The sequence below is a fragment of the Mesoplodon densirostris genome, chromosome 13, assembly GCF_025265405.1.
Source record: "Mesoplodon densirostris isolate mMesDen1 chromosome 13, mMesDen1 primary haplotype, whole genome shotgun sequence".
In the NCBI taxonomy this organism is placed as follows: Eukaryota; Metazoa; Chordata; class Mammalia; order Artiodactyla; family Ziphiidae; genus Mesoplodon; species Mesoplodon densirostris.
In genome coordinates, this window is record NC_082673.1 from 2843008 (window position 1) to 2987186 (window position 144179).

The window sequence follows — 144179 nt, forward strand, 5'->3', positions numbered from 1 at the left end:
TGGAGCTGCTGATTCTGCTGCCCTGGATTGGACAGTGGCACTGCCGGACAATCCCGGGCTCCAGGACAGGGCAGGCAGACCTCATCACACGGCCGAGCACAGACGTGACACATGCCTCCTGCGGGCAGGTCGATTCCCCAACAAAGACAGAGCCCAGAAGGGCTGTGTCTCCCAGTCCCACCATTCAGAGAACTCACGGGTCCCCTTGGGGTGGAAGGGAGCCAGAAGCCTTCCCTGCAGGACAGCGCCCTGCACAGGGACAGAGGAGGGTCCCAGCAAGGCTATGAGACCCCGTGCCCCCTGGTTCCTGCCCTACTGCTCCCCAGAGGAGGAACAGAATTGCCACGGGCCTCGAGGGGTGGATCATACCTTCACCCCGTCTGGCAAAATGAGTGCTGGCAGTGAAGGCGGCTGTGTCACCTGGGGGCGGAGGCAGCCCTCGGGTCACACCCGCGTGTAAACCTGCCCTGTATCCATGCCGGTGGCCCACAGCGACGCACTAGCTAGACAAACACTGCTGCCGGCAAAGGGGTCCAGCACAGTGGTGCGACCATTTCTTCCAAGCTGGAAAAATCTGGGTAAAATCAGTGACAAATGGAGAAAAAGAAAAATAGTAGCTGAGGGTAAAGGAACGCATACGTGAGCTATGGAACAAGGGAAATTCAATATTATGTTTCCTGCCTCCAGGGAGGCTCAAAACAAGGAATTACTGGGCTTCCCTGGTGGCGCAGTGGTTGAGAGTCCGCCTGCCGATGCAGGGAACACGGGTTCGTGCCCCGGTCCTGGAGGATCCCACATGCCGTGGAGCGGCTGGGCCCGTGAGCCATGGCTGCTGAGCCTGCGCGTCCGGAGCCTGTGCTCCGCAGCGGGAGAGGCCCGCGTACCGCAAAAAAAAAAAACAAACAAACCAAAAAAAAACACAGCAACTGTATGCCGACATGCAACCGTGTGTGTGCACAAATACACACCAGCCCTTTTTTTGTGGATGAAAAGCTATGAAACAATAGAAAGGATGGTGGGAACTAAGCAGTGGGCATCACGTGGTCCAAAATTCCCTGGGAAGTGGCCGCACCTGAGACAAGGAAGGCTGTGGGTGGCATATTCAGACGAAATCACATCTGGCTGTGACTACAGCTCACCTGACCTGCAGGTGGGGGACCTGGGGTTTCGGGGTACAGATCAAGTCTCTAACTGCACCCAGTCCATCAGTTCACAAGGGCAATGACATGCCTGGTGGATTAAACAACACTGGCACACAAGACAGAAACTGGCTTGAGGGGAGACGGTTGCTGGTTTAGGGGTCCCAGGTCAAGGTGAAGCTGCCTTTAAGGAGGAGGAGCATTCACAGGGAGATTTATTCACGAGAAGAAAAAGATTAGAGGGAATTCTCTTCCAGGAAGAGGCACAACAGAAGAGCCACCCGGAAAGAGAGTGAGGCTTTAGTGAGTAGGTCTGCAGTCTCCGCACACACCCTGGCTGCGAAGAGCCCGGGCCCAGCATTGTGGAGGCCGTGCCCTGACCCCAAGGGCCTCCTGACTATTTTAATACAGTGGAGACTGCAGCACCCATGGGACAGCGGCCTGATTCAAGCTGATGAGGCCCAAGAGGCACTCCTGTGGGAAGCCTGTGGACCTCCAAAGCCATGGAAATTCTCAGAGGCCACTTGTAATTAACCTCCATGAACTGTGACTGCCTTCACTCCAAGAGTAAGTCAGAGTCAGACATAGTCTATAGTACAGTTGGCAGGGATGGGAAATATTCCGAATACCACCTGCGTCCTTCCTGTAGAAGGCAAGGGGGCGCATCATGGAAACCAGCCTCAATAGAAGCCTATCAGCTAAGACAGCATGATGAGCTTTGCCCCCAACTAACCTGGAGCCCAGAACTAACCAAATCGTGGCCAGCTGCAATCATGCCCCTCCATGCTAATATCTGGACAAGGAAAGAATCTGTTGGGAGAACAGGGTGAATACCTCTGTAATCCTTACTGACTTGTTCTGCAGTGAAATTGAATTGTGCCATGACCCTACTGCATGTGGGGTAACCCTGGCCTCACTGGTGAAATCCAGCTCCCTTATGTAAATAGGGAATATGATCAGACTGATTCTGCTCTGGAAGCTTTCAGTTGTGCACTTTTGGGAACCCTGAGCTTCCATGTAGAAGCCTGCTGGAGAGACCAGGTGGACTGGCCCCAGGGTACAAGAGTGAGAGAGAGAGAGAGAGAGGAGAGACCCTGTGACTCCACAGAGGGTAGCAGAGGGGCACAGCCCACGAAGAGACCCCAAGAACTAGACATCCCGCCCCCACCCCGTCCAGGGTGCCCACCAGCGCCCCCTGTTGGAGCCACCTGAGCCGAGGAACCAGAAATAAGTGAAGAGGACACCCTGGATGGTGCAGCCCCAGAAGATGCCACATGGAGTAGGATGAACCTCTGAATCCCTAACCAGAGTCAGGGAACATCAGAGGGTCGTGGTTTTGTAGGCAAAGTTTCGAGGTCGTTTGCTTTGCAGCAATAAGACACTCTTTACCAAACGCTCTCCCGAGCTTCCACGCAGTTTGGTTCTGCAGACTGGTTCCTCCTTCTGGTCCAGAATCAAGGTCCAATGTTACTCATTCATTGGATTGGTCGAGCTTTCAGTCTAAGAACCCGAGTAAGAGTCCAGGTGCCCCAGGCCAGCTTCAAGCTCCCTTTGTCCACGTAGGAATGGGACTAGTACCCCCTCACTGCCTGGGGATGAGGATGCCAGAAAACAATAACAGCGACGTGTCTTTGAAACAACAAAGCTGATGCTTCAGTTCTTCTGCCCATGATGGAGATTATGAATTTCCAGATGGAGGGGCTCCCTCGCTCCCTGTGCCCTTGGCAAGACAGCAGACACGGTGACAGCATGGTGTGTCCAGGGGGCGTCTGTCACTGACTGTAAGGTGTCGCTATCCCGGCCGTGGAATGAGAGGCCTCGGCCCCAAAGGACACCTCTTAGACTTAGATGTATGTTAAAGTGACGGTTTTGAACACCACTGAGAGTACAGGACCTTTAAGCACCACTTTCCCATTTGGCCTGAGCATGAGCTTTGCAATTAGACAAACATGGAGTGTATTCCCGGCTTTGCTGATGACTCTCTGTGTGCTTTTGGACCTTGCTTAACTTCGCTGCAATCTACTTCCTTCTTCTGTAAAGCAGTAATAAAAAATCCCTGTATCACTACTGATATTACATTTTTTGTTGATTAGATCTAATACTGTGATATTTATCAAGATCCTACTCAATTTTTCCTTAGCTCTGTCTATAACCTCCATGAAGACAAAATATTTCTAATAAAAATAATGGCACTCAACTACTGGCACTTAGATGAACATATTACAGGAGACTAAAGAGGATGTTATGATAACACTCAGAAGTGAAGAGCAGAGTGAGCTGGAGCCTGTAGCTTTGGTCATTCCATAGCTCTAACCACTGTCCTCCCTCGTTCAACCATGGAGATCTGGGAAGGAAGGACTCACTCACAACTTGCTCTTTTTTCTTATTTCAAAAAGGCTATTATTTAAGCATCTTTGAGTGGCCATTAATGCAGATTTCAGTCTACATACAAGGCACCTAAGATAAAGTGCCTGTCCCTTCTGACATAGGACAGCAAAAAAGCTGACCAGTGAGGGTGAACAAGGGTGTGTTTTCACCCAAGGACACATGTTGGAGTTAAATGAACACCTGCTATATCCACACCGGGCATTGAGAGAGTCCGGGGGAGGAGTTTGGTCCATGTGGCTCCTCCCACTAGTCTCAAGTCAGCCTCCATCCTAGAGGGAAAAACACAGCTTTCTTCTGGGGAGACTTCTTACCACCAACCCAACTAACAAAGCAACATCCACAGAGAGGCAATTATGGTTGTTCACAGATTCGCAGGCTGGAAAACACGAGAAAAGCACGGCCAAGAGTAAAGACGTCCCTCCACAAGCCCCTTCATCCTCTAATCCACCCATAAGATCAGCTGGTTAACTGTACATCACCAAGTATCACAGAGACGCTTTACAGGCACGACTCTTCCTTTCTCAGGGAAACAGTCTGTGGGGTGGGGGAACTGAGACTGTTACCTATCGTCCTTAAATTAATCACAACAAGGTCTGTTAACTTTCTCTGAAGTGTTCATGTGCCTATTGCAAAAGTGAAATTTGTTTTCTTGGTATTTACTTTTTTTTTTTTTTTTTTTTTTTTTTGCGGTACGCGGGCCTCTCACTGCTGTGGCCTCTCCCGTTGCGGAGCACAGGCTCCGGACGCACAGGCTCAGCGGCCATGGCTCGCGGGCCCAGCCGCTCCACGGCACGTGGGATCTTCCCGGACCGGGGCACGAACCCGTGTCCCCCGCATCGGCAGGCGGACTCACAACCACTGCTTCCGTGCCACCAGAGAAGCCCCTCTTGGTATTTCCTCTTAAATGTTATCAGATGAGAGGGAGGGATTTGCCCTTGGAACATGACTCAGATACGGGTGATGAGTGGTACAGTGGCTCATCATTTCTGTCCCAGGGGAGGGGATTATGGGGGTGTCATGTGGTTACAGGTTACACCCTCTGTATTTGCCCTCCAAGAGAGGGTGAGGCTCAGAACCAGTTGGGACTTTTGAAAGAAAAAAAGAAGAAGAAATCTCTCTGGCAGATGGCGTACATGAATCCAGCAGAAGGCTGTAACTAACATAAACAATATCTAAATGTTGAATCGTAATTTGGGTACAAGATAAATGAATAATCCAAAATCCTGGACTTCCCTCAGTCTCTTGTCACAAAATGTCCATCTTCTTGTTTGTTTTCATAGAATCAATATTTAGCTTAAAGAGTTGAGACAATTAAGTTTGACCAACACCAAAGGCATCTAGCCATAGCACTTTTAAAAACCAGACTTACGATAGTTGAATTAAAATACAAATATTACTTTTCTCTCCACAAATAATGTCACAAAACCAAATTTCTTACTCATGGTATAAATCAGAAGAAATGTACCATTTTTTAAAGTTTATCCATTCTAACATTAGAAAATACCCACCTTTTAGGAATTTCAACACATGTTGCCAAATTTTTTCTACTGTGAATTCAATATTCTAATATCCGTCATTCCTAGAATGACTTCCCTCAGGTCATCTTAGACAAGTTTCTGAAAATCTAGAATGAAGATGTTTTGATCTGTTCTTGCATAAATAAGCTTTCTTGTGGCTCAGCCCCAGAAAGAAAATGATATTAATGTGGAATTATTAGATTAAGTGAGTTTACTGTTTCCAGAACAATTTTGTTGATGGACGTAGAATTTCTTTTGTTTGTTCCAATATGTTATTTAAGGCAAACTCTAACCTTAACTTCATTTTGATCTGACTTATTCATGATGAACTGTACCTGGGCCAGATGACTTCTGTTAAGAGGATTATCTTCTATTACTAGTACTGGTGTTAAAAAGAAATCGTTTAGAGAGAGATACAAGAAACCATAAAGTAGCACTGGGACTATCACAGATAAAACTATTATGAACATTCATGTACAAAAATTTTCATGGACATAACGCTTTCACTTCTCTTGGGTCAATACCTAGGAGTGAGAAGACTGGTACTAACAGATTTAAATGTTTAGCTCTGTACTAATCCTCTCCTATTAGAATGTCTTGAAATTGAACCCTTCTCTGTATGGCCAGTCAGATGATTTTAGGCAGAAATTTTCTGTAGAGATTTTCCTAGGCTCACAGGATGACCTTAACACTACTTTTGACAAGAACAATGAATTTTAAAAAATCTGTGTGGCTTCTGTGGATTTTATTTAAAAAGAGAGAATTAATGTTGCCTGTAACATCTATAATTTTCAAATAATATTTTCAATAGCATAAAATTATCATAACGAGATGCTATTAACCGGAATTTATACTAGTGATTGTAATAAACACAAATTAATAGATCAGAAGTTTAATTGATACAGGAAAGTAATATTATGAGGGTGATGGTAGGGGATGTAAAATACAGATAGTTGAAAGAAGATGAAAGAGGTTAAAAAGGATGTCCGAACTGTTATCTAAGCACATTTCTTTATGGATAATATCTGTGCCTCTAACCAGTTCCTTCCCATCGGCCTATAATCACGTTCAAGTCTTTTCCCTGAGAAACAAAACAAAAGGACACCTCGCACCTGCCCTTCCCATGGTGGCCTGACCCCTTTCCTTCTGTCTTGCACCTGACACTGCAGAGCCAGTTCTCTGGGAAGGTCCCACGTGCCTGCAGGTGGCCTCGTGGGGAGGATGGGTTTCCATTATCGCCTTATAAGACCTGTTTGTTCATCTTGTGCTTCCTGCTTAGATGCCTGCTTCCCTGAATTCTGGGCTACTGCTCTCTGCCCAGCCCTTCTCCTGCACCCTCACCTTTTGGATGGGCCCCTCCCCTCCATCCCATCAACGACACCGTCCTCACCACTCTTTGCTCTGTATACACACTTGCTTTGCGGCCATGGCGAGGACTTCAGCTTCCTTTGAGTGAATTACAGACACAGGAGCCCCTTGAAGGGGATGAATTAGGAAAAGGCAGCCTTCCCATCCAGAGGCACAGTCGAGTCTAGGGTGCACGGCTCCCCAGAATCTGCACCCTCAGGCACTGCCCTGTGGGCACCCGTTTCCGGCTCAGGATGATTCTTTGCTTCTTCCTGGTTCTCACTGTTTCGGGAAATGCAGCTTAACACGTATCTGCACGGTAGGTCTCCTCCTTTAACTCACCACCCCTTCATTCTGCTCTGGTAGATGAGACCAGCGTCTGTAATTACAAACAAGATTCACCTCCAACTGGCATGTTTTCTGAGAGCAGCAGGAAGCACAAAATACTTACAGTAATGTTTTCTGGATAAAATTACATGTTTTTTTTTTTTTCTTCAGAGTAGTTTATCAGAAAGGCTTTAACTGATAGGATTTTCCCACTCATCTATCCAGCTATAAAATTTTAATACAAATGTATGTGTTCATTTATGTTAGGAAAATTATTTGGAGAAATATTTGGGAGAAGGTGAGGAGAACGAATTTGCTACCACCAGGAAATGGCTGCTGGTGAAGGTGTCCATTTAAAGATTAACATTTCATAAAATCTCTCTGTAATATTTCTTTGTATTTCCTAATTTTAGTGCACTTTTATCTATGTTTACTTGCTAATGTATTTGTGTGACAATGAAGAATAATTTGCAAGAAAAAATACAACCCAATATTAAATAATAACCAACATCATCACTGTTATTTCCACTAGAGGTCAGACAAAATAAACGTGGCAGAGACCTTGTTCCTGTGTCCTTCATGAAATATAATAAAGCCGAGCTATTTCCAGTGCATATTAAACACATGCTTTGTATTTCTCCTAGCTTTTCCACGGAGCCAAAAGAGAATATGTCTATTACTGTAAATTATATAGTTGAAATCGTATCTGTTTATTACTCTGACTTTTTAAACGAAATGAATAGTTTATGAATTAGTAATGAAATTGTAAGCATTTATAATGCTATATTCCTTACCCAATTGTTGCTAAAGCGACTCATAAAGATAGACGAAGTTTCATATATATTTTAAAAAGACATACAATGTGAATCAGTGAAAGGGATTTTGCTCGAGATTCTTTTATAATAACTAGCCTGTCTTATACCTTAGTAATGAGCATATTTTATACATTATAGTATCTTCTTTACAAGATATGTTAGAAACAGACTCACAGACATAGAGAACAGACTTGTGGTCACCAAGGGGGAGGGGGGTGGGGGAGGGAGGGAGTGGGAGTTTGGGGTGAGCAGATGCAAATAACAGTGAGGTCTTACTGTGCAGCACAGGGAACTCTATTCAGTAGCTCGTGATAAACCATAATGGAAAAGAATGTTAAAAAGAACATATATATATATATATGTGTGTGTGTGTGTGTAACTGATCACTTTGCTGTCCAGCAGAAACTAACACAACATTGTGAATCAACCATACTTTAATATAATTTTTTTTTTTTTTTTTTTGCGGTGCGCGGGCCTCTCACTGCTGTGGCCTCTCCCGTTGCGGAGCACAGGCTCCAGACACGCAGGCTCAGCGGCCATGGCTCACGGGCCTAGCTGCTCAGCGGCATGTGGGATCTTCCCGGACCGGGGCACGAACCCGTGTCCCCTGCATCGGCAGGTGGACTCTCAACCACTGCGCCACCAGGGAAGCCCAATGTAATTTTTTTAAAAAGAGCTTTGTTCAACATTAAAGCTCAGTAAGATCCTTACATGTACCGGGAGGATCTCCCCCCAGCCCAGACCACTTCCCCAGCCACGTCCTACCCTTGAATCTTTGCTATGAAGCAGGAGGGGACAGGCCTGGGGGCAAGAGGACCCGGCTTTGATTCGGGAACCGTGTGATCTCAGGTGAGCTCGGTAATGTCTCTGGAGTCATGGCTGAGGTTCACAGTGGGACGCAGCCACGTGGACCAGGGCCACAGCTGCGAGGCTCTGCGGGGTCACCCGGATCCGTGCAAGCAGGAACTCAGAGAGAGAGAAGCCAGCAGAACACGGTCCCTCTGGGGATCCTCATACGTATTGGAGAAGGTGCTGGAATGCCTGGAGCTTATGGGGTAGAGTCTTGGTTTGCAATTTCCTCTAATAACCAAGTGACTCAGAAGCTAGAACTTGAAGGTATTATAATACTTATAAGTACTGCTGCCCAGAGCTAATATTTTGTCTTGTGAAAGACGGTTAAGTTAAACAGACCTTACAGGTTAAATACCATCAGCTCCTTGGATCCCATTTCCCGAGTGTCACAGATGAGCTGTGACCACTTCCTGCAGACCCCAGACTCTCCCCGTTCGGAGTCTTCCTCCGTCCTGCTCACGTTGCCTCATTCGTTACCGTACCTTTTCTCCAGGTGCTTCCCCCGTATTACCTCCTGCACTAGTCAGATCTGACCATTCACTCTCTGGCTCCCGGCCCCATCCTGCGCTTCGTGTGTTTCCTTCCTCTTTTCCTGCCGTTTCCTTCGTGCAGGTGTCCATCTCCCATCTCTTTTGCATGATTCTGTCCATTCTTCAAGTCCCGGTTCAGATATTACTGCCTGGAAGGGAGGGCCTGGGGGGTGCACCCAGGCCGAAGCACCAACACCCCTTCCCCAGCTTCTGGGAGGGGGGTGCCCTTCCTGGAGGGAGCCCCCGGGCCAGGCCACCCCCAACAGGCTGCTAGGTCTCAGGACTCATCTGTGGGTTCGAGGCGGGTCTTGAAGGCCCAGACCCCTTGCTTCAAAGTGGACCAGCTCTGCAGGGGCATCCCAGCCCCAGAGCCCCCCTTAATCTTGGCTGAGGTCTCTGCAGTGACTGCATCACTGCTCAGCCCCTCCCTCTGCCCTGTCCTGTTTCCACAGGGCCTGATCCTAAGGGCACCTCCCACTAAATTTCCCCCATGCAATTTCCACCTCAATGCCTCCTTCCTGGGACCTCGCCTCTTCCTCCTTGGATGCTGCTGGCGGCCCCTGGACTGTGTGCGCAGTGAAGGTGCTGAGATCGCGCTGGCTGATGGACAGAGTAGAGGCTCTTAGCCCCGCCCTCTGTCAAAGCCCAGCAGCCAAAGGGGTCCAGTGTGGGCGTCAGGCTCATGACAGTAACTCTGAGCTCTTGAGAGGATTTATGCAGGAGACTGGCCCTTTTATTCCTAGGTGGGAAGGCAACAAATACTGAATCAGATCAAACCCCGGCCTGAGAGAGTGGACGAAACGGAGGCCAAGGAAGTTTACAAAGTTCCCCAAGATCACACAGCTCGGGGGTAACAGAGCTGGAGCTGCAGGCCATCCGCTCTCTTTAGGGACAACTGCCCCCGACTCACAAGCCTGTGACTTCAAGTCTCTGAAATCTTGATTCCGGCAGAATTATTATGGAAAATAATTTCCTAAAAATGAAAGCAAATCAAGTTTAGCTCCACCTTGGACTTCACGTTTGAAGCCCTACTTTGCCCCTGAGCTGAAGGTCAACCTTCTTTGTTGAAGTGGCCGGTGGTCTTCTCCTGGTCCTCACTTTCCCTTTCACAATTTCATCGACTTCTCTCCGGAACCCGGGCCCTTTTGGGGTGGTCTCTACCTGTAGCTTTGGGAATTTTCTTTGAAGCTGGGGTGTGACTATCCCAGGCGTCACTGGGGGTGTCGGGCATCCCTGGGCTGCAGGGCAGAGCTTGGATAAGGGCTGTGACGTGGGAGAAATGGAGACCCGTGTAATAGAGTCCAGGTTTCTGTCCCCAGCGTTACGACACCAAACCACGTTTAGAGTTCTGCACGGACCTGCCGAAGCCGGCGGGGCCGTGTGGCTGGAGCACATCCCAAGTGGACTCAGCTCCGGACAGCCACTGAGACAGCTTCCTGGAGCCTACCACCTGCTCCTCTCTCTATCCTGCAGCCTCTCAGAGACGAGGTTACGTCTGCTCGACAGTTTCGTGGATCAACCATCCTTGGTGGATTCTCCCACAGTTCCAGGGGCACAGTGCAGAGGGCAGAGGGCCCTTCCTTCTGGCTTGAGAGGATGCCCTGCAGGGGATCACCCCCTGAGGAAGATGCACAGGAGGTGATGTCTGTTCAGTGATCTTTGGGAGAGACAGGACGTGCCCCACTAGGACTGCCCGTTATGCTTTTTTTTCTGGTCACTTCTTTGGATTTCCCAAAGTTAAAAAAATGTAGACTTTATTACCAGTTTTTTTTGTTTTGTTTTAATTTTTTGGCCACACAGCATGGCAAGTGGGATTTAGTTCCCCTACCAGGGAATGAACCCGTGCCCCCTTGTCATGGAAGGGCGCAGTCTTAACCACTGGACCGCCAGGGAAGTCCCTATTACCAGTATTTTTAGAAAAAGCCTTAAAATATTTTAGGGGCTATTAAAGGACATTATTAAGAGAAAATTTTCTGGGTCTACAAAATAGAGGCTGGAGATGAATTGAGTATAAATCGATGGACCAGAGCTTTTGACCAAATTCAATCAGAGAATAAGTTGGACTAATCTTCAAATAGAATATTGTGTAGGTTTGACTGGAAAAGAGTCATGAGTGCAGAAGAGATGGAAGAAGAACAAATTAAAATGAGTTGTTGAAAGCTGTCCTGGTCTGTGAAATCCATGTAAACTGGCCCCCCTGTTAGTGAGTTCCTCCCTACAGATCCTGTAAACCAGACCTTCTACTAAAGAGTAACGTGTCTCTCTGTGACAGACGCAGGTTGAGCCCTAACCAACTCAGGTGTTGGAGGAATCAAGTGCAGAAACAGCCTCACAATCCTGAGGGAACATTCAGGAAAAAGATGCACATGATGATAGGAAATGGATTTGGAATCAAGAGCATCGTGAGAAATGTGCATAATTCAGTCACAGGAACAGGCTAAAAAAGGCTATTGAAAACTTGATTCACTCATTGTGTCGGGCCAGATCCAAGTGTAATTGCAGTGGAGAAATTTGCATTCCATTATGGCGTAGCGGTTTTGAAAAACTGTGTCTTGGCCAACTTGTTTCTCTAAATCTGTATAACATTATAGAACTTGAGTCAGGCGGTCATATTTTTCTGGCTCTGCCTACTTAGTGCCCAAACCCCTAGATGCAAAGTAAAAAACCTGCATTCATACAGATGCAGATGTTATTCGCTCTATACCAAATACCTCACCTACAGTTTTTGTTATTATGAATCATAGTTTTACATGCTTTGGGTGAAAAGAACCCCCAGTGATTTGCCTGTTAAGTAGGATTTTTTAGGGTGGAGTGTAGAGGGTGACGGTCCTGGCTCTGGCTTACCTGTGGGAATTTTAGGATTGGGGTCTTTTAGGAAGCACTTTTTAGGCCCCTCAAATTCAGTCATATACATAAATGCATATAAACTTTGGGCATATTCTTCCTTCTTTTAAGGAAGAATCCAAGAATTGCAAACTTCTATTTTTCAGGAAGAAGAAAGACTTATCAGAGTTATAAAAATAATAAATAAAAAGTATTTTTAAAATAATGATTTTTAAAATTGCATTGAGAGGAATGCTATTATTGAAGAACTCTCACCCAATTCTACCCTGGATAAATGAGTCACAGGTGATGCTCTACATCAAGTGGGCTCAGAGGTAGAGAATGAGAGATGAGTACCTCAACATCCGTTCTGTTCCCACTGAGTAACAGAACTCTGAGCTCCAATTTTTGGCTATGTACCTTGTTATCCAAAATAAAAGATTTTGTCTAGAGTTAGCTAAGTCCACGTGACTAATTCTGGCCAATGAAAGTAAGTATCCCTAAAGTTCATTGCAGCACTATTTACAATAGCCAGGACATGGAAACAACCTAAATATCCAACGATAGATGAATGGATAAAGAAGATGTGGTACATATATACAATGGAATATTACTCAGCCATAAAAGGAACGAAATTGGGTCATTTGTAGAGATGTGGATGGACCTAGAGTCTGTCATACAGAGTGAAGTAAACCAGAAAGAGAAAAACAAATATCGTATATTAATGCATATATGTGGAATCTATAAAAATGGTACAGATGAACCTATTTGTAGGACAGGAGTAGAGATGTAGACATAGAGAACGGACATGTGGACACAGAGGGGAAAGGGGAGGGTGGGACGAATTGGGAGATTAGGTTTGACATAAATACACTACCATGTGTAAAATGGATAGCTAGTGGGATCCTGCTGTATAGCACAGGGAGCTCTGCGTGGAGCTCTGTGATGAACTAGATTGGGGTGGGGGGAGCGGGTTCACAAGAGGGAGGGGATATAGGTATACATATAGCTGATTCACTTCGTTGTACAGCAGAAACTAACACAACATTGTAAAGCAATTTTACTCCAATAAAAAAATAAATAAAAATATTTGCTAAGGAAAAAAAAAGAAAGTACAAGTGTTATATGTGGTGCATGCGATGGATGCTAAGCTTTGTGGGTCCCTTTTTTGCTCTTCTGTCATTCTTTCCAACCTTCTTTTAGTCTAGGATGCAGGTGAGATGGCTGGAGCTCTAGCAGCCATCCTGGCTCATGTGATGACCCTGAGGATGCAACCTAGTGATAGGATGAGAGCTCAGAAAGACAGATGAAACTAGAGCCACGTTGGACTGCCTGCCATTCACCTTCCTGAATAAAGAGAGAAAGCAAGAGAGAGAGAGAGAGAGAGAGAGAGAGAGAGAGAAACCTTTCTATCACTTGTATTAGGGTTTTACTGTTATGTTCAGATGAACCAAATCTATCTAATATAATTACTCTTTATTTCTATTAAATTAGAAAGCCCTAACATAATTATAAGTCATTACAATGATAACAATTGTTTGGTCATGGTGTCCAGGCTGATGTCGTTGCCACTGGTAGGTAACCGGCTTGTGCCTGCCACGTTCTGAGAACATGCTGCGTCGCCACACCAAGGAGCTCGTGCCGACGCTGGCCACCTGGTCCCCACACGTTTTCTGAGACCGTCCCTGTCAGCTCTAGGGCCCTGGGATTCCTTAAGTCCACAGTAGAATCGCTGCAACTTTACCTTGGTGAGCAGAACTACCCCCATAGTTTACCATATAAATCAACACGACCTTCCTGTTGCAGGGTCTTTAGGCACATGGCTTTACTAGTCCAGGAAATGCTGCCCAGGAAGATAAAGCTGCAAATCACCACCTTGTTCGTTTCAGGAACTTCCCCCCATATCCATTTACATGAATATTGGTCAATCAACCTCAATATCCGTTTACTCTCCCCTCTTAACCAGGGTCCACGGTAAGCAATTACACCCCAAACCTTACCGAGTTAGGCTCCTCCACGGAAAGATCTGCCCGAAACGATCAACAGCCACCTTCCCCTTCCCCTTCAGGAGCAGGTGATCTCCTGCTGTGGGAACAATAAACTCAGATTCCTTTCCCACAAATGATCACCCTTGCTTAAAAGAAAAGAGATACACTCGGTATTTTTTGGTCCTCTAATTTCGGATCGGTTCCAGTTTGTCAAGTCGATGATTAGGGTGTCACGTTTGCATGATGTGCCTGTACAAGAAAAATGCATCATAACAATGTGGCTAAAATGTGAAAGTGATGCTTCTTTGAACAACTTTATCCAGACTGGTGATTGAACGGGCCCCTCCTGCCCGCAGGCTGTAATCTGAGGCAGGTTGGGATGTTGGTTGGGGAGTTGGGGGTTGGCTAGACGGTGCTGGTGGCCTGCAGAAGGGATAGGAGCTTCTCGGGGGGTCAGAACCGGGTTGAATCCTGACCTTGGACTGATCTCTGGGGTGTCAGGCAAATTCTTCACTCTTCAAGTCTCACGATGCTGATGGAAACACTCCGTCGTGTTGTGTCTGGGAAGCTAAGAGAACCGGTTCCGGAGCTCAGGACACCAGGAGGTACTGTTGTCACATCAAGATTTAGGGATATTCCACGTGTCTGGGCCCAATAAATATCTTTTTTTTTTTTTTTTAACATTCAACTTTGGAAAACCGCATAGCAGTATTTCCTATAGCTGGCCCTAAAATTCCATTCTTAGTTTTAGACCTAATAGAAATGAGCGAGGATCAACAGATATCTTTTTTCTTTTTCATTTTTATTGGAGTATATTTGCTTTACAATGTTGTGTTAGTCTCTACTGCAGAGCAAAGTGAATTAGCTATACGTATACATGTATCCCCTCTTTTTTGGATTCCCTTCCCATGACAGATACCTTCCTCTTGCCTGATTCCTGTCTTCATTCTTCCAGGTGGGGCAGCATCTCACAGGTGAGCAGACAGATCCTGAAACCAGTGGAGAGTGTTCCAGCCTGGCTGCGCCTTGCCCCAGTGTTCTGGTGCTGGGCAGCTTACGAACTCTTCTGAGCAGCAGTTTCCTCATCAGTATCACTGATATGATATTTACTACATACACGTGTCTGAGGATTTCAGGAGCTGAAGCATCCAGGCATCGTTGATGGGGTCTGACAGTGCAGACAGTGATTAGCAAATTAAATCTGCTTGCTTTGTAATTAGCTGCTAAATAAAGAGAGGAAATAGCAGGGTACTATTCCCAGACCACCATAAAATGGATGTAATGTGTGGGAAGAAATGTAGAAAACATGAGTTTTAAGAAGATTAGTAAAATATTTATGCATCGTGGCAAGTTAATTTTTAAAACCTTTTCTAGGGAGGCAAATCAAGGAATCATTTACCCTCTTCTTGTCACTCAAAACTTGGTTCCAGTAGAAGTGTTTTACTTCTGTGTCTAAGGCTGTAGGGCCTTTCATGGGCTGGTGACAAGGGTTTCCATACAGCAGCCTGAAACTGATCACAGCAAAACTCATTATCAATTTTTATTTCCTACCAAATATCGGAGGTACAACACTGAACACAATTTTGTTGCCTGCAGGTAAAAATAGTAATTGTTTGAATTGATGGAATAAATTGTCTCTAATGGAAACCCGATCTTGGCATTCTTTGGTTTTAGATCTTTCTTTGGTATTCTGGGGTCTGCGTGTGGAAATTACAGTTCTTTACCTTGGATGTTTATAATATGACTTCCTTTCCTACCTACCTGGGCTTTTCGCCTCACTTCTCACTAACTTGTGGATATTTTAATTACCTGCTCGGTGGATGACTGTCTCACCGTCATCTTCTGTAGGTGCTGTTCGCGCTGTGCAGTGCCTTCCTCCCGACTTGCCAGCTCATCTGTAACCAGCCCTTTTCCCAGGAAGTCAGAGGCAGGTGGTACCCTGCACACTGTTTCCGCCGGAGCCTGTGTACCTATCACTCATTTCCCCTCCCCCACCAGGCTGAACCCACATGGGGGTGGGCCTGGCATACACGCCTTCTGATAAAACATCTGTCGTATGAACATAGGACTCTTACTGTTCTCTTCTTAATTCCGTAGGACCAGTTCTCCTCTTCTGCCACGTCGAGTGACAGGGATGCAGACACTGCTCGCCGATGTAAAATCCCAGGCAGGGCGAGATGCGCATTCTCTGCAAGGAGGGGCGCTAAGAACCGCTGAGCAGACTTGCGACCTGTGATCCATTTACAGGATGGATCATAGGCACATCTTACACACGTAAACTTGGTGATTAAAAGCAAGCTATATATACCGTGCACTAACCCCTGTGCACCAGCCCCTGTGACCCCGAGTTCTCCCCAAGTGCCCTGGCTGTCCTCTGGGGACCCAGACTCCCCTTCAGTCAAGTTTGCTTTATCACAATAATGACATGTATGTTTTTTTCTTTTTTTTAACCACATTGAATATAAATGGCAACCAGGCCTAGAGATGTGTAAAACTGAGCAGAAACTGGAAAATTAAATTAAGCTGTTTGACATGAGATGGGAAAAACATGCAAGCCAAACAGGCGCTGTCAAGAATTGATTATTTTCCGGGGCTTCCCTGGTGGCGCAGGGGATAAGACTCTGCACTCCTGACACGGGGGCCCAGGTTCCATCCCTGGTCAGGGAACTAGATCCCACATGCAAGCCGCAGCTAAGAGTTCGTATGCCGCAACTAAGGAGCTGGCGAGCCACAACTAAGGAGCCCGCCTTCCACAACTAAGACCCAGCACAACCAAATAAATAAATATTTAAAAAAACCACAGTTGATTATTTTCCTTGAATCTGTGTTCAACTGGCTTACAGGAATGCACGTAGATACTCAGCACCCAAAATGATGCCGCATCAGGAGGGTGGGGCCTCTATCTTACTGCTCACTAGATGCAGGTGAATTTCCTGCTGGTGCAAGCAAAGGTTTCCTGATCTCCGAGGCATCTGCTGGTTTGCACGTGTATTTACTGAACCCCAGGCTGAGGCAGCTACCAACTGGCAAAAGTCCTGCCCACTTGGGGTGAAAAAATAAGCCAAGCAGACTGGTAGATAGACCCCAGAGCATCAGAGCAACTCACAGGCTCAGGTGTGCACTCCCCACGCTGAGCTCCTTGCGGGGAGGGTACAGTGCTTACCATGGGATGGCCACAAGCGTCTCTAGTAGCTCAAGAAAGACCACAGCAAAACTCTTATCAATTTTTATTTCCTACCATACACCAAATGTACAGCACTGAACACAGTTGGTTGCTTTGATGTAAGAAATATTAATTGTTTGAAGAAACAGTGTACAAACTACTTCAAATTAAAAAAATGCGTACATCATTGCCTTTTTGTTGCTTACAAAAGACCCAATTTACAGTATCAATCATTAACATAGTGGAAAGGAAAAAAAAATTCAGTGCACATTACAAAACAGATCAAGTACAAAGGAGTCAAATAAATACAAACATCCTTCACAGAAACATCCTGTTCAAACTACGCAAACACAAATCAATGAACCCGAAGTCACAGTAAATTATAATAATAAATACATAGGTCGGTAAGAGGTTTCTTTTAAATTAAATAAAATATATAACAAACTTGTTAAAATATTTAGCAAATTAAACTTTTGTCTTTGTAATAAGTGAACTCATCTGTGTGCATCTATCAAGGACTGTATAGCAAAATGTTTGCAAGTACATAACTTTAATAGAAAGTTTTGCTTGGTGTCCCATTTATAATAGACAGCACACATGGTAGCTCTTTTTTTTTTAAGGTTGATTTTTAAATACCCACCGTTCCTACCTAAGAACAGACATCTCATTTTCACTAGACTAAGAGTCACGGTTCAAGTGAACCCCAAACCAAAGATAAGCCCCACTTAACACAGAACAATGACCAGTGTCATGGGGTGAAATCACCGTGGACGGTGCTGTAGTTTGTGCAGTAACAGTAATAACAGTGGAAAACATCAAGCCTGCGAGCGCCATCGCATTCAGTCTACACACCCAGGAGGCTAAGAAAAATAAACACTTCGTTACAGCACAGAAATCAAACCCATTTACACAGAGGCACGTTGCACAGCCGGGGTGTGTGCACAGCAAAAAGGCAGTTTAGCTGGTTGTCTATACCTTTTTCTTAAAAAAAATAAATATAAAAAAACTTTTGAAACAATGCTGAACTACTTTACAATCCCTGAAATAGACATTGCCTTTACTATAGCAACTACTAAACTCTGATCCACCCAGAAATGCGAGATTGTGGGCTCAATTTCGTGTCTGTGAGTGTGTCTGTCTGTGGGTTGCGAGTGTGTGTGCTTTGTAGCACTTGTTGCTCTGCAGAAAGACTTCTGTCAGATTGAAAGCTGTCTGGCTGCCTAAGGAGGCTGAGACAATGTCTCCAGTGTTTAAAGCAATGACTCAGATCTGGGTACCATTTTTGCATGTGTGATTCTATTTTCCATTTCTTCCCAGTCAACCCAGTAAGATAAATGCTATTTCAGGGGATATGGTATCTACACGGTTTTCCATTTGGATGCGTTTACATTTGCTAAGTACAAATCTACATCAATATTGTCCCTTGTATATTGTGACAACGTGTGGCAGGGAAGCCTGGCTGGTCACATCAAGTCTTACTTCTCGTCTCAGGGTCAGAACTGCCAACTGTTTGGTGTGACTTGAAAAACAAATGGACAAACCTGCATCACTAAAAAAGCTTGTTTCTTTAAACCATTTCAAATAAATAACTCATATGAATTGAAACCGTACAGCCAAGTCAAATACTTTGCTGATTGCTCTATTTAATTATTGCTAACAAATCCGGAACAGGCTGTTTTCCAGTCTCCTGTGCTTCTGTGAGGGCGCACATCCCACGAGTGGGCGCCTTTTATCCTGCCGTCTCTCCTGCGCACCTTACCTAAGCCCGCTTATAAACACAAAGCCAGTGCAGGTGGTACGGGGGTTGGGGTACAAGTGTGCAATAAAAGTCAAACTGGACCATAGCGCAGTCCTTACACAAGGACTTCCTTCATTCTTGCTTGTCTTCTCCTTTAAACCCAGCAAGATATGTGATTTGAGAATAGCATTTCTATTTAAATTCTATTGGAAAATAAATTAATAAACACACTTGTAAAAATATGGCAGACTTCAAAATGCAATTAAAAGATAAAAAAACTCTTTGATTAGAAATAAATAAAATATAAAATGTCACGTTTATTTTACATATACTGTACAAAAAAAAAAAATCCCAAAAGAGTGCAATGAAGAAATAAAAGAAAAGCATATGAAAATAAATAAGATCTAATATTTGACTGCATTGCTTTTCATCCAAAGAGTCTATCATAGTTTTTCTTTCCTTTTCACGTTAGCTGGGGGTGGGGGTGGGGGGGAAATTAGTGCAATGTTGCAATTGTAGATGCAGTAGGGCGCCTGCCTGCCTTGGCGGCCGGGGGCCCTCCAGATGCGTACACGCGGCTGCTGGTGGTGAGTCCGCGGCCCGTGGCGCTGTGCTCCTACACGTGGATGTCCCTCACCGCCTGCTTGATGCTCTCCAGCAGAGCCTTGCATTCTGGGGAGTAGTCCCGCTCCAGATTGCTGTACATGTCTGTGAGCGTGTTGACGTACGCTTCAAAATTCTGCTCACTGATGGGCCCCTGAAGGAGGACAAAACACATGGCATCAGTCACGTGAGCCAGGCTGCTGGGAAAAGGGGAGCAGGTCCTTGGGGGGAACTGTCACTTTGGCGTCAGGGAGGGACGCAGGGAGGCAGGCGGCTGCTCGGTCTTCACTCAGTTAATGGGGTGAGCGCGACTGCCTGTATTTTGGGGTCAGTTTGGAGTCCCACCAGGTGGAGGTCTCGCTGCTGGGCCGGGCCCTTCCCAGCTGCACCCTCCTCCTGAGGGGCTCTCGTCGTCCCTCACATGCACGTGCTCAGCATGGAGACCTCGTCTGCAGAAGGTGGGTGTGGGCCAGGCAGGAGGAGGGCTCTGCTCGTCCAGAAGCTTCCTCTGACGGCCCTGGGCCGGGGTTTCAGGGCTGTGAGGCTAGACAAAGTGTCACCAGCTGTCTGGTGGGAACTGTCCTCTTTCATCGTCGGACTCCTTTGTCCATTTCCCCCTTGAGGGTCAGAGCTAGGCTTTTCCCCTCTCTCTGTCTTTCCAGGTGGAATACGGGATTCTCAGAGTCCGGTCTGTTCACCTCCTGCTCTTTGCTTGCGTGTGGCCACCTCCTGTCCCTAACGTGGTGGCTCAAACAGAGCAGCCCCTCGCAACGTGGAAACTGCACGAGTGGAAGGAACGCGCGGCCAGGGGAACTGCCGCTCCGCCACTTCTCAGGCCTGCATTTCCCAGCTTTTTGGAAACGCGCCTCACTTACTGCACAAGACGCCTGGAAGAAGGGACTTGTAAAAGGTCTCGGTGCAAAGGAATAAAGGGCGTCACTGTGACTGCTGCTGCTGAAGAGCTCGGCTTTCTCAACGTGAAGCTGATTTCATTGCGCCCAGCCAAGCACTCACTCCACCAGCCGCCTGACACTGCTTTCCATTCCCTTGTCATTTCTGCCTTTGTTGTGTCACGAGTTTCTAGCTGGACGAGGACCCAGATGGCAGAGTGATAAAGGCCACCTCGCTTGTGCTGGCTTTGGAACCTCCATCAAATTACATAAGGCTCAGAGCCTCCATTCCCTCCCCCATAAGATGGGAGACCAGTGCTCGAAATAAACTGTGAACATTTAGTGGGACCTGCCCCCAAATCACTGCGAGAATGCCTTGTATGTAACTATACAAAGTACAACTTATCTTGCACGGTAACATTGATTTTTATGGCGCCACTGAAGAAAAAAATATTACAGAATACAAATTTGAAGTATGAGTTAGAGAAATGTTAAGAAATAATATAACACAAAAAAGAAATAATATAACAATAATATTCAATAATTACCTTAAGATTGGCCATAAAGTAATCATTTATTTTCCTTTGGGTTCTTTTTTATTACATGATTGATTTTTTAAAAAAAATATTGGTTTTTTTTTCTTATTGTCAGGAGGCATATTTGGAATTGGTGAAGATGAGGACTCCATGCTGGGAAGTTGGACAAATTGAGAGATTTCTTGCTTTCAGGAAAACCAATCTTATTTCTTTATTAAATTGCTGCTTTTTCAAACCCTTCTGTATATAAAATTTGCAGCTTTAGAAAACTTGTTCTAAACATGCCTGTACTGAGGAAATGAAAAGCATTCAACAATGCAGCCCTCTTCCAAATGTTTATTATATTTATGAAAATGTAAAGGAAATCAATATTCTATGAATTTTAAATAGTTGCAATGCCTCAAGCATATGTTTAGGTTTTGGAAATAGGATGCCTTACTCACTCTTGTGCTTTTTATTCTATATGAGGAGTACTTAAGTATGTTCTTCATACTTAGGTAAAGAGGCAGACGTAGAGAATGGACTTGAGGACACGGGGAGGGGGAAGGGTAAGCTGGGACACAGTGAGAGAGTGGCATGGACATATATACACTACCAAACGTAAAATCGATAGCTAGTGGGAAGCAGCCGCACAGCACAGGGAGATCAGCTCGGTGCTTTGTGACCACCTAGAGGGGTGGGATAGGGAGGGTGGGAGGGAGACGCACGAGGGAGGGGATATGGGGACATATGTATATGTATAGGTGATTCACTTTGTTATACAGCAGAAACTAACACACCATTGTAAAGCCATTATACTCCAATAAAGATGTTAAAAAAAAAAAGAAAAAAAGAAAGCATGGGTCTCAGACTGTGTAAGCCACGTTAGCAAGCTTTCCATTTGGAAACAAATTTTGAGAGCGGGAACTTTGGCCTCCAATTTTCATTTACATTCTAAACCTAGTTTCAAATAAACCCTCATCATCTGTGAATGCCTCCTGTGGTATCAGAAGCCCTTGGTCGTGACACAGGGTAACCGTAAATAGCCATCACGTTCCCAGGGATGAAGTGTGGGCGGCTTGGACTTTCCGCCCCAGCCCCGGGTGACGGCTTGCCAGCAAGGGGAGCCCTGGGACGTGGCCGCGCGGCCTGAGACTCACCATCTGTGGGAGCTGGATGTCAGCGAGGCTGGAAATGAGGGCTTGGCTCAGGCCCGCCAGGTCCTTCAGGAGACTCTCGTTGCTTTGCTCTATCAGCTTGTTTTCCTCCTCTATCGTCTTTAAGTTGCTCTCCATAGACGTGATCTGAAAGGGAAAGCCCTTGGGAACGTGGGAAGCAGGGTCTGGAAGGGCCGGGCCTCAGCGGAGTGCAGTGCTGATCCAGCGTGGCCACCTGTCCTCACAAAGCAGCAGCCCTGCCCGCACCCCCCCCCCCCCCACCACCTTCGCCCTGAGGGCCGGAACCACAGTCCCAAGTGCGGCTCTTCAGGCCAGATTCTCCCACGGCTGCAGATCCACACTCCACGTGGCTGTAAGGTGGACTGCAAGGGCAAACCTTCGCTGTTTCCCCAAACCTGCTCCCTGCACAGCCCCCTCCTTCCCAGCTGATGGCCACTCGCTCGCTGTCCAGACCTGGGAGGCATCCCTGGCGGCGCTTTCTCTCGCACTTCACGTCCACTGGGCTCCCCTGTCAGAGGGCCCAGGATGGAGACGGTGCCCAGGTGCAGCCGCCGTGGTGAGTGTGACCCCTTCTCAGGGGCGGCCCTGCGCCCGGCTGGGCACCACCCAATCTCTTGCTGACCCGTCTTCACCTCACCTACCCACGCGGGTCTCTTCAAATGTCAGGCACATCGTAGGTCAAATATGATCGTGTTAATAACCCTTGGCTCTAAACCCCGTAATGGGTCTGCGTTCATTCAGAATAAAAACCAACGTCTTAAAAAGGGCCTGGGAAGCCCTGTGTGTCCCCGGGGACTCACCTCCTATAACCCCCAGGTCCCTGACCTGTAGCCACACTCACTCTGCTATTTCTCAAAACGCTGGGCCTTCTCCAGGGTTAGGGGTTTGGCATTGGCTGCTTCTCCTGTTGGAAACACCCCTGCCCCTTCCTGTCTGGCTAATGCCTCAGCTCCTCGAGCCTTGCCAAGTGTTTCCTTCCTCCTGTGGCTGAGCCCCGCCTCCCCTCTGTATCGAACCCTGTAATTTACCGCTTCTGATTTTTTGTTGTTGTTTACCTCCCCTTCTAGACTGTAAGCTCCATGAGGGCAAAGGCCTTTGCTTTCTTCACTAATGGTTCTCAAGACAAGTTCTCATGATTGCAAAAACCACGCATGACGCTCTCTTTGTAGCTTGGATTGCTATTAATGGAAGATTATGACACGGGTCACGCAGAGACCTGCTTTTCAGATGGACTAAAAGCTTCTGTGTTAGGCCCCTGTGAGTGAAGACTTCTGGGAGTCAGCAACCTCAGTGGCCCAAACCCCACGTTTCAGGAAAGGAGAAAAGGGAGAAAGACACTTCAACTTAACTTTGTCTCGTTCTTTTCCCTCTGATTTATTGCAATAGAGTTATTATGAGTGTTTTTTAAAATCCTGGACTGGAGAGTTCCCTGGTGGTCCAATGGTTAGGACTCGGCACTCTCCTTGCTGGGGCCCGAGTTCGATCTCTGATCGGGGAGATAAGATCCCGTGAGCCTTGAGGCACGGCCAAAAAACAAACAAACAAAAAAAGACAAAAAACAAATCCTGGACTGAACTTATAATTTCCTTGTGGGTAAATTTAATCAGGGGCTGGGGCAGACCCAGGAGAATGCAGAACTGAGAAATTGCTTGAATTTTCAATAAAGAATGTCAGGCAAATCTGGGAAAAGATCCATTTCTATCAAAGACTGACCCATTCAGAGGTATTGTAGAAAAATTAAATTTAAAAAGTTGCATTGTTTTACTTGAGTTTCCAATAAAACTAAGGCCTCCCATATCTTCTCATGACAGTTTTTCTAAAGCACCACATACTCTAGAGGCTCTGTGATTATAGGACGATCGTCTTACTTGCTGATAAAGCCTTTGGTGCACCCAGGGCAAAAATGTGAGCAGTTTGGCCTGCAGCTGCCAAACCAGTGATTGCCCAGGGTGATCCATGTATTCAAGCCTTCACAAGGATTGTGTACAGGAGACACACTCTGTGTGTTCACTGCAAAGGATCCGTATGTTTTTTGTTTTTCTTAAAATTTATTTTATTTTATTTATTTATTTTTGGCTGCGTTGGGTCTTCGTTGCTGCGTTCAGGCTTTCTCTAGTTGCGGAGTGGGGGCTACTCTTCGTTGCGGTGCGCGGGCTTCTCTTGTTGTGGAGCACGGGCTCTAGGCACACGGGCTCAGTAGTTGTGGCACGTGGGCTCAGGAGTTGTGGTGCACAGGCTCAGTAGTTGTGGCACACAGGCTTAGTTGCTGCAAGGCATGTGGGATCTTCCCGGACCAGGACTTGAACCCGTGTCCCCTGCATTGGCAGGTGGACTCTCAACCACTGCGCCACCAGGGAAGTCCGATAAGTTTGTTTTTTATCACAGGGTTTAATAGCTCAATGTGTTCCCTCCCTTTAGGATCATGATTACCTAAAGGTAACTCACTGCTCTCCTTCCTTGTCCTTTCCTCCATCCCTTCCCCCACTCCCTCCTCCCTTCCTTCTTCCTTTTTTTTACCTGCGTCTGGAGTTTCATCATATCTGCTTCAATTTTAAGGTTGGACTCATTGAGTTCCTTTATTTCTTCATCCAAATGCCTAATTTCTTCATCACTCTCTATACCTGTAAAAAGTCAGACTCTTTTAGTTCAAACAGAAAATAAGAGACTGAGACAAACCTGAGCCCTTTTACACTGAATTTGTGGTTTTCTAAGTGAAAATGAGACTTTAATTTGAAACGTTGAATTTTTACCCATATCCAAGATTCTAAAAAAGTGGGTTCAGAGAGTTGCAGGATTTACTTCCTTAGTAAGAAATGTCCCAGCGTTTAATGTAGGTCTGCTGTGTTCCGGGTCTGCTGCTGGACAGGCTCACAAGTAACTTCTCCTTTGAACTTGGCTGGACCCTGTGGGGCAGGTGTCATCACCCTTCCTTCCCCCCACAAAGGCCAGAGCTTCACGGAGGCTAAAGGAGGCCACGGTGACCCCCGACGGGGCCGCATCACCTGCCCCGGGGCCAAAGGAAGGGGCAAAGCCTGCCTGAGTTCCAAAGCCCGGGCATTCTCTCTTGCACGATGCTGCCAGGACAGGAAGACTTGGATTGTGCTGATTAACGACCAAACGTATGGGGTCTTATGAGCCATTATTAGAGGCAGAGGGGGTCCTGGCAGGGGGGCTCGAGCCCAGGGACACACAGCTTGGCTTCCCCCTGGACCAGGATCAGAAGCAAATGCCGCCCGGGGAGAGTGTGGCTTTGGAGTTTGAATGCTGCCTGGCTCCTGTTCCTGAACTTGGATCACTTACTTCACGTCCTTTGCTTCAGTAAAATGTTGTGAGAATTAACGCAATAAAACATAAAGTGCTGAAAATACAACAGGTTCTCAATGCACGGGAGTTATTTTCCCATCATTCTTTTATAGAAGGAATATGAATACATTTTAAAGATTTAAAAAAGCTGGGAATAGGAGCTCATATTCAGGACGCCAGAAGCAGGATTTAAGGTCATTTCAGCAGTCCAGAATGATGACTCTAAACCAAGAGATGACAATTCAGCGGGATACACGTGAACGCCAGCATTTAGACTTAATGAGACCAACGCACGAGAGCAGAGCTGACGATCTGTGCGAAACAGCTCTAGGCTCTGGTACTTTCCTGGGTCGCTGCTCGGGAACACAGATCATCACCTACTGAACGTGGTCCTCATGCTCCATGGCCCAGCAACACCGTTCCTAGGCACACACCTGAGACAAACCTACAACAGCAGGATGTGTAAGGTGCATGTGGTATATTCTTCACGGAAGCACAACCTGGAAACAAGCCACTCTTTTTAAGCGTCACACACGGATTTAAAAGATGGAGTGATGCTTTCAGAGAAATAAAGTCACAACAGGTCACAGTCCCCGGCTTGGTTCTACCCATGTGCTAAAGACGCCATCAGATAAAATCCCCAAAGCAAAGTAATTGTTTTGCCTTTGTTTCCCAGATGCGTCAGGACGATCTTCGAAGGAAACAACACACGCCTGAGATAATTGCTGGTGAGAACTCAAGAAAAGTACTCAAGAATCAGAGGGACACAGGAAGAGCCAATATAGACCTCAGCTCAGCCACTGTGTATATTAACTGTGATCAGGGGTTGACACTAGGAAGGCATGTAGAGAAATAGAGATGCTAAATTAAACCATGTGGATTCTCCATAAAAATACCATCCTGAGGGTAGAGCAGAATTGAAGGATTCAAACATAGGTGCCCCAAACTTGAAATTTGATAGAGGGCTTATACCAGGAGCGCGCGCGCGCGTGCACACACACACACACACACGCGTGCAGGCTCATAAAAAAACTATCATTTTCAGGACTGAAGCACAAAAGTTCAGCCAGTGTACCCTAACTCATCAAAAGTCTCATTGCTTGACTTTCTCTGCTGGAGATCCTTATTAAAAAGTAAGGAAAAAACCCAAGAGATTGTTCTTTAGAGAAAGTTATAGTTTAGTTCAAATTTGAGGAAAGCTTCCTTCTTGCCTAGTCAAATAGCACTTCCCGCACGGAGGATGGTTCGGACACAGGACCCGCCAGAGACCAGGGTCCAGACCTCGTGGGTGGCTGCCCCGCCCTGCCCTCTTACCTCCAGATGCTTTGACCTTGATGGTCATTAGTTCTTCAGAGACCTTGCCCTTCTTGATGGCTTGTGCATTGAGAGGACATCCAGATAAGCTGTGAAAAGAGAAATTATACCGATGTGTGAAACACATATTATTTCTTACAAAAATTAAAATTTTGTACTCACTACTTACTCTTTACGTCTTTACCTGCCTGCTCATTACATTACAATCTGCAGTCTCTGTGCAGAAAGTAACAGTATCTATTAAAACAAAAGCAAAAGGCCCTCAAATAATGTAAAGTGTTTTGTGTTTTTCTCTCAAATCAAAATACAAATAGCTACTGTTGATAATTATCATTTAATTCATTTTGTTAAAATGTTACTATTTTGCATTCATGTAAGGGCCTTTTTTTTAGTAGTGGTTACTTTATTCACTGTAAATGTAAAACTGTATGTATATATTTTGCATAAGATTTGTTCCAGATCAGTCAAAAATGCCATGAATGATAAATCTAGTTCTTCCTGTCTTTATACACACTGTCATCTGATCTTTACAGAATGACTCAAATTGATACAAGCCCAAAATAATATCCCTCCCCCCCGCTTCGTGGCAAATCCAGTTTGGGTAGGGGAAAGTTTCGAATCTATTCTTTAACTTTTAAAACATCATTTTTCATTAAAACATCTCTACCTGAAAGGAACAGAAAAGGCAGGGTTGTAGGTGTATTTAAGCACCCTCACTGCCCAGGCAGTGCGTTGCCCGGCAGGCTCTTTATACGCTTTTCCTGAAGAGCCACACCCTTCAGACCTGCTTCCTTCCCACAATGTCATCTGTTTTGTTTCAATTACCCCAAAATGATAATGACAACACTGAACAATACTTGTTTCCTGTAGTACATGATGAGATGATTTTGTTGCTCTATGCAGCCATTAATTCTTTTGTCATTTGGTTATATTTTTGGAGATACCATTTTTAAATAAAATTAAAAATTATAATTAGCCATTGAAAATATTTTTTCTCAGAGAAATTTGGTTACAATTCATGCATGAAACAATCATTTTCCATCCAAAGATTGGAACACTTGGCAGAGTGAAAGGAGAATATTTCTGAAACAAGGCCCTTAATAAATGTTTGCATCATGAATATTTTTCTTAAGAATTTAAAATTGTTCTATATTAAGATTATATGAAATAAACAATAATAGATATGTAATACTACATATAAAAGGAAGGCTCTGTGGTTTGCCAAGATTTGATAAATTATGAAATATTTTACACAGGAAAAGAAAATAATGGAAAAACACAAACTGAACTTTGAACCTGACTTTTCTATTCTGGAAGCTGCTCACTAAAAAGAGTGGCCTTTATAAGCTACATTATCTTCTTTTTTTTTTCCTGGAAAGTTTGTACAAGTCTGTCTTGTTTTCTGTCACATACTGTGTTCCGACAAATGGTCACAAACAGGAGTAATGTTTGGCTGGTAAACTGGATTTTAAAAGTCACCTGTGGGAGGTTTGTAGCAAGATGGATGTTAATACCTCCCAAGAACTTCTGTCTCTCCCGTCAAGGGTCTGCACCGTTTAGACAACACAGGGTGAGCGTCCGGGGGGGACAGCCGTGTGGAATGCTAGTGAAATTCCACAACCATGTGCGCTAGAACCGAGTACAGCTAAGTGACGGGAGGGAGGCTTTGGTCTAAAAAATGCCACTGGATGTTTTGTACCTCCCAATGGGGTTATATCTTCCAGGGTATAAAACAAATCCTAAATTTAAGAAACCTGGGGCAAGAAAATATTTTTAATGTCCCTTTTCCTTTTGAGGATGCCACATCCTCCACAAGCCTCAGTCTTGCAGCTCAGGAAAACAGGGAGGTTGGCTGGGCATCGTCTTTGGGGTTCGGGCTCCATATTGTAAGGCAGGAGAAACATGCTTTATACGGCTTGGACCAAATTCACAATTCTATGAAGGTAGGGAAAGGCAATTTTTTTTTAAGATTTTTAAAAAATTGTTTTTAAAAATTTATTTATTTTTAAAATTTATTCATTTTTAAAATTTATTCATTTATATATATATTTTTGGCTGCACTGGGTCTTTGTTGCTGCGTGTGGATTTTCTCTAGTTGCAGTGACTGGGGGTTACTCTTCGTAGCGGTGCGCGGGCTTCTCATCGCGGTGGCTTCTCTTGTTGTGGACCACAAGCTCTAGGCACGTGGGCTTCAGTAGTTGTGGCTCACGGGCTCAGTAGTTGTGGCTCATGGGCTCTAGAGTGCAGGCTCAGTAGTTGTGGTGCACGGGCTTTGTTGCTCTGTGGCATGTGGGATCTTCCCGGACCAGGGCTCGAACCCGTGTCCCCTGCATTAGCAGGCGGATTCTTAACCACTGCGCCACCAGGGAAGCCCCAGGGGGAGGCAACTTAAAACTATATCTTCATCTGCCCTGTTACAGTAAAACGGCAGGTGACAAATCTGTGTGGTGGACATCATAGTTTATAATATGTTAGTAAACCTCAATAAAATTACAGTTATGGTGTGGCACTAAATGAGTTCCATTAGTCACAGGACTTCTGGTGTTAAAGCTGCAAACATCCATAATGATGTGTATTTAATATAATATCATTTGTCTTAGTTGCTATTCTTTCAAAGTGGAAGTCTGTAACATGAAGTCTTAAAGAAAGGTTTTAAAGTAATTAGTATGTAAACAAAATGCTGATGTAATTCACAGGTAATTGTTTTCAGCCATCCTCTAAGGTAAGTTTTGTAATTATTCCCATTTTGCTGAATCTTAAATGGGAAAAGTTATAGAAATTGCTTTAGAGGACGGCTGAGGAAAGTCTGCATGAGTGCCTGGTGGTCGGGAGGATCCAGGAAACACCAGGGATGGGCTGGTACCCAGCTCGGGAGAGGGGCTCTGGGGTCCCGATGCTGTGAGCTGTGCAGGAGGGGGGCAATCCCTGAACTCCCCTGTGCTCTGATTCTTCTGTCAACTGAGGGTCACCGCAGTCCCTGTAGCTTACAGGGTTTGTAAGGGTTTAAAGGGATAAGCCACGTGAGGAACTTAGAAGAGGCTGTCTGCTAGGACAGAGCAGCCTGGAATAGCAGTTGGCCTTTGGTAGTGACGGGAAAGAGAACAGAACAAGTCAGGACGTCAGGGTTGAGAACAGGACAGTTAAAGGTGTATCGTAGGTCAGTCCGTGTGATTCCAGCACGTCATTCCTACCTTAATGAATTACTGCATAGCTACACATATATTAATATAATTGTACAAAAGGGAAAGGAAATAGTCTGTGCTGAACACCTACTATGTACCAGGCAATAAGCCAGGCATTTTATTATCTTATTTGTTTAAATCCTACACATAGTAAAGAAAAGCATTCCACCTCAAAGAGAATACCCCAGGTTAAATTTGGGCTCTTAAATCCTTTGAGCAGCAAGAGTGAAAAACAGTGAAATCTCAATTATTCATTTGTCTAAATTCTTAACTGTTTTTCTTCTCCTAGAAAATAATATCTCTGCATTAATACTGCAGCCTATATTTTTGAACTCATAATTTCCTTTTCTTATTATGAAGTAAATAGTATGTACACAGATACATACAACGTGTATTTGCAGTTGAAAGAATACCCTTGAGGGGCATACCTTGAATTTACCTTCAAACACAGAACACACTTTGAAGCTTCACCTGCCCCACAGCAATAGCTGTCTCCTGTCCCGCAGAGACAGCCAGTAACTCCAACTGCAGATGAAAAAGCACCTAGTTTTTTTAAAACTAGGTGATTTTGCTCCAGGTTTTTTCACTTTGTGGGACTGAATCACACCACACGTATCCCTCAGCACTCCATCCCACTCAACACGTGCTCCAAATCCGCCCGCGGTGCCTTTGCATCCACACGGATCCGAGGCCCTGCAGGTGGAACCACTCCTGTGCCCTGCGCTGCAGGGGCCAAGGTGGCGGGCAGGCGGTCCCCAGCCTGGAGCCGGGAAGCCGACCTCCTGGCGCACGGCCGTCTCCATCTCCGGGTGCAGGAGAACCTCTGGGACTGAGCCTGAACGTCTAGCGGCTGGACACCAGGGCACCCTCACCAGCTCCCTTACTTCTGAGGCATCAGCTTCCTGACATGGTTCTACCAATTCTTCTTCCACTTACAGCTCTGAGGGTCCCTGCAGCTCTATATCCTCACCACGCCTGGCGTCACCGTGTAAAACCACTCCAGGATTTTTCAAGAGAAATCTGTTGTTCTAACTGAGGGATGCACTCGCCACAGTCCAGCATTAATATTTCATTATCGATGTCAACATGGACATGACAGGGTCCGTGGTGAGAAAGCACAGCTCCTGTGCAGCTACGAGGCTCGCTTGATGTGTGACTGTCCTTCATGGACAGGAAGCGATGGTACAGACCCAGAAGAAAACAACGTGCACTATTTTGAATGCGATCAGGCATCTGAAAACCATCAAAAAATAAACCACCTAAAGAGATCAGGTTTCCTCCATAAGCAGGTGGGGCTCTTGGAAAACTTCATTTCCTGACACCGTCGACGTGCACCTCGAAAACGGAACCAGCTTTGCTCTGTTGGCATCCTGCCCATAAGCAGAGCGTCAGGACTCACAAAGCTTTGTTAGATCTTAAATCTGCATTGTGCACCACAGCCCCACAGCCAGAGATGTGTGCAGTGAACCTTCCAGCTCCGCTCCTTATTTTGTTTTTTGGCCATGCCACTTGGCTTGTGGGATCTTAGTTCCCTGACCAGGGATCGAAACTGCACCCCTGGCAGTGAAAGCATGGAGTCCTAACCACTGGACCGCCAGGGAATTCTGCGAGCTCCTCTCCTTGATGTAGAATGTGGACAAAAGCCTGGGTTAAGATCAGTGCTCCTGACAAAGAGCCTGGTTGAAGTACATGCCACTCAGTGAGGAAGGAACTGAGTCCCTGTGAAGCTAGAAAGGGTTTTTTCTAAATCTCTCTCATCCTCTGGGTACTTGGTAATCGCTGTGTCCTTTTCTTTCTGGCCGCTGGGGATGACTCACAGCTTCCCAGCTGCAAAACAACTACCATTTGGTCTGAAATGGAGCCAGTTCACGAGCGGAAGGGCGTGACATAAACCCTTAAAGTGAAAGTTTACGATCACACAACGGAAGTGAGTAGCTATCACCACTTAGAACTCAAGTGAACCACTGACAGAACCATTAAAAAAAGCAGCACAAGCAATAGTTTAGAATAAAAAAAACACAAGCACAGTTTCAAAAGCAGTTGAAAATCGTGCAGTGAATTTCAGAAATAGAGAAAATAACATTTTGCATCCTTCAAACTGGTCAAATATCTATCTGGCAAGGCTCATTACTTGGACATCTAAGGTGCTGTGATTAATGACCTTGAGGGGGTCTCTCCCCTCCCCCAGACAATCCAGGTGACAAACAATCACAGGAACCACACATTAAGAAGCAAAGCTGCGCTTCCCTGGTGGCGCAGTGGTTGAGAGTCCGCCTGCCAATGCAGGGGACATGGGTTCGTGCCCCGGTCCGGGAGGATCCCACATGCCGCAGAGCGGCTGGGCCCGTGAGCCATGGCCGCTGAGCCTGCGCGTCCAGAGCCTGTGCTCCGCAGCGGGAGAGGCCACAACAGTGAGAGGCCTGCATACCGCAAAAAAAAAAAAAAACCAAAAAAGCAGCAAAGCTTACCTCCTGTGGGTGACAAACACGTTGTTCACGTGGCCCAGCCCATTGCAGCCTGGCAGCGGGCAGTGGGGAAGTTCCTGTTTGTTCAGCTTCCAGGAGACGGGGGCCCCGTTGAGAGGGTTCTCCTTCTGTCTCTTGGCGGCCAGGGGACAGCCAGAAGCTGTGCGGTGGGATGTGTATTTACCTGATATGTGACCTTGGCCGTCACACCCGATCACAGGGCATCTGGAGAGACACAGCACAGTCGTTAGCAGCTGGGAGAGACGAGATAAGCCAGGTGAAGCACTGAGGCGAGCGAACGAGGAGGTGGTGGTGAGAGCAGACCACACAGGGGCAAGTGGGGAAAGGACAGCGTCTACCAGGTGCCCTCCAACCGGGGGACAGCAGTGGCGCAGTCATGATGGTCCTCGGGCTCCCGGCTAAGCAGCGGTCGTGCATTATCCCACGTGAGCCTCACTGCTCACCTGGTGGGCAGAGGCGCTGTCACCCCATGTTAGAGGGGCGGCGAATGACTTCGAGAGCTCAGGGGACTTGCCACCAGTTTAGAAGGAGTGGAGTCAAGTGTGTGGCCGCACTTCTCAGCTCCAGAAACAACCAGGGAAGCCCTTTGTTACGGGTTACGTTGTCTCCAAACAAAGACCGAGGGTCTAACGTGTCAAACTGGCTCCCGCTCATCACAGAGTCCACGGCTCAGAGAACGGGAGTTCTGATTTCCAAATGTCTAAATACTGCACGTTGTCGAGCAAGCCTCTGTACATTTCTGCACCTGTATCTGCATCTGTCACCCAAGACCTGAAGCATGTTTCTCAGAGGAGGGAATTCGCTTTCGATAAAATTGCGCCTTAAGTTTCAGGGGAGCCCGCAGCCGTGTGTGTCACACTAGGGCACGTCCACGAGGCTGCTTTCCTTTAAAAGCGCTGGGCAAGGACGAAGTCCTGCTTTCCTTTGCACCATCAGAGACCCGTGTGAGCACCACTGGGGAGCGCGAGGTGTTCTGCAGCCTCCGAGCTCCCATACTGCTCCCAGGGCGTCGTGATGGACAAGACACGCAGTTGCCTCCCAACCGAAGTCCCCCCGTTTGTCCCACAAAGGGCCTCTGCCCTGACGCCGCCGCCTCAGCCGTCACACTTACTTGAGTTCAGGGTCTTCTTTTTCTTCCTTTGTAGGGGTCACCTTGACACCACCTTTCCTGGCACGAGGGCAGCCGGACAGGCTGAAATACGGACCCAACAAACAACAAAACAGAAGCATGTGATCTCATGGGCGCGGCTGCCACCGCTCTGATTTTCATCTCGGGCATGGGGTCAGTCTTACCTTCGGTGGGAGGCATAGTTTCCGGTCACATGCCCCGAACCGTCACAGCCTGGAGTGGGACACCTGGAAGACACGAGAGTGGAGCTGGGGCCATGTGGGAGTGGCTAGGAGGTCACGACACATCACACAGAGCCAAGCAGTCAAACAGGATGAGCTGATGTGTGGGACTCTTTTTGCTTGTACAGAACTAGTTTTTGGCTAAGAATCCTTTTTTTTTAAAAATGAATTTATTTATTTTTAATTTATTTATTTTTGGCTGTGTTGGGTCTTGGTTGCTGCATGTGGGCTTTCTCTAGTTGAGGCGAGCGGGGTCTACTCTTTGTTGCGGTGCGCGGGCTTCTCACCGCGGTGGCTTCTCTTGTTGCGGAACACGGGCTCTAGGAGCACGGGCTTCAGTAGTGGCGACACGTGGGCTCAGTAGTTGTGGCTCGCAGGCTCTAGAGGGCAGGCTCAGTAGTTGTGGCGTATGGGCTTAGTTGCTCCGTGGTATGTGGGATCTTCCTGGACCAGGGCTCGAACCTGTGTCCCCTGCACTGGCAGTTGGATTCTTAACCACTGTGCCACCAGCAAAGCCCTAAGAATCCATTTTTAAAGGAAATATTAAGATGTGTTAACTACTGTCCAATGCTTGGAAGACACTGTATTCATTGTTATCCTGCATTCTTTTTTTCCTTCTTTTTAAGCCTCATTTTTTTAAATTGAAGTGTAGTTGATTTCCAATGTTGTGTTACTTTCAGGTGTACAGCAGAGTGATTCAGTTATATATATATATATATATATATATATATATATATATATATATATATATATATATATACATAAAACTTTTCAGATTCTTTTCCCTTATGGGTTATTACAAGTATCGAGTATAGTTCCCTGTGCTACACAATAGGTCCCTGTTGTTAAACCTTATTTTGGAAGGAATCTGAAATTTGATCCATAACTTACTGCTGGGCTTCTGTCTACATCATGCAAAGTTCTTATCTTTTGCTTAAGAAAAAAGAGTTTCCAAATTGTTTCTGTGTGTAACTTATTTCCTTTGATTTGCTCCACCACCATGATAATCCCTTACATTCAGATGGACAACAGTGGTGGATGGGACAACCAGAGACCTGGTGGATTAATGCAACTGCCAAAGAACCTAGGACATTTGCACCTGATCTGTTCTGCCTCATGGTCCACCTTAAAAGGTCTTGTGGAAACTCTACCAATAACTCTGACCGACAATCAACCATTAAATTTGGAGTCAGGGGAGTGAAGGCGGAAGGAGATTCCAATTTTACTTAGAATGCTAATTAGGAACAGGGTTTAAAATACACTTGAATGCAAACATATACAGAGATTCTCACTCTTTTGTTGCCTTAAAAAATGCCAGATAGTAATAAAAACACAGAGGTGGGCTTCCCTGGTGGCACAGTGGTTAAGAGTCTGCCTGCCAATGCAGGGGACACGGGTTCGATCCCTGGTCTGGGAAAATCCCACATGCCGCAGAGCAACTAAGCCTGTGTGCCACAACTACTGAGCCTGTGCTCTAGAGCCCGTGAGCCACAACTACTGAGCCCACGAGCCACAACTACTGAGCCTGCGAGCCACAACTACTGAGTCTGCACTCTAGAGCCCATGAGCCACAAGTACTGAGCCCGCACGCCACAACTACTGAAGGCTGTGCACCTAGAGCCCGTGCTCTGCAATGAGAGGCCACCGCAATGAGAAGCCCGTGCACCACAACGAAGAGTAGCTCCCACTTGCCGCAACTAGAGAAAGCCCACGCGCAGCAACAAAGACCCAACGCAGCCAAAAGTAAAAAATATAAATAAAATAAATAAATAAATAAATAAATTTATTAAAAAAAAAACGCAGAGGCTGTCATAAAATGTTTGCTTTCCTGAAAGTTCTTGTAGACAAGGTCATTGTTATTATTTCACTTGTATGCCCACCCGGGTTCAGATTTCTACTCAAACAAGAGTTTGAGAAAGATAATAATCCAAAGAAGAATGTGAACATTATTCCTTTTCTGAAACTCTAACCCACTGAACTTTCACAGAAATTCTTTTATATTCAATCTTGAGGCGGAACATAGGGAGTGAATGCTTTTCTCAAAGGAAATATGAAATCTGCATAATCTCGTCGAGCTAACCAGAGAACCCTGCAACAATTCTCTAATCAAACATTTAGAGATTTAATACATATTCTGTACTGTAGGAAAGGCTCAGATGCTATTAATATTTTTAGTAAAATAGTGGTTTACTAGCATATTGCAATTCTGGAAAAGTCTATGCCAAAAAAACCTTGTTTTGAAATTCTCCCTGAATATCCAAACAAGAGGTCAATGAAATGTCCCCTTTTCTTTCTGTACAGAAAAACCGCAAAGATGTTACTTATTAGGTGGCTGTATAAAGCAGGTAAGTACTGAACATTGCTATAGAACCACTCAATCTACATGTTCTCAATGTATTATCAACATTTTCTTCTAGAAATAATGTTTAGAGAAAATACTTAGGAGAACTGATAGCTATTTTTAAGATACGGCAATATAGAAGTTCAGAGCAATCGAGTAAGATTGAGTGAGTTTGCCTAGCTCGTCTCTCCTTTCAATATGCTAATAAGTCTCCACTTCACATCCTTACATTTCAATCTAGAAAAATGGTAGCCAATAAAATGATTTCTAGAATCTACACTGACACAATCAATTGTAAACTCACTTTGTATAGCTTAGAGTTGTCTTTACTATTCATGGTACTAAAATTCTGAATTTTTTACCTGTTTAATATCACATCTTGTTTCATAAACATTTTTTGGATAATTTTTAGATAAATTTTAAACAAGTTAAAAAACGGAAATACTAGCAAAATATTAAGAAGATATATTCTCTGAAATTTTACCTATAATTTAGACACCAAGTGTTAATTCTATTATTTACACAAATATTATTTTATCACTAGACTTAGTAACACTGATTTTTCCTAAAATATTATGTGCAAATGCATTTTGCTAATTTTGCTTAATGTTATTCTTCATCTTTTCTAAATGTATGCCTTATATTTTTAAAGGGTAAAAAGTGGATTATAACTTTTTATAAGTCTACATGTATTATAACAATACATGAAAATAACAAGTGAGAAGTTTGGAATAAAAGAAGATAATAGTAGGAAAAATCAAATCAATCAACGAAAGTTAATATACATGTGACTTTGAGATCCTGTAGACAAGGTGAAAATGAGTCAGAATTGTATGTCACCCCCAAAAGTGAAAGACTGTCGTATGATTCAAAATGCCCACAAGGTAAAGTACTGTGCAGTTTTCCTAAAGTCAGATGATGAAAATGCTGGCCGTACCCTCCTAGGTCTGATTAGTATACACGTTCTGAAAGTAACAGAGAAAAGGTGTCATAGGTGTTCAACATCATTGCTTTTAACATTTTTTTTTTTTTTTTTGCTGTACACGGGCCTCTCACTGTTGTGGCCTCTCCCATTGTGGAGCACAGGCTCCGGACATGCAGGCTCAGCGGCCATGGCTCACGGGCCCAGCCGCTCCGCGGCATGTGGGATCTTCCCAGACTGGGGCATGAACCTGCGTCCCCTGCATCGGCAGGCGGACTCCCAACCACTGAGCCACCAGGGAAGCCCAACATCATTGCTTTTAAAAACATTGTAAAATACAAACCCTCCAAGTCCAGCTAATTAACTAAACTCAATTACAGTGATTTGGTTTTAGCTGTTTGAGTTTTTGGTGAGAAAGCGCGTGGTAGTAATTTACTTAGGTGCCGTCTGCCCCTGGTTAGGGCCACCCTGGCCGGACACTTACTTGAGTTCCTGAGAGTTGGCCGCCATGAGGGATTTCAGAGTCTTATCTGCCAAAGGACATCCAGAAACACTGAAGAGGGAGGAGAAAGCAAAAACAGAGACACACGCGCTGACACACGCAGGCCCGACTTGGGGGCAGCCTGAGCTGGTGAACACATGTTCAATCCACCGATGGGGTTTGGGAAAAAGTCTGAACCCGGCTTTGCTGCTCTAGCCAGACCGGGCTTTGGGCACCTTGACTACTTGTCACAGACTCTGGTTTGCTATTTACCAAACCAGGGTCTTTAGCCCAGCGAGACCCCTGGCTCCAGTGATGACTGACCCAGAGAACCCTCCCTCTGCATCCCGAGGGATGGTGCTCAGAAGTTAAGGCCCTGCCCAGAGGGACAGCGAATCACATGGGTGACACAGGTGGGAGGAAGGGCCGAGCACAGCCTCTGCACTACTGTCCCTCCAACCCTTTACTGAAGCCTCCCACAACGTAAAAGTTCAGTTCAGATCACTGCTGTCCTACCTGGGTTTCACTTGAGTCCTAAAGCTAGACAGGACCCGAGCCTGACATGAACTCTAACTTCTGGGTTGTAGCCTGGTTCATAGGATCAGAAAACCGTTATTGACCAGAGAAGTACACTTTCTTTACAATGTCAGTAAAAAGACAGAAGACAGCTTTATTTCTGAAAAACGAAACAAACCAAAACCCCAACTAACTCAGTCTCCAACTCCCGATCTAGATCATATCTTTCTAGAGAGGGTGAGGGTGAGTCCTTAAGGAGGACAGATGAGGAACGCCTAAGTGAGAAGGCGGGGAGCTACCTGCGATGAGACGCATAGTTGCCTGTGACGTGCCCGCTCCCGTTGCATCCTGGCGTTGGACAGCTGGGTCAATAAAAACACAGAATCAGGGTCAGGTGCATTCACGGATGCACTTGCTCTGTCTGACTGGGTATGGGGTAGCTTCTCTTTTCAAGACCAGTTAACACATATGGGACGTGAAGAAGCTAATGAACTAAAGATGTAGATTATATAAGGAGCAGCAGACGAGACAAGAGGAAACTGCCATGATCCTGATTTATTAGTTTCCAGGATCACATCAGCTCTCTGGTTCAGATGATGTAGGACAGTGATGCTAAAATACGTGTCCTGGTAATGGATGTGAGTGAATCAACAGTCAGTGGTGTTCTCTTTCTTTGAAAATATGAGTTATAAAACATAAATATTAAAAACCCATGCTTTATCATGATAGCAGCTCTTAGGTACCAATTATATCACAGATTTCAGAAAGAAATTTTTGTGACTTTTTTTTAAAAGAAAAAGATAACATAGTAACTTCATAAACATGTTAGAAAAACACCTGAAAAAGAAGATCTTTGAAAATACTACATATGGCTAAAATGTAAACTGACATTTTAGATGGGACAGTTGCTGATAGTACAGAAATAGTTACGAAGTTTAGTTAATAAAGCTTGTGATCAGTTTCATCCAAAGTTTTGAACCCAGCAAAGACAATCAGGAATTAACCACCTAAGCAGTAGGCTCTCCAGGCTGTCTGCCAAAGACCGGAGTCTGTCCCCGGCACTTCATTTATCTCAGAAGCTGGTCACATTTTATGCATCTTATGTGTATTTTAAAAATAATGAAAGTGGGTAGTTATCCTGAGCAGTTTTGCTGCCAGAGTTAACAGATTCCTTGGTTTCTCAGCCATTTATTTCCCTCTGACGCTGCTTGAAAGTTGCTGGTGTGAGGTAAGCAGATTGACCCCAGCCCACTCGTTGGTCTTTGTGTCGGTGTCAATAATCAGGGGAAACATCAGCTACATCGCTCGTGCTTTCTGATGTTTTCGGCGCCCTGCCCAACGTGAAGGCTCACCCACGTGTGGAATGCAGACTCTGCCTCTTTAAAGGGGCATTTGGGGATAGATTGATGACATCCAAGATTTCCGAAACGTCACCTTCTCAGTATTTTTTTTCCTGTGAGCTACTTTCCAATCATCCTCAGGTACTCTACAGAAACTGTAAGAGTTAGAACGTCTTCATCTCTCAGAGAGATGCTTGATTTCCAGAGCTTGATCTGAGCTGAACCAGCCAGCTCTTTGCCCACCACTTTCCTAGATGGAACATCAGAAAGGAAAATGCGGAAGCTACAAATATATGTAAACAAGAAAAAAAAGAACAATGACTAACATCTGAGCTGAGTTATCTTGCAAGTGCCATTCACCCGCTAAACAGAGAAACAATCTTTTCTGATAATTACACAGCTGGAATATTCAGAGCATGAGAGATTGGTTACAGTGCCCTGGGAATTCCTACTTTGGAAATACATCGCCACCTGGTGTGCCAAAATAGCTTTGCATTTATTTTATTTTACTTTAAATTTTATTTCTATTTTTAAATTATGCCTATTAATACTGCCAGGAGAGGCAAAATGCCAATGATTTTTTTAAACCAGACAGTTATAAATTACTTAGGAAGTATAATGATAAAGTGTGCATTTAAATAGTGGCTATTTTGTTTCAGCTTTGTGGTATAAAGAGGTCAAGGAATAAAGCCAAGACTGAAGGGAGTGATGTAGTGGGAAAAGATCCTGTTCTGGATCCTGACGGCCGGCTTAATTTACAGATCTTCAATGAGAAATCTTGTACAATAACATGTGCAGATCCCAGTTGGGTGATACAGTCTGGGAAGATTTGCAAATGAAAGTATCACAACTTAGAGAAAGGAAACTAGCTACTTCCCTCAGTAAGTGGTGCTCAAACTCTAAGCAAATTCACGTTGATCAATGACATCAAAAAGTCCTATTTTAGCCGAACAGTTTCTGGTAAGCAATTAAGGTGCATTTATCTGTTAGAAACATAAAACAAAGCATAATAAGGACAGGGTGAAACTGTAAAGCAGTGAGACGTTTACAGAACCAGTGTGTGACACAGGTGTGTAGAAGTACGTGGTACCCACCCAAGTGCTCCCCTGTTCCGAAATGAGCAGAAAACCACGAGGCCTCTAGAGAGTCAATTTCCTAGGAATTCATGATTATATTCCAAAAATTGTTCACCATCTTTTTGGAGCCCTTTCTCTTTGCACCAATGAGAAGTGCCCATTACAAAATAATCACACTTTATTTTTCTGTCCAAAATGGTGATGCAGGTTAATTATCAGTTTTTTACATTTCATTTAGCTTGGAACGACTCTGGAAATTTCCAAAATCTACCTTCAAAGGATAAACATTGGCCCTTTTGGAAGATATCTGAGATAATATGCAGAAACAAAATCCATTCAAAGATTTTAGAAACTTGACTAGCAAGCCCATGGCAACCTTGACATGGCCGCTCCATGTCACCTCCCAGAGGGCGCAGTGCTTGGTGACGTGCAGCTCTGGTACGTGGGCCCTACATCATCAGGAAATGTTAATCTCCTAAGAGAACATCATGCTCGAGGCAGCAATGTCTGCCCACAAAATCCTTAAGGAATGCAGCATAACCGTTTATTTAAAAATCACTCGACCATAAAAAGAAACAAAATTGAGTTATCTGTAGTGAGGTGGATGGACCTAGAGTCTGTCAGACAGAGTGAAGTAAGTCAGAAAGAGAAAAACAAATACTGTATGCTAACACACATATATGGAATCTAAAAAAAAAAATGGTTCTGAAGAACCTAGGGGCAGGACAGGAATAAAGACGCAGACGTAGAGAATGGACTTGAGGACATGGGGAGGGGGAAGGGTAAGCTGGGATGAAGTGAGAGAGTGGCATGGACATATGTACACTACCAAATGTAAAATAGATAGCCAGTGGGAAGCAGCCGCACAGCACAGGGAGATCAGCTCGGTGCTTTGTGACCACCTAGAGGGGTGGGATAGGGAGGGTGGGAGGGAGACACAAGAGGGAGGGGATATGGGGACACATGTGTACGTATAACTGATTCACTTTGTTATACAGCGGAAACTAACACACCATTGTAAAGCAACTACACTCCAATAAAGGTGTTAAAAAAAGTCACTTGAGCGTGGACAGGACAGACTGGTGCTGGACCGGGGGCTTCTGACCGACGGTTTCTGTGTGCAGGGCCTGTGCAGCGTCTGAGGTGTGTCCCTGTCACTGGAGAAACGAGTGGCACTGCAGTGGTATCAGGGACCCGCGCGGGATCGTGGAAGGAGCAACCTCAGTGGCTGGAACAGCCTGCCCTCCTGGGAAAGGGGGCGGGAGCAGCGGGGCTGGGAAGGGGGGACCACAGCAGCCGGGAAGGCCTCTGGGGTGGGTGACACGTGGGGGAAGAGCTGAGAGAGGAGAGGACGGCTCGCAGAGGTCGGTGGGCAGGCGTTCTGCTCAGGACAGGGTGCTTCATCTATTTTATTAGAAAAATGTAAACGTACTTTTATGCTGGGGGCTTCAGAAGAGAGGGTACAGATGCCAGTGCCTAAGTGCCAGGGCACCTCTTTGGTAGAAACTCTCATTAACTGGCAGCTTCAAATGTACTTGGGTAAGAATATACATGAATGTTTAATCACTTTCCTATGGAAAAGATTTTCTTGCATGTCACTCACTCACTCCCGGCAACCAACCCCCCGGGACAACACTATCTGCTGAGGATATAAATGCCCAGAAGCCACGGCTCCCGCCTTGCCTTTGCCTGAAAGACCCTCCCCTCCCTGTCCCCTCTCTCCCTCCCTCAATGTCCACCTGATGTCTCCATGTCCCCTGCACAGTGGTGACCGGAAGATGAGGAGGAAGGTGGTCAGGACGGCCCGTGTCCTGGCGATGGCCCAGGAGAACTCACACCTGTAAGCAAGCTGTGAGCCACACTCTGAACTCCAACAGCCCCCGGTCAGAGATCTTCGGGGTGAAAAAGGAATAAGAGTGTGCGAGCTGGGCTCAGGCCACAGTCCGTCCTAGTTAATGACCCTGCGTCGTTTGGTGGCATGTCCCTCGCACCCCACCTCTGCCCCCTGCCCCCTGTTCCCGCCACGTGTCCCCCCGCTGGCTGGCCTCCCTTATTCCCAAGACCCACTCTCCTGGGGTTTGTCCTGCCTTTTCTGCTTTAACCTCTTTGAACTTGCTGTGGCATCTGAAACCATCGAAGGCCCAGGTGGGAGTTCTCTGAGCTCCTAGCTCCCCTGACCATCACTTTCCTCCTCCTCCTCGGCCCCAGGTCTTTATCCTTTGTGGGCTTCTTTTTCCCTGTCAGGTCCCAGCAGGATGCATGCCCTCGAGTCCTGGGATGGGCATTCTGTCCCCTTCCTCTTATACATCTTCCCTGGAGGCCCCGTCTCCCGGGCCGCAGCTCACGATCTCCCGTCTGCATCTCTAGTCAACATTTCAGATGATCTTCCAGATGCCAGACGGTCACCACGCGCACCCGGCCTCAAAGAATTCTGCATACTGCTCTTCCTAAGACACCCCAGCCCTAGTGCACTTTTCTGCTCAAACACCCTGTGGCTTGTTACGGGAAACCTGGCCATCTTCCCAGGGCCCTCGTCCTGCTCTCTCTCTCTCTCTCTCTCTCTCTCTCTCTCTCTCTCCAGGTCACCTGGTCCTGGGGCTCAGCTCCAGACGGCCGGGCCTGTCTCAGAACCCACTGCAGCTCGACTAGTACTTCCCGCCCTGTCCTTTCAAGTTCTGAGTCACCAAACCCCTTGAGAATGTGACGAAAACCGTGAACCCCCTTCCCAGATAACACTCTGCAGTTAAGTTTTGTGAGTCTGTAGACTTCCTGAAGCCCTGACTTGGATCCTCTGAGGCCAGTGGGTGTTAGATTAAGATCTGCTGATCAGAACATAAACCTTTCTAATTGTTTGACATGTGTTGTTTTTCAGTCGATTAGACTTTTAATTCTCTTCGCATGAGATCATGTCAGGTACATGTTTTCCATAATGCTCTTAGTTCTGAGCATAGGTCTAGGTAAATACAGAACATTTAACTACCAACTGGTTGAAATTGCCCTAAAACATCTGCAAAGTCGGCTCCATAAGCCAAGGCATTATTTATTACTCAAGGTTTTGAATTGGAGTCTCTGTTCTAGAACCACAGAGTAAGCCATTCCAGATGACTTACGTGATTAGTTCTTTCTTGAGATCTCTTGTGTGGAGCTTGGGTTTAGGGCTTGGTATGGAGGCCTCTCCAGGGAACTTCTTTTCCTCTAAATTTTCTAGGGAGCTCACTGGGTCTTTCTGAAAACAAACAAACAAACAAAAATACAGAAGCACACAAGTCATTAGGAAACCCTGGAAAGACAACTGTATTTGAAGTCACTGGGGTCAAATTTGAGTTTTGGCTTAAAGACTTAGATGACATCCCTCATTGGATTTGTACACAAAATAAATAAGATAATGAGTATACGGGTAGATCTGGACCGCTATGGACATTTATGCTCGGTGAAGAATGAGAAATTATAACTCACGGGCACACCTTTAGAAAGTTTGCATTTTGGCAAATATAACTACAGAGGTATTTCTTGAGCTATGTAAATAAGTTAATATTTTAATATATTTCAAGTTTTACAGTATAGCAAACATTTCCTAGAGAACATAGGAAGAGTTCTTTATGCACACAGCAGTCACTGGTAAAACAAAAGAAACACTGCAAAAAATGAATCACACATATTTTCAAACAGAGAAGGAAGAAGTGAATTTAGGCTAGTAGAATGTCCTTTCTGATAAGCAGATAATTAAGATTTAAATTGTTTGTTTAAATATGTAATCACTGAGTCCACAATATCTAGTCAACATTTAGTTTGATTTTTCTGGATAATTGCTTTTAGTCTCACATCACTTCCTGTTTTTCTTAAATTTTCTCTTTTGCTAAGTTGGCATTTTGTAATGGTTTTACTCATTGGATGGAATCTCTTGTTGGGTTATCGCTAATTTTCATGGCCTTATTTTAAGCTTGGTACTGATCCTGATTTCATAAGGAAATCTCATTGATCCTTTCAAATCATTTATTTACCATCTGATATATTATCTTACAGAAAACTAATGACGGTTTTATTCAGTCACATAATTAGCTTACTTTTATCATTGTTTATATCCAGTAAATATAATATGTTCTGGATTTAATATTAAAATCAGATTCACTAATATAAAAAAACTGCCTCCTAAATCTCAAAAGTATTGATCCATTCAAGGTGAGAAAACAATTTTGAGTTATTCAAGGTAAATCTCATTTAAATCAAATGAATATGAAATTGCAAGGGCAAATACAATTTTAATAATCCTGAGTCTATACCCAAAATCAGTGGAAAAACAAAATCCCTGGATTTTCCCAAATAAAGAAAAACTCCAAGCCTTCATCTCAGTCATAAAGGCAAATGCAATTTCTTTCATTAATTACTTGGATAACAGTTCAATCAATTATTTTATATAGGACCACACAGTGGTAAATACGTTTACACTACCTCAAGTAACATTATCTTCAGACCAAATTAATAAAACCTGGTTTGGTCTAATTTCTTCTTTCATATTATTTTTAATACTGAGTATTCCATTTTACATTATTGATTTATGTTTGAAAACAGTAGCAGATAATAATACACCCCTGAAAAATAAAGAGAAATAGGTGTTTGATGATAGTTGTTTACTAAGGTAGAAGAGAAGGGCTATTTTAATGCTGCTTCCGTGGAATCTATAGAAAAGAAGTGAATTATGCTTATCCTTTTCACGTTTCACAGTGTAAATGCCTAAAGCGAAGCATTAGCACTACCTTCCGTTTCATTTGGAGCTACCTGGATTCAGCCCGGGTGGTGTTTTCCACTATAATTTACAAACGTCTTGGCCTTTTGAAAGTAGATACAAATGATAAATCCAATTTTTTCTCAGTGTGGAACAGCTTTTGTTTTTCTGTTCAGATGCTGAATTTTTCACAAAAATGGCATAAAGTGAAAAAGAGCTATTTTATTATTTTCTTTGTGATGAACAAGAGCAAAGTATCTCTAAGGAGGCATGTACATTTACAGATGAACACATAAAGGTCATTAGCTGTTGTTTGTTGAATCTGCACATTATGGAAGACAAGGGAATAAGGGATTTTGAAAGAAATGATCAACTATGAAAGTTTAACTTATTTGACTCAAATGCATTCAAAATTAATGCTTGCAGAATATATGGTATTTAACTTAGCACAGTAGTACGTGATGATGTTTCAATAGGATCATTTTATTGGATATGACCTTTTAAACATTTTGTAACTTCTTTTAAAAACTATGGACTCTTGGGTATGTGATTGCATTATGAAATAATTGTCTTTTTCCTTTTTTTTTTTGCTCAGCATTCCACCTCCAGAAGCTTGCAGAGAGCATACGTATTAAAATACAGGTGACCGTCACTATAAGAATGCTTAATTTTGTTACAGAAGCATTTTATATTGGATAAACTCCTAAATAGCACACCATAAAAATATGTCAACATCATTTGTCAGAATTTTTTCAACATTTAAAGTATCATTTTGAAAATAATAAATTTATATTGGGGAGACATAAAGAGAAAATGTGGCATACATATATGTGTGTGTTTAGAGAGTACGTAGGTGCAATGAAATTCCTTTAATGTACAGATAGAAGTTTATATAGATTTCAGTAAAGGCCAGAACATAATGGGAACATGAATAACAGATAAAAGCATCTGGCACTTTTTACATTTGAAGCCCTGAAATCTTTGGAGAACTGACAGTTGAATGAAACTGACAGCCCTAGTTATTTCTCAGCGCTTTCCTTTTGAGATAGTTTGAGTTTTTTCCAGATTCAGGATTTTGTTTTTAGAGGGCATCTGGACAGGCTATTTCACTGAGAGAGACAGACAATATTTTCTGAAAATTACCACCAAAATGAGGCAACTGTTGTGCATATGAACTAGATAACAATGAATTGGATATAATCGCCCAGTTTCTGGTTGTGGGAACGGGTGGGAGTCTCGGGTGGGATGTGCGGGGCTGGGGAGGTGGGAACAGTCCACGTTCACAGAGCACCACTGGGACCCCGAGCAGCGTCTCTGCAGAGCTCACGGAAAGGACAGCCAGGACCATCCGTCCCTGGTTTGTGTGGTCACGTGGAGTCACGTCCTGTAACCGGGCTCAGGGGCTCTGGTCCTGCCATCCTGAGAAGCACCAAAACCACTGTGGTCTCCAGCACACACCTGGCCAAGTACCACTGCTTCATTATTCTCTTTTCTCTTTCCTTCCTGCTTTTTCTCAATATTTCCTAGCTGTCTCCATTTTCCTGTGGACTCTTTCTTTTCCTTTTCTCCATTTTCTCCCTCTCCCTTCTCTTCATTTTAGGGAAGCCCAGGACCATTGCTTATTCCCTATATGACCAAAGAACAGCAACTTGACCCCACAAGCCTCAATTTTCTCCTCTAGAAATTTTGGTAATAACCCTGCCTTTCAGAACTGGTAGGAGAATGAGATGCTGTTTATAAAGATCTTTAATCTTTATTCTTACTCAGCATGGCCTCCCTCTGCTACCTTCCCAACAAGGACATTGAATACAATCTACTTTTTCAAAATAATAACTATCGAGTATCACATTTTTCATTTAGGGATTCAGAACAAAATGTGAAAAACACTCTCTATTGGTAAATTACCTTGGCACAGATGAAGACAAAGAGCAAGGGTGAGAAGCTGTCCCGGGAGTTACAGGGGCTCAGAAGCACCTTTGTGTGCATCCCCGCGGGGACAGCGCCCCAGCAATGAACCACCCACGTTCAGACCGTGACAACAGGCGTTAGGCTTAAACCGTATTTTGTAAACTCAAACCTAGTGCGAGCGCTTGGACTCCAAGAACTCAGCTGATGTCGCCAAAGTCCTCTTTGCTGCTCTCAGTAACACTGAGTTTCCACTTAGCTTGTCAAGTCCAGACGTCAGAATACTTAGGTTGCCATTTGTAGCAGTGACTCTACACTACCAGACCTGAAGGAGGTAAGCCATTCTGGAAGGAGGAAGGAGCAGAAATCTAATCTCAACAAATCATCTTCCCCATGACATTGCTGGCACGTTGACCAGTCACAGGTCCGTAAGCCTTAGATAGGAACGTACTCCAGCTGAATCCCTAAAGCCACCTGGATGAATCCACACGTGTTGATAAAGAGAGAATATGTGTCATGAGACTGAATTTTCTGGTGATCTGAGGGATAAGAAGTACATACAAGGAGGTCCCTGAGGTGTCACTAGACCCCCAGGCAGCAGGAGTGTCCCCAAATACGAGGGCGACCCTGTAGGCATTGCTGCACAATCTTATAACCGATGTGACGTGACACAAGCCCCCTGAAGGGGAACAAGAACCCACTGTGCTTCGTTACTGGTCAGGACTGGACTGGACGCCTGACTGTGTGTGAACAGAAAGGAGACTGCTTGTCAACAGTGCCCTTGGCCTGTGTACAGCAGGCTCGCAGGGGTGAGGACAGAGAGTCTAAGCCCCCTGCACACAGCACCGAGACTCCCCAACACGGGGGGTTTCCTTCCAGCAGGATCACCCAAGAACAGGGATGCCGTTATGCTTATCTGGAAAGGATCATCCCCCGTGCCACGTGCCTTTGACTGGACCTCCACCTCCAGGCCTCGTAACTGCGATTAGGTCCCCCTGTGGGGAGTGGAATTGGCCCGGTTGTCAATCAGGGGTCTCGTGGACCGGGGGCGTCCCCCGTCTCGGGAGCTGATGTGCACGGACTGGACCGAATCAACAAACTTGCTCTCAGCCCACTCCCCCCGCCTCCTGACTTCCATCTCAGACCCGCGTGCTGAGCGATCGCTAATGCGAATACCGGCAGATTTCTGGATTGTACGATGACGTAAGTTAGGTGTAACTTCTGTGACTTTGCACAGCTGAAGCAGCCGGGGATGTGGAAGAGGGCAGAGATGCACACTCACCGGTTCACAGTCACCACCTGAGGCGAAGCAGCTTCTTACACGTTGCAGGGTCAGTTTTATATTTATTAGAGTCAAATGTATATGATTTAAGAAACAGTTCCTCTAAAACAGTGTTATGATAGATTAACTAAGACCATCCCTAAATACTTGGGTGAATATTTTTAAATAAAGTATTTATTTATTTTATTTTTGGCTGTGTTGGGTCTTCGTTGTTGTGTGTGGGCTTTCTCTAGTTGCGGTGAGTGGGGGCTACTCTTCGTTGCGGTGCACGGGCTTCTCATTGCAGTGGCTTCTCTTGTTGTGGAGCACAGGCTCTAGGTGCGCGGGTTTCAGTAGTTGTGGCTCGTGGGCTCCAGAGCACAGGCTCAGTAGTTGTGGTGCACAGGCTTAGTTGCTCTGCGGCATGTGGGATCTTCCCGGATCAGGGCTCGAACCCGTGTCCCCTGCATCGGCAGGCGGACTCTCAACCACTGCGCCACCAGGGAAGCCCATGGCAGGCGGATTCTTAACTGCTGGACCACCAGGGAAATCCTTGGGTGAATTTTTAAAAGCCAAGCAGAATGGCAATGACTATACCCCGTATGGCAGACTCCAACCTGAAGCTGCTGCTGTGTCAGCCCCCCACCCTCCCCATGATGGTGTGGCCAGTGGTGATGTAGAGCCTGCCTTGGGTCCTGGGGGCTCCCCCAGCCCTCCTGTCTACTCTGCGTGCCTGCTTAGCTACTCGCTGGTCCGTGAGCTTGGTTACAGGTCAGTCCTCCTACCAGACTGAGCACACGTGTGGAGGAAGCGTGTGGAGGAAGCATGTGCAGGACGCGTGTGCAGGAAGCGTGTGCCAGGTGGCGCTGCATCCTCAGGACCGATCTTACTGCCTGGACGTGGGGATCACAGTGAAAGTGTGTGGGGGGAGGATGGGAGGGAAGGAAAGAAGGGAACAGGAAACAGCCCAGTCTTGTCGTCACTGCCATTGACATTGACTCATGCCCTGAGATGTTAAAGGAGATGCTAAAATCACACAAGGAACTATACTCGATATTACATAATAACCTATAAGGGAAAAGAATCTGAAAAAGAATACATACACACACACACACACACACACACACATATGTATAACTGAATCCCTGTGTTCTACCTGAAACTTACATGATATTGAAAATCAACTATACTTCAATAAAAAATAAAGCATATGCTAAATCAAATTAGTCTTCCACCAAAGTCTCTGAGCTTCACACAACTGAAAAAGGTGATGATGCACACTTTCAAATGTCTATTTCAGTTCTTTAAACATGCCAACTGGCAAGTACCAACCACTTCCCTGACAAACAGAATCACCTACAGTAAAGCCGGCGTCACATCTGCAATGGCACTGAGTCTAACCAATGGAGGGCGTGGCCATGAACTCTTTTGAATGACACTGAGTCAAGGCTCATCAGACCCAACCAGGGCACTCCAACTGTGAGATGTGGGCTGATGAATTCCTGCACGGCCACAATGTCTGGCTTCCAGGGGTGAAGCCACCTCCAAGGATAACCCAGCCCACAACTCTGGAGTTGCCATGGCTGAGACATTCCACGTCCACGATCAGTCCCCAGACCACGGCTCTGCACATAGGGATGCCAACACCATCCCTCCACGAAAACACTGAAGGGAATTTGACGAGATGCGTCCTTGCCCCCGATTCGTTCTCGTGTTCTGGCATCTGGTGCACAGCACACGGAGGCTGGTGGCTTGGTGTCGAGTGACACGCTGCCCCTCACAGGCTGCCGTCTCCAAGGGAGAGATGACGTCACCTCTCACACAGCACACACTACTCAGCCGTAATGGGGGTACAACGCACCCTAATGACATATTGTTTTAGGCAAGGGATGGGAAACGTTGGATTCATTTATAAATTCCTCTTGAAATCTAAAACCATCGTTTTACCAAAATCGAAAACAAGGTACAGAATTATGTATTATCTACACAGGATTGTGAGAATTAATCCAGGAGGAAAAAGCTGACCACACCCTCCGATCACGCTCCGTCTCAAGCTTATCGGCCACATTGAAACAATACCTCTTTCTCCTCCTCTGTCTTCCCATGAGCTTTGCTATAGTTGATAGGCGTGTTCCAGCCCTCGTGATCACAGAGGGCCTGGTAGAAGGCGGCATTGACCAACAGGCTGCTGGTTTTGAACGGGGAAGAGGAAGCAGTTGGAACAGAAGGGTTAGTGGAAGTTAGGGGTGCAGCTTTGTCCAGGATTCGTTTTTTTTTCATGCTTAAGTCCAATGTGCCATTTTCATCCACTTCTATCTCGGCTCCCTGGTATACAATAGGAAACAGAAAAACATTTAAGCAGTTTGCAGTGGTAGCCTAGCCATGTGGGCTTTTAAGGGATCATTTTAAATGCAAGCTTTTATGTAAGTATATCTGATTTTAAATCTAGCTTTCTGATTTGCTTTGGTTAATGTTCAATTCTTAGGCAGACTTTTCAGAGCAGCCCCATTAGTGAGCTTTGTGTTTCTGGGTTTAAACAAAGTAAGCCTAATATAAATAAGATGGTCCAAATACTAAATGTACTGGCTAAACCTGTTTTATCTTTTTTTCCCCCCAAGTTTAGCTTTAAACCTTCCTTTCTCATTGCAGAATTATCACTCCCAATTCATCGTTTGAAGCATTAACACTTGAGTTTATAAAGAGGCACAATATTCTTCCCCCATCACAATATTAATCTAATGTGAAAAACGTGCACAAATAACCAGCTGGAAGAGACTTTTTACAGGGAAATATGAGAACTATATTAGATTAGTACGAAAGTGACATTTTACCCTGGGTGCCTTGCGCCAGAAAAGCTTGGTTAACTCGTGGCGGGCGTGTTGGGCGAGGCGGGCAGTGTAAACCAAAGTTCCCCTGGGGGCCTGGAGTGGAGGTACCAGGTGTCACATGACAGGACGGGGCGGGCAGCAGGGGGTAAGTTCTACAGTGAAAACTCCAGAATAAAGGTGATTCTTTTCCAGATACTCAGTATGAGACTTTAATTCTACCTCACGGCGTTTCTCTTCAGGAGACCTTTGGCTAAGCTTCGTTTTCTTTTTAAGGTTCAAGTGCCAACAAAGTCCCCATGTGCCCTGGACCTTCCACAATTCATGTGCCCGAGCATGGCGTGCATGGTCCTGAATCGTGAACACCGCCAGGCAGTAACTCCCAGAAGGCGTCACCCTCGCAAGTGGGTCAAATGAATACCTGAGTGGCATTGTCACTGTCATCCATCAATTCACAATTAGCTTCTGGACACTGTCTCTTCTCTTTTCCTTTTGGCTGGCAAAGCAGAAGTCTTCTCTGAATATGCTCCTAAGATCCCTAACGGTTACTTCCCAGGGGTTTATTTTAACTCCCCATTTACACTGCACCCTTACCCCCTCCCCAGCAGTCCCCCCTGAGATGTGATCCACCGGAGCGGCCGCCTGAGTTAAAAAATAAAAGCATCTCTTCTGTTTGCTTGTTTGACCTGCAAAGTTCCTATTCTCAATCTCTCAGCCTGTGAGGTAGAAATGCTCTATTATATTTGTGGGAGGTAAATACACTTCGAATATATTTGTACTAAGATGTTTGGTCATATCTTTCTGTCCTTTTCAGTAAATAGTTTAATCTCCTGTGATAGTTTTAAGCCCTGAATTTCACAGTACAGCTTATCCGGGATAATAACTTAGTAACCACCCCATCTTATGCCATCTGTATAATATCAAATACGTTTTTATACCAGCATTAATAAACCTTAGTTACAAAAATCCAAGATATTAACCATATCAGTGTTACGTGCTCTCTCCATGATACAATGTATTCTGCCAGGAGTACATCAAAGCAATTTTTGGCTTCAAAGCTGATACGTAACTATAGCAAAGAAACAGAGCTATAGCTATCAAGTTTAATGGCCAATGTAAAGTAAAATGCTAAATATTGTAGCTGCTGACATTTTTCATAAAAAAAAAAAACAACTTGGGTTAAGGCTGCACAACCAACATTCACATAAAATTCCAGACCTCTGTGACAGATGGCTTAGGAAACAGGAGTCACGTGACTGGGCTGCAGTGTTTTATAGAGCAAACCCCATAAATAGTGCAGATTCGAGCTTGCTGAAAAAACACCAACTATTCCAAGACAACACTAATATATATTTTAGCTTTTACAGGAAAAGAAACTTCCCTTGAGTACATTAAAAAATCGGAGATTCTCAGAGTTGTGATGGTCCTACATCTTGAGTAATCATGGGCTGATTGAAAAAAAAAATCACTCCTAATGTTTAAAAGAGGTGCTTTTCTGCACCTCGTGTCCCAGCCGGCTGCTCTGAGCACCTGACCGGGCTAGGGGGAGCAGGGGGCCATGTGGGTACAGATGGGCTTTAAGTGAGCTCACAGATGCGTTCAAAATTACACACAGCGCCAGGGAAGGGCCCCTTTCTGCCCGTGGATGGGTGGATCACACGTTTACTGCATGGATTTTATTCAGAGCAGTATCAACAGACATCACTTCTCTCTGTGCTTGAAATTCCAAACGGCAGGACAAGGAGGACAGGGTGGGAGGGGCGGCAGGAGGGGAAGGAACGGCTCCACCCTGACATGGACCCCCCGCCCGACGCCTAATACGCTCATTTCTTCAAGGGCTGTTTTAGACCCTCGTTTTCATTATTTGAATTTTAAGCTTTTTGAGGCTGGTCTAACACTACTCATACACTTTCCAACTTAGGAGCGACATCAGTGACCATCTAGTTCAGCTACTTTTGAGTTACAGATGCTACCTGTAATAATACAGATGTCTTTATTCATGAAATGACTGAGAAAGCACATAATATTTTCAAGCCACTATACTTACGGGGAAAAGAAAACTGAAACGTACAGCGTCCCTGACTTCAAGGAGCTTATTTTGTGCATATAGGACATTTTTAGTGAAATAGACTATAAGTTATTATTTTAAGTTATATAATTTATATATAAATTATACAATTATAAATTATTATTCAGCTGAAAGTTGAGATAATTTTTCATTATAAGTCTTATCTGTTCTATAAAATAAGAAGTGACTCAGATGTCTGCCAACAGAGAAACGATACTGCGCTGCATCTATTAAATGGCACGTTACAAAAATAAAACAAAATAAAAATAAAAATAAATAAGTTTTTAAAAAGGGCTTCCCTGGCGGCGCAGGGGTTAAGAATCCGCCTGCCCATGCAGGGGACATGGGTTTGAGCCCTGGTCCGGGAAGATCCCACATTCCATGGAGCAACTAAGCCCGTGCGCCACAACTACTGAGCCTGTGCTCAAGAGCCTGTGAGCCACAACTACTGAGCCCACGTGCCACAACTACTGAGCCTGTGAGCCACAACTACTGAGCCCATGTGCCACAACTACTGAAGCCCGCGCGCCTAGAGCCCATGCTCAGCAACAAGGGAAGCCACTGCAATGAGAAGCCCATGCACCGCAATGAAGAGTAGCCCCCACTCGCTGCAACTAGAGAAAGTCCGCGCGCAGCAACAAAGACCCAACGCAGCCAAAAATAAATAAAAATAAAAATAAATAAATTTAAAAACATGGCATGTTATGTGCTCAGTCAAATGATAATTATGAGAAGTTTGTTGCAACAGGGAAAAGACTTATGTCACTGAAAGCAGGAGACAGCCTGGCATGCTGGTTATTGTACAGCTAGGGAAAATGGGGAGAAATTCATTTTCTGAAGAAGAGCAAATGGGAAAACACAGAAATTCTTGCATCTGTAGTTAGAGGATAGGCCGATGGCTGTTTTCCTCCAATATTTTCCAGGCAAATGATGATATTATGTTGTTTCAACAATTAAAAATGATCTTACATTCAAAGATGGTGATGAAGTGAAAAAAAGCAAAATTGTAATTTTAGCTTAAATGTTCTGATTATGGAAAGCATTAACTTTCAAGACATTGATAGGATAAGATAGCGTTTGGCAGATAGATAGATATAAGATAGTTATATGGCGGGTTTTCTGTTAATACGAGAGAGGTCACCACCACCTTGCCTTTGTGACTGGGCTAAGAGGACATGCAAAGACAGGTGCCCCACAGCCTGGTTTCTGCTTCCAACTTGCCACTTCTGCTCTTCTGTTTGTGCTTCAAGGGGTTTGTTTGGGGGAGTATCTTTTTGGTACTGAAAGTCCTCTGAAATGTTTTCAAAGCAGGCAGGGTATTGAGTAGAGTTCTCTGTGCTATACAGAAGGTCCTTGTTGATTATCTGTTTTATATATAGTAGTGTGTATACGTTAATCCCAAACTCCTAATTTATCCTGTGCTATTTATAGCACAGGGCACTCTACTCAATAATCTGTAATAACCTATATGGGAAAAGAATCTGAAAAAGAATGGGTATATGTGCATGTACAACTGAATCACTTTGCTGTACACTGTAAACTAACACAACATTGTAAATCAACTATACTCTAATATAAAATAAAAATTAAATTAATATTAAAAAAATCATCTTGCCTATCCTCAAAAAAAAAAAAAAGTAGGCAGGGTATTAACAATAAACAAATGCAAGACTTCCGTGGCGGTCCAGTGATTAAGACTCTGCGCTTCCACTTCAGGGGTGTGGGTTCGATCCCTGGTCCGGGAACTAAGATCCCGCATGCCACAAAAATATAAAATAAATAAATAAAATAAAGTAAAATAAATCAATGAACTGAAAACATCTTATTCTTACTAAACAGCAATCGAATATTAAAACTATTAAGAGTATAGACTTGTGAAATGTACTCAATATAAATCCAGTGATGGTATTCAGAGAATCAAGTGGCTGATATAAGGTATAAAATTAAAGTTAAATTCGTAACCATTTCCCCCAAGTCTTTGTCTGGCACTTGGAATCATGGTGAAAACCCTTGGTGGGCCAGCAGTCTGTACACCAGGGAATGATAAACTCTTCAGGAAAGTCAAAAGTTAGACGCATGTGGATTCAAAGTTTTGCTCCAATGGCTATAGCTGTGCCACTCGGAAGCAGTTATTTAGTATCTCCACACTACTTTTCTTCACCTGCAAAATGGGATAATCGTATCTGCTTTACAGAGTTTCTAGAAGGATTAAAAAGGATTATTATGGGCAGAGTTCTTATTTACAGTGCCTGGCACATAGTAGGTGTTCAATAAACAACTGATAATAAGAATAATTTGATTAGGTTTTTGGACCCGAAGAGACCTCCCTATGCTGTTCTACACTGAGAAAAAGAGGTAGTTTCCCCATACATGCCAGCTGGTTCCTTGAGATCCCAACTAGGTCCCTCAGGACATTTCACTCACATTCTATAGCATCCTCTGACTTCATGTTAAAGTTACTGCAAAAGGCTGCTTTTGGATTCTAACCGCCCCCAGAGCCGCCAGGCTATTTCTGAGAGCAGGCAGCAGGAATGGCGATGTGATATCCTGCTGTGTCTAGGCCTTGTTCAAGCACAAAACAGACTTTGAACTTTAAACATTTCAAGCAAGTGTCAATTTTTTGTTTTCTTTCAAGGCACACTGTGCATATGCCACTTTGTCTAAACAGGTGGGGAAAACACCAAAACAAACAACAGAGCGCTTGGCAAGCGGCAGTGATCGGGATAAAGATAGACTGTGTGCCTATTCCTACCTCTGCTGAGGGGAGGAAGAGGAGGAGAAAGATGGGGAAGGAGGAGGATGGAGCTCGGGTCTTAGGGAACGTGGCAAACCCCCGCCGCTCGCTTGTCCTGCCGCCCGCTTCTACTCAGCCCTGCCCTCATCTCGGGAGCACCCGTCTCCAGACTAAAAGGGGACTGATTGAAGCTGTGGTGCACGTGAGTTTTGCAAACTCACATTAATTCCAAATGGAAGTAAAGGACATTACACAAATCTCAGCGCCAAGGACGGTGCTAGCATTAAGATGGGGTTCATCCTTCAGACAAAAGTACCCGTAACTATGACAATCTCCATTAAGGATCGCTATTACTAACTTTTCCTCCTGACTCGATTCCTCAAAGAGATACTTAAAACATGCACAAGTGATTTAGGTGGCGTAGACCTGCTGGGTACGTGCTGGACTGGATTTTAACAAATAAACAATTCCTTCTAAGATCTAATTCAGGATGTGGTGGACTCAAGCTTGAGCAGCGATGGGCAGTGTTAGCCCTGGCATCTCAGCTCAGTGCTGGGGAGGAGCCGTGAAGGAGGCGTTTTAGCGTTGGGTGGGCAGATGCTCAGGCTGAGAAATTCTGGAAGGAGGAGAACACTTTGGAACGTGCCTACCGTCCTTCACTGTCTTTAGAAGATGTTCTCTTGAATCTTTGAAGTCTGCCTTCACCCCCTTATCTTCCAAAAGAGTCGGGATTTTGAAAATCACGGATTCAGGTCTCCCAATAAACCTGGAGTCAGCTGTGAGTCTGCACACAGCATGAAAACCAATCTGTATTAGCTCTGACCAGTCAATGAAGGCAATATCAAGATTAGTGTCCTCTGGCTTGATTTTGACAAGGTCATGCTCCTGCACATGACCTGTAATTTGTTCTCCTCTTGGGCTCTTTAAGCAACTTCAGAGAAGCTCATCGGGTAAAGGGAAGGACATGGAGGCAGAAGGAAAATAAATCCCTTGTCCAAATTCTGATCAAATTCCCTACAAGCCACCCATGCCTCCCCTGAAGCTCAGGAACATCAGCTCTGAAGACCCAGTTCTCCACCTGAAATGACCACTTCTTTTGTCCTTCTCTTACCATAAGCTCCTTGAAGGCAGGGTCTCTGAGGGACTCTAATCTGTGACTTGGGCAGTCCAGCACCTACAGACCTTTCAGGTGGGACAGCTGAGTCCATCTGTCAGAATATCTGTGGTACATCAAAAATGCTTCTATGCTCTGCTATAGAAGTCAAGAGTAGGGCAAAGCCGTGTATCCTTCTTTCTAAGCTAGGAATCAAGACATCTATGGATTTTGGCTAGAAAAAACAAACGTACTAACAGCCTGCCATGGAGGCAACACCAAATCCTGGCGGAGAGAGAATCAGGCTAGTATTCAATGTGGAGGGAAAGATTGTTTGCACTGAATCCTACATTAAGCAAAGGGCACAGAGCAGAGGGCCACACAGACAATAGAAATGGCTGTCACATGGCTTCACAGGCTAATTCTATCAAACATTTAGAGAAGAGCTAACACCGACCCTTCCCAAACTCTTGCAAAAGATTGCAGAGGGAGAAACACTCCCAAATTCATTCTACAAAGCCACCATCACCCTGATACCAAAACGAGAAAAAGATATCACAAAAAAGAAAATTATAGACCAATATCACTGATGAACAGAGATGCAAAAATCCTGAACAAAATACTAGCAAACAGAATCCTACAGAACATTAAGAGGATCATACACCATGATCAAGTGGGATTTATCTCAGGGATGCAAAGATTCTTCAATATATGCAAATCATTCAATGTGATACACCACATTAACACATTAAGGAATAAAAACCATATGATCATCTCAATAGATGCAGAAAAAGCTTCTGACAAAATTCAACACCAATTTATGATAAAAACTCTCCAGAAAATGGGCATAGAGGGAACCTACCTCAACATAATAAAGGCCATATATGACAAACTCACAGCAAGCATCATACTCAATGGTGAAAAACTGAAAGTATTTCCACTAGGGTCAGGAACAAGACAAGGATGTCCACTCTCACCACTCTTATTCAACATAGTTTTGGAAGTCCTAGCCACAGCAATCAGTGAAGAAAAAGAAATAAAAGGAATACAAATTGGAAAAGAAGTAAAACTGTCACTGCTGATGACATGATACTATACACAGAAAATCCTAAAGATGTCACCTGAAAACTACTAGAACTAATCAATGAATTGGTAAGGTTGCAGGGTACAAAATTAATGCACAGAAATCTCTGGCATTCCTATACACCAACAACAAAAAATCAGAAAGAGAAATTAAGGAAACACTCCCATTTACCACTGCAACAAAGAGAATATTATACCTAGGAATAAACCTGCCTAAGGAGGTGAAAGACTTGTACTCAGAAAACCACAAAACACTGTTGAAAGAGATCAAAGATGACATAAACAAATGGAGAAATATACCATGTTCTTGGATTGGAAGAATCAATATTGTGAAAATGACTATACTACCCAAAGCAATCTACAGATTCAATGCAATCCCTATCAAACTACCAATGGCATTCTTCACAGAATTAGAACAAAAGATCTTACAATTTGTACAGAAACACAAAAGACCCAAAATAGCCAAAGAAATCTTGAGAAAGAAAAATGGAGTTGGAGGAATCAGGCTCCCCAACTCCAAACTATACCACAAAGCTACAGTAATCAAGACAGTATGGTACTGGCACAAAAACAGAAATATAGATCAACAGAACAAGACAGAAAGCCCAGAGATAAACCCATGCACATATGGTCAACTTATTTCTGATAAAGGAGGCAAGAATATACAATGGAGAGAAGACAGCCTCTTTAATAAGTGGTGTTGGGAAAACTGGACAGCTACATGTAAAAGAATGAAATTAGAACACTCCCTAATACCATACACAAAAATAAACTCAAAATGGATGAAAGACTCAAATGTAAGGCCAGACACTTATAAAACTTTTAGAGGAAAACATAGGAAAAACACTCTTTGACATAAAACACAGCAAGATCTTTTTTGACCCACCTCCTAGAGTAACAGAAATAAAACCAAAAATAAACAAATGGGACTTAATTAAACTTAAAAGCTTTTGCACAGCAAAGGAAACCATAAACAAGACAAAAACACAATCCTCAGAATGGGAGAAAATATTTGCAAATGAAACAACAGACAAAGGATTCATCTCCAAAATATACAAACTGCTCATGGAGCTCAATATCAAAAAAACAAACAATGCAGTTAAAAAATGGGTGGAAGATCTAAATAGACATTTCACCAAGGAAGACATACAGATGGCCAAGAGGCACATGAAAAGATGCTCAACATCACTAATTATTAGAGAAATGCAAATCAAAACCACTATGAGGTATCACCTCACGTCAGTCAGAATGGCCATTATCAAAAAAGCTAGAAACAATATATGCTGGAAAGGGTGTGGTGAAAAGGGAACGCTCCTGCACCATTGGTGGGAATGTAAATTGATACAACCACTATGGAAAACAGTATGGATGTTCCTTAAAGAACTAAAAATAGAACTACCATATGACCCAGCAATCCCACTACTGGGCATATACCCTGAGAAAACCATATTTCACATAGAGATATGTACCACAATGTTTATTGCAGCACTATTTACAATAACCAGGACATGGAACCAACCTAAATGTCCATCGACAGATGAATGGATAAAGAAGATGTGGCACATATATAAAATGGAATATTACTCAGTCATAAAAAGAAATGAAATTGAGTTATTTGTAGTGAGGTGGATGGACCTAGAGTCTGTCATACAGAGTGAAGTAAGTCAGAAAGAGAAAAGCAAATACCGTATGCTAACATGTATATATGGAATCTAAAAAAAAAAAAAAGGTTCTGATGAACTTAGCTGCAGGGCAGGAATAAAGAGGTAGACATAGAGAATGGACTTGAGGACTTGGGATGGGAGGGGGAAGCTGGGACGAAGTGAGAGTAGCTTCGCCATATACACACTACCGAATGTAAAACAGTTGGCTGGTGGGAAGCAGCAGCAAAGCACAGGGAGATCAGCTCGGTGCTTTGCGATGACCTAGAGGGGTGGGATAGGGAGGATGGGAGGGAGGCTCAAGAGGGAGGGGATATGTGGACATGTGTATGCATATGGCCGATTCGCTTTGTTGTGCAACAGAAACTAACACGGTATTGTGAAGCAATTATACTCCAGTAAAGATCTATTAAAAAAAAAAAAAAAGAAATGGCTGTCACTGGGCACTGTTTGATCAGAGCCCATTTTTTCAGGGTTAATTACTTTGGCTTTTTCTCTTTTTTTTTTTTTTTTGTTACAATAATTACCTTTTGTGGTTTCAGGAATTTATGAGGTTCTCTTTTATATTCAGAAAACAGGATCCAACCAGGATAGAATTCTGCAAACTGTTACAGTTGTGTGCAAATGCAGGCCTGGAAGAAGGATTCTGTACCAAGTGACAGTTTAGGGTGCCACAGTGATCCTATTTTAACAACCACGATGTCAAACAAGACATTTTTCGTGGGAAAAAGGTTCTTAAAACTGCCAGCATCACAAACTCTTCCTAAAAGCCGACTGGTGCACTGTCTCTTCCACCCTTATCATCAGTGGTTTGGCTTTGAAGTTAGGGCTTGGTTGGCAGTTTGGAGGCTGAGACGTGTAGGGGGTTCCTGTCGCCCGGGACAGGCGTATCAGCTCCACAGAGCAACCCCGGCGCACAGAGCGCTCCCAGCAGGAGCATCAAATACACACAGCGAGTCTGCTGTTTGAATTTTCAAAATGTGCCGATTTAACAGTCACTTTTCTGACCAGAAATGTGTTTTAAGAAGAGAAGAATATATATCGAGAAGGGAAAATACTTTCAAATTTTACTCATCCTTGTTTGGTTCATTGTTTGGCTCCAGCAATCAATAGAACATGGAGCATATAAAGGTTAAAGGCAGAATTCTGAGGAACAAAAAGTATCTACCTGTGCAGATGGAAAGCCTTCACTCTACAACCATTTACTCAAGTAATTTAAGCAGCTTTAACCATTATAATATTGGCACTTTTATTCTTGTAGGGCAGCCGAGACAAAGAATAAAGCACCAAGAAGGAAGATCGTTTAGTATTCCTCCAACAAGCTGTATATTAGAATATCCCTTTAAAAAGAAGAAATGTATTCAGGTTTTTAAAAATGAAGTGAAAAATAACCAAAGTTACATTTGAAAGGACCCTACATCATTCATTTATGTACATAATTTCTGCCTGTGATTTTGGAGAGCTTGGCATTTTCTTTATATTTTTGAGGCAGTGCGTTTTTCTTTGTTTAAGAAGCTCATTTGTTTAAACATTGTTTTTGAGTGGTTTTTGGCCACCAACTCTTCCTGGGGTTTACTTGGCTGAGATTTGTCCAGAAGCTAATTCTGATTCTTCTGTCAAAGGCTCGATGCACTGTGAGCCCTGCTCTCCTGAAGGCCTGGCAAACGGCACAGGTGGAAGCTGACCACGCCGGGGACGGGCTGAGCTCAAAGGGAAAAGAGAGCTAGAGCCTGTGCTTGCCGAGTTTTGGGTTAGCGTTTAACCTGGGCGATCTTCCACTGAAAGCAAGGGTAACATCTCTTCTCCAAATGAGCCTGGGCACCCCGCTCCAGCTGGTTTCAGCTGTCTAGGTAGGAAAATAACTTCTTTTAACAGCCCTTAGCGTGGACAGGAGTTACAGGCCCCTGCTGACCGCAGGAAGCTCACGGTCCCTCTGAGGGTCCTTGTTACTTTGGAGCATCACAACCCCCTCCTCAAAAGGCAAGACATGAAGGATCTCTGCTTTTTGTTTTCCTCAAGGCATCATAAACACAGATGTCTACTTCTCTGCGTTAGTCGGCGAGGACAGGCTATTAGAGAAATGTGATTAATTTCGCGAGCTCCAGAAAGCTGGGGTCTCCAGAAACTTCACAGAATTTGAGTTTGGATTTGAATTTGGGCCCTGAGTTCTCAAGACGCCCCCGGGGCCCTGTCTTGTCGATTTAACGGATCCAGATTTTAGGATGTGTCCTTCGTGAAAATTACAGCAACTCAGACCACCTTACGCTATACGACAGTCACACGTACAATAGTGAAATTTCATGAATTTTGCTGGTGTTTTACAGGGGCTGTGTAAGGGAACACGTCCTACCATCTCTGATTCGAAGGCAGTGAAAAGCTCCCGTTGTTCCGTGTGATTCTAGTGGCAATCTCTTTCCTCGTGTGCCAGAGTCCCCAACACAAAAAGAGGTTTGGAATCTATGGAGCTGCCCCCAAGCGGCTTCATACCGCACCCCGGCCCCAGCTCTGGTTCACAACCTGCAAAAGCACCCCTGTCTCCCTCCAAGGTCCTTCCTCCCACCACACTCATCCCTGCCCAGGTTCTCTTCCCGAGACAAGGGGGGCCGTGCTGCGGGGCGGGGGGGTGGCGAGTGTGGCCGGGTTCACGCAGGCAGTGGATTCTCGCTGTGAGTCGCTGCCCCCCTCCGGGCTCTTGGCCGGCCTACCTTGGCAGGCAGACTCTGTGGTTTGTTGGAGAGGATGTCTGCAGCTTCCCTGCAGCGGGTGGAGAGGTTCAGGATGGCAGCAGCTGCCGCTACGTGGGTGTCTTCGCCGCGCTGACCGTGGCTGTGAGAGCTGGCACGGCCGGGGCTCGGTGTGTGAGCGCCCGCACTCAGCAGCCGGTTAGGAAATTTCCCTGGATTGGAAAAGTGCTTCGCTGTTGAAGAGAGATTTGATTAGCAATTGCACGTATGTGGATTTAGTCATTAGATAGATTTGTTTTAAAGACAGCACTTCCTTGCATGCAAATACGCGAAGAATAAATTAAAGCATGCTCCATTCTCCCTGGGTACGTTAAATGAAGGTTATTCAGAACGGTTTTCACAGAAGTTCACAGATCAAATGATGTGATTGTGGGGAAAGAATGCCTAGTCTCTTAATATTTTTTTGCATTTCCACGTCTTATGACAAAAACTCCAGAACTCATGTCAGAAGGCAGGTGCACTGGCAGCGTGGGTAGCTGCAAAACCCATCAGGGACTAGACAGGCTTAAGGCCGGGACATCCACAAACGGCGTATGCGTGCGGCCCAGTAATCCCAGGGGAGAAAAACGGACTTTTCGTATTTGTTTTCATAATAACAGTTTTTACTCAGCCATGGAATTGCATTGTTTTGCTATTGGATGTGCAGGTTTGTTTCGTGCTTAAAACAGCATGAGTTTTTCTTCCTCCAACTCAGGGGGATGGAGTTGGTGGCGGAGGCTTTCCTGAGCTGGCATCTTCATGCTCGGTACGGGGCAGTGAGTGAGAGATGCCCAGAGCTTCCAGGGGAACGGAAAGGCACTGCAGCGGAAAGGTAGCATTCTCAGTGCTACCGAGAATGAGCACTGCTTTATGTTCTGTTGTGGGTACCAAGGTGTTACTGAGAGAATTAATGTGTTCCTCCCCACTCTGGGTGTTTGTAAACATCACTCAGGGACCAGGAAACACAGGCAGCATTTAATGTGGGCTAATATAAAGGCAGTTATAGCTGTTTCACCATAAGTCGTGTTTACTTTAAATATTTGATCATTATTTTTCACGAAATAATTGAAACCGTTACCAAATGTTATTCATGTAGTTATAAAAATATGAAAATGTCACTGAATGTGCTACATTTTTAAACCAAAATCCATATTACGTGAGCATATAGAACACTCATTCATTAATTTCACCTGAATTCAACATATACGTATGTGTGTATATTTTGTGTATATATCCTAGAACTATATCTATATTTATACAGATAGATACAAAACATTGTGTGTGTATATTTGTGTATATAACTTTCCTTCCTCAATCTAACAGGCTGTCAGTGGTTACTTATGTTAGCTGTACCCTGTTTTTAGTAAGAACAGGTAAACTATCTTCTGGAGTTTAATGTACTCCTTGTTGGTGGACAAACTCCTTTCGCGTCTGTTTATACACTGTTAGATTTTATAGGACACCCACGTTCTTTACGGAAGGTGACTACGACGCAGAAGAGGGAAGCATCCTGTGCTCCTCAGAGCACTACGTCTGGGTTGACTACGTGTGAGATCAAAGGGATTCCAGGGATTTGCACAACGTTGTAAAAAGTTCACGGTCTATGGACGACTCCAACTGGGGGATTATTTTGCTTGGCAGAAATCATTCCTGGGTTTATTCCCAACATGTACTTTCTAACCTCTTCATTAGAATATTCAAGGACTCTAAACAACTTGAAGAAACTGTTAGTAAAAACACCAAGTTTTATGTGTTACAGTGTCTTTGTGTTAGCATTAGAGAACTGACACATTTTAAATGTTTCTGCACTAATTCTTAAATTTGTGGATGAACATCTCCAAAGCCACACGTGTTTTCTTTTTTTTTCCTAGTAAAACCTTGATTTCTGAATTGTGAGTTTCTTCTTAGACTTTTCACTTTTTCTCCCACCTTCAGTTTGAACACTTTTGCTGATGTAAGTACTATTTCCATATTTTTACCTATTATATTTTTTAGAATTACTGTATTTAGATTAAAAAATGGCACCATATTTGTAGAATAATTAATCCACTACTTACCATACTCGGTGTAACTTCATGCAAGATCAGTAGTACTGATTAACTTATTATTGTTAGCCTTATTTTATTTCACTGTATAATATACTTTCTCTCCTCCCAGCAGTAAATAGTATATTAAATATTTAAATACATGCCCCTCACCCAACATGCACATACACAAGATGCATTTGTTTTTTGGAATAAGTATTAGAATTGGAAGCTTACATTCAGGAAATGGTGGTGTTTTTCGGCCTTGACCTGTTTGTACGAGGGGATGTTTACCAAAAACCTGGGCATCAAAACTGGCATAATCGAAAGGTACTTTTCCAAATTTCTCTTGCTCTTTTGACACCGTAGCTCTGGGAGAGATGATGGCTTGTGATCGGAAATTGAATTCGATTTGCTTCCCCAAGCTTGTCCTGAAGAGAGAGGGGCAGAGCTCTAAAGAAATAAGCCGACACTATTGGTGAGCATCCCAGCATCGGAAGTTAAAGCAGGTCAGGTGTGTCACACCTGGAGTTTCCCACTGAGCCACGCACTAGGGAAAAGAGCTGTGCTCACACGGGATGGGGTGGAGTGAGGGAGAAGGGGGCACTTCGGGCCCCGGGTGGCCTCGGGGAGGCTGCACATTGTGTGTCCGAGTCTCCCATCAGTAAGAGAGAAAGTGCCATCCTCCAATCAGTCTTAAGGGGATGCTTAAGGAGCAGGTATTTGACGTCTGCTAGCACTCTGAGCTACTTAGAGAAAAGTGCCATGGAACTATCGTTAGGGCACTGATAAGGTGTGCACTTCCTGCTGCTCAGGACTGTTCATCAGAGTAGCAGTGAAAAGTCACGATTGGAACTAGCGAGGAAATGTCATTATATTCTGTTCAGCACAGCTGGCAGGGCCCTGACGCCTAACAGGGGCCGTGTCGGCACCAGAAACTGGATTCCTGAACTGTGAATTGCTTCTTAGGCTTCTCATCCTTTCCCCCACCTTCAGACTGAATGTTTTTGCTGCTTTAAGTAATATTTTAAATAGTATTTCAAAATTTTATCTATTAAATTGCCATTGTTTCAATATGAATAAAAATTACTGTATTATAACAGCTATCACAGTTTTCAATAGAATTATCTTAATCCAAGCTAAATGTGACGTAAACATTCCTTTAGAATTTCTGTGTGGGTTAAACAAGGGTATCACATTTGTACGGCACCAATGCCGGCCAAGGAAAACACAAATGCTGTCGTGCTGTGGTCTAATGCTAAAAGAACACAAATAAAGATACCTTCAGAATTTAGCAATATCAAAAATACATATTTTTCTTTTGTTTTTCACCAAAACGTACCTTACTCATCAGAATGTCAAAGTTTTGATGATGTTTCTTGGATTAGATAAAAAACTTTTTAGCTGCTACATCAAAATATTTGAGGGATTAGTTGAATTTGTTATTGTATATATAACTTGGTTTATACCCCTAATATTGCAAGTGTTCTAGTCTAAAATAATACTTCTAAGAAATGAGCAAAATGAAACTTAATGCTATTTCTTTGTTTGGTAACTAACCTACTTAGGGAGAAACTAGAGAATACAGTACTGTAATACTAACGAAGAATCTTGTTATAAGATTTTTAACCCGTTATTCAGTAATTCATGATCTTTGCCTGATTTATGTCCCTCACTCATGTGATTTTGACTCTCGGCAAAGTCATGACAATTTGAGTCTTTTAATCAAACATACAGAAGCCAATATTAAGGGACGCCATATCTTGAAAATGTTCCTAAAAACCGTTTTTCATTCCAGTGTCTCGGTAACAACAATGAAGATCTGGTCATCTGCTGTAATCCCCAAACCACTTTTCTTATGCATATGATTTTTGTATTAATAAGCGTATCACCTCATACTGTGTCCTCATCCATAGTTTATTATTTAGGTGTAAGTAAGGTCCTGCAAGCTACTAGAGACTGTGAAGGACCTAGGACCAACAGGAGGTATTTTATCCATAGTTACCAATTTGGAATGAATTTTTGTTTCAAAGAAACTGTGCGCATATCTGGAACAGTGGGACGACCATATAGCATCACATATTTTGAGTGATGAGGGATTATGAGGTGGAAAGGTTACGTCAACCATAACGGGACCCCTACCTGACTAGTGGGAGGGCTTGTGCTTAGCGACACAGAATTTGATTAATCTATATTATCGTAGACTTTACAGTTTTTAGATTCATCCATATTATGTGACCTCTGTGCACAGATTAATTTCAAGTTAAACTTCTGGCGGGTCTAGCAGTTCATTTCAGTGACAGCATGATTAGCTGGCCCAGCCTCTCAAGTGGACACTGGTGGCTGTGCGTTGGAACGAAGGTGGCCCGCAGTGAGCTGGCACCTGGGAGGAGAGGGACCCTCTGTGTAGGCGCTCGGCATGCAGGGAGTAATGGGAACCCCAGGGGAGCATCATACCTGTGACCCTGCTCAGGACATTGCCCGGTTTTGGCAGGATCAAGCTGACTTTTGTCCTGGGACATTGCCAGTTTTTCAGCTGCAGCAATTGGACAACCAGAAAGACTGTTTAAAAAAAAAGTAGGCGGATCTGAGTTAAAAAGATAATGTAATTTGCTCTGGCACCTACCTCACAGCATCCTTGGCAAGCACCAAATGGTAAGTTGTATTAATAGTTCACTTAGCACCATTCTCATCCTAAAAGATCCCAAAGGATTTTGCAAACTACTGTGTCAACGTTTGTCCCCAAACCTCATCTCAGAGGTGATAAAAAACAAAGTTATTTTTAAAATCAAATTTGTATGTAAGGGAGGAATAACTAAATTATTGAAACTTCATGATATTTTAAGTAGAATGTGCTCATCCAACTGCAATTGTCCAACTATAGATGTTAGCACGATAATTCTATGATAGCTTAGGGTCTTTTGCAAAATGTTAGGGACTTAATTTTATATCTCAGTTTAAATGGAGAGCACAGAATGTAAGTTTTCTGGCAATATGCTTATGAGTCAACTAGTATCTCATGACCACACAATCTATACATGAAACACATAAACGATAAGCATTTTCACCAAAAATATTTATATATATGCAATATATTTGTATATAAATGCACATAGGTGGTTTTAAGTTAGTTGTGATCTCATTGAAATAAATCTCAATGAAATGAAATGTTTACCTTCAGTAATCTGAAGCTCTTGGGTACCGTTTTAATGTGTATTCGATGGGATTCAAGATAACCCCTAAGCCACTCTTTCTAAGGTCAAACAGCTCTGGGGCGGGGGAGGTTCAGAGCAGAGACCAGGCTCTCTGTGTATCGCTATCTAAGTATCTACCCCCTGTCTTCAAATATGACATTTTTTGTTGGCATACTTGGCTGCTCAATGAAAATTTATAGGGGAGTAAATAATGAGGTATTTTTTATTTTTCACTCTGCACGCATTGAGAATATTTGTCACCTATGTCAAGCGCTAACATATTTGATGCTGATCCAGCAATTTTGATAACACACGGCAAGTTCCTTGCTTTCTTGGTGGAAAGTTTCTCTCGAGTCTCATCCCAATTACCTCCTGTGCGTGTTGCGGTTGCTGTTCACATGCCCTCGTCCTGTGCATCCCGGGGTGGGGCACTTGAGCACATTTTCATGCATGGCAAGAACTAAGCACAAAATAGCACATAAAAGAGAAGAGCAATTTATCATCAATACATCACACACCAACAAACTGTCTCAACTTTGCATTCAAAGGAATTCAGTTACATCATCCACCACGCTCCCTCCCTATAGATCTTCGGGCTGAAGTAAATGAGTCCTCGAGAACGTCAAACATTAAATTCAGCAAAGCCTGTTTAAATCAGTTTCTCTAAACTTCACGTATGCTTAAGACTAGACTTAAATGAGCAGCTCTCTGCTGATATTTAACTGAAACTGAGAAGCTCAAATTCTTCCTTTCATATTGATGTGCTTTTCCTTGGGGGAGTGGACGGGGGGCATTATTTGCCAAGCAGTTCCCTCTGTCTTTCCCCCACGGTGTGAACATAGTCTCCTTTGTTTCCTAAGAGCTGTTACTTTGGCTCCTTGTCGGTCGCCGCCCAATCCCCACCCCACTGCCACGGGTGGCTGGTGACAGCGCACGGCTGAGTGGACACTCAGGTGACCTGTGTGAGCAGGACCGTGCCTTTGAGAAGGGTGACACTGAGACACTCCCGTCACTGTGGGTTGTGTGGCCCAAGAGGAGTTGCAATAAGCAGGCTCAAAAGTGGAGGATGGGACGTGTAGGTATTTCAAACCTTAGGAGCAGCCCTGGCATCTCTTTTCCCTCCAGTTTCTGCGCTCACGGTGGGGCTGTGAGTGGAGAGACCAACGAGGTGTGCTCTCACTCGGGGCCCTCAGCAGCTGCAGGACGTCCTGGGTGACATCTCAGACACCAGGTGTCCCTGCCTGCAGACGGGAGGTGGCGGACAGTGGTGACGCACGTCCTGAGTTTAGGGGATGCACGGAGGACGCAGGTGAGGGAGGACCATGGTGACAGTGTATTGACCAGGCCCCTTATTTCCTGCGTATTCAGATGCTTTGACATCAGGGTCTTGCTGACCCTGGAGAGACGGCCCCTCCCAGGGCTCCCTAATTCTTCGAGAGAATAAACACTTTTCAAATGCAAACCAACCAACTGGAGCCCACAGCCGACCTTCTCCTCTCTCTGACTCTCACGCTTCAGGACACTCTCCACCTGCCCTAACCCCCAGGGCCAGGTCCCAGACAACCACAGACAGCGCCCGAGGCCCAGAGCCCACTGGAAGTGCCAGCTGGCCAACCTGAGGCCAGTTCACTCTGCTCCCTCCCACGAAAGCTCAGAAAGGCTCTGGCTCACAGTTCATCCCTCCCCGCCGCGGGTTCTGGTGCTTCCCGCGGGGGCCCTGCCTGGCCTGAGGTGCCCCCTCCTCTTGGGAACTGTGAGTAGCAAATTAGGTTTTCAATGTCAGTATCTCCTGATCTACTGGCCTCACCGTACCCCACGTTTTCTATTAATACGCTCTGTTTTAAACACCCAGCTAGATGGAAACTGTCTTGACACAGAGGGAGAAAACTTGGTATTTCCGTTTCTGACTCCAAACTGGAGGAGGAAGTGGGTCACTTGGTGGCCTTCTTTCAGGGCCGGGCGGTACTCACTCTCCAGGGGGACCCGCACTTTGTGAGGGCACCCTGAAAGGCTGCGGTGGTGAGGGTACAGCCCTGTCACGTGCCCTGTGCCGTCGCACCCGGGGATGGGGCACTTGGTCTCCCTCTTTTCAGGCCTCGGTGAATCTAGAGAGGAATTAAATCGAGAGAGACATGTGGTTACTCCTCTTCCCTCCCCTGCAGCAAGGTGGCCTTGCAGACGACATTCTCACTCTGTTCCTCCTTCTCATCATAAACATTCTTCTCACATCGCCTTGAATAAGACCCTCAACTAAGACCTGCGGAAGCAGAAAGAATGCTTTCAATTTTCTTGGATTCTTAAGCAGAGGCTGACACAGGGCAAGGGAGTGTTGAAACACAGTGACGGTTTTAAGTTGTCATGTCACAGATCATAGTTAGAGCCTCATTATGAAATGTCAACCCTACACCAGAGGATGAATAGGCTCTGGAAAAGGGGGAAAAAAAAAGAAGAGAAAAGGAAAAAGGAAAGCATTTATTTAAACCCAAACTATCTCCTATTGAAGGAATCTGTAAAAAGCCAGATTCAAAAATCACATGATGAAGAAGCCGCCGTATCTGAGGAGGGCCCGTCTGGGCGGTCCAGTGGGTCCCGGCAGCAGGTCCAGTGGCCCCGGAGTTCTCGGTTTGAGCAGCTGTTCCTAGACACGTGGGGAGGCTGCTCCACTAAGAGTGACATCTCGCGCCACGCCCGGCCAGTGGGCAGTGCTAGGAGGGCCCAAGATGCCCAGAGCCCTGCGGTTTGAAGCTCTGGATCAACGCGCAGTAGCTGCAGAGGAGAAGCTATTGGTTTCACTCCTAGAGCAGAACTGGAAGACAGAGGCAGCCGGAAGTGGCTTGGCAAGAAGACGTTCAGAGGATGGCAGCACACAGGGTGGGGACCGCCTTGAGGGGTCTGCCGGGCGCTGCCAGGAGCACGGGCTGGGGGCGGAGGACCAGGGGCCGCGGCAGAGGAAAGGGACACCTTGCAACCCACGCTGCCTGGCTGCCTAGAGGGGGCGGCTGAACACAGCTCGGGGTCTTAGTTTTCTGGCACACACACTGTTGGCTTAGATAGAGGGTTATATAAATACATAAAATAAATGAGGACTAACATGAATATTCTCATATTCGTGATGGAGAGGGTAGATAAGCTTACAACAGAAATTCATTCTTAGAGCCGAAACTGCCCCCCCCCCAACTCGTGCGTGGAGTGACAATGTCAGGCATTGGGGCCAGCCTGCCCCTCACATTCAGGGCATCTAGAGGAACCAGGACCGGAGCGGGCCAGGCGGCCTCAGAGGGAGGACCAGCGTGGGATGGAGGCCGGCAGGCTGCAGGCTTCTCCTAACGCGAAGTATCAGGAATCACAAACACACGAGGCTGAGAGCGAAAATAAATGGTCTGCACCATCCTGCCGCAAGAAAGCTGCCGGCGACGGGTACGGGGCAGGGTCCTGGCCGCGAGGACGCCGAGGGCCCGTGCGCTCCGGCTCCAAACGTGGCACGGGGAGCAGGGCAGCGCTGCCGGATGCGACAGACGCCCCCAGGGCGGAATTCTGCAGGGGGCAGACGTGCCCCCGTGTTGCCACGCCACCCCGGCCGTCGGATTGGGCAGGTGGGTACCGCAGGTGGTACGCAGGGCAATTATCTGGGGACGAGGTTCCAGCCAAGGGGGAGGGGCCAAGGACCCTCCCCGTTAGCGCGCAGCCAGGGAGGGCGGGGTCAGCAGGGAGAGGATGCACGTCTTGGGCGGGAAGGGAAGGACCCGAGTAGCTGGCGTGTGTGTTTCCTGAGACAGGATTTAACGCCACGAGGTGGAGAGTACGCTCTTTGCTGTACGAGACAAAGGTGCATACGAAGGGTTTTGACATGCTGTATGATTTTGCGGGGGTATTTCTTACTTAGTCCAAAAAGGCTGCCAAGTTTCAAGTCCGTTTGGGCACCTAATGTGTGTAGAATACTAGTCGAAGTCCCCAGTGTTTCACTTTGCGGTACGGCAGAAACTAACACAACATTGTAAATCAGCCATACTCCAACACAACTTAATTAAAAAACAAGAATATAGCAAGAAATGCAGATCAGTTGAATAGAATTTTGACCAGAACTACTTCTTATGATATATGGGAACTTGATGTGTGAAAAAATAAATTTCTATTCAATTGGGAAAAAAAAATCCCCGATGTTTGATTAACATGGAATCGGTAGGGGCTGGGTGCTGACACCCTGTGAGAGCGACTTGGAGAGAATCGGGAAGAAGGAGAGGTGATGTGAATTTTGATGGGCTTCCTCCCTTGGATCTGGTCCAGGCGAGGGCGCATTTCTAAACCACAGTGAGAGGTTTGGCCACACTGTCTGTGGGAAGCCAGGGAGGGTGTGGGAGATAAGGCAGGCTGGCACCTGACCAGGTGTGGGCTGCTGACTGGCCATCCTGCACTGTGTCTGCCAGCCCCTCTTCTGCGGGGCGCAAAGATGCCCCACGATGCTCTCTGGCGCCTGTGCCTGACACGAGCTGGAGCTGCAGCTCTGGGGGAGCTCTCGGGCCTGGCTCTTCCTCTTTAATTTTCTTTGCTGGATGCTGCTTAATGAAAATGACCTTATACTCTGGTGACCTGACGTCGTGGTTTGCCTGGGGCTGTCCTATTCATACCTGATGGACTCGTGGGGTTGTTCCCATGGCCCCCCTTCACCCCGAAAGTGTCGTAGGCTGTAGGATAAATTATACGGCGACTCTAGTTAGACTAGAGGGACCCAAAGTCTCCCTATTGCTGGGTGGCAACAGGATAGCAAAACTTGGTATTGTTAGAATTGCCCACTCATCGGAAGGCTTGGGTGAAACGGTACTTTGAAATCCTAGTGTCCTCTCCCTGAGAGCAAAGCCACACGCCCAAGGTGCACGGGGATTAGTGCTTACTTAGGAGCATGGAACACTCACAAGAGAAAAAAGCTCCTCTTACGCTCCCACACCAGGGACGGGAGCAGGACAGTGAAACTGGACATCCTCTAGATGAAGCCTGGAGGCCCCTGCAGCCAGCTTCACTGTTTTGCCTGTTTCTTCCTGGTCTAGTCTGGAGCTCCCTGCGTGGACTTTACATCCCAAGGCAGGACCTCGCCCTACACACAGGCTACACTGTGGACTCATCCAGTCCCATTAGCAATTCTCTAAGTCTCCACTGTGCACATTCTATTGCCTTGTTAATTTTTGCAAACAAAAAAACATTTTAAAAGTTCTATAAAAATGACCAAAGTATCGTCAAGTGTTTTAAGCCATGGCACAAATAATTAGTGTCTCCAAAGACTGGATTTCATTGGCTGAAGATACTATCAGTTGCAAGATGAAACATCATTTTGTGTGCTAGTAAGGAAGGAAAAACGATTGAAAACTGAATAATGGCACATGTTTCTAATTTCACAGAGATGCTAAGATGGGAAAACTGTGCATCTTAGAATGGATGAAATATAGTATATTGGAAATGACGGGGTTTTGGAATTTGAAGTAAATTTCATCTTTTTTTTCTGATTTTGTAGTTCATTAAAAAAAAAAAAACCCACCCACACAGGTAGGTTCCACCAGTTGGGTGTGAGTGGAGTGCTCAGAGCTGCTAACACACCCTCCTGCCCCGGACCACATACTAGTCCGTAGTATTCTGTCTCCATCCCAGCCCTTACAGTATGTTTGCACAGAACTATTGTCTTACTCCTCACTAACTGACATTATTTTATTCTTTTTTTCTCAACTCCGAGCTGCAAGACAGTATTTGACAAGACTACTTGTAGGTGAGTACTAAAATGGACTTAAAATATACAATTGATTTCTGGATAAATCTCAGCAATCAGGACATCTAACCACACTAGAGCATTATTCTTGTCAGCGCTTTAGGTCCATGACCTTGATTATCTCTAAGATACTCCTCCCCGAATTCTGTGGTTCTCCGATTTCAGGGTGCCCGAGAATCACCTCAGGAACTTGCTTTTAAAAACAAGCAAGTTATGCACATGAAAAGATGCTCAACATTGCTAATTATTTGAGAAATGCAAATCAAAACTACAATGAGGTATCACCTCACACCAGTCAGAGTGGCCATCATCAAAAAACCTACAAACAATAAACACTGGAGAAGGTGTGGAGAAAAGGGAACCCTCCTACACTGTGGGTGGTAATGTAAACAGGTGCAGTCACTATGGAGAACAGTATGGAAGTTCCTAAAAAAACTAAAAATAGGGCTACCATATGATCCAGCAATCCCACTCCTGGGCATATATCCGGAGAAAACCATAATTCAAAAAGATACATGCACCCCAATGTTCATTTCAGCACTATTCACAATAGCCAAGACATGGAAGTAACTTAAATGTCCATCGACAGAGGAATGGATAAAGAAGATGTGGTACATAGATACAACGGAATATTACTCAGCCATAAAAAGGATGAAATAATGCCATTTGTAGCAACATGGATGGACTTGGAGATTATCATACTAGGTAAAGTAAGTCAGACAGAGAAAGACAAATATCATATGATATCCCTTATATGTGGAATCTAAAAAAATGATACAAATGAACTTATTTACAAAACAGAAACAGACTTGCAGACTTCAAAAACAAACTTACAGTTACCAAAGGGGAAAGGGTGGGGAGGGATAAATTAGGAGTTTGGGATTAACCTGTGCACACTACCATATATGAAATAGATAACCAACAAGGCCCTGCTGTATAGCACAGGGAACTCTACTCAGTATTCTGTAATAACCTATATGGGAAAAGAATTTGGAAAAGAATGGATATAGGTATATGTATAACTGAACCACTTTGCTGTATGCCTGAAACTAACACTACATTGTAAATCAATCTACTCTAACATAAAATAAAAATTAAATTAAAAAATTTTAAAAAAGCAAGTTCTGAAGCAGTAAGTCTGATGAGATCCTGGAAATACTCATCTTAACAAGCCAAAGACCACCCTTTGGGAAACTCCACGTAACTGCAGGCCTCATCACCAGGCCCACCTGGTGCAAGACCCAGTGGTGGGGGGCATCTTTATGGGCACACGGAACACAGTTTTCCCAAAGCCTGAGGATCAGTTTTAAGGTCTCCTCCGAGCACACTGACTGTCTCATTCAAGTTCGGTCCAGATGTTTGTGGACCCTCACTTAGAGAGCTTGTAAAAGCACAGGCTTATAAAGGCATTAGCATCCAGTCTTGTCCTAAGAAGGATCAGAGCATCCTGCCTGGCTTACAAGTAGCTTGACACTATTTTGAAGCTCAAAAGCAGTCAGATGATCCCAGAAAGAGGGTGGGAAAGAAAAATTAAATTTCTGGAATTGATTTGATTCATAAAATGATTTAAAATCCAGTAAATACAAATGTACTTCTAACATACCCAATGTAGTACTTTTTAACAAGTACAATATCTTTTTTAAAGCAGTCATATTAAAAGAAATACAGGCAATGGTCTTTTTTTGTGTGAGTTAAAACCCTACAAACCGACCAAGCTTTAATCTGAGAACAATCTAGAGAGTAGGAAAAACATTTTGTTAATTTTAAAATATAAATTAGGTTTTTAAATTGTGCTGTCAAAAAGCTATCTGGGAGAAGCAATCAAATCTTACTCATTTTCACCCCCACCTCTAAAGCAATTTTAAATAAAATAGAAGCAAAACGGTGTCTTACGTTTATTGGTAAAGACTTGTCTTCCGCCCACGTCAATGACTTTGTTTTGCTTCCTCTCCCCCGAGAGATGCTCCAGCAGAAACCTGTCCAGCTCCTTGTAGGTGCTGTGGAAAACACAGCCTCGCTCAGCCTGCAGGGCGATCGCCTGCTCCAGCAAACTCAAGTTCCCCTTGGCTTTCTCCAGGGCAGCGGCTTCCTCCACCCCCGCGGCCGGACACCCGTGACTGTGATCATCCTCCCTACTCCCAGGGAACGAGGGCTGGGCTTGGCCATCCGATGGGTCCACGGGAGCGTTCTGTGGGTCTCTCCTTTCTGTTTCCGAATCACACGTGCTTTCGCAAGAGATAAACTTGTCACCTTCAGTTTTTATTTCAGGAACTTCCAATAGGTCTTTCCTATCATCCACTAGAACATACTTTGGGACGCTCTGAGGTTTGGTTTCTTCTGAGAAGTTGGAGTCGCTGTCCCAACCATTCTCTGCACTTTCAGAGTTACTTTCATTGTCATCGGAGGAGCAGAACCGCAGCTGGGAATCATCGATTTTGTCTTTTCCATCATCGGAATGACCCATAAAGCACTCATCCACTTCATCCCCCTCTGCTTTTAGAGACTGGATGCCACTGTCATTTAAGTTCTCACTTATGGTCTGAACAGATGCATTTTTTTCAAATTTCCCCAAATGCATTAGCGATTTGACCACGAGCTCTTGATAACGGCTGTATCTGTCTTCCTTCCCATCGGAATTTTCTTGTGCAGTTGAATGAAGCTTCTCCTCCATGGGTTTTATCATGATTTCTTCTAGGGAAAAAAGAAAGCCAATATTTGGAAAAATAAGAACAAAAAGTATTTTAAGGAAAATTACAGTGATAGATAAATAGATATACATATACATACATAATACATGCAAAATGTGACTATGTGGACTCCATCAATGATATAAACATTGGGTAGAAAAATATATACCCTCTTGACAAAACAAAACAAAACTCAGACCTTAATATTCTGAGAATTGCCTTTAAAGAGACAAGCTATTCTAATTTTCAGCATGTCAGAGCTAAGCTCGTCTAGTTGCTGAAATAAATACTCAACCATCACAGAGTCCTGAATGTGAAATTCATGTTACTGTACCTCATATATTTGCCAATCTCAGTCAACCGGAAGAAAATTAAACATATGTCCTACTATACATTATAAAAAGGAAGTATTCCTCGAATTTCTCTGCTAGTGTGGCAATATATTTTCAAAGCTTATTTGGTTGGTTTTCTCTGCCTCCATAGAGTCCCGAACATACTTTCAGGTTTTATGGAATGTTAGCTAAACTACACAACACATCTACATGAGATGAAAACTAAAAGGAGCCTGAGGTTCTCGAGACTCCCTGATCACTGTCATAACTGTCACACGCAAATGCCATGCCGAGGGGGACACAAGTAAGTGGGAGAATGAACAGGATGGAATAATATCTTGAATAGTAGCTCAGTTTCTGGCCTGGTACCTGCATGCACTTGTGTAAAAAGGAGATGAGTCAGGAGTGGGGACGGTTGGAGGGTGCTGAATGTTAACCAGTTGTTCTCACTCCTGATGGTGAAGAAGGCCTGGGGCTGAGAAGAGCGCCCACCCCCCAAGCGCCAGTCTGTCCATGGGGTGTCCATTGTCCCAGAGCAGCTGTCCGTGTCACCCCCTTCCCTCTTGGCAGTGGCCCAGTCGGGGTGACAGATTGTGTGTGTGTATATATTGATATGTACAGTCATCCTCCCCAAGCCTGTCCCGGTGCAAACACACCACCTGAGGTGCAGATTCGCCAGTGCCCCAGCCCTGGCCGCGCACATGGCGGGGTCCAGGGAGCTCGGCGCCCAGCGATCGCCAGGCTGTGAAATGCACCAGATAACCAGGCAGTGGTCCCTGGCAGTCACTAAGACAAAACAAAAAGAAGAAGAAGCTGTGTCTCTAAAGGCAGGGTGGCAGACGGGAACACAAAATAATAAGCCCCCTTAAAGACGGTTAAAGACACCAGGTGAAGTGCATTCTGTGTTACTAAACATCTTGGGAGGAAAGGAAAGCACAGCCGTCCTGTGTAAGGGCTGCGGGAGAGGGTGTCTGTGCGGAAGACAATGTGCCTTTTTTGGGTCTCGTTTAATTTTTTATAAACATTGTGTCTGACAAGGACACTCAAAAATGCATCTCCATCATCTTCCTTTCTGGTAATTATCTGCCTAAATCAACACTGGACTGCCAGGATCAAGTAAATATTGCCATAGTAACTAAAAGCATTTTTGGATGAAGGGAAGAATTCAGTCACAACACTAGCCCCTTTAAATGATGCTGATTATAGAGTGCAGTCTTTTGTTGGGATCTATTCAACATAAACTGAAAATTTTAACATTTTACTTCCTAGAAAAGAGGCTGGCGAAACCAGCACATAATATTTGAACGGATGGTGCATCCTCTCCTGAATTCATATCAGAGGAACTCCAGGTTTAAATAATATATTAAACATAGTCTAAAATGCAAATGAAGTTTTTCTCAATATCACAGTTGGCTGTTAAGAGAAAGTGTAAAGGGTTATGATAATTTTAGAATATTATGAACTACAGAAAACAAATAAAAAGCATTTTCAGTGAATATGCTCAATTCATTGAACTATTCTCTCAACTCCACTTAACTACCCACATGTGTACAATAATGATTTATAGACATTACACCTAATTATGCATATTTGGGCTGTGTGAGAGTGCTAACAAAAGCTCTAGAAAGCAACAATTACCTCTGTTGCTTAGCTACATAGTTTAAAATATTCCTATTAAGTGCAGATCACCAGAGAGGCGGGGGTGACCGCAATGCACGTGTGCCCGACGATGCGTGTCACCGAGCCGCTGCCAAGGCGAGCGTTTTGGGTCATTTCCAGTTTACATAATTGTTTGGTTCAACTGTTGGTTATATGCTAAAAGAAAATATTTATTAATTGTTCTTCAGCAAGAGAGGAGCCCTGCTGGTGGAGGTGCCTTCGTGCGTCGCCCGCGGGGTTTCCAGGGGCGCCCTGCAAACCTGCAGACCAGCTTCCCACGTGCCCACCCCCCTCTGCCGTCACGGTCATTGTCACAAAGAGAGAAGTTGAGCTCACTTTCGAGCAGACAGATCTGCGACGGGGCGCCCCCTCCCCCCAGCTTTGTAACAGGCTGCCTACGTTTTCTGTGCTTGTGTGTTTTTGTTTTCTGGGGTGGCCCGGTGGTCTGTTTTGTGCTTTTGTCACTGACATAACCCAAAGAGCCCTGCGTTAGGGACCTCGTTTGATTCTGGGCCTGGCGTGTGTCTCTGTGCCAACTCTGATGGGTTCCTCACTCTTTCTGAGTCTCACCCTCACAGGAAAGCAGGTGCCACCCAACAGGTATGCGGAGAAGGATGGCTGCTTCTCCCTTCCCTGTTACTATGGTAGACTCAGTGATGGCAGAGGAGACATGGGAGCTTCCGCCTAGATGAGGTGCGGCCCGTTTTTCATTCAGAGTAAGTGGTGACCATGCCCGCTGTGGAAGGTCACAGTCCAAGTGTAAAGAGGACCCAGCCCAGTTCACCATCACCCACGTCACACTCGCTATGCTCGCCAACTGCCTTGGGGATGGGAGGGTCCGTGCGCGGCGTGGAGGGAGACCTCCCGGGTCTGAGGTCCAGAGACTGGGGTCGTGTGGTTGGCCCAGCACCATCTGCCTGTATGGCCTGGGGCAGGCTGATGTCTCCCGAGTCCTGGGTCCTCATCTTTAAAACGAGGATGATCTGATGTCCCAATGACTGGATGACCCTGTGACATGCTAAGACAATGAACTGGTATGTTCCTGGCATGGTGTTCAGTTACTCATTTCATTTAATCCTCACAACAGCTACAAGAAAAGTACTTTCGACTCCCTGTTACAGGTGGGAAACCAGGGTTCTAAAGAGTCAAGGGCTTGCTCAAGTTCACACAACCAGCCAGTGGCGGGGCTGAGACCCAGACCCACGGCCAGGTGCCTACTATTGTCCCACATTTGGATACTTTCAAGAGTGAATTTATAGGAAAATACCAGAATACACTTGTCAGGTAACTTGTAATGAAAAGCAACAATCCTTAAAGTAAAAAGAAAAACACATAAAGACAAACACAACAACAAACAAAAACTAACAAAGTGCATCTCACAGCAAAGTGGGGTAGAAAATTCCTCAGGTGCACTTCTGGGGCTGGAGCAGGACAACACTTTCCTCACAGAGCAAATAAATAAATAAATAAACTTCATTTTGGCCTGATATGTAAAAGCTCACATTTGTTGATTAGCTTTAAACCAAAGTCTCTCCTCTGAGGGGTCTGGTAATCCTGAAGTTACCTGCTAGCGGATTCTCCATAGGTATCAACTGTTCTGCATCAAAACAACTTAAACAAAAGAAATCCTCTGAAAATCACATGTTTTGAGTTTGATTCCTTTAGTACAACTGGATTTCAGATTTTAGTTCTGTTTCTGTAACTATCTAAGTGACTTTTACGGGTAAATTAGTTTTCCAGGCCTCCTGAGTATGTCAATTTTGCTGGGAATAAAAGCCCTAAAAGATGAATTCGTCTTTCAAAGTTTTAGAATGGGAGTGGCTTATCCTTTATTTGCTGTTTGTTGAGAGATAACATATTCAAAGTATCATCCCAGCTCCCAGAGCCTCCACAGGTGTGACGGGTTTCCTGGAATCACGACCACGTGCTCACAACCCGGGAGGATCCCACACACTGGCTCACCCCACTTCTTTCCCTCGTCTGCGCTGGGAGCACACGAGTGCGTCCTGCATCCTGAGATGCAAGGTCATCTGCTGTTTGGCCCAGTGAAAAACGTGCATCTGCATATGGTTTTGTCCAAATATTCTTCTATCATCCTTAACGCCCACCTGCAGCTCTTTGAAAGAAAGCCAGGGGAGGGCATAGGGCACAAGTTTGCCATTAAAGGGATTCAAGCACATGACCTCAGCCTTCGTGAGCCTAACCCTCTCTCATCAACTGAACTGCCTGCTTAAGACAAAATTGGGCACACACCTGGTCAGGTGAAGACCTTGGGGCGCCTGGAGTGACCGAGATGGTAGATGAAACCCCTTATGCTGGGCTTGGGCGCAAACTCAGCTCTCTTGCCTTCCGGGGGCTGGGGGTCGCTTGCTCAGAGGGCTGAAGGCAACTTAGACTTTTCCTCTCTCGACCAGGAAGAGAAGCATCTGTGACCTGTCATTTCTGGAAATGTGACTTCATAATTTGACCTCATAGGGACTTTGCCCATCTTGCCTTCCAGAGGTGGTCAGAGCATGGGAAGGGCTGGACTATGGAGCACAGTTAGCTGGGAAACAGCTATTCTGCTTTTGTCCTTCAATTGTTTCCTGATTATCTTATTTCCAACGCCTACAAGCTGCATTACCTTTAGCGTTAAATCCCTTTGTCCTCGATGGTCTCATTTGTAAAATTGTGGCCGTAATAATACACACTCACGTCATTGTTGGGTGGATTAAGTGATATGATTTATGTGCTCAGAATATATTAAGAATTCAAAAATAATAGCCACTACGGCTGTAATTTTAGCATATTCATTATGATTAGTAGTGGCTCTAATACTAAAGAGTGAACATTTGTGAAGCTGCAGATAGAAGTCCATCAGGGCTTGTAAGTGAATATTTAACTGAGAATATTTGACAGTATATTTTCCTGGTTACTATCAAGCATCTACAATGATCATTCAGCTACAAAAGCTGGTGGGCAGGTACACTCCTGGTCCTCAGGGTACCTGCAAAATGTGTTGGTGTAAAGATGCCCATTTTCTTAAATACTTGGTAAATTAATGTCAGCGAGATGAATTATATATACCTAACCATACTGACTCAAGGACTTTCCCTAGTACTAGATTCAACCTACAGTTTTCGTGAATCAACAACAACAAAAAACTGACCAGCTCAAGGAAACAAACAAAAAAGTCAAGGATGATTATAATTTACAGATGAGCCATGAGGCTTTAAGCCATATGTTAAATATACAAAAGCCAGAAAATTCAGTCAAACACTAGCAAGTCAGAATACAACTGTTTTAACTACAGAATCTCCAATTACTTGTAAGCCGAGATTACTGGAGATCTGATTGTGATCTGAGATCTGTGCTCACTCAGTCAATATGCTTTTATATCTTTTCTATTAACACCTACTGCAATTACTACCATACTATATGCAATAGATATTTATGATCTAAGAAGCTCGTTGCCTTTGGTTTGTATAATTTATACTTCTTTTCAAGTAACAACTTATTTTGTATATTTTGATTCCTTAAAAACTCACATTCAGAAAAAAATGTGTATGTAATAAAACATACACACATCTAGTTTCATCTTCTAAAAGGTCAAGCTTTAGATTTCCATGTATTTTCTAAAATAAGCTTTTGAGACATTTTGCATGTCCTTCGATTTTAGCCTCAGGCACAAAGTGGTCTGGGATGGTCCAGGTCCTGGAGGCACTGGGACAACCAGGGTCTAGTGGGGGTGACCGTGAACTGCGGAGAAGCACATCCTAAAGTTTCAAAAAATAATTAGGGGCAGGGGATTAAGAGACACAAACTATTACGTGTAAAACAGATAAGCAACAAGGATATACTGTACAGCACAGGGAATAATACCTATTATCGTGTCATAACTTTTAATGGTGTATAATCTGTAAAAATACTGAATCACTATGCTGTACACCTGAAACAAATATAATATTATAAATCGACCGTACTTCAATAAAAAATTAACAAAATAAAATTTCAAAATAGAGACTGCGTCTCATACGTCATATCAGAAATGTCTTAAAGCTTACTTGGCAGGGGTTTTATCTTTCAGGGACTAGACATCCACCCCACTAGGGAGTCAAGGTCCTCTTCAACTCTGGGGCTTAGTCGCTTTTATTTTCTTCGGAAAGAGGCACAGTCCAAACCCGTGCCTGGGGCCAAGGATGCTCTGTGCTCTGTGGCTTGTGCTTAGACCCCCCCCCGCCCCAGTTATAGAAGGAAAACCGGTCCTCACTAGTGGATGCTGAGGGAAACCAATGTCTGGTTTTGCTCTCACGCTGGGATTTGCTTTTCCCACCATACAAATGGCATGTTCCCCTGAGGTGGGCCTGGGTCTGTGTGCGGGGAGGAAGTAAAGCTGGGGCCACTCCTCCTCGCTACCTGCGCCGGGGTGATGGTGGGTCTCCGGGGGGCCGTCCTGTCCCAGTGCCTCCGCCGTCCGCTCAGCCCGTCCCTCCTCACGGTCCACGCTGGGGCTGTAGTGTCGGGGCTTCATGAGCAGGGACTTTCTCTTGTTGACCGGCACCCCCAAAGCCTGCTCCCCGGCTCTCCTCTTCTTGGCCGTGGGGCAGTCGTGCGCAGCACTGCAGTAACGGAGACGGATTAAGAACATGGTGAGAGAGTTCCCGGCTGTCCGCCCTTTGACCATCATCACCAAGCGCGACCAAAGAAACCTGGGACGCAAGGTTTGGGGTTAGTTGTGGGCATTAACAAAAACAGCCCATCCGTTGAATTCACTGAACTGTGTAGAGTCTATTTTACTGCCGATCAGAAGAGCTAAAAAAAAAAAAAAATCATCCTTAATCCTGTGTAAGCATACGTTAATCTGTGCTTTGCCTGGCACTCCACTAAATACCCAGGGAGGGATGAAACAAGATTTGCACTGGTTTGTTAATCCCAAGAAAGAGCTAATGTGAAAAATATACCACCAGCTACAAGAAAACGTGTCCAGTATGGATAAATCACAAGGTTTTTCAGAGTTGTTTGCTACTGAAACTGCTTATCTCTGCCACAGTTGCATGTCAACCTTGAGATGCCATATCCCGGGCTTTGACTTGAAAGACAGGGCATTAAGTGGGGGACAAGCTGTGAACATCTGATCAGCCCATCTCCAGTCCCAGAAAAAAGTGGAAAGATGCTCATGGCACTCTGCCGTTTGGTTCTTACCCATTTGGCACACAGAACAAACAAATAAAAGGAGGAGAAATAAGATTGGATTTCACAAAAATGGACCACAGTTGATCCTTACTCCTGTTCTCGTACAGTTTTATTTGGAAGTCCTCCTGAGGATGGCCCTTTCAAAACAGATTTCCTACATATAGCTCACTTGGCATTAACGCAGCTCACTCTATGTGCTGAAGCTAAGACAAACATTCTCTTGGCAAGACCCAGGAAGACCAGAGGGTTTAGCCAACAGTGAGTCTCTGACATATATTTATTAAACGCTCTTTGAAGGAAAATGCAAACTTAAGATAAAAAGATCCGGAGCAGAGAATCTGGACTCAGAGTAACGAGATATTACTCCATCGCTAAAAGAAAACTGAATATTCAGCATTATTACTAAGACAAGAACTTAAATTGTTTTGAAGCATCAATGCAGAGAAACACCAGTGGTGGCCCATTCGTGAAAATTATTTAATTAGCATCACACATGAGTTCTTGAATTTGGAGGAGTAGGTTTTAAAACTTCAGAAGAGAAAAAAGTGCTCTTCCTTCTGGGAAAGAAAGAGATTCTGGAAGGAGAGATAATCCAAGAGGGTTAGAAATCTCTCACAAAAGATTAAACATTGAGAGCTGAAGATGATCCCAATAAGGAAGAGAACAGTGAGTTTCCTAAATAAGCTAATGTGCTTTGGCAAAATTTCTCTGATGAGCCCAAATTTAAAGTGACCATGGATACTCCCCTGGCGAGTGGTTAAGACTTCTCCTTCCAATGCAGGGGGTGCAGGTTCGATCCCTGGTCGGGGAGCTAAGATCCCACATGCCTCGTGGCCAAAAAACCAAAACATAAAACAGAAGCAATACTGTAACAAATTCAATAAAGACTTCAAAAATGGTCCACATCAAAAAAATCTTTAAAAATAAATAATAAAGTGACCACGCACAGACGGTGGAGAGGAAGAGCATCTCAGTAGGTGGGCAGGAGAGCGCATGCCTTTGTGAGGACACCGGAAAGTGCAGGCCTGCATGGCCCGAGCCTGGCCTGCCAAAGAGAACAGTCTACAACATGCGTGTCCCGTGTCAGGGGAGCAAAGTGCAGAGAAGCAGACCCCCCGTGCGGGAGCCTACTCTGTCTGGGGGAAGACCTCTGAAGGGGGAGGGGCAGGAGGGCAAAGTTCCCAGGAATGTGCAGAGAGTTCAAGGCCCCTAAACCAAAGTCTTCTAAATCAAGTGAGCTTCCATCCAGGATGCTCAGAAGATACACAAGTGAGGCCACTAACCATTATCCCAACCAAGAAGATTTATAGAAAAGGAGAGGCTCCTGGCAAATGACATTCAGCTATTAAAGCGGGGAAAGAAAGTGGATTCTAAACACTAATGTTGGCATAGCATGGGCACTGGGAAAAGGGCTGAGAAAGTTTATTCAAACAAAGTTTTGTCAGCGCCAGGAAACACTGATCAAAGAGGTCCGGGCTGGTGGGCTTGGTCGGTCAGACAAACGCCATTCCTTTCTTTGGTGGCTGGGGTGATGGATGAGGCTGAATGTGTACTTCCGGTAAGATCCTTAGAGATTTCGTCTTGCTAATATTATTATCCAAGTGTACATAGAAAGACAAGGAACATTCCCCAAGTCACGTGACCCGTAATGGGTGGGGCTGATATTTGAGTCTGGTCTGCTGGTCCCCAAAGCTCATGCTCTCCTACCTGTTGCCAAATCAGAACAAGGAACCTGGGTGATTTCCATCTGCCTTTGACAACTGGGTGGAGTAGGACCCAAATAAACCAGCCACCGCTCCAGCTGGAGGAACCTGCCTACCACAGGGCTATTCCTGATGATTCGGGACACTCATTAGATCGGGAGATGATGCTGAGCTGCAGCAAAGAAAAATGCTGCAAAACATGGTGAAGACACCGCCCTGCCCCCCAACATGTCCAGAGTTGGGAGCAGTAGGACGAACGTGATGAGAAGACATTAATGATAATAAAAATCAAATTCAGTATTTGGGCCCAAATAATAACTTGTGGAAGGAAGGATGGAAAGGATGTTGAGGTTTTATCGAAAGTGCATATAAACACTAATATGTATAAACTAGACGACTAATAAGAATCTACTGTATAAAAAAATAAATTTAAAAAATGGAAAAAAGAAACAAACAAAAAAACAAATTTAGCTTCAAATAAATTATTGTATTTTACACTGTGTATGAAGTTCCCTACATAATATTGGCTGTGTCATCTGCAATGAATAATTCAATCTTTTGGAACACTAAATTCCTTAGCCAACAAAGGGGGATAATAATTCCCATGTTATCACATGTCGTAGGTAAAGAAGGTGACATCTGTCCTGCGAGTGACAAAAATAGGTCAAGACAGGGCTGTTCGGACTCCTGGTTCTGACTCTCTGCACCTCGGACTCCACCAAAACCAGGCTGAGCATCACCTGCACAGACTCTCCAAGCTTGTGTGTCCATAAAAGCATTCTACTTTTAAACATGGTATTTGCATTCACATAAATTACATTAGATTTATACATAACATTTGCTTGAAATCTCCCTTTCTGTGCATTTCTCCACTGCAAAGTAGCTATGGCCCAGGCAGCATTTGGAGCTAAAATAGAAGGCTTTATAATAAATATTACCCTTTGTGTGTGCATGGAAAATGGTCCCTTTCCCGCATTTTCCCTGAGGGCACACTATTTTGGCTTTATTGTGACACTTCACTGTGACACTGCAATGAGGGAAAGCCAGGCTTTACATGTCACTGAAAGAAATGCCACAAAATGCTAACATATCTTCTCAAGGTTGCCAGAAATAATTTCCACTGGGTTGTGTTTTCCCATCTGTGGAGCTCTGAAATGTTAAGGAAATAAATGAGCTCTATTATCTATATTTTTCTAGTAGATGAGAAAGAAAGGGAAAAAGCACACTCAGCCCTGCATTTATTGTTCTATTCAATCAAACTGTTGCTTTAAACATTCAGAGTCCTCCAGGGGACATAACCGATGAGCCAAACACCTTTCAGCTCCATATTTCAAATCTGCAGTTTTGATTTTATTAAAACATCTTTAAAGGATCTGTACTTTTACCTGAAATTTTTGGTTACCTATTTGAAAAATGTTTCCATTTAGAAACTTGAATTCTAATTGGAAACGGTACTCCCTTTGATGACAACATATAGCTGAAATTTTATTCAAAAAGTGATGGAGGAAAACAACAGTCAATAAAGCTAATGGTAGTCTCACTGCTGGAGGTCTGTTTAGAAGTCAAATTCACTGACCTTTCAGGTTTCGGGAGAGAGTACAATAAAGTGGGGAACTGTGAATCCCCCCAAATCTGTACAATGGACACTGGATTCTAGAACAATTTTCCAGCTTATTTTCCCTTTCCACAGTAATAAATCCTCAGTGCAAGTTACCAGAAGATATGTAACACAATTAAAAATATAGGTTCATATATGGGAATGCATGAACTTCATATATGGGAATGCATGAACTTTCTAGAAAAGAGTGGATATATGCATACGTATAATTGAATCACTTTGCTGTACAGCAGAAACTAACACAGCATTGTAAATCAACTATACTCCAATAAAAATTAATTTTAAAAATGTAGGTTCAGCAATAGATACATTTTGGGTACATCCCCTCAAAAGAATAAAACAGAAAAACAAATGGAAGTTATAAATCCCTGAGTCCAAGGAAATGATTTACATGCTCCAACATTTCCATGGAAAATTCATAGTGGGTATTCCTACTGATTTCTTCTAATTAGGCAGAATACCACAGACTCATGGGAAGGGACCAGGAAGTATGAATTTGAATTAAAAAGACTGGCAGGAAAAAACAAAGGTATGATGACTGAAAAAGAAAAAAAATATATACTATTATTATTTTCAGAGACATGACTGTATTTGAGGAAAACCCCAAAGAATCTACAGATAAAATATTAAAATAAGGAAGCAACTTCAGTGAAGTCACTATTAAAAATGATTTAAACTTCTATAAACCAGTGATAGAAACATAGAAAAAATTTTAAAATAAAACCATTTATGATGCATAGAAATATGAAATACTGAGGAATAAATCTAACACAAGACATGTAAAACTTATACAAAACAAATAACATTTTGAGAAAATTAAAGACGATCTTAATAAATGAAGAAATAAAAAATGTTCATGGAATAAAAGACTCAGTACTGCAAGATTTCAATTCTCCCCAAATTTATCTACTAGATTTAATGCAATCCCAAACAAAATCCCATGAAGAATTTTTTTAAAGAAATTAACAAGTTAACTCTCAAGTTTGAATGGGAATGAAAAGAACCAAGAATAGCAAAAAGCATCTTGGATGTCAAAGTTTATAATAAGCCATGCTTAGTACTTGAGATACTGGTGCAAACATACACAAATAGAGCAAAGGAACAGAGTAGATGTTCCATCTACTGGGTCCACAAATAGACTCACACATACATGGTCAATTTATGGCAAAGGTGTCTTTGGGGAAAGGGTTCTTTCTTCAGTGACTGGCATTGGGTCAATTGGATATTTATCTGAAAAAAAAAAGGCTTGATTCTACTTGATGGTATATACAAGAAACAATTCCCAAAGGATTATGGATTTAAACCATGCACTAGAAAACAATAAAACTTCTAGAAAAAAATGCGAGAAGACACCTTCATGACCTTGGCAAAGACTTCTTAAGCAGTTTACAAAAAGCACTAATTTAAAGGAAAAGACTGATAAATTAGAACACCTTAATCTTAAGAACCTTTATTCATCAAAAGATACCAGCCAGTAAGGACAACTTTCTGTCAATATTCTGCTTCTTGATCTGTTTACATGAGCTTGTTCAGGTCCTGAAGATTCATTGAGCTCTACTCTTATGATAAGTACATGCTTCTATAGGTGCGTTACACTCTTCAAAACAGTTATTAAAAGGCCAATAAGGGAAAGAATTCTTCCAAATAAATAAGAAAATGACAATCAATTTAAAAAGTGGGCAAAGACATGGCAGGCACATCACAAAAGAACTGATACCCAAATGAAGAGGCGCTCAGGCTCTTTCCTCTCCAGGTAAATGCAAAAACATAACTCACTTGTTGACAAATAAAGCGGAATTATAAATGGAATCCTTTAAAACTTCTCCTTCCCATCATCAAAATAGCAAACCCAAACATCATATTCTAGAAGAAATGACAATGATTAGTGCCTCCCTTAAAACTTAGAGGATGCATGGCTGGTGGTCCCTACAATTTCTCCCTGAAATTCACCAGTGCAGACTCTAGTAAGACTGATCCTGGGGGTTAACAGCGGGCAACCACAAACCCAGACAAATAATAGTTCTAACTGCAGTTGTTAGACCGAAATATGGGATCTTTGCTTTGCAGATTAACAGAGACTCAACTACGTGCTTTGAAGTCACTGACATGGCAATTACATCCTTTTCCATCTCCATCAGAGAGCGAAACCAGGAGTGTTAGCATTCCAGTAACATAGAAAAGAGGGCAGATCCACAGTCTAGCTGAGGTGTGTGCAAATTCGGCTGCCCTCCGCCGTAATACAGTCTGAAGGGGCCTGGATGATCTGTGCGTCCCACAAATCATCACGTGGGTAGATGAGGTTGATGACATCATGTTGATGAGAACAGATAAGCAAGAAGTGGCAAGTATTTTAGAAGCTCTGGGAAGACATCTGTGCCCCAGAGGGTAGAAGATAAACCGACAAAGATTCAGGGGCACATCATATCAGTGACACTTTGAGGGTTCAGTGGCCTGGGGCATTTCAGGTGTCCCCAGTGATAATAAAGGACAAAGTATTGCATCTACTCTTCCCACCACTGAGAAGGAAGCACCATGCCAGATTGACTGATTATGTTCTGGGGACCGCATATTCCACACTCAGGACTACGGCACTGATCCATGCTTGGGTGACAAGGAAGGTGGCCAGCTTTGACAGGGCTGTAGAGCAGGTCCCGGCTGCACTGAGGACAGCCTTGCTGGTTGGACATAAAACCTGGTAGAGCCTATGGTATGTCTGTAGGCATCTGTGGTCAAAGGAAAAGAGGCTCACAGAGTTTGTGGCAAGATCTCATGGAAGGACTGCAACACAGAGACACAGGTTTCTGAAGCAAGGCCACGTCATTGGCGGCAAAGAACTACACTACTACATTTTAGACATAGAATCCCTGACTGGGAGGCCAGAGCTGACCATCAGGAACTGGTTTCTATTAGACCTACTAAGTCATAACATCAAGCAGGGACAAGGACATGAATGGTTTACCTAGAAGATCAGGGTCGAGGGGATCTAAGGAAGACGCCTGAGGGTGGACCTGTGAGAGTTAGTATGAGATGAGAAGGTCCTTCCTTGCATGATGACACCCACCAGAGAGCACATCCCCAGGAAAAAGCATTCAACCACCAACCAGACAGAATGGCCTGGTCGGGAGAAGTCAGCTAGCCTCTGCCTTCAGCTTTCCTACGCTGGAGTTGATAGTGGAGGAGACATCATGGTAGGGATGGAAGGACAGGACAGGCCCCGCAGCAGGGCTCCCACTAAGACCGCTTTAGCTACCCTCGCAGCCCATCGTCCAATCTGTCAGCTGAAGAGATAAATGCCAACCTCCCAACAGGACACCATCTCTTGAGAAGGCCAACCAGCTGCTGGACTTTTCACTGTGTAAGAGGCAGCAATTCAACCTGACTGGAATTAACACATATTCTGGGTATGGATTTTCCTGGCCCGTCTTCAGAGCCTCAGACGGTACTGATATCTGAATGTCCTATCAACGAGAATTCTCATACGTCTCACGGACCAAGAGACCCAGTTAGGAAAACGCCCATGAGAAGAGAATAAGTGGATACACCGTTGGTATCACTTATCGCACATCCTGGAAACTGCAGTCCTGATGGAGCGATAGAACAATCTCTCGAAGGCATAGCTGAGATGCTGACTTGAAGGAGATACCCTGCCAAGAGGGTGTGCCTTCTTTGGGGCCAATATGCACGCTTGATGATCATTACGTAATGCCACACCCTCAACAGTCTGAATATATGGGCCCAAGAACTAACAGGAATTAGGAATGGTTTGGTTTACCATGACTCCCAATGACCAGCTTGAAGGATCTGTACATCCCTCACCCCAAATCTACCCTCTGTGGGTGGGTCTAAAGATCCCGGTCCCCTGAGGGAGTGCTCCTACCAGGGGACACGTAAGAGTCCAATCAAACTTTCAGCTCTGCCTGCCTCCTGGTCACTTGGGCTTCTTGGGCTGGGAGACCAGCAGGCCAGGGAGAGAGTCACCATCCTGGCGGGAGTAACAGACCCTGGCCGTTGGGAGCAGCAAGGCTGCTGTTACGTTAGGGGAACAGAGAAGAACACATCTGGCCCTTGAGTGACCCGCGGAGGCGTCTCCTGGTTCCTTCTGGCCTAGCCTTGACAGCCAATCAGCATGCACAGCAGCCAGAGAATCTGAAGGTCGTGGTGAGCAGGGCTCAGCTCCCTTAGGGACGAGGGTCTCACTTCCACTGCCAGGTAAGCCGCCTAGAGGAGCAGAGATGCTTGGCAAGGAGGGAGGGCCTCCTTCCAAGGATGGAAGAGAAAGTAGACAATGACTGCGACAAACTCTGAGGAACGATCCCAGCACCAGGGCGCCCAGGAGGAACGGCCTGGGCTTCCGCAGCAACTGCACTGCAGTCTGCTTCCCACTCTGCCCTGTCCTCTCGCAGCTACTGGACCAGCTTTTACGAAATCATGAGACAGGCCCCTGTGGGAAAGTTAAGCCCTTGTTCATTGGAAACGGGCCCCCTGATTCCCAAGAGTTACAGGTCACCGCAAGTGACAAAGTTACTTTTACACAGACAAGACTCTGAGACACTGTTCTTTCTTGGAGGATGGTCCCTGAATCCACGCCCAGCTCTCTCAGCTGCATCGGAGGAACTTGTGCCTGCGCTCGTGTTTACAGAGCTGAGTGGTGCACCCCGCAGTAAACCTATAATTAAGCTTCTCCTATGACTCATGTCATCAATTCAGCGACTAAGTCGTTGCTATCTATCGATGGTTGGTTTGCTGTCATGGAACACTGATTCCATTGGCAAGGTTATTTGATAATATCAGGTTTATAAGAGGGGAGAATTTTTTTTCCCATAAGGCCAGAGCTAATAGATGTTTTTTCCTCATTAAATTGGGATTAAGTTTTATGAGTGATAAATTAATTGCATAACACCCACAACAGTTTTTTCATAAAATAGTCGAGCCGTTAAAAGCCACATTGCAATAATAATAATAATAATAATAATAATTAATGAAAAAACTTGTTCTGAATCCTGAGTAACAGTGGAAGGAGCTAAGAAGCCTCCCTCAAACCTCCTGCTGCCCCACTACCTTTTCACACCCCCACTGGCCGGACACACCTTCCTCTGGGATATCATTCTGGAAACGCTGTCAGAACACATCCTTTGGGGCTTCCCTGGTGGCGCAGTGGTTGAGAGTCCGCCTGCCGATGCAGGGGACACGGGTTCGTGCCCCGATCCCGGAAGATCCCACATGCCGCGGAGCGGCTGGGCCCGCGAGCCATGGCCGCGGAGCCTGTGTGTCCGGAGCCTGTGCTCCGCAACGGGAGAGGCCACAGCAGTGAGAGGCCCGTGTACAGCAAAAAAAAAAAAAAAAAAAAAAAAGAACACATCCTTTTTATGCCACTGTGGGTTTGGCATTTTCCATGATTATAAAACTTAGCCCTCTGAATTGTCATAGTCTCTCCCAGGAAACTGGAATCATCTACAAGGGAACAGAGACTGCTTCTTGGTCATTTCTTATCTCCTGGCATCTGTAAAGCCTGGGTCTTGGTGTCACGCCTGGTAAATGTGCCTGGAAGTTGAACTCCACCCCGATGCAAGCATATAAAGATGACTTGGATGTGATTGCTTTTCCCCAGGAGAGAGTCATGAGAAAGCTACCCACTGACTGTTCAGACCATGTGGCTGCCCACCCCCTTGGAATGAAAGGTCACAGATCCATACCTGCTTTTGTACGGGGGGTGTAGGGGGAATTAAGTTAACAGGAGCAGGTAACTCAGGAAATCCTACTTGGCCCGCACAAGGATTGACCAAATGACCAACCGGTCATTCTCCAAGAAGGCAGAACAATCAGTCAGTTTTAAAGACAGTTCAATCCTCACATGCACCAAAATTTTAAAAGAAAAAATATTTAATCATCAACTAAAACACAAACTAATACACCAAAATTTGGAATACAGTCTAACAAAATATAAATGTCCTCCAATTTATACCCAAAGGAAAAGGATGCATCTCAGTGAAATAATGTGGAATTGCCAAGTTCCTTGTAATTGCCTATAGATTGACTAATTGATTCATTAATGTATAGCCACAGCTTAGCCATGCAATACATAAATAGCTCATTGCCTTCTTCAGAAACATGGTCATAGGGATTTCCCCGAAAGAAGAGAAGTTGGATCTATTAAGGTAAAATTAGAAAGTAAAGACAGTAACAGGTGGTTATTATGTGGATTTTAGAATCAGGATACCAAAAGAATTCACAAAGATTTAAACACAAAAGGAGATTTATTGTTGTTTGCTAGCAAATTTGGCTTCATTAAAGCCACACTGTTTGTTTTTTTTAATTTATTGAGTAATACTTCAAATATATGTTCTAAAGTATATAAAACAATAAGATATATATGGTTTTATATTAACTTTGTCAAATAGCACTATAAAACTAAAAGTATTAAGAAAAATTAAACAATGATCTTATTTTGATCGTGAAGAAATATAAAAATGAAATTCACAGAGTTCATGAATATTTGCCTTAACAAAAAATCATATTTGAGAAGATACCTAAAATGGCCTTACTTTAAAAAAAAAAACTTTAAACGATTATTGCATCATCTTCGTTGTTCTGATAAGTATTTTACTACAGATTGCATCTGCTAAAAAGATTAAATGTGGTTGAGTAATAATAGCATCTTGACAATTTAAGTTAAATGCATTTGTAGAACAGAGTTCAAAGTTACTCTTTTCACTTTAATGAATTAGGCAATAATATGAAATTTTTTTTTTACTTAAAGTTTGTATTCCTATCCAAAAATTAAGATAAAATAAAATAATGAGAGTGGTGAAATTCCATAATAATGAGGATAAAAATACTGTGCTTTATCTTTGTGTAACATGTTAGTATATGATAAGACCATATACATTCATTTTTGTGCGTATTCACAAATACCTAGTTTTAGAAGAAAATAAAGCAATCCCCTCTAATTTCCCTGGCACAGTATTTTACATAATTTTAGGTAGCAATTGAGCTACCAGCAGAAATTCTATTAGCACAATATGCTTGCAAAAATGGTTAAATTAAAAAAAGAACCAACAAAGACCTACTGTAGAGCACAGGGAAATATACTCAATATTTTGTAATAACCTATAAGGGAAAAGAATCTGAAAAAATATATATATGTATAATGGAATCACTTTGCTGTACACCCAGAATTCAAGTGACATTGTAAACTAACTCTACTTCAATTAAAAAAAAAAAAAAGCAAGAGGCTTGGGTGCTGTCAGCAGGGGCTGGGGGTCCCCATGCTCCCTAGGCTGGATGGACAGGCTGTCGGCTGCCAGGCTCCCTGCCCTGCCCCCACTTGCCGTGGAGGAACCAGCTCAGCTCGTCCCTGGGGAAAGGGTTGTTAAGTCCCAAACTTGAAAGAAAGAGAAATCTTAAATGCAGTATCTTCACGTTATTTTCACGTCACCCCCATGAATGAGATGCTTCATTCACCCTGCCATTTCATCAGCACCCCACCTCATCTTGTTGGGAGACGTGCAGGAGACTGACGTCCCACATGTCTCCTCCCTGGCTTTATACCTTATGACACTGATTTGTACTTTACGCATGTGCATGTGTGTAACTCAGGGCCTTCCTGGAGGTCACGGAGCATTGGTTACGATCATGTAGGCACCATGCGAGCACTTTCTATGGTTGGACGAGGACCAGAAACCTTCCACGCACATTTCCAAGGAAAGAAGACACACTTAACTTCATCATAAAACTTGGAATTCAAAGCGAATTTGAATAATCTGATTATTTGCTAATCAGAACGAGAAGGTTAAGTTTTTACAGAGGTTGTTGACTAGAATGCTGGACCAGGATCCAGGCACAGGCAACAATTTCAGCTCAGAAAGGCCATTTCAACCCTCAACTTTGATTGGCAACATCAGACAGAGTACGTGACAGTGACTGTAAAAGTCACACGGAAGAAGTCTGCTCCAAAAGTTACTCTTGAACCAAAATAATAAAGGTAATTGATATTTCATTCATGATCATGTGAATAAACTCAGGATCATGTGAATCAGCCAGACAACTCAGGAGGAAAAAAGTTTATCGTGGGCAACTTATAAAAGACACTATTATGCACCAGGTCCAAATCTATCAAATACCAAGGTCCTATTTATGTTTGTGGCACAGACACATCCTTAGGAAATGAAAACGATCTCATTTATTCACAAAGTAAAAACCACAGACTAGTGATGGGGTTTGCAGCTTCTTTTATGCCGTGTGGGTCATTCACTCCGGGAAACACTCACATCAGGGCCACAGAAGTAAAACCGAGTACATTTGGTAGCTTTAAATGAAGACCAGGAAGCATAAAGTACCAGCTATTTAGCACCATAATGAGTAAAGTATAGGTGTCCTCTGTTCTCTGTTCTCTACTGTGAACATGTATTTACTTTTTCTTTTTCCCAAGATGTGCAGATGTGAACTCTTTCTAAGGAGCAGGCTCTGAAGGGTTTTTGAGAATGACACAGAGTAAGGCTTCATATGTTTAAAAATTTGATGTAAGAATAACATGGTTTTACATGCAATAGATAATTATAACCATGTTTTGCATATTAGAAATTAACATAGTGGCTTCATTCGCTTTAAAATATAATGAATTCACTTCTTTAGGTGAAATTTACGTACAAACACTTATGTCAGGTAGTCTTTACATTTGATTATTTTTGTAGTAAGAAGGAGAGCCACATTATTTCTGTCACCTAGAACAGAGTTCATCAATGTGGACCTTTTTCATTATTTATTGATTTCTTTTTCTGGCCATTCCTGCTGTGGTTTCTACTTATAGATATTTCTCAATGTTCAAAAGAATGGTTTTCTCAGTTTTGAGTGTGTGTACATGGGGTCTAGTAGAAATATTTAGAGTAGAAATTTGCAGAAGAAGGAAAGATGATATGAAAAGATATGATATGAAAAGAAGGAAAGTGAGAGAGAGGGAGAGAGTGTTAGGTGGAAGAGTCAGTGAACGGAGGCAGGGAGGCTGGGAGGAGGGGCAGAAACTGAGTGTGTGTGTGTGTGTGTGCACACATGTGTGTGCATGTCCTCGTGTGCCGGGGGCACAGTGTCAAAGACCAGCAGAAATAGACACTGAGAGCAACCAACATGAGGGAGAGGTACACCCACCGAGGGAAAACCAAACAGACCAGGTACACACACAGACACAGAGACACAACTTCATCAACTAATACGGTGATGTTTTGGCTTTTAACATGACGATGACAAAAGACTCTTTAAGACCATGTGGCTCTTTTATGACTACTATCGTAAATGCTGATTTTATTTCTTGACATTTACCTGAATGCAGATACTTGGTCCATAAATCTCAGTTCCCTGAACTAAAAAAAACTAGAAACCTACAGATATACACAAGGTCTTTGGTCGTCTGATATTTGGACGGCTTCCATTTATCCTTCTCGACTTCACCAGGACACGTTATGAATCATTTCACAGAACTTGCTGTCGTGCCGGAGAAATATTTAAAAGGGGGATCAACTGTTAAAATAGTCAAGTGAGTGCTGAATTAGTAGGGATAACCTCCTTTGCTATATTATTAAAATTACATGTATATAAATGTGTGTGTATCATTTTGCTATACATGTGTATGTGTAAGTATATATATATATGTACACACACAAATCTGTGCAGTGTTGTGGCAGCCAAGTATCCAACTGAATCAGAAATAACTTGCCTTTAAGGGCTATTCCTGATCTAGACGCTCTCAAGCTTCTACATTAAGCCTGCAAATCCACACGTCACTTCCCATAAGTCACCCCTTAAGCGTATCCGTGCCATCCTTCCCATCAGAGCTCCTGAGGACCCCCCTCCTGGCCCACCTCTATCCCCAGGCCCCACCAAGTCAGGCAGTCTTGGCCCCAACATGGTTCTGTCACCTCCGGACCCAGCAGGCGGCCATCTTCCTGGACCACTCACGGGATGCCCTTACTCCCATTCACGGGTGGGCACAGGCCAGAGTGACTGTTTTGCCCGTGCCTGCCTTGTAGTTTACTATTCCATCATGTAACCTTTTTTAAAAATTCATATTCTCATTCAGAATACTGTACGACTGCTTCCCTGAGAACACCTAAGCGATAGGAATCCGCTCCTGTACAATAAACCTCCCGTACAATAAACGTGGAGCCCCGGGATCCCAGGACAGACGGCAGGCTCTGTGTCGGCCTCCACCTCCAAGGACATGGGCCCTCAGAGGCTCTGGAGCAATTTCCACGGGCCCTTCGAGGGCAGAGGGTCTGAACTCCCTCAGCTCTCGCGAGGCACCGGGAAGAGCAGAGTCGACTCCGCGGCCCCCCGGGCGTGTGCCGTCATTTCCCTACAAGTTTTACTGCCCCAGCCCTGGACAACATCCTCTCCTCATGAGAAGTTCCCACAGGTGGGGATGCGCTCCCGACCTCAGGTGGGGACCACGGTGAGGACCTTTTAAGGATCAGGTGCCCTGGCCCTCGGTTTCTCCCAAGTGTCCACACGTCCAGCAGCGGCGGCTTTACCTGCTGACCTGTGGCCTCGGGGTCTCCTGTCCACAGACTCACTGGCTGATTCCTTCCTACAAGCAACTCAGAAATGGGCAGTAGGCACTTCTGTTCTAGTTGTGACTTCTTTTCTGGACGGAAAATGACCAAATGAAACTAAGGGAGAAGTTAACAGAATTAAGAGCACCTCATTTTTATGTTGTAGAGGAAGACACGTATTAATGGTAGAAAAATAAATTAGAAATGGTTATTATAGCAAGAGTAGCATGGTTTGTAGTCAAGGGGCCCGTAGAAGCTTTGTTGACTAAACAGTCTAGACTTTAAAGGGACAGACGTAGGGGAAGAATCTAAGAACTGGAAGGAAAGAGGTTACAGGCATTATAAAAAGATAAAGAGAATCAATATGTTAAATAGAAATTCCTTGGCAGTGAGTTAATAACTACATTATTCTCAAAACAAATATTGGTAGGCGATGTAAAATAAGATCTCTCAAGTAACATCACGTACTAGGGATACAACGGTGAATAAAATAGATTTCTTGTCTTGAAAAAGTTTATGGTGTATCAAAAAGAATTATATATGATTAATTAAAGTTTTTAAAATAGTTTATTCTTTTTTTTTTTTTGATGTCTCCCCAACCAAATTCTAAACTTGAAGGCAGGGGATCTGCTTTCTTCTGGATGGGTGGACAGATGGATGGATGAGTAATAAAATAGCTATAATTCAAAGTAATAAGTGCTTTAAAACAGACAAGAAAAGAAATGCTTTGGGGACACAATGGAAAAATGTATTAGTCAGCCTGGGAGGTCATGGGGACAGCTCATTGCAGAGATGACATTAGTCATTAGCCTTAAAAAATGAGTACAAATCCCACAGGGGATTAGATGAAGGGAAGAATTTTGCCAGGAATAGACTATAACAGAGTTGAGATGGAAAAAGCATTATATAAAATAAAATAAAATAAAATAAAATAAAATAAAATAAAATAGTAAAATAATAATATAAAATAAAATAAGAAGTAGCTTTAGGCTTGGGATTTCCTACAGAAAACAGTCTGGTGATGAGATTGGAAGAAGAACATTTGGAAGTGGAGGTGATTCGAAAACAGGACTTTCTCCTTCAAGGAGGATAAAATAAATAAGGAGAAGGATCACACAAGGGGAAAAAGACAAGTGAAAATGTAGCAAAGGAGAGCTTCAGTGGCAAAGACGAATCAGAAGATACGTCTGAATAAAGCCAGAGGTCAATTTAGCTCTGCTTGGAGATGGGGGAGCAGTTAGGTGAACCCAGAGGCCAAGACTGAAAGCGCCGTATGGAACAGTTTCCTTAGTCAAGAAGGCAACAAAGACGTGACATCTGAACATGTCTCTGAGGTCCCACAGCTGGTCTGACCGGACCCCCAGAACCCAGGGCTGCTGTTCACCCATGTTCTCGCCACCACACGCACCCGTCAAAGTCCAAGTTTGTGTTAGAGTTACGATAAGTCACCCATGGAGAGGAAACACTGAAAACTAAAGCATACACATGCTTTGGTTGTAGGAAGTTGATGTATCAACACTGTGGGACACATTTAACTCAGTTCACACTTCAAGCAGGAAAAACACGACAATTGTCAGAAATCTTATGTTTGCAAACATACATGGTAATTGAAACGGGACTTCAAGTGGGTATAGCTTACCTAAGAGATAACAGCAGAAATGCAGAGCTCTGCCTGGCAATTCAAGTTAATCGTTCCTTCACGGAAGATGAAGGAGAAACAAGAGATGGAATTCAACACTTTCACGTTGCACTAGAGATGCTTCAGAGCACATTAGGGCGAGAAGATCATGACCACATCCTAACCTGTGACGTGCCTGGGTGGGTTGAAAGGAACCTCAGCACATTGGTTATCAACACATCAAGGTGACAAGGCAGTCACGTGACCTATGGAAGCCAATGGAGAGTCTGGATTTTGTTTGAAACATAATAATGACATCCCCTGAGAACACACTCTAGATGACTGTAGAGGCATATCAAGTGGTGTTTAAATGCATCCTTACACGAATTCTCTTTCTAATGATCTGTGGAAAATATTTAAGGAAGATTTGGTTGATTTCAAACACGTCCAAGAGGTTAAAACAAAGACTCGCAAAAGACCAAGGCATGTGCTTTTTGCTACACTACTGTCAACATTTTGTTTGTTCAGTGTTCTGTTATTCTCCATCAAGAAATGCAAACAGTCATTAACATTAACCCAAGAATTCACAGACCAAGAAAATTCCAAAGAAACCCAGACACTTGTCTTTCCCTGCCAACCCACGCCATGAAAATTAACAATGGAGAGAAGAGCTTTTCCAAGTACGGAGTGAAGTCTAAGCTTGTGGGTGCCCCTGGAACTTTAATATGCAGGATAACAGCTCAGAGATCTCGCTAGGACGCAGGTCCACTCCGTCTGGGGTGGGCCTGGGAGCCTGCGTTTCTAATAAGCGCCCAGGGGATGATCGGAGCAGCCGGGGTGGCTCCGGGTGACACGTGATCCCCGAGTGGGAGGGGACCTCTCCCGCTGCAGTGTCACCCCCAGTGTTGTTATCACATACTTCCCTGGTTTATTACATCCATGGGCTAATTTTGTCTCCACTGCAGTACCTGGTACTACACTGGGGCAGAAGAAGTGCTGAAGCAACACATACAGATGGAGATATTCTTTCTCCTCATTTGTGTTACAAGAAAAGAAGAGCTAAATGGATAAAAAAAAATTATCTCTGTGGCTGAGCTCTGCAAATCCGAACACCACGGTGAAGTGAATCTTCATGTGTGGCCCGCAGGGGTGCCATGTGTCACAGTTTTAGAAAAGGTCTGATTTCTGGAGATGTTTGCGCCTTAGATTCCTAGAACTGTTGGCTGACACAGGCCACCGATATCCTTGTGATAACGTTGGAACATGGAAAGAAAAGGTAAAGAAAAGAAAGGCATTTCCTTGTTCTTATTTTTTTCTGAGAAACTTCACTGACTATTTACGTATAAGCCCCATGGTGTTTCACATCATAATGCAGGCATTATGATGTAAAATAAAACATATACAGTTAAGATGGGGCGCACCCTGCCCCATGCAATCATCAGTTTATATATGCAAACTGGCAAACACATAGCTATTCAGTCTCTAAGCTCAACTGTGAAGGGACAGGAGCCCACTGCTGGCCCAGTTCTAAGTGCCTGTCTTGACCTCACGTGGACGGCAGAAAGGACACACACCTCACACTCTGTAAAATCAGTCTCCGAAGGGCAAGGCCCATGATAGCTTATCACCTGGGAGGCAGCACTTTGAAAGGAAAAACAACTAGAACGAACAGAGATTTGTATCAGATCCAGGTATTTTAACAGACTGAAAATCACATAATTAACTCATGGAATAAAAAATCCAGAAGGAAAGGACAGTGGCCTCTTTATAATCGGCAGTGACATGAATCAAGAAAACGTGCTGGCAGGGAGATCAGCTCGGTGTTTTGTGTCCGCCTGGAGGGGTGGGATAGGGAGGGTGGGAGGGAGACACAAGAGGGAGGGGATATGGGGATATATGTATACGTATAGCTGATTCACTCTGTTATAAAGCAGAAACTAACACACCATTGTAGAGCAATTATACTCCAATGAAGACGTTAAAAAAAAAAAAAGAAAGAAAATGTGCTGGGGTTAGTTTGTAGGTCTGATATATTCCACCTTGATTTATCAATTTATTGATGAAGTTTAAGTAAATATTTCCCCCAAAATTCAGATGATAAGATAGGATTCCAGTGTGTCAGTGCAAGTTCATCAGTTGTAATGAACATACCACCTAGTGGGGATACTGACGGTGGAGGAGGCTGGGTGTCTGTGGGAAGTTCTGTCTGTTCTGCTCAGTTTTGCTCTGAACCGAAAACCACTCTAAAAAGTAAAGTCTATCGGGAAAGAAAGGAATGCTAGGGTCTGCAGTAACAGAGGACAATACAGTGGCTGCAGTGGGTCTGGGGAGGCGTAGGGTGCACCCTGGACCACAGATGGACCCTAAGTTCTGCCTCTGGTCCAGTCTCTTATTAGTCAAAGACCTTGCGTGTATAAAGCATGTAACTTCCCTGAACCCAGCTTGTGAGTTAACTGTGGACAATGTCACTTGTCCCAGTGACCCTAAGGGCTGGTTGTAGGGATCTAATCAGATCCTGTGCACTATTTGCACACCTCACTCAACAGACACCTACTGGAGGCCTCTCATGGCAGGCTCAGTGCTAAATGCAGGCCCATAAGTACTGCTGGCACACAGTTAATGGAATTTTCTTGTTAAACAACAAACTCTTTTCAAATTTTTATTCTTGTTGAAAGCCTCCCTAAGATATCTTAAGACACTTTCTTACCCCAGTAAGTACAGTACAGAAAACAAACTAACTCTCTGGAAGGATGACTCATGCCCCCGAGTTGCAGGTTGGACACCAGCCCCCTGCCCTTTACACAGAGGCGGATGACGACCACCAGGACAGGGTGTGATGGACAGTGATGCCTCAGGCCCCCCCTTGCTGGAGACTTCTCTTTCAAATTAAGTCCTTATCATCACGTTCTTTGGTTATCAGTCTCACTTCCCCACAAAGGGGTTTTAGGAAAATGGGTTTTCTTTAAGGTGTCAGTTCCTTGGATTCTAACTTATAGGTTTGGCCACGTTTAGAGAGGCACATGGCTAATGGGAACATAATAGATATGATATGTTATTAAATATCCCAAACATGCACTGAGGCGTGCATTTGGAAATCACAACAATAAAGGAAAGAAGAGGGTTTCTTCCTTCTTTTCTCCAACCTTGTGATTAAAACAACGTATTTCCTTTAACCTGGATTAAAGATTTATGACATTTAACTTTAGAAACCAGTTTCTGTTCATTGTATTTCCTTCAGTTGAACGTCCTCTCCAGAAATTCTGTGCAACAAGTAGTTCCAAGAAAATCATGACCATTAAAGGAAACTTTAGTCTCAAGAAAAAAAGAAAAATTGGAAAGAAAACTAAGTATTAAATATTTAACTGATATAAAGACTTTAGCGCATGAAATAAGATAGAAGAAGAGAAAGCCATCTAAATCTGTAAGTCGTAAAATATTCTCACGTCAATTAAATACTGTTATTAAATCTATAGCTTACTGATTATAGAACTCATAAAATGTTTAATATTTTAAAACTTACAAGAAAATACCAAATGATAAGGTTTTGAATGAAGGAACAAATTATGTAAAACAAAATAAAAAGAGACAACTAAATTAAAATTTTATTACAAAACTTAAGCCAACTGGGAGGCAGCAAGAAGACCATGAAAGGACAGTGGGGTGTGCCTCTAATATAATTAAGAGCCTTGAATTCACTTGTGCCTCTAAGGAGTCACATAGGAAAGCCATTTCAGAGGCTAGAATATATTTTCCTAATTAGAGGAGAGGGGCCGGGATGGGCGTAAAACACTTTGCCAACGCAGGACACAATTACCAATATTAGTAGATGCAACTGCAGGCAGATCAGATTAAAGATAATAGTAATAAAAGAAAAGAGCAGAGAAAATCCAATGGTCATGATTTAGACGGGCTCATGAGAGCCTTCTCAGCACCACCTGTAACCTGAATTGTGCTGGAGAAAAGGCTGGAAATGCTAATAAGGCACGTGATTAGCGGTGGGTCTGGGGTTATAAATTGCTTTTTTAATGGCGAAGACAGAGTCTCATAAGAAGATGAGAATGTCAGTATCAATTTTTATTAGTGTCAGGAACAATATGCAGTATATTGAAATCAGCCTCATTTGTATTAGTATTTTTATACGTAGTAGCTCTGGAAGCAATAACATGTCCAATGCATTCTAAAAAGAAGAACTAAATAAAGTTGCCAATGTTCTCCACAAGAGACCCATAACTTTTACACTGAGGAAAATATGCCACATTTCCTGAGATACTCAGAATTCAGGTGCACAAAAATGCTGGATTCTGGACCACAACAAAGCTGCAGAATCAACTGGAGGAACAGTTGTAGCAAATGGATAAAGTTGGACAGAATTAAAAACACACTAAAAATAAACCTTCCATATGAATCAGAATTTTTTTCCAAGATTTATGTAGAATGGCATTTAGGGTCCATATCTGGGTCAACTTAAAGTGTTTAAGAAACAACTTGAGACCTATTTAGCCTAAGCATGATCCGGCTGTTGAAAATAAGTAATTATCAAATTAGCAATAATCAGTAATTTTTATAAACTCGTTGTTAGTAAAGAAAAATAGGTGAACTTATTTTGTTTATGAATTTTCCAGCAATTATCACCAGCTTTCTGAATTGGTCTAATGACAAGTTAGGTAAATTAAATATCTGACAAAAAGTTTTTTAGATAATTAGGAGACTAGGAAATGCTATTTTTAATTAAAATGTTTTTTTTTTTTTGAATTTCAGAAAACTAGGCTTTGAAAAATAAACCATAAGGGTTAAACTGCAGAATTTTAAGAATCCAGGTTCTGAGGACATCAACAATGGACCGTGTTTTTGATTTATATTCTAGACAGTTAGTATTAACTGTGCATAACAAAAAGCTCAGCCTGGTGAGTGAGAAGGTGGCTTGAGTCAGAAGTCTGGATTCCTTACTAGTTGTTTAATCTTAGGCTGTTTATGTAAACTATTTTCACTTTCTTCATCTGAAAATTGGAAGTATCATAGTTTCTACCTTCTAGGGTTCTTGGAGGATTGTTGAGACAGATTGCTCCAGGACCCTCAGGACTGTCTGGCTCTCAATAAATATTAGTTTTATTGTAATTATTGATGCTAATAAAGTGCTTAAACAGTAACTTCTATTTCTCCAGGAGGGTCATATTAAACATTTTCCCTCTCAAAGTTGCTTCTCTCTGCGAATGTCTTCTCTTTCTCTATGAATTTTATATTTCTCCTTAATCCAAAGCACACAACGTATTCATTCCTTCAAACTTCTCTCTTTCTTTTCAAGTTATTCTTCAAGACACATTACTCTAAAGGACTTCTCCCTCCTCTGAATAGTTTGATTCCCTAAAAAGACTCCAGCTGGAAACACAGATCTTCAGCTGTGGGATGCCCGAGGAACCCACCCTGGGAGGGCACACATGGCAGGCTCCTGGAGCCTTGAGCATTTTCAACTTCTCTTCGTCATTCTACAAGGACATCAAGTCTCCAAACAAATAGGAATTGTTAACGAGAGCAGATGTAAAAAGCAAGAATGTAAGGCAGCCAGACACTGCGGCCATTTAATCCTGTCCCAATATGTGGGTATATCTACGTTCTGCTCTCATAAAAGTAGTTTAAAATGTAATATTCTCAATGATAAAATCGACAACATATGCAGGGCCATGGATTTCCTACAAACACAGTTCCACAGAGAAGAGCACCGGCATGAAAGCTTGCACCCAGTTCTGATAGATCCAGTTCACTAAGTCGATGAACCGAAACGTGTAGAATGAAGGTACTAAGCTAGCCCTCCACAGGAAATCACAGAGCACAGTGGCCTGGAAAACAACCATGTAAATCATAAGTGCATACACTGTAAATGTCAAGGTGTGCCAGACACTGTTACACATGCTCCAGTTTTCACACATTTCCCAGAGGAACACATAGACCATCGCTGTTTTCAGAAAGGTGGATTAGACCCTGAGTCTGGGACTTTCTGGGCTTGCAAACCTAGAGAGGAGACAAGGGTTTCCTCTTTCTCCTGCAGCATTTCACTACAAAACAGCATCAAGACAGAAAATGTATTGGCAGCATGTGTTTCTTTAAATATGCACTTTAAAAAACCCAACAACTATACCTTGCAAAGACTCTGTGAAAGAAAACCCACTTGGAGTTTATTCTGCAAAAACTAGTCAGGTGGAACTTCCAGAGCATTGCCTGAGGCGCACAGCACAGTATCTAAGGCAGAAGTGCTCAGATCCACCCCAAACCCCATCATCACATTATCTTCAAATGTCTACTGTCAAAAATTCACGTGATTATCTGATAGAATTGTCTAAATTTTTTCAAAAATTGAAGTATAGTTAATTCACAATGTTGTGTTAGTTTCAGGTATACAGCACAATAATTCAGATATATATCTGAATATATATATATATATATATATATACACACACACACACACACACCATATACATACTTTTCATATTCTTTTCCATTATAGAGTTATTATAAAATATTGAGTACAGTTCCCTGTGCTAAACAGTAGGTCCTTGTTGATGATCTATTTTATACATTGTAGTGTGTATTTGTTCATCCCCAACTCCTAATTTATCCCTTCTCCCCTTCCTTTTTGGTAGCCATAAGTTTTCTATGTCTGTGGTTCTATTTCTGTTTTGTAAATAAGTTTGTTTGTATCAGTTAAGACATGGAAGCAACCTAAATTTCGATCGACAGAGGAATGGATAAAGAAGATGTGGTACATAGATACAATGGAATATTACTCAGCCATAAAAAGGAATGAAATAATGCCATTTGCAGCCACATGGATGGACCTCGAGATGATCACACTGAGTGAAGTAAGCCCGGCAGAGAAAGACATATCATATGGTATCACTTATATGTGGAATCTAAAAAAGAATTAGCTAATTATTAAAAAGAAACATGGAGCATTCTGCACTTGGGTTGTTCCTCACTCATGTTCTCGGATGAGCTCAGTTCCTCACTTCCATCATCACGCAAAGAAACCACACACGGGTGTGTGCACAGAGGCAGCGCACCCTCCAAGGAGAAAGCGGAGATTTTCCCACATTACAGAACAGCGTTTTTGTGTTTTGTTATCAAAATATTAGCTTGAATTGTTTCAGATCGACAATCAGTAGTTTTTCCCTTTCTCAGTTTCTTTGGTGTAGAGACAGAGGCCAAGTGAAATAGGCCTGTTGGCTTATTCCTCACAGTAAAATGAGGATCCGAGGCTTGAAAAGTACAAAACATTCTAATAATTAAAGTTGATCAATCTTAGAAAAAAGTAAAGTAGGGCAACCCTTACCTGAGCTCCTGGATTAGAGAATCCATTGGTGCTATTGACAAAAAGAAAGAAAGAAAAGGAAAATCAGTTTATGATTTTGAAAACTGTATGACAGAAACCTTTTACCGCCTAGAGATAATGACCAATGTATATGATTAGTGCAGACCCCACTCAATTTCCCTCTGGGCCGATTCATCTTTTCTGGTTCTGGTTCTTTGGAAACAAGAGGACAGGTGACTGTGGCCCAGAACAGACGGTTCCGGATTAGTGCCTCGGGCGACCCTGGGCCTTCGCAGTCACGGATTGGACTTCCAAATACCTGTCTTTAGAAATTCATTGAAAAAGTACAGGACTTGAACTATTTTTTAAATCAGTTTTACTGTCTCTAAGAAAAATTTCAAAAGCATCCTGTTTACATTTTTATTGCCATTAAACCAGCATTTAAATAAAACTGGCAAAGTTTTATTAATAAATACCCTAAGATTCTGTTCCATAAATTTCATTCCTGTAGAAAGAGACGTTTTAGTCACATTAATTTCAACATCCTATTAAAAATAAGATATTTAGAGAAAAAAAGAGCTTTGATTTTTCTGAGATGATGGGAACTAAAGAAGTTCATGTTTATGAACACCTGCCTGCCCCAGGATACGCAGCATCCTGAGAGAGACAAGTTTTAAAGATGACTCATGCTGCACGAAAAAAAGTTGTTTCAGTTCTCAAAGAACATTTTGGCTCTATTTAAGGGTGTATATGTATGTGCCAGAAGGATTCAAAGTCCAAAAAGAATGGCAAATTAAAATACTCACATTTTAGAAGTATGATAGAGTTGTGTGCTTTCAGAAGTCAGAATAAGAGATTCAAATAATCCAAATACAGTTCCTAGAATGCTGATGTTTATGGCAGACGTGAGCCTATGCTAAATAATGATAAAACTGTTCTTGTTTTAAAAACATGTATTCCATGGAGAAGTTTGCTGCATAAAAATGTGATATTTCCAAAACTGCATTCCAAATACTAGGATATATGATGCAATTACTTTTAAAGTAACTTAAACAACCTGGAAAATAGAACACTGTAAAACTTCAGTTGGGGTAGAGAAAAGTCCCATATCTTGTACAGCATGATTCTGCATTTTGGTTATCATGGCTAATGATAACGAGAGTTGTATTTTAACTGAAAAAAAAAAATCATCCTGGAATTTTTAAAAAATGTGGGATTCTGGACTTTACTGAAACAGGAATTATTTACCTTGACTACACACATAAACAAAGCTAATGAAAGCGTTGAATTTGATTAGATATTTTCAACTGTAAATCTCAGAACGCTTACAAATGACTGCCTGATCACTGTCCGACCCAACCTTTCCTCAGCAAGACCAGTGCGAGGAGGGTCAGGTGGGGAACAGCTGTCCAGCTTCCTTCCAGAGGCCAGGCTGAACCTTCCATTTAGAATGAAGGGTCACACAAATATAGCTAATTATAATAAAAGTTATTTTCCTTAAGGGGTATTATTGCCAGTCAATCCTGTTTTCCAGATGTTTAGATCATCAAGGGCCTGTTTATATTTTAATATTACATTACCATCTGTTGGTTACAAAAAGAGAGGGATAACTGACAAGTTAAACCTTTCAGACGTTACTTCGCAGAGCTGCTGGAAATTCCCAGCAGGGACAGTCCAAAACCAAACATCGTCATTTTACTTGAACTAAGTTTAGACTGGAAGCCACTAAACCGGATAACATAAAAATCAAAACCTGCTTTGGCAATAAACGAACAATTCGGTCTTTTCCCTTGGACATTAAAGTCATGTCAATAATCGGAGGTCTCCGTGAAGTGTTCTTCCCTTGCTGACCGTTATGCTATTTTGCACGATGTTTAAATCTACTCATGATTGCATTTTGTAAAACTTAGCATCCTACATCATTCGGACTATTCTGAGTCTTACTTCTGGCTCATAGTATTTAGCCTCTCAATGCCATGATCCAATGTCCTGGCTTGATTTAAAAATGGAAGCCCTGAGGAAGTTGTAATTCTTCTGACTGCACGTCAGGGTCTGAGCATGGAACACCCACATTCCATGGTGTGGTGAGCACGGTGTCGTGGAATCTGCTTGTTACTCACCCTTGGTTCCCTTCGCGCGGGTACGCAGCGTTTTATCTTCAGCCTCTGCATCCATCTGTAACGTGAGCACAGAGTCCTGAGGTCACTGCTTTGACATTGATCAAAATACGAACACATGTCACCAGAAGCTCTGAAGGTCATTAGGAAAAGCAGAGTAGCCTTTCACGCTCTCGGACAGCATCTGACTCTGAAGAGACGGAGCTGTGACCTGGAAACACCTCTATAGATGCTGGAACCAGACGGAAGGGACAAGAGGGCAGATGCCCTTGCCCACACGTGTTTGCTAGTGATTCAAACACTCTGGCATCACAAAGATAGAAAGAGGGATGGTCTGATTAACAGTGATTGTGAAGGAGACAAAACCTCCAAGGCCAAACCAAAAGGTTTCAGATTAATTTACTAAACCAGATTCCTTTGCATTTCTAGAAACGTTCTGCTACATGCCTCTTTCTAAGTTAGGAAAAATAATTCCCACTGTAAAAATCCAACATGAACACAAAACCCTGAAATGCCCTCATTGTAAGATACCACTGGAAATGTTTATGATCAACAACGGCATACATTTACTCCCATAATTCCAGAATAAATGTGGGTTATAACCGTCCAAATCCATAAGGAAAGTACAATTGGAGTGTTGCGTCTGTCACTATCAAATTCCCTAAAACATCATTACTAATGATTTTAAATATAATGAAGCTAATTATCAAAGGGATGCCAGGACATAAAAAGCTTGTTGTTTTTGTCCACACGGAGATAGAGTCTGACCTGACTACACCCAACCATTCCACTAGGATCCTCTAAGCATCTCGTAGTTTAATTCACTTTTGCACCTTATCAGAAGGAATTCTTAAGTAGAAAGAAGTTGTTCTGCTTGTTGAAAATCAGAAGCAGGCAGAAGGCGCTCTCCGCGGCTCATCCTTAAATCCCGACGCCGGCGGGGGTGCGGGGGGACTGCAGTGAGAATGGGAGATGCACCTCTGCTCTCTGAGGCTGAGCTGTGAGGGAAAGCACTGACCTGCCGTAGACGTATAACAGGGGAGCAGGTGTGGTAATGATGGACTTTAATTCCCTTTAATAAACCTTTTATGTGCCACACTTTTACTGCCATTCGACGCCCTCCAAGGTCCTGCACATAATAGGTTCATTACTTTTGATTACTATAGTCTATTGAGACAAACAACTCCAGAACACACTGTATATTACGTTCAGTTAAACCAATAGAGACTATTTATCTATTGTGCATTTTTTCACCTGCAACACTACAGACAAAATTAATGACAGCTCTCATAAGCGAAAACTGCTAAAACCACCAGCACCCTTTTGTCATCATTTCATACTAAACACCACACCAATCGCTGAACTGTTTTTCAAATTAGCCAACAAAAGTGTCCACTGCTTTTTTGAGCAGCCATTGCTTTAGTCTAAATAAAACAGTCCCTTGTTAACAAATATTTTCAAACTACATAAGAGAAAACAATGGGAAAACAGAGGAGATTTTTGTTTTTTCTCCTGTAGATTTCCCTTCTTTTAAAACCACACAGACTTATGACAGATGTGATGCTGCCTGGGATTAACGTGGCTTGGTTTACACAGGATGGTGAGCATTGCGTTGTGAAATCCTTCTCCATGAGGGTCTCTGCTGCATATCAAGTGGCTCAGTTCACGCAAACTCCCTTCTGTGTGCTAAACGGGTCCCTTGATTAGGAGAAACCAGTAGCTTGAGGGTTAAAATGGTGCAAAAAACCATCAGCTATTTCTGAGGGAGCTCCTCCCGTGGGAGAGCATGGCCTCAACCCGGGTCTGCAGTTACCCTGCGTGCAGGTGCCCTGATAGCGCACCCGCGCCACTCTGGACGTCCCCATCCTCCCCCGCCCCAAAACACAGGTGAAGGTTGAACTCCACGAGTTTCTTTACAGAAACACGGTGTGCAGAGTGCCAGCAGGCATATACAGAAATGTCAGAAAACTGCTGAAACGTAACCTTCTTCATAACGGCTCCAAGACTCGTGCTATTTCACAATTCAGCTATGCGAGGACCTGAGCGGACTGCCACCACCCTGTGCAGCCACTTCCCCGTTAAAGTCATCGGAAGGGAGGCATAAATATTCATGGGCCTCTGCTTGAAGGGGCCTGGAGTGCCAGCCTCACGCTTGCGTTTTGTGGAGCTATTGTCCTCTTGCTGGTGGAGCACATACATCCCACACAAGCCTTGTAAGAACTGGCAACTCATCCAGGAAGCTCAGTGTTCATTTTAACTTGCGGGCCAGGTTGTAGGTGGGGGATGGATCAGGCCCCAACATACAATCCATCCATTTCACCTCCTCTCTCCGGTTCACACCTGAAGGACCGTAGCTGTTACTAAGTTCAGGGTCTGGTCATGTCTTGCAGCTCGTTGGGAATGAGAACATCAGACACCCAGAGCATATATGTGCTTTTCTTTGGGGGGCAAGAATCATGAGAAAGCTCACTCTCTGGTAGATCTCAGCTTAAAAATAAGCCTTTGTTCTCAAAAATCTTACACATGGGAGCAGGAATCTCTAAATATTCTTTGTATGGATTATTCTCATGGACTTTAATAAACTGCCAATGGGAAGACTTAATTTTTGTAAAATCGAACCTCAGATTCAGTGGGTTACTACGTTCCGGTGATGGTTCATTCAAGGGGAAAGAAGTTCTACCTCACTGCTTGTGCTGAGACCCAGGGGGCGTGCAGCGGGGCAGGGGCATGGCCACCCCTTCAAGCTCTCCATGTTACAGAAGAGGCCACGAGTATGTACGATTCAGGACACGGATCTAGCTAACATGGCCTGTATCTTGAAAACTCCACTTCCTGTTGGGAACATGGGTTTTTTTTCTATTGGAAAAGGACACTTGACCATCTTTACTACCAAAGTCCCAAATTCTATCGACAAGCCTGAAACTGATTTTGTGAAACTTAATGAATCATTTCTTTTCCCAAAATAGAACTTTGATTTTCTAAAAAGCTGTCCTTCTCTTCACTTCTTAGGACCTTTATCTCCATCCCATTGTTTATGGGTGGGAACAAGACAAGACATTTTCTCACTTTCCTACCATGGGCTCCTCCTGGCTTCGACAATCTACTCAATCGAGATAAAATATTAAAGGCAAGTTTTGCCACTCTTATTTTTCCTGAAACTAAGAAAAGTTCTTTTAACCTACAATTATGGATATGTTATGTATAATATTGATGTAGAAAGGGAAAAAAATTGTTCCTGCTTGCTACCTATTTCATAATAAAGCCATGAAAAAAAATTTTAAAGACTTTCTTCCCCAGTTCTCTGGGGAGAAGAGTTGATACAAGAAGAGGCAAGAGGGAAAGAAACTTATAAAATAAAGAAGGCAAAGAAGCAAAACTTGGGGGAAGGATATGCCGGCACCAACAACGGAGATAAGCAGATAGGCGATGAAGAGGAAAAATGACCATAAAATAAATGTTCATTACTTAGTTGAATTTGGAAAGGCTTCATTTACTATCGTCACATATTTACAGACCTACATACAGGTGTGCACAGTAATTCCCTAGTGACATGGACTTGACCACCTTTTCCTCCTGGTGCTTAGTTAGTTACATCAGGGGTGATCAGGAGATCTCCCTTCTGCATTGCTCCAAGGCACAGATCTGGTGCCTTCTTTTGGGCTGAAGAGGGACCCCTGGAACTGCTGATTTGTGGAAGGGAGAGATTCAAGGAGCAGGACACCAAATTGATAAACTCAATTTTGCTTTCATTCATACAAGCAAATTACGGATATGTGAGGAGATTTAGTTCCCTTTGATTTTATTTGTCACTCAAAGATCCTATTTTAACCTAATGGTTAAACAAACAAAATTATTTGTCAACAAAAACAACCTCCAAGTAAATATTTAATCACTTCTTAAGATTTGGGGAAAACAAATCTCTCGGTAATGCTTACATTTTATTTCTCCTTTCAACAGAACTCTGTACAGTGACGTCCTCAATATATATTTATAAGCAGTCTTGAGTTTCTTAATATTAGTAGAAAAGCCATGGTGATCATAATGTTTTGAGGACAGTTTCTCAAAATCCTTATACAATTAATTGTCATACTGTTTAGTGACATATAATTTCATGCTGGTAGCTACTTTTAATTTGAGAAGTCCTTCACATACATTCAACTTGCAATAAGTCCCACTTTTAACAAGATTTCATTGTGTTCCTCTCCTGAAAGTTGGGAACTGACAAAGCAGTTCTGTCTGTTGTGCCTCGTGACTCTTGTGAGCTGTGCCTTCAATCTTAGGAAACTCACGGCAACGGTGAGAGCAAGTTAGTTCTGTGCCTGCCCAGAGGAGGTCCAGGGGTCCTCCCCATGAGGTGCACCTTATCCTCAGAGGATGCTTTCTTTACAAAAATCATTTTTTAAGAAATGACAAAGAGAAACTCAGGAAGTTGGAAAAGGCTAAACCCAGAAAATGGAACAGCTAAATGATGCCAGTACCTTGGGATGAAACTTGGCCAGATTGAAGAACAAAGAACCCTACACTGAGTGCCCTTTCTTGGATGATTCTGGCATTATTTTGTTTTAAACATAGCTTTGGATCAGCCCAAAATGGCAGCAAAAGATGTTTCCCTGTTATACAAGAAAAAGATGGGGAAAATGAGTTGTGATCCTAAAAGAATACTTGACTCATTGATGAGAATACCAAGATTGAATGTTCAAGTATTTTTTTCCTCTGTTCTTACCCTTTTATTGTTTTCCTGGTTCTCCTTTCATACATTTATTAATACCTCAGGAAGAGTAATTCAGAAAGTAAACTTCAAAAGATTTAAATGAATAAAATCAGGACCTTTGACATCACCCTTGATGACATGTTAATAATTTTCTGAACCTTTTCTGAATGCTTTATCCTAAATGAAATGAAAATTTTCTGAATCCTCTATTTAGGGCACAGGATCCCCGATGTCAGCTCTCTGTTCCTGTCTGTCTCTATTTGTACTGTCTTTGATTCTGCATAAAAAGCTGAAGAATTGAATGATGGTACCGTTCACACTGGTGACCCCTCTCATGTCCCCTGATCCCTCCCAGCTGGGCAGACACCACACCTAATGGAAAAGCAGGTTCGGCGCTCTCTCAGACGAAACACAGCTGTCTGGAAAGAGCTCTCCCCGAAGGCCAAGGGCACGCACATCCCCAACAGAGGAGCTGCTTTTCAAAGGGACTGTCTAGAGTCCAGTGGAAATGCCCAGCCAAGAAGGAAACCTTGGGCCTGGGAAATCTTGGGTGGCTTTAGGAGGAGGCTGAGGTGTTTTGATTCTTGCTTCTGATTTCTGAGTTTCTGCGGCTCCTGTGTGTAGACTAACCCTCTAACTTTGCACCACTGGCCACGTGACCATGAACCAAAGCCATACGTCTGTGTCCTTCTGCTTAACGACTCCAGCAAATAGTTCTATTATTCCCTTAGGTGGACAGCGTGTGCCAATGATTTCTATTAGTCGCCGAACCACGGCCTCTGAGTCACAGCTTTGTGATCTAAGGGGGCAATCACCAGCTTTGTGTTTTCGGAGACTTAAAAAAATTTTTAATATGCCCTGTTTAAAGATAGCTCAGTGTAAGGAACACCCTAAATGGGCCTTAAAAATTTTTTTTTTCTTGCTGATATTTTGAGAGGCATGTGTTGAAAAATGTTAGAAAACAAGCTCCTTCATACAGGGATAAGTTATTTTAAATAGAATTTTTCCCAAGGACAACTCAATTCCTTACTTTTTAGTGTCTGTAGGAATGAACTCTAGATGTCAGCTATAGTGCTTTTAAAATATCTCACTTATTTGCTCTTAATCCTCAAGTAAAATGATTTCAAATACAAATGAATTAAAATTGGAATTTTATAACTATTTTAATGCTGAATCTTTCTCTAAGGGCAAACACGTTTAAACAAGTAACACATACCAATCAACGTGAAAAAGGGTTTGTAGGTATGGAGAATTTCACTTGTTTAATAGTTTAAAGGATTAAAGTGACCATACTTCTGACAAAAATCATGATTCTAAATTGGGCGTTAAGAGTAAATTTCTGTCAAAGCAAATGGGCAGAGATAAAGTGCTGTTTCAGAGGAGAGCCTTTATATAAGTGCTTTGATCGGACTCATTTTAGTTCAATATATTCTACTCTCTAATAAAAACGTTGCCTTACCTCTCTCTTTCTCCAGGTAACTTGTACGCTAACTTGGTTTGCCTTCCTCTCTCAGAGTGACTGAATACCTTTGTCTGCTTTAGTGAGAAATCCTGCAATTCATTCTATTAAGATAAAAAGTAAGAGAAGGCATATAAGGTAGAACAAATAAATAGAAGAGCAATAATAAACAGTGAAGTGAACAATAAACAATTACCTATAATTCCGGTGGACTATACTACAAACAGAATGAAAATGTCACACTAACATATCAAAGGGAAAACGATGTGTAGCTTTTTTAAGGTAAGCCAAATTAATTTTTGTTTTTCTTACCAAACAAAAATTGGTAAGAAAATTTTCTTACCAAACAAAAACTGGTAATTTCTCTCTCTCTCTCTCTATCTATCTATCTATCTATCTATCTATCTATCTATATATATATAAAATTTATGTTATGCTTTCAATTTACTAGGAAAATTGGACAATAGGGTTTCTCAGTATCATTACTGTCATTTTTACTTTTAACCACCAGAAGAAAAAGTTCAGACACGGTCTGGCACGTGCTATACTCAAAAAGTCACAAAAGACAAGATTCCAAAGGCATCCGTATTTAGGGTGCTCTTGAATGAGGCTGTCTTAAGAGGCTACTAATGCTTTTGGCCAATGTTTTAACCTGCTTCCTGTGGAAACAATTTGCACGTGGCTTCCTTGCTTTCACAGGCCTGTGTCACCTCTATTTGGTCCCAGGGATGGAACAGAATCTGTCTTCAGTCCATTTGGCCCTTGAGAGAATACTCTGAAACTCAGTGTAATACACTCAGCCTGATAAGAGAGTGGCTAGTGATACAAACACTATACGTACACTATGTATATTAATGCACATTTGCAATGGTTCACCCGTCAGTTCTGACATACTAGAACCCAAGTCACCAACCTTCCTGGCAGGAGATTTCTCTCGTCCGTGTTTTACCCTTTGCAGTAGGTTGGCGTGCCCAGCTTTTTAACCATGGATTTCTGTGTTACTTGAAAGCTTTGACCGGACATTAAGCAGATGCTTCTTCAACTCAACTCAGCAACTCTAGTTCCTGGGGAGTAATGGGGATAAAACCCTCAAGAGATAGAGCAGATTATCGCACAGGATGTAAGGATTGAAAAGTAGCGGAGGACTCGGGAGTTCTTAGTTGGTTTGACTGCAACTAAAAAAAAAAAAAAGAAAAAAAGCTTTCTCTACAAATGTGTTTGGCTTCTTCTTCACCCTCGGTCCACCTGCCTGTGCCCTTTGTTTGCCACACTCTAACCTAAGACAAAAGATCCCGGAAAACACTGGTGGGCAGAGCTCTTTCCAAATCCTGAAAGTAATGGCTTTTTGTCTACACCCTATCGTGTTGTGTGTTTATTAGCAATACATTTTCCATTTATTTTCTCCAAGATTGCCAATAAAGAACTGAAGCACATAAGGCAGTAGCTGTAAACCCTCTGAGTTCCCCTAATGTCAAACTCATTAGCATCCGAATAAGCACACAGCAGCACATCATCTGCACAATTGCAATTTTTTACTACTTTTAATAGCGTTTCTCAAAGGGCTCATTTTCAACTTTCTTCAGTGGTTAGTTGGTTCTCAGGGGAAAAGGAGCTTCCTGACGCTAGCGGCTTCCACTCAACAACCCGGCCGTTTGCTGTCAGATGCATCAGCCCTCTGCCCTAACCCCATCTGCTGTCTCTCCCCTCCCCGGGGATGACAGTTAGGGCAGCACAGCTGAGATCCACGTGGAGCCCTGCACAGAGGGCGCCGACAACATATACGTTTAGAAATATGAGTTGACACAGACGGGCTGGGAAGTCCAAGGGCACCAAAACACGGACGGGAAGGAGGGGCCCGCGGACGCTCGCCGTTCCAGGCGCCCATCATTCGTAACCACACCCACCGCCTTTTGGAAACACACCCTTGGCTGATACCAAAAGGAATCTTCCACTGCAATCGGTTCCCTCCATTCCCTGCTTGTGTCCTGTTACTATATCAAAGAGATACCTTAAAAAAAAACCCATTTTTTATTCATTGCCATCTTTAATTTCTTTGATGACCTTAAACCATGTTGTAAAACTTAAGGACTACCGAAAATGTTCATAGGAGATACACATTTTGGAAGACAGTTAACCTAAGACTTGGAATCTTGACCAAGCTCCCCCAACTTGGAACTGAGTTAGTTTTATCCCCCGCCTACCAGGATGGACACTTTTTATTGAAGCCCATCTCTTCATGAAACAGCAATCTTAAAAGGTAAAACTATATGACACCCAAGGTGTTGGGAACGGGCTACACAGTCCTTCAGTGTGTGCTCTAAGTAAGACATGGCTTCCCTTGTTAAATGGGGTCATCACAGAGTTCTCCATCTGTCTGCTCTGCCATATGCCAACAACAGTGGATGGAGTCCTAAATTTACAGCCGCTTCAGGGGTAAGTACTTGCTTCAGAAAAAGACGGTTCTTTAAACCTATAATATAATGTAATGAATCTGCAGTGTTATTTTTAAAAAAGAGTATATCAGATTATATTTTATTGGTGGTGGTGGTGGGGTGACCTAAAGTGATAGGATGCAACCGTCAATTGTGTCCTTAAAGCAGAGAACCATAGATCTACTTATGATTCAAAGAAAACTCTATATTAAAAAAAATCCTGGGCTTCCCTGGTGGCGCAGTGGTTGAGAGTCCGCCTGCCGATGCAGGGGACACGGGTTCGTGCCCCGATCCCGGAAGATCCCACATGCCGCGGAGCGGCTGGGCCCGCGAGCCATGGCCGCGGAGCCTGTGTGTCCGGAGCCTGTGCTCTGCAACGGGAGAGGCCACAGCAGTGAGAGGCCCGCGTACAGCAAAAAAAAAAAAAAAAAAAAAAAAAAAATCCTCCAAACTAAGCTTGAAGTGAAAAATTTGGTGAAAGGGCAAGTAAATTGAATATGAAATGTCGTAGCACAGGTAGCCCTGTGATATAACTACTATTTGGGGAATTTGCTTACCAATAGAACCAGTTGGGATGCAAAATGCATGGCAGGCTCCTCTCAGAAGCTTGGGATGCTAATTCAAGCTCCAAACACCACTCTCAGATTTAGTTTCCTGCCAAGCAAAATGAAAACAGGAGAATGCCAGCATGTTAACCTCAGCACTGCTGACCCTTGGGGTCCTGTCTCCTAACCTCTCACACTTTTAACCTCTCAGTCACTAACTTCGGGATCTTCACCAATGGTGCATTAGTTGAAATGATGAAAAAGGGGGATTATTCTTGCTTGTTTTTTTCTTTTAATGGGAAGGCAAGTCCTTTATAGTTCTAAGTTTCCAGCATTATTTTTACATGAATCACCATGATAATTTTAGTGAGAGTCAAATTTCATATAAATCTGCCTGGACAGACAATTGAATTCTTTGTCTTTCCATTTGCCATGTTGTGCCATTAAATTTCTAATGAAAATTTAAACCCCTTATTTTGATGTTTCTAGTCAATGAGCTATAGAATTGCCTTTCCTATCATAGCAAGAGATTATAAATTTAGAAATTGATGCACACAATTTACGTTAGCCTACTGCCACTTTATATTTATGCCATCAAAGATGACTTTCTTCTTCGTAGCTTTCCAGGTTGATATTGGGGGGTTAGGCTTCATTGGCTGGGGCAAATGAAGAGAAGTGGTGAGTTTCTTTTAAGTCATTTGAGGCAAAGAAATACACTGTTGATTGGCCACAAGCTTTACTTTGACCATCAGCCCAGAATTAGGGTCCTGGTCAATGTGGGAGGAGAAAGAAGAACTTCATCAGAACTGGAGCAGCTCCACGAGAAAAACAGCTCCCACTGCAAAGTGGGGTGGTGGTATCACTTACTTTTAGGGGGTATGTTTTGGATTTTAAGTCGTTGCATTTTCAACAAGACTAATTCTTTGATATCAGCAACCAAATTGCTTTTCATGATCCATTCTGAACGTTTTTTGCTTCCCCAAGTGATCACTGAACTTCAAATACAAACAAAACTTTTTGTTATGCAGTAGAGTTTGTTATTTTACAAGAAGAGGAGAAATAAGATTTGTCAATGTACAAAATTTCCATTGACGGATTTAATTGATTTTTACTGGTTTGCCTGGCTTTTTGAAATCTCTGCCCTGTGGAGTCTTTCAAGGAATTTGAAGTACAAGGAATGCTATGGCAACCCTGATCTTCTCTAGAAAATGTAATTTTTTGCTTTGAAAATTGCTGTAGTCATACAGAGCATCAAAATAACTTCTGGTTTCCACTGAGATGGATAAGAAGTCATCTGATCCTTGTACTAGCAGGCATTATGTTATTTGTGTTTGTCCTTCCATCACCTGTAAAAATAAAACACAGGCCTCTTCTCCTTAAACTCTGAAGCAAAGCCAATAACTTGTGCAAGACCCCTATTTTTTCCCTGCAAGAGGATTTAACTTTCACCTGGTTTAAGTAACAAAATAGCCCTCAAAGCTACTTAAAGCCTTGCTGAAATTAACATAGCTGAATTCAGATGCCATTCACGACTGATAATTCCAACACCTTGTGGGGAAAAAAAGTTGCAGGCTGTAAACATTATAAACATATTCAAATAAGCTTAACACAATCTGCCATGCTTATTTCTGCCTAGATCATGGACCAGCGAAATGGTTAATGCAAATGGATTTATAATTTGCTTTGGGGGGCCAGTTTCTTCTCCTTATTTATTAGCCCAGCTGATGGGGCAGATTTGATGAGGCACTTCTGGAATAATTGAGTCATCACACAAAGAAGGCTGCTAGCATTCAGAGTGGTTTTATCAGCAGCAAGCAGGCCTGATTACTGACAATTACACTCTGATCCAGTGATGGAGGAGAAAGAGCCAACGAGTGGGAAATGTCCGTGTTTCTATCCAGGAATAATTTCTACATTCATTTTACATGCTAAGTGTTTCCTATCTCTGCATAATAAACTGTAAACAGGAATCGATGGCACAATGTCCCTTAATATTTCCTGGTAATGAAGACACAAATGTACAGTGAGTGCTGATAAATATAGATGAAACATAAGCTATTCTCCTAGTGTGTATTGTTACCTTTAAAACAAATGCATCTTTCTGGTAAAAGCATAATCAGAGCTAATGCAAAAAAAATGACAGAAGATTGAAACTGTCCTTGTAACTACATAGAAACTTTGGAAAAGTCCTCTTAATCACCGCTGCTTCAAAGGCTCACGGGCTGAAGGTGGGACAGTAGGAACCACGTCATTCTGCTTCTCCACAGTCAACGGTGAAGAACTCCTTGGGTTACACACATCAGAGGACACGGCGACAGTGACTGTCTTTAGCAAGCAGAGCCCATCTCAGTGAAGCCGGCACGAGGGGGTTTTCGCCAGCGTGGCTTTCCCTTTCCCCTTCATCAGGCCTTTCGACAGAATGGTGATCGTGGATAACCAAGTTAGACCTGAGATGGCAGGATGTGCCTTGGAGAGCAAGGCAGTGGTCTCTCCTGCGTGGCTTTTTAACCACTTGTTTATGACATGGTTCTTAACAAAACACTATGAGCAAAAATGCATCTCACAGGGATCATCTCATTAAACTAGCTTTCCCTCTGACTCAGAACCTAGTTGGAAATCCCCAGGGAAAGGGAATGTGCAGATTTCTTAGCGTGCTTCTATAGATTTTAGTGGGAAAACTTTATTTCCTGTAATATCAAGTTTCCGCTTTTAAAAAGCCAATCAGGTGTAAAGCCCTGCGCAATGAGCCTGCTTGGGTCTGTTTGCTTAATCTTTTCTCTAAAGCCCCTTCCTGGCTTCCAAAGAAATAAAAGTTATCCTCTGTTCTCCTGTGGTAACTATGGAAACTCTGTTTTATCAAACTAACCACTTAACTTCAAGGCTTGTGCTGCAAGTAAATGTGCTATTTTGAGTAAATCTATACTAAACAACCCTATAATGTCAAAACATTTTTAATAAAGTTCAAAGGGCACTTGTTGATTCAAAAATGAGGTTCTTTATTATGTAAAGGGAATTTTCTTTATTTAAGCTGTTTTATTATATAGATTGTTATACAATATGCTTGATATCCTAAGACATTTTCTATTTTCCTTGCCCGTTTTTAAGAGGTTTTTTAGAATTTTTTTTCAACAAGCGTGCTGCTTTTCCCCACAGGAACTGTTCGTTTTGCATTAAAATCTTCACCATATTCTGTAAAATTGAATTAAGATAAAAGAATAGAGTCATTTATCTTTATTGTCTGACTAGGAAGTATGGGATGGGAGAATCTAACGAAATCTATAAAGAAATGACCTGATTCTCAAACACTGAAGCCAATGGGCACTGGATTTTTGCAGAATGATTTTTGGATTTTCTTCTCATTACAGTGTTTAATTTAATATGGATTCTGTTAATATAAGTCTCTTTGTCCTAAACACTTTACTTATTATTGGGTCAATACACATTTATTGATAACTGATCTAGGGAACTCCATGTTAGTCTCGGGCATCAAAAGATATAGAAAGCACAGCTCCTGTCCTCATGGTACAAACCAGAAACCTGAGGATTCCAGTAGGATGTGGATTGCTTCCATGTCCTGGCTATTGTAAACGGTGCTGCAGTGAACATTGGGGTGCATGTATCCTTTCGGGACATGTTTTTCTCCAGATACATGCCCAGGAGTGGGATTTCAGGGTCATATGGTAGCTCTATTTTTAGTTTTTAAGGAACTTCCATGCTCTTCTCCATAGTGGCTGCACCAGTTGACATTCCCACCAACAGCGTAGGAGGGCTCCCTTTTCTCCACACCCTCTCCAGGATTTATTGTCTGTAGACTTTTGGATGATGGCCATTCTGACTGGTGCGAACTGATACCTCATTGTAGTTTTGATTTGCATTTCTCTAATAATAAGGATCTACTGTATAGCACCGGGAACTCTGCTCAATGTTATGTGGCAGCCTTGGGAGAGAATGGGTACATGTATATGTAGCTGAGTCCTTTGCTGTGCACCTGAAACTACCACAACATTGTTAATTGGCTATACTCCAATATAAAATAAAAAGTTAAAAAAAAAAAACCTAAATTCTCAAGTAAAAAAATAAAAAAAGGAAAGTATGATCCCGGAAGAGGCAGACGCAGCGAGGGGAGTGCAGCCTGGACACGCTTCCAGAAACGATGATGCCTGAAGAATCATCCCGAGAGATTCAGAGACTTTGGCTAAAATACATAAACGTCCCCAAAGACCAGTTGAAAAAAATACAAACAGTTGGCTTGGTGAAACAATGTACTAAAGCCATATTTTTGTATGGTTACACGAGGGTCCAAGGAGACCAGCTGGTCAAATGACAGAGCTAAAATTCAATGTTTAGAATGTGTTGATGTTATTTGTAACTTCCAAAGGAACTTTTCCCTTCGGTATCAGAGCTGAAAAATCTGTCTGTTGAAATGCAATTTGTCATCCACGCGGTGCTGCAAGCAGCCGCATCTCACAGAATTCTGTGTCCCAGTCCTGTTCTGATGGCACCTCCACCTGGATTCATAGGTGCTGCCTGACGCCACGCTGACTCAAGGTCACTTTATCGTCCCGGCGCCAGTAAAGCTCACAGATGTGAGGGGCTGTGTCGTGTTGACCTTCCATTGCAACATGAGGCTGTGGCCAAAGTAGGTGCTCAATATGTTATTACTGAATTCAATTAAAATAAGCCAAAGATAATACTCTTCAGATGCTTGAGATATTATCCTATTAATTGTATTCAAAACATAACTTCCCAGCACAACATCTGGAACTTATAGATTTTGTCTGTTTGATTGCAATGCCAGGTAAGCAGAATTTACGATGTCGTCTTCAATGTTGTCTTCCCTTGTGTTAAAAAGTCAGCTCCCAAAACACAAAGGGGAGCAAGCATAGACTGTAACAGATTTTATGGTCAGATTTCTTCCCCAGTGTCTACTTTCATCTAATTTGCATGAAAAATGACAGTATGTGATTTAAATCAGTCCCTTTGTGGGGATAAAAGCCAAAGGTAAAATAGAAATATTATTCTTATTTTTCCAAATTTGGCAAGAAAACCATTTAGGAAGATCTCCAACTCACTTAAACTCCATCCAGTTTCCAGGTTCTGTATCTCACTTTTCTTACTCAAAATTTGTCAGTATGGCCAGTGTCCTAACTACTATGCATTTACATTTTATTTTAAACAATGTATGTCCATATACTCCAAATTGATGACTTTTCTATTGGAGATAGAAATGGAACCACAAGGGAAGACAAGTCATCCATTATTTTTTATCAAGATAGTAAAATGATATGGTATTTTCTAAATAAGTTGAGCTCACCTTGACTGAACTCTCACCCCGTGAAAGACACTCTTATGAGCACCATCATGCACTCTTTTCCTGTCATCATCCCGTGCCTATAGGGAGACTCTATCCATTGCACAATGAAGAAAGGGAACGAAGTCAGCGTCCCCACGCTAGCACCAGGCTCTGTGTGACAGCCCTGTGGTTCTAGGCACCAGGCTCCGCGTACACTGCAACGGTCAGATCAATTTTCTCTCTGCATCAGAGAGGTCGCCTTTCCCATGGACATTCCATTCCTCTCACCCAAGCACAGTGAAACACAGATGTACTCACCACCCCAATAAAGCAGGTACTCCTTTGTACCTTGGAGGATACAGGCATCATGTTTACAAAAATATCACATGGAGAACATTTTTGGTGTGGGCAGGGGTGTTGCAATGCAGAAGACAGAAATCTCAGATTTAGTGATAACCATCATTACAATCTACAGATTCCAATTCCTAAAAACGACTTATCAGTCTTGGCCTCTCAAGAAATTTTTCTTCTCTTCATCCAAACACAAGAAATTCTTCATAGGACTTATACTGTCAGCTGTAAAATACGTCCCATCTATAGGCTGGCTTATCTTCTCTATTAGTTTCCTGTTGCTGCTGTAACAAAAGTCCTCAAACTGTGTGGCTTAAAACAGCACAAATAAGTCAGTATCTTACAGCTCTGGGGGTCCAGAGTCTGGGACGGTCTCACCAGCCTGAACTCAAGTCAGGCTGAGCTCCTTGCTGGAGGCTGCAGGTCAGAATTCCTTACTGTCATAGGACTGAGGTCCCTGTTTTTTTCAGTGGCCGTTCTCAGCATCTCAAAGCCACTGCATTCTGGGGCCCAAGATCCCTTCCTCCTCTTCAAATGGTTGGTGGAACGGAGTCCTTCTCGGGCTGCATCTGCATGACTCATTCATCTGCTTCTCTCTTAAAGTCGCTGGGATTAGTTGGGCCCACCTGGATAATCCAGGAGAATCTCCTCATCTCTGGACTCGCAATTTAATCACACTCCCTTTGCACGTAAGGTAACGTATTCATAGGTTTCAGGAATTAAGACATAGATGCTTTGGGGGGGGGCATTATGCTACCCACCACATTCTTCAGCCACATATGTAAATCCTGACTGTGTTAAAGTATTAATACTCCTCATATGAGACAAGTGAAGTCATAAATCAAGATGAACAGGTGTACACAGTTCTCAAAAAAAAATACACAATTGTAACTCAAATGACCAGGATGAAACCAACATTAACAAAACCAGGCATCTTTGGTTGTCCCCTAAAACCAAGTTCTTAAATTCTCAAGTTTTTGAAGGCCATTGAAAAGTTAGGGATACTTCTCTTTTGGGGGGGAAAGTTTATTTCTAAATAGTCTTCACTTACCTTCCCTAGCGTCCACTGGATTTGAACTGGAGAGTTTCCATTGCTACTGACGAGAAGCATCATCAGAGGGAAAATGGAAAGAAAAAGAAAAACTTAATTAAATGGTAATTATCTACAGCTTATTAACTGTATAAAACAATCTTTTCAAGTAATTTACATACTGACTATGGGAGAACGGATCAGGGCACAAACCAATCTTCAGTAGTTCAATAATATTCATTTGAAAGAACTCCCCCCTCAACAAGAAAAACAGGTGTTTACTGTGATCAGAAAATGCTTTTTAGATTTGAGTCCTTTTGTCTACAAGTACATTTGAGAACCTTTTCTGGGGACACACCTGAGAGTGAAAGTGAATTATCAATGACAGTCTTTTTTTTTTTCTTTAAAAAAAAAAAGAATCAGTGGTTTAACACTAATTTCTAATCAGATCCTACAGAAAGGAACAGCCCGCACGGCAGCTGTACTTTTCCCAGGGTTAATTACCTTTCACTGCTCTCTGCTAATGAGTCAGCTGTCCCTGTCAGAGCACAGCCCTGCTTCATCTGGAGGCCTCGCTGTGGACAAACAGCTAGTGACAGTCCTATTTACATATGGGGGTGTTTGTTGTGCAAAAGATTTCCAAAGGCTTTTTTAAAAAAAAGATCCCTTAATTTTCATGTGTTTCCATGCTAAAAATATTCTTAGAAATAAGATTTTACTTGGTCAACTATTCTTTTCTGCCCAGGCCACTGGCTTCACCACAAGAAGATGGAAAATGCCGAGTCCTGGAAACAGGCAAACTTCACGGCCTCCACAGAAAGCTTTGTCTTACTGATTCCTCAGCATCGTAACAATGACCCTGTGGGGATGAGGCAGGACTCGAAAGTTTGCAACCTCCTTCCCTGGTAAAAAGACTTTCTAAAAAGATGCATTCCAGAAAATTAAATTCGAGGGTAGAAAATAAGATAGAAAGACACAAACACATCTTGGATTTATTTGTACATGAAAAGTGAATTCGAAAATTGAATTTTCAAAAAAAGTTAGACTTGAAAACTATGCTTTCTCTTAAAATGTCTAGGTCATTGTGGGATATATTGATATATATGTGTGTATGAGTATATATGTGTGTGTGTATATATGCACACATATGATTTATTATCCAGTTAATAACTCTGCTACTCATATCATGGTTCTGCTCTCCATCTCACAATGTAGACAGGGTGCCTTTACATATTTTTGAACATTGTAGCCAAGAGGTTTACCCATCTCTTCCCCCTTTTTATTCCAGAGGTAACTGAGAGGGATCCACAAACAGTAAAGTATCCACTGATCCTGCTCAACAAAAATGTGTGTAGTTTGCCAAAAAGATAGATGGTCAGAATTTCATTTATTTAATTGCAAAATGAAGACAAACAAGGATGGAGTTATAGATAGAGGAATACTATGTAAGTGTTTTTTGTTCTGACAAGGGATAGAAAAACTGAAAAATGGAATGAAATCACTGGTACGAAGTGGTATAAATAATAACTGGGATTCAAAGTATATCATTAAAAATATACAAACCAGATAATAAAAGATTATATTTTTTACTAAAGGAGAGAAATAAAGAAGAAAACAGAAGTATTGATATATTGATGTAAGGTAAACATTAGGATAAAATTGACAACTTCTACCCAAAGAAATTAAAAAATAGAAATCACAATATAAAAAGCTAGGGAACATTTAATGGGTAATACTGCCTTGAAAATAATTAAGGTTTAAAGGTAATATTTCATAGTGGTTTTGTATTTTGTTGGCTGAATGACCTATTCACTACTTTATAAAATAAGCAAAACACATGAACTCTTTTCTTTTTTCATGCTGTTATCTGTAAACATTTCTTTCTGTACTCTCAGGGTTATTCCCACAGTCCCCTAATATAAATAAGTTGAATTAGGGTGTTTGAATATATTTTGGGCAGTGAAAAAAAAGCATCCACTGATCCCACTTTGATAGCCTCCCAAATGCCCCTGAATGGCAGGTACCCTCCCCTGTAGGTTTCCTGCTCTAACCCTTAGGTCAGTGGCTTTCAGGTTCTAATATGCATCAGGGTCACCTGGGTGTCTTGTTAAAGTGCAACCTGATTCCGACACCCCGAGGTCCTGTAATCCTAATGAGGGTCCAGGGGCTCCTGTTGCTCCACAGGCCACACTCTGAGCAGCAAAATGTCAGAGCAGTGGTTCTCAAACATGAGCCAGCACCAGAGTCACCTGCAGGGTCGTCTGGAGAGGGCCTGAGAGGGTACCTCTTCAACGTGTTCCCAGGTGATGCAGGTGCGGATGGTCCGGGGACCACACTTGGAGAACTGTTGCCTTAGAGAGTCACTAATACAGGTTTTGAAGAACTCCAATCCCAAAGGCTAAATCCCCTGCATCCACATGGAACAGAGGCACTTCCCCACTCTATTCTAGAGCTATATATTTGCTCTGTATTCAATAGTTTATGAGAGAAAAGAACAGATAAAAAGTGAATGTTCTGGCCCATCACTGGAGTGCATTCTGAGAACCACATTATAGCTTTATTGAACTTGATCTTCCCTTCAGTTGAAGCCATTCATGTTGAGAAAGGACAGCAATTATGTACTTCTTCATCACAGGTGCCATTATCAAATGTAAGCTCACAAATTACAGATCTAAGACTGCACAGCATTTAAACTGGCCCAAAGCAAATAAAATAAGAGGATGAATTAATTAAAAATATCATAAAAATGGATTTCCATGTCAAGCAATGATGCATATTTCCTTGAGACGTTCAATGTTTTACCAGCCCTAGTAAATTCTGACTTATTTCTAAATGGCACAGCAAGTTTCTCATAGACGCTATGTGAAGCGTTCTGATTGCTGCTGTTTTGAAGAACACATTATCCTGAAAACTTCTCGAAGGATGAAAACACCTTTTAGTCTAATACTAAAAATAAATTTGCATCACTGTCCTGGTAAATACCTCAGTGGCAAAGCTCTTACAAGGTCATTTTTCAACATTGTTCATTGGAATACATATTTTAGAACTAGGAGAGTACAAGCAGTTGGTAGTAAAATAAATTGTAGAAGGAAACACTGCTGAAGAGTGTTTTAGTAACGAGATGGAGGGTGATTCTCCAAACAGAAAATGACTCACGGAGCAGAAGTTAGGTGTTTTCGCAGTGATGTGCTCAGGCCAGGAAAATCTATTTAGTGTCCTGAAACATGAACTTATTAAACAACACTCCAGTAAAGCTGGGAGAACATGGCTCAATATAAGAAATAGCAGTAAGCAAATGAGAACAGTTTTTTCAAATTCTTTTTCAAATTCTTTTCCCATTTAGGTTATTTCAGAGTATCAGGCAGAGTTCCCTGTGTGATACAGTAGGTCCTTGTTGGTTATCTGTTTTAAAAATAGCAGTGTGGGGCCTCCCTGGTGGCGCAGTGGTTGAGAGTCCGCCTGCCGATGCAGGGGATACGGGTTCGTGCCCCGATCTGGGAGGATCCCATATGCCGCGGAGCGGCTGGGCCCATGAGCCATGGCCGCTGGGCCTGCGCGTCCGGAGCCTGTGCTCCGCAACGGGAGAGGCCACGACAGTGAGAGGCCCGCATACCGCAAAAAGAAAAAAAAAATAAAATAAAAATAAAAATAGCAGTGTGTACATGTCAATCCCAAACTCCCAATCTATCCCTGCCCCCAACCCTTCCCCCCCGGTAACCAGAAGTTTGTTCACAAATGAGAACAATTTTAAAGGAATCAATGCCCCTTCTGAATTCTCACCGCCTCTTATGTCTTGCTACCCCACTGATATCTATTTAACAAAGCTATTTTAAAAGTATCAACGTCATCTAAATACAAGATAATGTCACAAATAAGGAATTTGATTAATGCCGGTATAACCAACCTTCTCCGTATAGAACAGTATTATTGAATGAACTCATTAACTTATTCGCTCAAATCTTCATTAAGCACCTAGTCTTCTGGAGAAGAGGGAAAAGTGTTTATATAAACAGGTGGAGTCCTGTAGAGTGGAGAGGGGTGTAAGGTGTGTGCCCCTCTCATAGCACAGATACTTCTGTCGAACAAAGCAAAGAGGTGACAAAATGAAAATCTTTGAGAAGAGGGTGCCGCGTTTATTTCTTGGTAAGTTGGGAGAACCATGTGATGGGCTTGACGAGCTCTCTCCTGCAGAAGCACAAACATCAGGGTGTACAGTTTGAGTAGAGAAGAACTCATAACCCTACAAATTCAGGTCAGCTGTGCACGGTGCTGTCACGGCTGACTGTTGTGAGTGTCAAGATCCTAACCGATCTCTCTGCTTGGGCGGTTTTTAAGAGTTACAATGAATCAGACTAAATAAGAGCCTTCGGTCATTCGAACATCTGGTTGTACAGAGAGGTCAGGACCGTTCACGTCAGGCACTTTGTCCTGTGCTTATCCAATTCCGGTCTGTTATTTTTATTGGTTTTTGTTCGTTTTTGCTGGTTTCTCTCTAGATTCCAGTGTTTTGTTATCTGTGGCAGGTTACTGAGGGAATCCGATCTAAGTTTTCCATCAGAGGTAACAGACTACGTATTTTGGAGGTACTTTAAATTTTTCGAAAAGTGTATAAGGAGAAGATTCCTTGGAAGAACTACGGAATTCCTGCTTTTAAAGACTTAATTTATACAGTGTGTTTTCAAAGTGAATAATGAGAACACTCATGAAATGAAGACGTGGCCTCCAAGTAACCTGGATGTGTTTCCTCTCACCTTTTAACTCCTCCTCCCAAGTCTGGTTCCGTGTTCCCAAAGGAAGCCCCCCTAACCCCATAATGTATCACCCTCGACATGCTCTCCCCCTGCTCACTGAGGGCTCCTGCAGGCCCTGGACAGTCTCCTCTCTGCTTTCTCCATAGTCCAGAAGCTCAGTGAGAGTGCTGACTATTTGAGGACCACTGCCCAATTATGAAGAAAATAGGGAACTGTGATCAAGGCGCTGCCTCCGGGATATGAATTTTAGGAAAACAATGGATCAAATACCTAGAGATAAAGCATGAAACTATCCAGAGCATGTAGCAAAAAGTTATGCTGTTGAAAACATACAGGGTAGATTAACTTGTAAGACTAATAAATGTAATGCTTAAAGTAGATTATTAATATCTGAAAACTAGTGATGTACAGAATAACAATCTTATGAACAGTTTACTTGTGAACTGAGATTAACTTTACAAATTAAAAATAACTCTGCAAATTAAAAACGGACAAAAAACTTATGTAACTATTAATAACCTTAATAACCATTGACGTTAACTTAAAGTGGGGGGGGATTAAAACTTAAGGACTGTCACTGCCAGTTCAGTCATATGTTAAAAACAGAAGAGTGACTGGCATGTTACAAATGCCTAAAGAAACTTAATTGGGCAGTTCTTAAAATATCATGAAATAAAATTAAAAGGTAATAGAAGAAACATAGTATTATCATGAATGTGCTAAGCAACATGCTGATCTCAAATTAGACAGAGGAGGTGGTGGGGAGTAGAAGGTGGTGGACGATGCTTTAAGTGATCTGCAGAAGGCAAGACGTAAACACAAAATCAGAGGCTTTCAGCAATTACTGCAATCAGTCATGCCTGGATGTTGATTCACACACCAGACTAGGCATCTCATGGTCTTACTATCTTATTTAAGCCTCACAACAACCTAAGGAGGGTGACATTATTATTCCTAATATAAGTTGAGCTGGTGCTCAAGACCATGTGTGATGCCAGGGTTTCTCCTGCCGTGTAGCACTGGCTAAATTGGCAGGCGGAGCCTGTATGTCTTTCTTTAAGCAAACCCTGGAAAGACTCATGAACTCAAGGAATGAGAACTTCAGTGCTGCATTTAGACTGAAAATAATGGGATAGAATGTTTAGACAATCAGTAATGCGTGCTAAGATTATGGAGACTCTGAAATACGGTAAAAACCATAAAACCATATGTGGGGAAATACAGTGATAATGACCTGGGAAATGCTTGTTGATGACAGGAGACCCTGAGCCCTGGCCCAAGGCAGCAGATGTAGAGGGGTGACGCCAACCTGAAATTAAATCCTAACTCTAACATTTGCTAGTTCTGTGATCTGAGGTCTGTATTTAACCTCCCTGATCTTCAGGTTCTTCATCTGTTAAAAAGATACCATAACAGAACCTCCCTCTAGAGCTGTGAGGACTTATGAGATGTCACTCATAAAAGGCATGGCACACAGTACAAATTCTATAAAACTCCATGATCCCCAAAGAGATCAGTTTTCATGCAAAGGCCACAGGTAGGTGGTACCCAATTAATGACCCTGCCTGGTCATGGTGAGGACATGTGTTGGTGAGGCTGATTAAATCTTTGGAAATTTAACAGACAATTTTCTTTGTTAGTGGGAAAATTCATGAAGTATTCATTCAAAAATCTTTGTTGACTTTTTCATTCTATTATTTCTTTGTGCTAGTTACTGTTGTAAATGCTTTATATCTTTATATATTAACTCATTTTGCACAATTAAGTGAATCAGGGATTATTAATTTTTCCCATCTTTCAAATGAGGAGATTAAAACACAGAGAAGTCAAATGCTTTCCCAGAGTCACCCAGCTCTTGATGAGCAGCCCTGGGAATTGGACTCTCACTGCAAGGTCCATGTGTTTAATCACAGCAACCTTCCATCATCATGAGAAAGGAGATGGAGAAGCAAGGATGGACAAGACAGGAATTATATCCTTGGAATTATATTCTTGGGAGCCAAACCAAGAGCCAAGGAAACAATAAGTGTACAGTGTAATTTGAAGCAGTGATAAGCGCTACAGGAAAATAAAAGATGGCGGGTATTTTAAATTGAAGTAATAATAATCTTTGTTCATTTAAGAAAGAGTACAAGAACTGTGCCTAGGTTGAAAAGAGTTAGAGCCCTCTATCCAGAATGTATAAAAAAGATCACAACTCAATAATAGAAGGACAAATTACTCAGTTAAAATTGGGCCAAGGACTTGAACAGACATTTCTCCAAAGAAGACATACAAATGGCCAATAAGCACATGAGAAGCTGCTCAACATCATTAGTCACTAGGGAACTGCAAGTCAAAACCACAGTGAGATACAACTTCACACCCAGTAGGATGGCTATAATAGAAAGACACATAATAACAAGTGTTGGTGAGGATGTGAAGAAATTGGACCTTCCTACACTGTTGGAGGGAATGTGAAATGGTGCAGCTGTGTTGGAAAAACGTCTGGCAGTTCCTCAAATGGTTAAACATAGGGTTATTATATAATACAGCAATTCAACCCCTAGGTATATACCCAAGAGAAATAAAAACATATGTCCACACAAAAAATTGTACATGAATGTTCATAGCAGCATTGCTCATAATAGTGGAAAAGTGGAGACAACCCAAATGTTCATAAACTAATGAATGGATAAATAAAATGTGGTCTATCCAATCCATGGAATATTGTTCAGCAATAAAAACGAGTGAAGCACTGATAGATGATACAACAGAGATGAGCCTTGAAAATATGCTGAGTGAAAGAAAAGTCACAAAAGACCACACATGATGCTATTCCATTTGTATGAAATTTCCAGAATAGGCCTATCTACGAAAACATAAAGTCGGTAAGTGGTTGCCTAGAACTTGGGGAGAGGGAACATTGGAGGGTGATGGCTAAGGGGTGCAGAGTTTCTTTTGGGGGAAGGAAGATGTTCTAAAACTGCTGCATAACTCTGAATATACTAAAGACTTTTATTGAACTGTAACATTAAGTGGGTAAATTGTATGGTATGTGAATTATATCTCAATAAAACTGTTTTGAAAAACAGATGGAGCCATACAGACCGTAGTGAGGAGTCTGTATTTTGCTTTAAGTGGGATAGGATGCCCTTGGACATCTGTGAGCAGAGATGAGAAAGCAGGGAAGTCAGTGTCCAGGCCATCGCGGTCATCTGGGTGTGAGCAGGTGGACCTCCGCTGGGGTGGAGGTGGTAAAGTGATGGACAGCCTTGAAGTTCCGTCTTCAGTGTAAATCAAGGCAAAGTACAAAAAGGAGAGCGAGAAAGAACAGAAATGGGTCTGCTGCCTGCTGTGAGACAAGCTCATCACTCCCAATGTCCTCACGAATCCTGGGTGGAGAGAAGCCAACCCCTCCCCTCCCCCCCCCCCCTCTGCTCACCTCTTCCTCATCAGCCCCAGACCGAGGACACTCTCCTCTTCCCTCCCCCTTCCTAATCATCTGCATCTTGTAAGACAGCTCGAAGCCCTACCTCCCCTGGTTCTCTTCAGTCTTCTGAGTTTCCACGCCAATATCCATTATGCATAACATTTAGGAGTGAAGTAGAACCTGTTGCTTTTAATATGATGTAACTGTAATAATTAATAAAAACTAACATGTTAAAGGCACTTACAGTTTAAAACCATTCCACACAGAGTTGAAATAGGACTTTGCTGCCTAACTTGACAGAAAATTTGGGGGGCTACCTACTCTGAATGGTCCTAATGTCTCATCCTTACATGCACAGGCCTACTTCTATCTGCATCAACTCCTATCTGCTCTGAATGGTCCCAGTATCTCATCTCATACATGTACAGACATCCTTTTATTTGCATCCTCTCCTCTCTCCCTTGCTCCAGTTTTAGGGTGACAGGTTCCCTGCTGCTTCCTGATGGTAGGCTCTCCATTGGGCTCTATTACATTTGCTTCCTACTTGATCTAGTTTATTTTCCATCCATATCTTCAAACTTTCCAGCCTTCTTATGTCTTCTGGTTCCTTCTCTTCAGTATATAAACACATTTCGCCCTATATCTTGTTAACTCTGTTCTTCAGAGTCGAACTTCTTAAAATCCTCAGAGGCTTTCTGTTCTCAGCGCACCGTTCCTGCACAGCCCAGGGCCACCTGGCTCCCGGCCCGAGTCAGCTCGAGCGTCTCTGGAAAGACCACCAGTGACCTCTTAGTCAATGTGTTTCGTGCTGCATCGTCAGTCTATTTCCTGAGCAAGCCATTTACATCCTTGTCTTCCCTGAGTCCCAGCTTTCTCCAGCCTTCTCTACATTCCTCCTTTGTGGGCTCCCCCTTTTCCATCTTCCCACCAAACACTGAGATTTCCCGGAGTTGCTAATTTTGATCCTTCTCTTACTCCATGCATTCTCCTTGGAAACCACGTCCAAATGTCCATCTCTCTGTCTCAGATCTTGCCCTTGAACCTCAGATCCACGGATCAACTGGATACTCAGCATCACCACCTGGCTGTCTTGCATTCAAGATGTACACCAGCTTTTCCTCTAAATAACCTCTTCCTTCTGAATCTCTTCACTTGGTTACCCAGCCACCTGTAATCCCAGCCACACGGCTGTCATTCAGGACTCCTGACCGGTTTTCAAATGGCTGCCCTGGGGCTGCCTCTTGCATAACATGGGCCCCTTGGGACTGTGAACGTCAGTTTGCCCGTGTCACCTGCTACGGTATGAGACCTCACAATACTTGTGTCTGTACCCTCCGTGCGTGACAGAGTTGCTGGAACATAGTAGATTCTCAAGAGGTTGGTTGAATGGATGGATTCAAGACCCTTTAAATGCCTCTTCTATGAAATCTTCCCTGAGGCTACTGCTAGGCAAAGGTGGTCATTCTATTCTTTAGGCCATAACCTTACCTTTTAGGGGAAAATAAAATGGACTGTGCCTGGTGAGGTGCTCTGGCCCACATACGGCAGGGCCGAGTGGCCGAGTGGAGTGACGTGCGGCCATAGCCTAGTTCATCTTTGCACCGGCCATGGGGAGGCCCCCCACCCCGTGGACAATGACCCAGCCAAGGTTGGAGGCTTCACCTACACCACTGGGCTTTGCTCCAGCTCATAAAGTCCCTCAGGGCAGGTGCCACGTCTTACATCCACTGTCTCTACTTCTGGAACCTTCTAGACAATATTTCTTAGTCAACTGAGAGCCTAAATAACCTGTTCACGGTTTTCTAGTGCTGATATTTACATTTCTTACTTCACTCTCTTGGAAACTATAAATACAAACGATATCTTAAATCATATTCAGCTGGAATAAAATATTTTAATCTCCTGTGAACTTCACGTGGTATCTACAATACCTAGGAAGAGTTCCATGGTGATAGAAACTCTTCATCCTTAGATTCTTTATTTCAACAAACACTTCTGCATTTGAACTCACTATGTTCAAAGTTCCTATGCTAGATACTGATAAGAATAAAATTATTTTAAATACAGTTTCTCTTCTAAAGGATTTTTGTCAAATCTCATTAACTTGACTCTTTTTACTTAGTATTATAGTTTCAACATGGTATTTGCAAAAGATTAAACAGTGTTTTCGGGTTAATCTTCTATAATAATTTAAGGAAACTATATGAGTATTATAATAGTAACTGCCTAATTAAGATCTAAAATGCAAAAATAAATACTACATTGAGTCTAAACATATTTGTAATCCATAATTTATGTTTCCAAACCTTTATTTAAGCAAAGTGAAATCTTCACAGTCCACAGAGAGAGAGGAGCACAGAGGCTGGCTGTGTAACCCACGCTGCCCGAGGCCACAGTGCTGGGTGGGGTCAATCGGGCTCTGACCTGCAGCCCTGAGTCCCAGGGCAGGCTGATCCATATACCCAGGGGGGGTGTCCTCATCTATGAAAGGGGATGATGGCAGACCTCACCTATTGGCTTTTGCTCTGGTTGTGATTGTGGTTAAAATGAAAAGAATTCACATCTGGACTCAAAACAGTGGCTGGCACCAGGTCAGTGTTGTATTGTTATCATAGCAGAAAAAAATAATGTCTTCCGCTCGACACCAAAATTCTCAGAAGAAGAATGCAATGATCAGGTGTTTCCAAGTATCTGTGCTTACGCTCACAGACCTAAGATTTCTGGCTGTTTGGCAAATGTCTAACTCCGATGTGATGTTTAGTCTCAGAGCTAAAGCTCATACAGTTCTTCGAATAGGCTACTTCCGATACCAAGGTTACTGGCCTGCTAAACATCTATGTCTTAGGTATACCGAAGACATGCTGTCCGTAAACTGTTTTTCAAATCTTGGGATGTCTCATTATAAAAGTTCATGGAGTTACAGAATTTGAGGAATGAAAAGGATCCCAGTGGACACCGAGCTCAGCCCAGAATGTGACAGATGTTATCAAAATAAAGCAACTGGTCGAGTCAAGATCATTCAACCCTTAACCGTACTTGGCTGTGAGTAGAGTCCAGAGTCCGTGGGACCCAGTGTCACTTGACACTATGTCACTGACAATGTTTGGTTTTCCCTAATCTCTGTGCCCAGAGACCACATAGCAGAGAAAGAAATTAAGAGCATGGATTTGGGGAACAGTTAGATTTGGGCTCAAGCTTCAATCCTGCTGGTGACCTCAGGGAAAGCACCTGAATGTGTCTCAGCTTCATTTGCTTTATCCGCTAAAAAGGGGTACGAAGGGAAATCTTACAAGTATTACATCACATAACGCGTGTAGGGGTTTAACACATGGCCGGCACAGCGCGTGCACTGGTGAGGACAAAGATTGCTATTTTATTACTGTTGTCACGTACATCATCCTTGTTATGAAGAAATTCATGCACACAATGTTTGTATCAGAAGTCCTTTTTCTTATTGGCCAAACCTAAGAAATAGTTCTTGGGTTGCTGACTTAGCAGGTGTGCCTTGAGCGTGAGTGCATGCATGTGTTAGGGAGAGGGAAGAAGGGAGGTGTGTGTTTGCATCATTTGACAAAGCCAAGTCCTGGGATCCCACGGCTTCTGTCCGTCCCCCTCAGCTCACTTGCAGTCTGCTGTGATACGGCCAGTATACCATCTCCAACCACAAAACCTGATTGTTGGAATCTCTGGGGTTGCCCAGGTTCGATTATGTAGGAACAGTCCCAAGGAAGTAAGTGAAGCAGGCGTGGGATGTCATCAAACTTCAACTGTTTATGGGAGCAAAGAAGGGCTACCAGAAGATTCCTGCCACGGGAAATCTAATCAGCTCGTGATTTCCTACAAAAATGCTTGGAAATTTGACCTTCAAACCAAAGATCCACATCAAAATGTACAAACTGCTCTACAATCTGAAATCTATGGCTGGAAGGTAATTCAGCCGAATGCATTTCAGATAAATAAAAACAGTGGAATATTCTATTAGCTCCAAAGGTCTCAGTGAAATAGATTCCATTTACCTGTGAAAACCAATGTAAGCAATATTCGGAAAGGTTTTTTATTCGTTTGTTTTGTTTAGACTTAGAAACTGCCTTACAGGAGTGAAAAGGTAGAGCTTTAATCCCTAGGAAATAAATTCCTAAATACCTCATAGAACTAGGATAATCCTTCATGAAGTCAGAAGCAAAAAAAAAGAAAAAAGAAAAGGAAAAAATAACTTCCTCTACCATTAAAAATACCCACCACGGTACCCCGATCTCCATTCTTTCCCTTCCTCAGGCCTGACATTCTGTAGATGACCGCCCTTATTTGTCCCTACATGTTTTCCAAAATATAAAAGTGAAATAGAGTCCCAAGGGCACAGTACTTGAAAGGTTATGAGAGTTGGAGAATTTTAACCATGCCTGCCAAATCAGCAGATGGCTTGTGATTATAATTATATGCATCAATAAAACGAATAATCTTTACAAAATTTGAATTTCTACTAAAGTAAGGGATTTAGTAAGCAGATGCAACAGAATGCATTTTGTTTAACCCTTTTGGTAGACACTGGTATATTTCACACACAAAAAGGTCAAGGGCTCTGTACATAATAGGTTTGCCCCTTTTCTGGAGTAGTCATTTTGTCAGCTTCAATCTTTTCTTGATTTCATTTTCTTCATGAGCATATTTCACCCTCAACCCTTTTTCACCCTTCAGCATAGAAATGTTAAGACTAATTCCCTACTATTGTTTGTTATTTGAAAGAAGAAAATTTAAAAGAGGTAAATACCTTCATTCTAATTCATACCAAATCTGCCACAGAAACGAAAGAGCAAACAGTAGATGCATCTTCCTAGTTGATGGTATTCTTTTACAAATTAGGTTTTCAATAACAAAATTTTTCATTTTTTGTTTTCTTATTCTCTTTAATCTACTTGCTAGGAATGAAAATACTGTTTATTCTATTTAAATAATTAACCATTTCATTTCTGACTGCTTCTGCTTAACATTGCAAGTACGGATAACTAAGTTTTGTCCCATGCCAAGCATGAATTCCCTCATATAGAAATTGGACACGTATATGACACATCTGAAAAAAAGAAGGGTGAGGCAAGGTTTACACACTGGCCTTGAGCCATGTTTCCTTCATGAGGAAAAACTCAAAATTTAGGAAATTAAATTAAACTACCTATGTTACTTGTAAATTTCGGAAAAGGTGGAGAAAATGTACCATCCATACTGGTATACTTATTTGGCAATGAAATCATGATGTAAATATTTTCTCATGGAAATACCAAGTGTAACTCTTCATCCTAATAGCATATCAATTAATAGGTATTTTACTCTGATAAACCAACAAATATAATATTTAGGAATATTTGGAGAACATATATTGTGCAAGTACCCCTATACCTTCATATTTACACTAAGCCAAATAAATTAAAATGCTCTGATTTTAAAAGCTATTATACTTTTGTAGTTAATACTACTTAGTAGTATAAATAAGTCACTAGTAAGACTTTGAACGCATTCACATTTCTGAGGTTGATGCAATTTACCTGTGGATATGAGATACATGAGATCAGAAATTCTTCTTAGCAACAAAATTCTCACAAAGTTGCAACTTAAATGTACAGGTCAAACCCTATCAGAACAAATATTCCTACAGTCAGAATCTGAAGAGTTAAACCAAAAAAGTAACAAATTCGTACCTGAAAGTTTATAAATTTGATGCTACATTTGACAAAATACTGTTCAAATACTTGTAAAGACACTTGAGTGTCTCTTAGAGTTCACTGGAATGAAATTTTAAAATATTTAGCCGTCAACTAGTTTCAAGTTTCTTTAAATAGTTCATAGAATAAAATATTTTCCAATCATGATGTCCTTGAAAAAGAAAATGTTTTTTTACCAAATCAAAGTATCAATTAAAAGAAACAATCTAAGTCAAAACCTTATGAAATAAATCTCAAAGGGACAAAAAATAAAGATACTAATTTTAAAAATGAGGAGTAAACCTAATAGTAGTAGATAAAGACCTTTGCTTTAACTAAATATTTAAATTATGGATATTCCATTTTGAAATGAAATGAATTTCAATTTCACTGAAATGAAATTCAGTGTTTCTGCTTATAGAAAGTTGAAGTTGAAATGTAATGAAATTTTAGCATACACTTGATTGCTCTTAATAAAGCTATGCATAATCAATCTAATCAATATATATATCAATATACATTTATATATCAATCTAATCAATATATATATATATATATATATATCAATATACATTTGGTATCTTTAACTTGTTACCTTAGACTTGATATGAGCACGCAGCCATGTAAAATGGTTTTCACAGTCTTTCAAGGAATCTCACAAAATTGAGGGCTCTGAAAGTAAAAACACGAGAAAGAGTTCTGTAAGGGTGAGCAAACGTGGAAGCGTCTTCACCTGATATTGGCAGGGCCACTCACTGGTTTGAGCTCCAAGGGAAAGTTAAAGCAGCAAAAGCTTTTTAAACACTTACATTATCTTATTTAGTTTTCACAGAAGTTGTAAGGCAAGATTTATCCACCCTGACCCCCATCTAACAGACCAGAAAACTGAGGCCCAGAAAAGTTCAATAACTATCCAGGACCACAGATTTGGTCAACGGAAGAGCCAGGTTTCAAACATATGAACTCGGGAAGGGAGTGGGGTAGATTCTCTGGTCACTTTGTGTCACTCACATGACACTTATAACGACAGCCTTATCTCTAGGAAACATGTCATAGTTCTGCTTAGATGGTGGGTAGTTAGGGCTGGAAATGAGCTCCCTGTACTACCCACAGCAAGTCATACAATCCTTTGAACTTATAATACTTATTTCTCAAATAATCCAATCTGAATAAAAGTTCAGTAACAAAGTTTAGTTTCCTTCTGTCAACAGAAATGAAGGTCCTCCCATTTCTTTGAAGAAGCAATTTATACAGCAGATAAAACCATTTTCTTCAGGTATTTTCAGTTATATTTTTAAAAACATTTTTCGAATTCAAGACCAATACTGGTGAAAACAAGTTCACAAAAAGCAAAAGTAAGGATCTGTGCCCTCTGATCTTAATTACAACACAGCCCGATTTTAGTTTGAAGAGTGACAATCGTATTCCTGTGAAAGTAATTGCACTCAGTTTTATCCACAGTGATGCAACTAACAGACTTGGGCCAAGGTTGCCCACCGTTTGCTGGACTGGAGGACAGCAGTCAAATACGTACAGCCGTCCGAAAGGAGTGAGTGTTTTATGAACATTTCACTCCTGTAGTAACACGATGAACACGAGCAACTGTAGAAAAAATAAATTATGCTTCACAAGATTCAAATTTAAATTGTTTAGCACAGAGAGAGAACCTCATGCACCTAGAACGCCCAGGAGAATGACCTAGTTGCCTAACTCTGCCTTAAACCAAAATTGTTAGGTTGCAAGAGTAGCCACTTTCAGACAGCTTGCTTTTTCCACGAGTTCTGTCCCATTAAAGGCCTGGTGATGAGATGACATATTAGAAAAATCTGAATTGAGTAAAATCAAAGTATCTCTCCCCTACCTATAGTTTACTTGAAAGAACAAGACGCAATTATACCACTTTCTTCACAAAATCTATGTCCCTCTAAATTCTGGTTACCATAAAAATAATACTTAGAGTTTGTAATACATAATATGTGTCATATACTCTACACATACAGTCTTAAATGACTCATATAAAGAAAATGAATGCTGGGAAAGGAGAAAAGTACTTCAAGACAAAAAAATTTAAAAAGTATGTGACCTCTGGTCACCCAGACCATATTAGGAACTATTATGAATCTCCCATGAATACCAGTAGTAAACAATTTATTCTGTATCATAATATTTCCATATTCTTACATAAATAAAAATGTTTCAGGGCAAGTAATGCAAGTTTGCAAACTGGTTTCTATGTAATATGGAGAGTTTAAATTCATGAACAGATGACATGCCGTTCTGATATTAAATGACAGTGTCTTCAAAAATTGAATCCTGACATGGATATTATGAATCCATCTATTTTAAAACAGCACACTTAACAATACTTTAAAAAATGTTTTCAATGAGAGTGTCAGAGTTTATTAAACCATTGACAATCCACTGAGCTGACAGTTCTTAGAATAAAATATTGAATTTACCTGAATGTCGTGGAACAATATCATTCTCTCTTGAACTAAACAGCCTCTGAGTATACACGTCTAAGGCAGACAGACATTTCAGCAAGGCAAATAAGACTTTCTGGCAACTTCCTGTTGCCATATTTCTCTAAAAGGATCCTGCAACGTTACAGTTCAATACTAAATGCATTTTTCAAGGGACACAGTACCCCCGTGCTCCTCAATGTCAGATAGCTTTGATTTTTTCCCCCAAGTACAGCAAGCCAATAACTACTAATCCTACTCAACATTACAGATTCACAGCAATGATTTTATTTGCAGATTCAAGAGAACTGGAACGCACAAAAAAATAGGAGCTATTATCTCCTTGTTTTGTTGTGTCTGATTGATTGATTTTTAAGATACTGATCGAGGAAACGGTTGTCCCACATCTGTTAAATACATACTAGTGGAGGGGACAATTTTATATTAACGAGAAAGAACTTCACTGCACCCATTCATACCCCAGTTTCTGTTGTCTCTTAAAAGCAGTAGGACTAACTAAAATCAGAGTTACCTCATGCATTTGAAAGTTTTTCAAAGCTGCACACACACCTGAACGGTCGTCACGTGCAGAAGCCCCCTTTCTCCAGCAAATAGCCCACCTCTCCAATTCAAGTTCCCTTGCATTTTGGAGTACACTCGACTTTGAAATGTAAAAACTTTTATGAAATGGCAAAATGAAACAACCATAACAGCAACGTAAGAGCTTTGATCACTGAAGCAGTATTTCCAGAAGTGATAGCAAAATCCCTTCATTCTGACCTACTTGTCGAGAATCGGACTTGCATCGCCCGGTTAGGCTAAGATTTGTTCTACTTTCTCCCTGGGGCTTAATTGCCAGACTGACTTACCCGTACCTCCTAGCCTTTGTTCTGCCTCTCACGATGACCTCAGGGAAGCAGTGATGTAGAATGAAGCAGGGGTGGGCTAGGGTAGTCCAGTGTTTGTGTCGTTGTGTGGTGTGCAGGGACACTCTGTGATACTCTAGTGAGCTGCTAAGCTTTTTTTGTAGGCTTTGTGTCATTTACTTAACGACCAATCTCATTAGCTGCCAGGGTACAATGGGCTGATGCATTTTCTATGTACATACTCTACACAGTGACCCTCAAGGTTGCCGAAGGTCTATTTAATCAGTCAAATGCTGAATATATTTGCAGTAAATCACTAAAAAAAAGAGAGAGAGAAAAAAATATGAGACTCCCGAGGTATCTTGCAGGCTTCCTATTTAAGGGTGGTTACTCGCAGGTAATAAAATGCATGCATCTTTAGCCAAAACAAGGGTAGAGCAGGCGGAGAGGAATTCTCTAGTTGGCATGGGTGACCTTAATTTTTTTAAAACACAACTTTCAGCATCAAAGATATTTTCTCTGAGCAAGGAACCTGGATTTAAAATTTAATTTCTGTCTTAGTTTCATCTTATTAGCAAAACCAAAAAGCGCTGCATCCTTTAGCAGTTTCTCCTGACTCCGAAGTTGCCCCTGCCCCAGTCCTACCCGCTGCCCGAGCAGCCTTGGAACTGGCAAAGTTACGTTCCTGCCCTCTTTCCATGACAAGGTAAAGACACTTTTAACTCTTATGAAAAATGAAATGCTGACAGCACGGTGAATGCGACAGCTGTCCATAAGTATCAGGGAGAGCTCTATTGTCCAGCCAGTCCCTGGATAAAATGAACCCTTTACAGCAGAGGCTGTTCAGCTTGGCTAAAGAGTATGGGGAGAAGCGGAGGAGGTCACTGGAGATTTCGCACACTAATTTAATCTGGGAAAAGGACAGGCTCTGCATCTCCCCTGAACAGACTGGCAGCAATCTGGGCCCCGCAGAACTATCTCCTTTTGCCTGTGCTCTATTTATTCCTTATCTCTGTTTACCAACCGCTAGGTCCCTTTCATTCACACCACGAGGCCGTTTTTCCTACTATCAGTCAGCAGCTGACACTGTGGAAGAGCCTCAAAGGCAAAAAAAAAAAAAAAAAAAAAAAAAGAAAAAAAGAAAAAAGATAAAAACTAAACCAAAGCTGTATAAACAATGCAACAGTACAAGTAAATGCATAAACCCTGATTCTTAACCCAACCCACAGGGTGCAAACAAACCCACCACAGTGAGCTATGACCACAGAGAAAGAAAAGTCCAAAACCATTCATGAAATCACCATCCGAAAAGAAGGGTTTGAATGGATGCTGGCTGCTGAATCAGGTCAGGGGCGTTCTTACCTCTATCATAATCAATTAACTAGCAACCAGGACACGTTTACCTTTTGCCGGGGAAGGTGAGCTACACACGTCTAAGGGGAAACTCACTCTTATTAAGATGCCAGCAGATTAAAAAAAAAAATCCACCAATACAATTATAAGTTAAAGGGAATCCAACAACGTTAACTTTTTCAATACCTCATCGTGTTGGTTAAATTTAAACAATTCAACAAGCTGGGCATGAAACCTCTATCATTTTTATATAAAGATACTAAAAAGTCCTGTGCAATCCAGCCAACCAGATCTTATTCCATGTCCTATGTCAACGTGATTAACATAGAAAAGGAGTTGGGAAAAGACAACTTCAAGTACAACTTTTTATCTTTTGAAGACCTCTACAGCGTGTGGGTAAAAACAGAGGCTGGAGTAACTAGTTTAAAGTGTAGAAAGAGGAAAAAACAAAACAAGTGTTATTTTGAACCTTTGCAACTTTTGAGTAAATATGAATTCTGAATCTGAAGTAGGCTTTATCTGCATTCATCTCGAGTACTAAGTAAGTTTGAATATTTCGACAAAGGGGAGGATGCCACTTAATATTTGTAGAACTATTAGTAGTTCATTGAAGTGATTTGGATATATATGATTTAGAGTAGGGATACGTATATATTGTAAGCATAGATACACACACTGCTACCCACATACACATACACAAAATGAGAATAATTTGTAATGCTACAGTTCCCTCGATTAAAAATCGTGACTCACTTTAAATTTCCCTGATTTTTTTAATCATTGAAATGATTGGAAATGATTGGTTATTGTCATAAAAATCAACACCGTATTGACTCAGTCACTAAGACCTTTAGTAAAAAAGGGAAGACAAAATGTAGCTCATTATCTAGGATGATCAATTGGACCAGATTTCAGTTTGTGTTTTCACCTATATGCATTATGAGCAATGAAGTCTTTACTACTTTGGATCCTTTTTTTCCAAATGAATTAATGAATTAAATTTATCCTTTCACCAGCTGCTAGGCAGCAGATGGAACCATTTCTGAAGCCTTGTTGAATTCAATCCATAAAACTCATTTCCTAGGATTAGCAGTCCAAAGTTTCTTTTAATGTTTATATACCGCTTGGGATTTTGCATTTCATGATGTTAAACTTTCAATTTAACTATTCTTTTTGCACTTCATATCAAACAATTATGATCTTTTGGATTTCTATAGCAGACATGGCAGGTCACATAAGGACAAGAATTAATTTCAAGAGCAATAAAGTCATACAAGTTACGTTTTTTGACGTTTGTTCGCATTGCCCTACTACCATGGAAACTATTTGCACTGTGGTTTTCTGTTAATGTCAACCTACATAATTACATATCTAATAGCCTGTGATTTTTGTTTATTTACTCATAAATACTTTAAAGCTGCAACCAGAAACATTCATTAACATTATGGAAGCTTAAAGTTTTGCAATTGAGTTGTAAGCATAAGATTGTTACATTACCTGCAAATAACTACTGTATATGCCCAGTTAATTCATCTAATAAGAATTTAATCCTGACCTTTTAAAATGGTAATAAAGCCAATTACACAGAGTATGCAGATATGCATTTTATAAATCTAACTTTTTAAAAAGCATGCTACCATGGACAGCTCCTAGTGTTTTCTATTCTTTTCTAGTTAATTTGCACTTAAAATGTCTAAGTTAAGAAGAACCAGGAAACTCTAAATCTTACTGGCTGATGTTATAGCAGAATACTAATGGCCACTCTTAAAAAGAAAAAAAGAAAAAAAAAAAAAAGGACTCCTTTAAACGTAACTAAAGTAGAATCTCCAGAAAAGTTCCAGTGTACTTTGTAAGGTTTTAAATACAACTACTTTATGCTCTCCAAGGTACAGTATATCCAA

At 42.8% G+C, this 144179-nt stretch overlaps 1 protein-coding gene across 1 annotated transcript; it reads right to left on the reverse strand.

Annotated features, from left to right (window-relative positions):
* Positions 1-19243: 19243 nt before the first annotated feature.
* ST18 (ST18 C2H2C-type zinc finger transcription factor) lies at positions 19244-82475 on the reverse strand. Its single transcript, XM_060116531.1, has 19 exons — positions 82244-82475; positions 75480-75861; positions 75064-75395; positions 69389-69523; positions 67788-67878; positions 66682-66786; positions 64462-64655; positions 62183-62394; positions 50093-50338; positions 43235-43350; positions 38008-38070; positions 37196-37264; positions 33392-33454; positions 33210-33290; positions 32081-32302; positions 26431-26519; positions 24331-24434; positions 21796-21939; positions 19244-19384 (listed from the first exon to the last, which is right to left on the reverse strand). The coding sequence occupies exons 1-19, from the start codon at positions 82473-82475 to the stop codon at positions 19244-19246; spliced, it is 3021 nt and encodes a 1006-aa protein (XP_059972514.1).
* Positions 82476-144179: the final 61704 nt, after the last annotated feature.

What these genes read in the sequence shown, in the direction of transcription:
- ST18 (XM_060116531.1), bottom strand. Translation starts at nt 82,475, where the DNA reads ATGTTCTTAATCCGTCTCCGTTACTGCAGTGCTGCGCACGACTGCCCC. An exon ending in TGTCCTGAGCAGGGTCACAG is followed by an intron (nt 64,656 to 66,681) that starts GTATGATGCTCC and finishes CTCTCTCTTCAG; the next exon opens with GACAAGCTTGGGGAAGCAAA. An exon ending in CACAGAGTCTGCCTGCCAAG is followed by an intron (nt 50,339 to 62,182) that starts GTAGGCCGGCCA and finishes ATTGTATACCAG; the next exon opens with GGAGCCGAGATAGAAGTGGA.